Source organism: Jaculus jaculus, chromosome 4 (assembly GCF_020740685.1).
Source record: "Jaculus jaculus isolate mJacJac1 chromosome 4, mJacJac1.mat.Y.cur, whole genome shotgun sequence".
In the NCBI taxonomy this organism is placed as follows: Eukaryota; Metazoa; Chordata; class Mammalia; order Rodentia; family Dipodidae; genus Jaculus; species Jaculus jaculus.
The window spans coordinates 31,016,654-31,160,832 of record NC_059105.1 but is presented as its reverse complement, the minus strand read 5'-3'; the positions used below and the strand labels follow the sequence as shown (position 1 = coordinate 31,160,832).

The 144,179-nt window shown below is 38.3% G+C and overlaps 1 protein-coding gene across 3 annotated transcripts; it reads left to right on the top strand.

The window, feature by feature from the left end:
- Positions 1 to 61,137: 61,137 nt before the first annotated feature.
- LOC123460187 (gamma-crystallin E) lies at positions 61,138 to 128,646 on the top strand. 3 transcript variants are annotated; one of them, XM_045148123.1, is made up of 5 exons: positions 61,138 to 61,183; positions 126,031 to 126,303; positions 126,407 to 126,649; positions 127,994 to 127,996; positions 128,307 to 128,646. In XM_045148123.1, exons 2-5 carry the CDS (start codon positions 126,295 to 126,297, stop codon positions 128,577 to 128,579), a joined length of 528 nt encoding a protein of 175 aa, XP_045004058.1. In that variant the 5' UTR covers positions 61,138 to 61,183; positions 126,031 to 126,294; the 3' UTR covers positions 128,580 to 128,646. The 3 variants fall into 3 exon arrangements, with proteins under 3 accessions (XP_045004058.1, XP_045004056.1, XP_045004057.1); XM_045148121.1 differs by lacking the exon at positions 127,994 to 127,996; XM_045148122.1 differs by lacking the exons at positions 61,138 to 61,183; positions 127,994 to 127,996 and adding an exon at positions 117,495 to 117,572.
- Positions 128,647 to 144,179: the final 15,533 nt, after the last annotated feature.

The window sequence follows — 144,179 nt, the reverse complement described above, 5'->3', positions numbered from 1 at the left end:
CAATTTTATTTGTTACCTCATTGTCTAGACCATCATTTTAAAAGTGTGTGTGTGTGTGTGTGTGTGTGTGTGTATGTGAGATGGGGTGTTGATGTTTGTACTTTGAAGTGTGCATGCATATTTGCGCATGCTGTGGCTTGTGCTTACCTGCAGTGGGCTATGTTGACAGGGAATGGAACATCAGTCTCCAGCAAAATGGCTGTTTTGCTCGTTCTTACTTGAGCTGGAGTCTCTTCTTGTTCCCAGAGTTTGGCATTGGCTTTTTCACAAGCCCCTGGGGTTCTCCTGTTTCTGCTCCCCTACAACAGTAGAATTGCCATGCCCAGCTGTTTGTGAGGATTTAACTTGAGTTCTCTTTCTCTTTTAGGCCCCTTCAGGTCCTTTTGTTTGCACAAGAAGTGCTAGAGACACTGAGCTGTCTCTAGTCACAAAGATTTTCTCATAGCCATTTTATTTTTCAAATCAATAGAAGAAACAAATACCTCCCATACCTTATCTCAAAGTTGTGAATTTATAACAGTTATGAAACTTTCCAAGAGATAGTTAACATCTTTGCAGAAATTTTAAAGGATGACTTATAAATGTCATATGTTTTACCTGGTTAACTTTATTAAAATACTAATTAGTGAAAAATCTTTGGCTTATGGATCTGTTGACAACCCATTAGATGATCTATATTTAAACTGTACTTTCTTTCCATTAAAATCAGTTTCTCTCATAACATTTCCTATCAATTTAAAATAGTACTCACATTTTTAATGAATGATGTTAAATTGCTTTGTGAAACATAAATCACGAATCTGTTTAACTACAGAGAAATTTTATGCAGTAATATTGCTGTGTAAAAGTTCTTAGAATTTTTTAACTATTTTTATTTTTATTTATTTATTTATTTGAGTGAGAGAGAGGGAGAGAGAGAGAGAGAATGGGCACACCAGGGCCTCCAGCCACTGCAAACAAATTCCAGATGCATATACCCCTTTGTGCATCTGGCCTATGTGGGTCCTGGGGAGCCTAATTTGGGCCCTTTGGCTTTTTAGGTAAGCGCCTTAACCAACTCTCCAGCCCAGTTCTTGGAAATTTTAAACTCATGTTTTTGTATTGATGAGTAATTTCTTTAGTCTTTTGACTAGGTTACTTTTATTTCTACATTCATTTAGCCATTTAATAAAACATTCTGTTTAACTGTTTCTCAAATATGTATTTTTTAGTAGCACAAGTATTTATTCAAATCATGACTATAAAGAAATAAATTTGAGCTGGTATGGTGGCATATAATTCCAGTACCCAGAAAGCTGAGGAAGGAGGGCTGCCATGAGTTTTAGACAGAGTCAATTCCAGGTCAGCCTAAACTAGTATAAAACCCTGCCTCATGAAAGGAATGAAAGAAGAGATAGACTGAGGAAGGATGGAAGAAGAAAAAAGAAGCTTGGTTAGTGTGGCTTAATATTAATATGGGTATGTAGATATATATGCATTGTTTTCTAAATCCAAATGTTTGGCTAGTTCTTTATTGCTGTTCAAATACTTTTAAATTTGTGTAGTTCTTAGAACGGTACACAGTTATTCCAATAACATCCTTGCTTAGCATAATTTTGCTGTTTTTAATTGAGAACTTTAATATATGAACATATAGTAGTTTGGTTGTATTTCCATCTCTTTATGTCTTCTGCTTCTCTTTCCCCCATCTCTGTTCCCTAAGGATCCTTCCTTTCATAGCATTTCCTCCTTTGTCCTATTGTCTCATTCTTTTTGTCCTATATCCTCCATCTTCCATGTCACAAAGTTGATTGTCTCAGAACTGTGCTGTCTTGTGACGTATCTGTAACCATCCTATTGTCATGAATGTACTAGTAATTTCAGGGGAACAGTGCTCCAGAGTATGATTTTATACCCTTAGATTCCTTGAGTGTGGAGCTTTCAACAGCCTCCTATGTTCTACTGTGATGAGTTTTGTGTCCCTTCATTGTCTACTAACATCTCCATGGAGAAGGTTCTCTGGCTACCAGTGAAAACAGCAGTCATATTCTCTCCATGACTACCTGTGCAATGTTCCCTGGCTCTAATGAAGATATCTCATCCAGTACTAAGCTGTGGACTATCTCTGTCTCTTGTCATTTTGATGAGTCCCAGGTCTCTATGATATATATTTGCTGCTATCTGTTAAATTAAGGTTCTCTAACCAAAAGTGTGATCATGATTAATCCAAGGGCTTACATATGCACATTATCATACTGTTTGATGGACATAAAGTCTCTATTTAGCTATATGAGAGTGGAGGCTTCCCTTTGAGGTCCATGGCCTTCTGTGCCAAAGGTTCTAGCATATTTTTGTGACATCATTTTAAGACTTATTTTTAGAATAAACCTATGAATCATACAGGAAAAGCTCCCTATTTACCCAAAGTTGCATTGGTTCATTAACTCACAGAATCATTCTATATCCTTGGCTAAAAATGAAGCTTTTTATTTTTCACAAGAATCAGCTACACCTTCAAATAATCAACTTTGTCTCAAAGCTGTTTATTACAGAAAGCAAACTTGGAAATTCATAAGTAATTATTATAGAAAGCATGCTTGATAAAATATATATACTTATTTTGCTTTGGTTTTCAATATATATGACCAAAGTACAGTCATTAAGAGGATGAGCCAAGAGATGACACAGTCCCAAATCCTAGATATTTTTTTTTTCCTGGTATTTAGATAAGTAACTAATTAACTAATTCCAATATGCCTAAATTTGCTCATCCATTAAGCAGTTATCAATAACTAGTGGTCATCACAAAGACACAATGGACTGAATATGTTTGTTTAAGGTACCTTAGCTTGTTCTGTTATCATCATTTTTTTCTATCTATATTTTTTTTGTTGTTTACTAAGTTGTAGGTTTTCTTATGGATATTTTGTATCTCTCAAATTTTGATCTCTCCCTCCACATTGTATTCTTACCCATTTCCTCAGTTTCTTCTCTACTTAACTCTTTCCAATCTTATTATTTTCCTTGCCATTGACTGTCTTCGTATCACCTGTGTTTCATTATCTCCTCCCTTTAAAGCCTTTCCCCCACCCCTCATCCCAGTCTTTTTTTTTTATTGGTTTCTGCAGACACTTCTGGTTGTACTCATAGGCTTGGAGATTAGAAGCTATGATCTACATATGAGTGAGAACATGCAGCATATGTCTTTTTGAGCCTGAACTACTTTGTTTAGTATGATTTTCCAGTTTCATTCATTTTCCTGAAAATTTAATAATTTTATTTTTCTTTACAGCTGAATAAAATTTCATTGTGTATATATACCACATTTTTATTTTCTATTCATCAGTTGTTGTACACATAGACTGGTTTCATTTCCTAGCTATTGTGAATAGAATAATAGAATAATAAACAATGGTGTCTAAATCTCTTTGTATTGGGCTGTCAAGTTCCTTGGGTATCGCTCAGTAGTATATATAGCTGGGTCGTATGGTAGTTTTCTTTAAGCCTTTAGAGGAATTTTAATACTGATTACCAAAGTGGCTATACCAGTTTCCATTTCCACCAGCACATCCTAGCCAACATATGTTGTCATTTATTTATTTAATGATTGCCCTTCTGACTGGAATGAGATGGAATCTCAAAGTAGTTTTCATTTGAATTTTTCAAATGACTAAGGATGTTAAATACTTTTAAAAACATTTACTATTTTTATTTGTTCATTTGATATTTCTGTTCAGTTCCATAGCCCATTTCTTAACTGGGTTGTTCATCTTCTTGGTATTTGGTTTTTTTGAGTTCTTTGTATATTAACAATATTAACCCTCTGTTCGATGCCTTGCTGTCAAAGATTTTCTTCTCTTCTGTGGCTTCCTCTTGACTTGGCTGGTGGTTTCCTTTGTGGTACAGTAGCAAGAGCCACTGAGATAAAAAGTAGCATGGAACTGCCACAGGAGCAGACACAAAGATCAAAGTGAAAGAGCAGACGTGGGCACAGGTTCATATACTTACAGGTATTTGATTTTTGACCATTACACCACAAATAAGCTTTGGAGAGATGATACTTTCTTCAATAAACAGTGTTTGGAGTACTAAATAATCTGTTTGTAGAAGATTTTAGATCCTTACCTTTGACCCTACACAAACATCAACCCAAAATGCATCAAAGAGCTCTACATGACCTGAAACTGAATCAGGTAGAAGAAAATATAAACATTACACATCAAGATATATATACAGGGAAGGACATTCTGAATAGGACCCTAGTTGCTCAGGAAATGAGCTGATATTTCTTATTTATTTATTTATTTATTAGCAGAGGGAAATAGAAGAGAGACAGAGAATGGGTGCTCCAGGGCTTCCAGCCGCTGCAAACAGAGCCCAGACGTATTAGCCATTTTGTGCCTCTGACTTTATGCGGCAATTAGGGAATTGAACTTGGGTCATTAGGCTGTGGAAACAAGTGCCTTAACTGCTGATCCATCTCTCCAGCCTCCTGAATTGACATTTCTAACAGACTTAAACTTATACTGTAAATGGCTGATACTGTCATTGTTTGGGACAACATTCGGGCATTTTTGTGAAATTTAATAACCTGAAGGGACTTTTCCATGACGTGAAGTTGTGCTGTCAATCATGTTCAATAGTTTTCACCTTAGCCAAAGAAATTACCCTGATTCAAGTGTGTGTAATGGGTGGACTTGATGGAGTGTGCCTGTAATCCCGGCACTGGGGAGGCAGAAACAGGAGGAAACTTGGGGCTTGCTAGCTAGCTAGTCTTGCCTAATTTATGAGCTCAAGGTTCAGAGAGAGACCCTTTTGCAAAGTGAGGTGAATCGAGCATGCTCATGTCCTGTGTCAGCAGCATGTGGGTCTTCAGCAACAGGGTCTCATGTTTTACCTCAGCGGGCAATCAAGTGCTTGGCAAAAGCCTGCCTTGTTTGGGGACCTCATTAAATCTTTCTAACAGCTCACTATGGGGTGTAACTCGTTTGTAGCACTGGGAGTTACAAGCTAGAGTCAATGGTTTTATTTTTAGGCTTCCTGCAACACTCTCCGGGTCCCTTCTAACCAGATGATCTCCACCCCCACTCCTGTTGAGGGTTATATCTTTTAGTTTGCTGTCCAGGAGAAAGGTTTTCATGGTACTAATTCATGTTTGCTTTAGTTTTATGTATATCTCCTGCCACCCTCCCTTTCCTCTCCTCCCATAATCTTCCATCCCCCAAAATAAGATGGAAAGTGATTAAGATACTTGATGTTGATCTCTGTCCTCCACATATAAGAACATACATCTGTACACACATACACATGTAAAAATAAAACAGAAAAAAGTAAAGTTTCAAACACATAAGTTTCAAACAGGTAGTCAGCAATTTTGATGGATGTTCCTATGGCTTCAATAAGATAAAAGGTGACATGATTTGTAGAAATTTTCTGTTATGTCTAATGAGAATAAACTTCTAATTTATTTTACTCATACAATGTTTCATTACCTAGTGATAATACATGATATTCACAATTGCCTGTACTGTTGTAGTCTTTTAGTTTCCTTTACTTTAGGACTCTAGCCTGTCAAAATATGAATATGGGTGAATACAATGCTCTGAGGCCAGCTTGAGACTACATAGTGATTTTGGATCAGCCTCAGCTAAAGTGAGACTCTACATCACAAATGAAAAAAAAAAAAGAGAGAGAGAAAAGAGAAAAGAAATGATTAAAAGTGACTGATGTGGGCTGGAAGGATGTCTTAGTGGTTAAGGTGTTTGCCTGCAAAGCCAAAGGACCCAAGTTCAATTCCCCAGGACCCACGTTAGCCTATGCACAAGGGGCTGCAAGAGTCTGGAGTTTGTAGTGGCTAGAGGCCCTGGCCCGCCAATTCTCTCACTCTTTCTCTCTCTTTTTCTGTCAAGTAAATAAATTTTTTTAAAAAGTGATTGACAATGGGCTAGGGAGATGGCTCAGCAGTTCAAGGCACTTTCTTGCAAAGCCTAATGGTCCAAGTTAGTCTCCTTAGTACCCTCATAAAGCCATATGCACACGGTGGTGCATGTGCCTGGAGTTCATTTGCAGTGGCCAAAGGCCCTGGCATAGCCACTCTCTCTCTCTCTCTCTCTCTCTCTCTCTCTCTCTCTCTCTGTCTCTATCTGTCTCTTTCTCTGTCTCTCAAAAAAGACCCACTTTATATATTTTTAGCAAAGCAATTGATGAAAGCATAAGGGAGACTATTAGGAAAGAAGGAGGGGAAAAACTGGACTGTTTGGGGGGATAATAGAGGAAAATGAGGGGGTCATTATGGGTAAAATTCAATGACATACGTGTAGAAAAATGTCATCATGTAACCCATTATGTTGTATATTAAAATTAACTTATTAGAAACTCTAATAGGAAAAGATGAATATTTGTAGTGATAATAAATATGCTTTCACACACACACACACACACACACACACACACAAACAACCTGATGACTTTTCCCAGATACTTGTACTGCTATGGTTCACCAGAGATATTCCATGAGAAGCTGTACAAGGGGCGAGCCTCAGATCTGGGGGTGAAAGTAAAGAGTCTGAACAGCCATAGTGAGTGCAACTGTACCCCACCTGCTTCCTGCCTTGTGTACATAGGCTTCTCAATTACTCACTCCAAATACAACACTTGTGGAAACAAAAATGCAGTGGTGCTGGAATTTAACCCAGATGGGAGCCAAAATAGTGTAAGATTTCTGTGGACTTAACAGCAAACCAAAGTATTTCTTGTTCCACAGTATTTCAGCAGAGGAATTCACAATGCTCAGCAGAGTAGCTGATAAAGGCTGTCTCCTAGAGTGTGAAATATTTGTGTCAGAAATGCTTACAGGCATCATAAGCCTTGAATATAAACAGAATATTCAATGTGTATACTTTTGGCACAGAAAATAAAATACTCTCGTCTTTGAGTTTTAGCTTTAAATGATTAAAAAACAGTTTGAGAAAAGGACTGACCCCATTAATGCCTTTTTCAAAAAGAAATCACTACTCTTCCAACTCATAGAAAGATATTTTCAACTAAATGTATGGATTACAAACTATCAGATGAAAAAGGTGTTGGCGTTGGTGGACAAAGGGGATTGATTCCCCCCCCCTTTTTTTAATGTAACAGTGCTGGCCTGTTTATCCTTAGTTAGAAAACTGTGGACCATCCTTGTAGTCAGACAATGACTTTGAACTCATTTTCTCCAAGAGCTATGGTGTGAAAATGACAGCAAATTTTCAGTGTAGTTGCTGTGATTGAAGTAGTTTATGCTGATCACTCTCAACAAAGTATACATTTGGTAAAAAGCCTCCACAGTTTTTCTAATTGTGTTGAGAGAGCTGATTTTTATGGATGTTTTCTATACCTGATTAGTTATTCTCCGTTGTGAGAGCTCTTCCAAATTAAAAATTAAGGCTTCCATGGCAAGTTACACCTCAGGAAATATGATGACTACCCATCAATGGAAGCGTCAGCTCTTACTACTTTCACTAAAATTAGCCCAAAAAGGATGAACTCTATGTGAACAGCATCTATTACATTACCCTTCTCTTTTAAATGCTGATGTTCTTCAGCTCTGTCACAGCAGCATTTTACAGTCTCCCTGAACACACTGCCTAGGGTCCTCTTACCTTTCACAGTGATGACCCACAGCCATCATTCCCGCTCAAATCTCTAGAAGGTTCCACACTTACCAAATACATATTGGAAAAAAATCCAACATCTTCACATGCGAGCTGCTTCCCCACAGCATGCATGGTGCCCTGGAGAGCATTATCCCTTCCATAGAAAGGACAATAATTAGCTGGCTCTGCATTGAAAGACTGGGCATTGGTAAGAGGAGTGGGCACGGAAGATGGTTTCATTTACAATGCTGCTCTGACAGAACTGACCCTGTCAGATCCCAGTTGCCTTAGAGAATATATCTAAGTTGAGGTGTGCACTCTAAATTGTCTGTTTACTCTAAACCCAGAAGATATTAGTCTCTGGGGATTGATATCATCAACAACAAGGCATAGTAGTATAGAAATGACACAATATTTTCTTAGTGAACCATTAGGGTTAATACTTAAGGGGACACTCCCCTATCCTCTTGATTCTTGGATTTAAAAATCCTGGTTATGGTAGCAATAGTACCATAACTGATCACTTCCCCAAGCATAAATGTTATCTTGAGGGACTTTGGACCAACCGTGGAAGTATGGTCACCAGCTTGGATCAGATGTGTAGACAGTAAAGGTTTCAGTTTTAGCACAGAATGTTCTAGGGAGCAAGTGGAGAAGCACAGAGCTGGAGGACAAGCAAGAACTCTCATGCAAAGGCCTTCTGAAGCATGATCTAATTTATTTATGAAAACACTACAAGGTTTAAAGAAGGGGAAATGGCATGTCTAAATAGTTCTGGTTTTTCTTTTCTTTTTTTTAAAAAGTTGGTTTTGATTGGCCTTATATGGGATGGGTTATTCCTGGGTGAGAAAGAAAATCAGAGGAAACTAATATAATATAAGTAAGAAGGATGGTGTTACAGAATACAGTGAAGTGAATATGAGGACAAATAAACACATTAGTGATCTTTTGATAATTTTAATGTTGGAATAGCTGTCTCTAAGTCATGTGGGTGGATGATGTGGTCTGTTGGAACATGTGCTGATATTAAAAATATGAGGTAGGGGCTTGAAATTTAGCTTAGCTTTTAAGAAGCTTGCCTGTGAAGCCTAGGGACTTAGATTGATACACCAGTACCCATGTAAAGCCAGAAGCACAAAGTGTCACATGTATCTGGCATTTGTTTGCAGTACCTGGGGGCCCTGGTATATCCATTCTCTCACTCTACTTTCTTTTTCTCTCTGTGCATGCAAATACATAAATAATATTTTCAGAATATAAATATAAATAAATAAATTTCCTTCCTTTTGAATGCCTTATATCCATTAAAATTTTTTGTTAAATATAAAAAGTATGTTAACTAAAGCTGAAGCTATATGAAAATCCACATTTGGTAAAAAGCTTCTGATTCAATTTGTGTTAAGAGAATTTTTTAATATTTACCCAAGCCAGATGACCAATTGATCTCTTTAAAGTACTACTATGAACTGATTTCTTGATATCATGTGTATTCTTACATTTCTTAAAATGCACAATCTCAATCAGAAAAAGGAAACGTACATTCTGATTACATTTCATAAAATGTGTAAACATGGCAGTAAGCATCTTAAAATATCAAAAATAAGATAGACCTTGTACAAAGTATTATGCTTTCTATCATTTCAATTACTATAGCATAATTATGTGCTTTTTTGGGGGGGTCAAAGTAGGATCTCATTCTAGCTCAGGTTGACCTAAAATTTACTATGGAGTCTCAGGGTAGCCTCAAACTCACGTTCATCCTCCTATCTTCTACTGAATGCTGGGATTAAATGTGTGCACCTTCACACCCAACTGATGGTGTTTTTAATGAGGAAAAACTGGTCTGAATTGATTTTCTTATACAAAGGCCAAAACTATAGGGTGTGTATGAATAAAGATTCATTGATTTAATTCTCAGATGAGGTCCACATAAGAGCTGTTTTCAACCCAGGATATGATTGAGCAGCAAAAGCCATTGAGTTCATCCATTCCTCACCATCTTTTGATACCCTGTAGAGAAATTAGAATGAATCATCATGGCACAGATACATCTTTGATGGCTGAGAGAGAATGCTTAGAAAACCTGGTAGCAGCACATAGAGTGTTCTGCAGCGGCCCTCTCATAGAAATGGGCAGCAGAGAAAGGAGGTGGGAAGAGCTAGGACGATTCAGAGATCCTATTCTAGCACTAGATCCTGATAGCAAAGATAATTTTTTTAAAAATCTAAGTTTGTTGAGAGATTGTTTTGGTCCTGTGCCAGTTTCCGGGAATCTTCCTTAGTAGCCAACCTGTATTGGTGCTGTTCTTTGTGAGCCAAAACTTTAGCAGAAGCTGGGCGTGGTGGCACACACCCTTAATCCCAGCACTCGGGAAGGAGGCAAAGGTAGGAAGATTGCCATGAGTTCCAGGCCACTCTGGTTCTACACAGTGAATTCCAGGTCAGCCTAAGCTGGAATTAGACCCTATCTCAAAAAACAAAACAAAACAAAACCCCCCAAAAAAATTTAGCAGAAAATAGAAGAGAGACATTAATGTGATGTTTGATACAAAAATGGGAATTTGAAAAAAATATTTGAGTACTGCAAATATTTATAGGAAACAAAGTGGCTAGGCAGTCAGAGTAGCAGAGCCATACAAGTCAATGGATTTGTTTCCTTGATTAAAAGCAGGAAATGCTACTAATCTTACAGAAAATTGCATGTTATTCCTGCTAAGAAAGATTTCTAGATTAAGCTTATACTTTTACTAGATGTCAGAAACTCTTATTCTTATTTAAGATTATTGGAAAAGCTATAAAATTAGACTTTTCTCATAGTAACCTCTAAACTTGGTCTTCCTCATGTAGCTCACTCCCCATAAAAATCTGATATGAGTCTCTGGTCCCTTATAACTTGTGCCAGGATATGATTAAATAAGTCCTGAGGCCAAAGGTATATTTCACATTCTCTACTGGAACCCAATGGATTTATGGTACCAACCTTTGTCCCTGGCTACCCCCAGAACTAAATTAAAAAGGTACACTCTGGGGATGGAGAGATGACTTAGCAGTTAAAGTGCTTTGCCTATGAAGCCAAGGGGCCCAGGTTTGACTCCTAGGAACCACATAAACCAAATGCACAAGGGGCACATGCATCTGGAGTTTGTTTTCAGTGGCTAGAGGCCCTGGGATGCCAATTCTCTCTCTGTCTGTCTCTCTTCTCCCTATCTCTCTGCTTGCAAATAAATAGATAATTATTTTTTTAAAAAAGGTATACTCTGGAAGGCAATTATACAAAATGTGGTATATTTACCATTATTAAGGTTAAATGTTATGTGTGTGTATACATATACATATATACATATACATGCATATATATATATACATACATATATACATATATATATACATGCATATATATATACATATACATGCATATATATATACACACATATATTCCTGATAATTCTCCTAATATTCTAATATTTCTTCTGTTTCACAAGCCATACAGAAAAAAATTCAGGCAATGTCTAACATTACTGGGCCATTTGATGAATAGTTCTGGGAGAAAATCTCAGCCATCTCATGCTCAGATGGCCCTGAGACAATCCAATTCCACCTACCTGGGATCCCTCAAATGCTCCCCAAGGCTTAGAAGTCTACACAAGGACAACCTGAAGGTGACCAGTTTGATGTGTGCTCACTTCTCATTAACTCCTTTATTCCCAAATTTTCTTCTAAGACTGTCTTCCTGTACTCCATCAATACACTTTCAGGGCCCTTAAGAATAGTTCTGCTCTCTGGGAGAGACTCTCTAACTGCCATATTTTTATACAGCCATTCAGCCAGAAGTAGTTTAAGATCTGATGTCATTGTCCTCTGTCCTCTAACAGCAGTTAGTGTCTTCTCATGAGAAGGAGTACAGTTAGGGTGACTGGATCCCTAAAAGAAGAAAAAAAGGCAGGAAAGTCTGTACTTGCTAGAAATCAAAGATGATCTGACTTCTTATCTCTTCCCAAAAAAGGGAAAACTACTTGGTCAGCATGGCTCTGACCCATCCTAACAGACAGCACCAATATTGGAAATGCTACTCCTGGATCTACTTCCCTATATTCCACAAACAACCAGGACCCTTCCTGGGAGGGAGGTCTTTCATATAATTTAAACCTTGTGATTGGTCATGTTCAGACCCTGGAACTTGGTATAAGGGCTGAGTTTCTTCCTGAGATAGCCCCTTGCCCTAACCAACAACTTGTCCCTCTGGTTCACCTGAGCTGGAAAATAGCCCACCACTATAAGGTTATAAATACCCTTGCAAGGGGAGCCAGGCTCTCTGACTGCTTGGGAAATTCCAGCTGTGGTTGAGTTTTTCCCCTGGCTGAGTTGAGCCAAGTGCACACCCCTACCCAGCCCTTACTCTCCAGTGGGTTCTTTATCTCCCCCAGCTCCCCCACATGGCAAGAGAACCTTGAACTTTCTTTTCTGTCGTATGGTTTTTCTAGGCCCTCCATTTGGGATCTCTATCCACGTGGTGCCTTTTCTTGGTTTTGTACATCCCTCAGTAAATAACATTATTTAATAATTATCCTTCTAGATTCTTTGATTAAAATTAGTAATGGGGCTGAAGAGATGATTAACAGTTAAGACACTTGCCTGCAAAGCCCAAGGACCCATGCTTGACTCTCCAGATCCCACCTAAGCCAGACCCACAAAGGTGAGGCAAGTGCAAGGCATACATGCTCACTAAGTGGCAAAAGCATCCGGAGTTCGATTACAATGGCTGAGGCCTTTGTGTACCAATTCTCTCTCTCCCTGTCTCTCAGAATAAAATAAAATAAAATTAGAAATGAACCTAGAGTTTGGTGTTCAAGGACTTTCTGGGACCCCAGACACCCATTATAGTAGAACCTCTGGGTGAGACCAAGTGGAATGTAGTTAAGTCATAAGGACAGCATCTCTCACAGGCAATTTCAGATCTTGAGAAGTGGATTATTTCCTGTAAGGCTTGTTACAAAGAGGCAAACCTGCTACCTCTCTTGAATATCTCTTGCCTCCTATATCACCATGGATCTCTCCCACCATAGTAATGCCATCTTCCATGATCTTCCATCAGAGCTGAGAAGATGAATTTTCAGCACTGTGAGTCAAGAAAACATCACTTCCCTATGAAGTGCTCTGTCATAACAACACACGAGGCAATAGTGTAGAGGTAATATGTCCCCCAGTTAAAACTGAAGATCATATTCTAATGCTAAAGTACAGAGCACCTTTTAAAATAGAACATTTATATCAGTTCAGAAAAATCACATGTTGGAGACAGAACATGTTTATAGAAATGTATTTATATATATGTATACATATTTATGATTTAGTCTCACTTTAAAGAAAAGTTTGCTTTTTTATTTATTGATGTATCTCTCTTGTTTTCCTTATACACTGCTGTTATTTTAGATTTTGTTGAGGCACAGACTTCCTGTGTATCACAGGCTAGCCTTGAACTCCTGATCCTTCTGTATCCACCTCCAGAGTGCTGTTCAAAATCGGTGTGCATTACCATATCGGGTTTGTGTTAGCTTTCATTTTAACCTCAACTCTTTCTAAATGTGAAGGACCCGAACCTCATTTAGCAAACAACAATTCATCTCACATAAAGTAAATCCTACAGAGAACAAAACACCCAGTCTATCGCTAAATAAAAAGACCTTCCCCTGGTGCGTTCATCTGATTTTTTAAATTTATTTATTTGATTTGTTTTAGTTGAGCACCACTGTGCCCGATGGAGTAAAATGTCATCCATCTTGGTTTGAGCCAGTGTTAAGCCAGCTGCTAGGAAATATGTCATGAGGTGGAGCAGAAAATGATAAATGGCCAACTGAGAAAACCAAGTTTAAAAAGAGTTCGAATAAGAGAAAGAAATCTTTGGGCTACTGTGATAGGAAAGGCTTTATCTAAAATATGCATGCCAGCTGGCAGTCAGTTAACATTGGCCATGTGCCCCACTGAAAGGAAATAAACAGAACCAGTGTAGAGATTGGTTTCATTTAACCTTTATCCTTTGGACTCAAAAGATTAAGTGAGGATGCACACAGAGTGCTTTTGAGAGTGCTTAACAAGTTTACTATAAATGGAAACTAGACATGCCATCCTAGATATTTGTTAGTATTCCAAGAAATATTAGAATGTAATTCATTTCAGTCAAATGTAAATGTGTATACCTAAAGATGAAATGCAGTGAGGATTTTAATATGTAATGTTTCAACTTAATGTTGCAGTATGTTAACATCTGGCACAACACCAAGATTACTAAGATTACCAGCTTCTGTGAGAAGTGGCACCACCAGGAAAAAGGCAAGTGGCTCTTAACCTGTGTTCCCTTTTCGTCTACTCAAGAGATGTGAATTATTTCCCTAGGAAAATGAATGCCAATATATTTTTCTTTTAGTATTGTGGTTCATTGTTCTCCAAAAACCTTCTCAAGGCTCTGGGTTTGGAATCCTGATTATATAACAATGTAATGTGATTTTGAGGCTTTGAGCTAGTTATCTAGCATTGAATCTTGGTCTTTGGGGGAATCACAGACCCTACTTTTTGCTTCATAATGGGATAGGATGAAATGCTGGCATTCATGTCAGCTTATTATTTTTTTTTATTTTGATTTATTAGTTTTCTTTTCAGTAAATACAGGCATTTTGGTACCATTATTTAGGCTCATCTGTGATCTACCCCCTCCCATTAGACCCTCCTTGTTATTGAAAATGGGTCGTGCATTGTGGAGTTAGCCCCCAGTTATTAGTATGATAAATGTCTCTGAAAATCATGTCAGCTTATTATATAAGCCTTATTGTTGGGAAATTTTCACACTTTAGTTACTATAAGAAAGAAGACATAATACACACTTCAGATTAAGGATGCAACACAAATAACATGCTGCCTCCCGTTGTCACCTCCGTATGCTTTCACACGGACTAAATGTGTATGGTCTATAGCAGTGTCTGTTATTTCTTTTTTAATTTTAACAATTATTTATTTACACAAATGTGTGTGTGTGTGTGTGTGTGTGTGTGTGTGTGTGTGTCGGAATCTCTAGCCACCAGAAATACATTCTCATACATGAGTGGCTTGGTAATTGAACCCAGGTCAGCAGGTTTCCAAGCAAGAACCTTCAACCAACTGAGCAATCTCCCCAGCCCTTCTGTTATTTTTGGATGGTGTAGTTACCCTTTTTAATTCTGTCCTCCTGACAGTGTAGCACGTTTAGTATTGTAAAGATCACTCCTTATTGCCAGTGACAATTTTTGTCATAAAGTCTACTTCATCTGATGGCGATATACCATGAGGTATATGGTATATTACATGGCATACTTTTTCTATCCTTTTATTTCCAAATTATTTATTTATTTATTTATATTTTTAAATGTGTCTTCTTCCAGACAGACTATGCCTTTTATTCTATTGTTCCATCCGTGCACATTTGATGTTAGTAGTGACACAGTTGCATTGGTGTCTCTCTTTTCCTTCTTATTTTTGATATTATATGTACACTTTGTTTCTCTCTTCTCTTTAGTGCTTTTAACTTTTGTGTGTGTCTATGTGATATGTGTGTATACAGGTTTACTCTGTGCATGTGCACAAACGTGTGCATATAGAAGACAAAAGTTGATGTAGGGGGTCTTGCTCAATTGCTCTCAGTCTTTTTTATTTTATTTTATTTTATTTTTTGAGACAGGGCCTCTCATTGAGCCTGGATCTCATCAATCAGTTAGCCTTGCTAACCACCAAGTTCCAGGGGGTTCTCCTGCCTACTCCTCAGCACTTGGATTCCAAGTACAGGCCAACACACCTGAATTTTATTTGGATTCAAACTCAGGTTCTTAGGCTTGCATAGGAAACACTTTATTGACTAAACAATGTCCTCAGCCGGTAAGCAGAAATTTCCTTATTCCTCATTCTAAGAGCAATCTACTAGAAACAAACTATCTCAGCTTTCATTTATACTGGACTTTCTTCTTTATTTTGATTTTTTTTAAAAAATGGCTGTACTGAATATGCCTCTGCCTGCCATCCTTCCTTGTGCTACAAAGGTAATGGTTAACCACATTGTAGCACCTTTCTAAGGAATGACTTTTGTCATTATTATTTTTGCTATTCAATATTTTATCATTATATTAACTTTAAGATTTCTACTGTGGTATGTTTGGGTGTGATTCTTTTATGTTTATCTTCCTTGGAGTTCATTAAACTTTCTAGATATATATATATTACTATTTTCAGAGTCTTGAACTCTGCCAACTGAGCTAGCTAACTTATAGATTCACATTTTTCTTTAATTTTTCAAGATTTATATTCATTGCTTTCAGAATGTATACCTCCTTTCTTTTTCTCTTTCTTTTTATTGTCATACTTCTTCTGTGTACACACACATACACAAACATACAGGTTTAATGGTGTCTCACATTTATTTAAGGATCTATTTATTTTTCTCCATTCTACCTTTTTTTTCCTTTCTTTGGGCACAGAGGGGGTGGTTTGAAGTAGGGTGTCACTTTAGCCCGGGCTGACCTGGAGTTCACTATGTAGTCTCAGGATGGCCTTGAACTTCTGTCAATTCACGTACCTCTGCCTCCCAAGTGCTGGGCCTAAAAGCATGTGCCACCATGACTAGCTTCATTTTTTTCTTTTTCTTTTTTCCTTTTAATCAAAAATGCCTGAGTTTATAGGCCATATAAACTCACATTCAAATTACCACATAAACCATTAATATTTTATTAAAATTATTCAGTGTTTTTTATTATTTGTTCTTCTTTATATAGACATATATTATTGACAACTTCTATATTTACAGACAACAAATCATGGCATTTCCCTCCCCCATCCCACTTTCCCCTTCATAACTCTGCTCTTTGTCTCTCTATTAGTCTCTCTTTTAATTTGATGTCATCATCTTTTTCTCCTATTATGAGGGTCTCATGTAGGTCTTGCTAGGCACTGTGAGGTCATGAATATTGAGGCCAATTTCTGTCCAGACAGTTGCACTGTAAGGAGTGGTATCCTTCCTTTGGCTCTTACATTCTTTCCACCACCTCTCCTGCTATGGACCACGAGCCTTGGAGGGTGTGAGATGTTTCAATGCTGGACACCCCTCCTTCCCTTCTTCTCAGCACTCTCTTTCCTTTTGGGTCATCACAGTGGTCATTGCCAACTGAAAATAGAAGCTTCTCTAACTAGAAGTGACAGTAGCACTAATATATGAATATGAACATTAAGTATAGTGCTTTTGGGGCAATTTGGTGAGAATAGTATATTCATTTATCCAGAAAGAGCAGGCAACAAATTCAGTCTGCAAGCCTGATCATTTGGTTGGTACATTGAGGCCACTGACATATTAAGAGTTATTATTGAAAGGCATGCATTCATTCTCATCATTCTTATTTTATGTGAAGAATTCCTTCAAGTATTTTCTGTAGAGCTGGTTTAGTTTTCATAAATTCCTTTAGCCTATTTTGTTGTAGAATGTCCTCATTTCTCCATCAATTTGGATAGGTAGCTTTGCAGGATAAAGTAATCTTGGTTGACAGTTGTTATCTTTTAGAACTTGGAATACATCATTCCAAGCCCTTCTGGTTTTTAAAGTTTGTTTTGAGTAATCTGCAGTTTCTCTCTCCCTCTCTCTCTTTGTACTCAGTGCATACAGTCAAGTTGGTACCATCATTAGTCTCCCTATCCTCATCCTCTTCAGGGACCCTTCTCGTTGGAGAATATGGGTTTTGCATTGTTGGGTTAGCCATTAGTTATGTGTAGAAGGCAATGTCTCTGTGTATAATGACCTAACGTATGCCTCTGACATTCTTCCTGCACCCTCATCTGCAAATTTCCCTAAGCCATGTTGGGTTCATTTTAGGTCTGCTTTAGTGATGAGGTCTTGGTAGCCTCTGTGTCTCTGGATATCTGTTGAGCTGAGTGTTCTCTGTGTCTATCTCCTTTACCCTTGTGCTGATACCAGATTCACCAAGAAAGTAGCACTCTTACTCATTTCCCCAATTATTCTCTGTTTTAGCTGGGGCCCTTTTGAGGTGTGATGGGCTGGTTCTCTCCTTAGAATCTGTGTCCATCTGAAAACAAGAAATAAATTCTCCAACGGAGAGCTAAATTAATGCCAGATAAATGGGATAACCTTTGTTTTTTAGAGAGAGTTTAGTAGGTGTAGGCCCTCTTGTAGCCCATGATTGGTGTGAAGTAATGGAGAGCGGGCTCATTTTGGATATGGTTCTGACTTGATTCCCAGCTCCAGATTTGGGATCTGTTCTACTGAGCAGATCAGTTAGCCAAATCAAGAGCAGTTTGTTTTCACACCATGGCTATGTACCACTATTGCACTTGTGTGAGCATCACATCAGGTTGTTTGCTGCTGAGTAGTTTAGACCATAAATTGCTTGGACAGATATTGGTCATTTTCCCCCAGTCACTCATGTAGCACCTTCTGGTACTAGACACGCTAACTGTCTGGGGGCTGACTCTTCCAGCTTCCAGTCATGTCTCTCCATCTGCAGTTATTCTGACAGGTTTGCCTTTGTAGGTGGCTTGCTTTTTCTCTCTAACTGCTTTCAACATATTTTCTTTGGTTTGCATGTTTAGTAGTTTAAATATAACATGGTGAGGAGAGGTTCTTTCCAGATTTTGTCTGTTTAGTGTTCTAAAAGCTTGTTGTATCTGCATCGGCATTTCTTTCCCAATTTGGCGAAATTTTCCTTCTATGATTTTGTTGAAAACACCAACTAAGACTCTGAATTGAAATTCTTCTCTATTATACCCTGAATTCTTATGTTTTATCTTTTCATAGTGCCCAGGATATCTTGAAATTTCCATTCATACCTTGTTATTAGCTTGTCTTTTTCTTTGGTGTACTGTTAAGTTCTGCCATCTGGTCTTCAAGTTTAGATATTTTGTTCTCTCCTTCATCCATTCTAGTAGTGATTCTTTCCACAGAGTTTTTTATTTCACTGACTGTATTCTTCAGAGCTAGGATTTCAGCCTGGTTTTTCTTCAGCATTTCTATTTCCTTACTCATGTCTTGTAATGCCCTCTTTATTTCATTAAGCTAATTTCCTGTGTTCTCTTGCAGGAGTTTGTTTGCTTCTTTAATTCCTTTGTTTTCTTCTTTGATTCCTTTCATTTCTTTTTTTGTTTGTTTGTTTATTTTTATTTATTTATTTATTTGAGAGAGAAAGAGGCTAAGAGAGAGAAAGAGAAACAGAGAGAGAGAATGGGCATGCCAGGGTGGCTTCCAGCCACTACAAACTAACTCCAGATGCATGCGCTCCCTTGTGCATCTGGCTAACGTGGGTCCTGCGGCATCGAGCCTTGAACCAGCGTCCTTAGGCTTCATAGGCAAGCGCTTAACCATTAATCCATCTCTCCAGCCCTGATTCCTTTCATTTCTTCTTTGATTTCTTTGAATATAGATACCATTATTATTTTTTTTTTGAAATCTTTGTCAGGCATTTCATCTAACACAGTCTCATTGGTGATCATTTCTGATGGATTTATAATTTTTGGTGGGACTGTATTGTCTTGATTCTTTGAGTTTCTTGTATCATAATGTAGCGATTTTACATCCTGAATTGATTTGATGCTTGGGTTTTTTACTTATCTGCGTGTTCTTAGATGTGGCAATCGACCTTTACATACTTTTAGCATATGAGTTTAAGGTGCCAGGTGTAGCTCTCGTATCTTAATCCAGTCACAGAAGTAATCCTCAGTGTTGAGTTTGTTTGCTTAGCAAGTGTTCTACTGGGCTGGATGGAACAACTTACTGGGAAATTCTAAACTTCAAATGAGCAATATACACATTCAATAAAAACCAGCACAGAGTATGCAATTTGGGGATTAAAACAAACAGATAGTCTTATAAAGGCAAAATCCCTAAGGGTGTGTGTTGTTCTTCACTCTTAATCTCATCAGCTGGGAGGTAGAGATTTTTGTTCTGAACTGGGCTACAGGTCAGCCTGGATCTGGATCAGGCCTTGCCACCAATAATTACTGAAGCAAAAGACAAAATCCCTGTAAATATGAAAGCATCAAAGACAACAATATTCAATCCCCAAATACAGGTTATTTGAAAATGGTAAAGCCAACCAGGAATATGTAACCAATAACCTGCCTTGACAAGAAAAGAGAGATTAGCAGGTCTATGTATCTGTTTTTGTTGTTGTTGTTGTTTTGGTCATTTGGCCTTGTTACCTTTTGGGGTGGCTTCCAATCTCACCAATGCCCTGGGCCCACCTCGATCCCTCTGTGTTGTGCTGTGGAGTTGGAGTTCTGATCAGCTGTGCTGGCTGTGCTGCTACTGGGGGCTAATGCCAGAGGTTCACAGTTCTGATGGTGGGGGTTGGGAGAGTTCAGACTTCTGGAGATGCTCACAGAGCTCCACTTGTGTCCCATTCAGTAGCTCCTTAGTTGATCCTCAGGTTTCTTAACTTTGCAAGAAGGCTGATGACTTTGAAAAATCCCCATGTTTGGTCTCTGCTGCTGCTGCCACCACTTGGTGCGCCTGGCAGGGCGGATCACGCAGATCAGCAGGCCACAAGCACCTCAGTGGGATTCTGGCCATTTTCCTCCTTGTTGGTGGATCTCGGTCTCTCCAGCTTCTCTGCTGTGTCTAAGAATGACCCATACTCCTTCACTTTTCAGAAGCCTGTATTTTGTTGGGGTTTTGCTTAAATCCCTCCCTAGGCTGATTTGGTGTGGCTCCCATGCCACCATCTTACCTGGAAGTCCGCATTTTTTTTCATCATTAGTCTGCAATAATACCCTTTCTTTCTGGTGTTGAGGTGATATCTCAATGTGGTTTTTATTTGCCTTTCTTTGGTTATTTGTGAGTCTGAGAGACTGAGTATGAATATTTTACATCTTGTTTTCAGAAATGTTTCATTCTACAGGCCAGATTTTGGCATGAGTATGTGTGTGCCATTCATGGAGGTATGTATGCCTGTTTGCCCGTAGTATGTGTATGTGTGTGTGCAAGTGCGTACATGCGTGTGTGCTTACATGCATATCTATATGCATGCACATGCTTGTACACACCATGTAGAAGTCAAAGGTTAATGTCTGGTGTCTCCCTCTGTGGCATTCTGCCTTATTTACTGAAGTAGGGTCTCTCAAAAAATCCAGAGTTGTTTAATTTGGATAGACTAGCTAGCCAGCTTGACCTGGGGATTTACTGTCTCCACCTCTTGAGCACTGGGATTACAGGCATAAGGCATACCATCTGGCATTTATGTGCATTATGAGGATCTGAACTCGTATCCTTACACTTGAGGAGTAAGCACTTTACTCACTAAATCCTCTCAGCCCCCATTTCCCATTTTTATTAGGCTATTTTCCTGTTGAATTTTAGAGTTCCTTGCATATTCTGGTAATTAATCCCTTGTCAGATGTATCAGTGGTAAATATTTTCTCCAATTTTGTAGCTAATTTCTTTGATAATTAATTGGTTATACAGAAGATTTTTAGCTTGAGTCCATCTCATTTGTTTAGATTTGCTTTGCTTTCCTGTGCTTTTGGGGCGTATGCTCCTGACCAAAACAATTTCTTATATATTCCAATTTCCTGAATAAATTTCCCTATGTCTCCTTTTAAGTGTAACTATTTTGGATATTACTGGGAAGTCTTTAATATATGTTGATTTGATTTTGTAATTAGTGAGACATGGGTATCTAATTTATTTCTTCTGCATATGGATACACAATTTCCCCAGAGTAATCCATTATAAAAACTGTCTTATAAAATGTATATTCTTAACCAGTTTGTAAAAAAATCAATTAGCTACAGATATGTGGGTTTGCTTGTGGGCCCTATATTCTCTTCTGCTGGTCTATATGTCTATATGTCTATATTTATGCCAATGCCATGCTGTTTGGATGGCAATGACTTCAAATATTTCAAATGAGATAGTATAGTGATGCTTGTGTTATTTTTGCTCAATAGTATTTTAGTTATTCAGGGATTTTAGTGCAATACAAAGTTAGGAATATTTTCTAGCTCTGAGAATAATGCCTTTGATGTTTGAATAAAATTACTTTAAATCTGTAAGATTTCTTTGAGTGATATGGACATTTGAACACAATTGAGTCTTACAGCTGCTGAACACGGATGTCTTTCTTGGAGGTATTTATTTTCTTCTATGTTTTGCTGTTTTCATTGTAGAGACTTTTTTCTCCCTCTTGATTAAGTATATTTCTAAGTATTTTATTTATTTATGCTTCCACAACTATAAATGGGATTTTTTTGTTGATGTCTACTTCAGATGCGTTTTTATTTGTGTGTGTTCATGCTACTTATTTTTTTTATCTGATTTTATATTATAAACTTCATAGAATTAGTTTGTTGTAATAGTTTCTTTGGTATAGTCTGTGGTTCTTTCCATATGCAATCATGTTGTCTCTAAACAATGGCAATTTAACTGCCTCTTTTTCAATTGTGATGTCTATTTCTTATTCTTGGCTAATTGCTTTGCAACTGATTCTATGTTAAAAGTGGGTGAAAGTGAGGATCCTTACCTTGTTCTAAATGTCAAAGGGAAAGATTTCACCTTTTCCTCACTTGGTATATTATTAAAAGTTGTCACACTATACATAAACTTGTATGTCACAAAAGCCTCTTCTAAACATACATTGTTCAGTATTGTCATTATGATCGCATGTTGTATTTTAGGAAATGCTTTTTTTGCATGTGTTGAGATGATCATGTGTCCTTTGTTCTTCATTCTGTGAATGTGGTATATAATGTGCATAGATCTGTGTTGTTAAACCATTCTTGCATCCCTGTGATGAATCCCACTTCATTCTGGAGAATAAACTTCTTCTTTTTTTTTTTCATTTTTCAAGGTAGGGTCTTATTTTAGTCCAAGCTGACCTGGAATTCACTATGTAGTCTCAGAGTGGTCTTGAATTCATGACAATCCTCCTCCTTCTGCCTCCTGAGTACTAGGATTAAAGGCATGTGCCACCACACCTGGTTTGAGAATAATCTTTTTAATTTGCTAATAGATTTGACTTGCTAGGTTTGTTGAGGGTTGTGGCATCTGTTGTCATCCAGTTTATTGATTTATAGTTTCCTTTCCGCTGTATACTTGCCTGGCTTTGCTATCAAGTAAATGCTGGCCTGTTTAAGTTTGGCAGAATTTTCTCCTCTTCAATTTTTGTAATAATTCAAGAATTTACATTACTCCCTTTTAAAAATGGTTTGTAGAGCTCAAGAGTGAAGTCATATGATTCTGGGCTTTTCTTTAATGGTTGAATTTTTATTACTAGCTCCAAGGTGATTAAAGAAATATTTACTGAGGGCTGGAGAGATGTCTTAGCAGTTAAGGTGCTTGTCTTTGAAGCCTAAGGACCCATGTTCAACTCTCCAGATCTCATGTAAGCCAGATGTGCAGAGGTGAGGCAAATGCAAGGTCCCACATGCCCACCAGGTGGCTCAAGTGTGTGAATTTCGATTGCAGTAGCTGAGGCCCTGGCCCACCAATTTTCTCTTTCTGTCTCTTTCTCTTTCTCTCTCACTCTGTCTAAAATGAGAAAAGTCAAAAAAAATATTTACTGATAAATATAATTTCAGTAACCACTTAGTCCAAAAATGGAAAGGTAATAAAAAATATTTGAAATACACTAGTATATGTGTGTGTGTGTGTGTGTGTGTGTGTGTGTACGAGTAATAAAATGCTAACATTTTAATTTTCACATTTAACTATATATATGTATATCTCCAAAGTAATTTGGGGGTTTGCTCCTCTAAAAAAGGATTTCTAATTCTAAGTTTGTCTAACTTCAAACTCTTACTTTTTCTACTGAACCATCGTGTCTCTGAGACCGTTTTATGATCTAACATTCCATAAATAAGAGCATAAATTTAAAGTATTTATGTTCAGCTATGGCAGCTAAGATTTTTACATTGCATGTCAGTGTACTGTTTGAGAATGAGTTTTATGATAAACTATTTAGAGTTTGTCTGAAATTCCTGTCAATTAACATTATACTTGGAGTGTAAAGATATTCTATTTGCCATGATTGCTAGTCTTATTCTACATCCTGTTGAAATAGACTGCAATTAAGAATAATTTATTTTGTTATTGGAAAATGTCACATTTTTAAAACAAAGTAATGAATTCCAACAGCTTGAATACAGTGTTTATTGAAGATATTCATAGTACTTGAATTGATTTAGAATTACATATTCAACAAATCTTGGTTCCCATTGTTGTACAGTATTTATACCACAACTAATCAGAAGTTTCTTGTTCATCATAACTCTTTTGTAATTTTATGAGGTGAAGGTTGAGGGCACTAATACTACAGATAATTATTTCTTTTTTTCCCTAGCAATTTGATTAATTAGAGGTGTTTGTATAATTTGGCCTTATTTTTAACAATTTTCTTCCAATTTTTAATACTACAAAATAGCCTTGTTAGAAAAATTAACCCCTTTTCCTGAAAAGCTTAAAAAATACCATTATTTTAATTTTTGCTGTTAAACTTCAATGGGTCAGTGATGGGAAATGAAGGAACTCTTTTTTATATTTTAGCAGTTATGCTCAAACAGCAAAATTTTCAAGATGACACAGAGAAGTTGACAGTTCAGCAAATGCAGTCCTATATCCTCACTTCCGCAGCTTACTCTTCTCTGTAACAGTTGCCTGAAGAGTGCTCTTGTATATGTGATTTTATGGTAACTCTGTGTTGCCTATCTTCTCTTCACAATCACCCCCATACCCTACTTTACAAAATTAAAGCTCATATTTTAATCCATTTATTCATGGACAAACAAACAAACAATGGTTGTTTGCATTTATGAAATTAAATTCTATAATATCACTTTATGAGTTTCAACATACTAGGATAATGTTTTAAGTCAAAGCACAATGTTAAAAGAATAGGGAATTTTGGTCAGTGTCATACTTCTTAATTTTTAATATATAGTAGAATTGAGGTAGGATACCCAAACCAAGACTATACTCTTACCATTTCATCCCTCAACAATTCCAAGTAGTTTGAATGGCTTCCCTGTTCCCATTTCCTAATCAAGGACACTCATATTCACATAAGGTAAAGGAGGTTGAGAGCAAACAACCAAACCAATGCTTCCTTCCTGTGCAGGGAGGTGCTGTGGGTAATTCAGGTAGGCTGGATCATGACATTCATTTTCTGAATTCTAACTCATCTAAAAAACACGTACAAGGTGCCCAAATTTGAATTGCTTGTGCAATTTCTAATAATGAGTGTTGCTAGTTGCTTTCTCTTGTGACACGAGATTAGATATAATATGCTCTCTCCAAATAAAAATAATTTGCTTATACCTTTTACACACAACACAATCTCAACAAATGCTCATACTAATGAGTGGATATTTTTATTTAATATTTATTTATTTTTTGTTTATGCTATGATTTAATGTAACAGAGCTGACTGTTGCCCTTATTTAAGTGGATAAAACTGAGTTTACATTTGAATTGAAATTGGCTTAGCCACGTAGAGGTATGAAATAATACAGTAGTGCTATAATGTGTTTTGGGGGTTCAGCAAAAATTCTTGAACTCTAAAACCTGGATTTTTAACAAAAATTTGAAATAGAGTGAGAAGGATAGATTATAGACTATTCCATTTATTCAGGGGACTTTAGGGGTATCTGTGAATCAAAGGAGGAACCTGGATTTACCCACATGTCTTGAAAGCCCATGCTGGAATCTGAGTCTTCCGAGGGTCATGTGAAAGGGACTTTTCCAAGGAAGTTCTTGTACATGCCAAAGCTATAAAAAAAAAAAAAACAAAAAAAACTACAAGGTAACCGAGTACAGAAAAAATGTCTTTCCCTTACTGTGGCAACCAGGCTGTCAGACTGGGGGAGATGTGATCTTGCTGGTACTGCGATCTCCTAGGTTCAAGCATGGAGAATGCACAGCCAAAAAGAAGTTGCCCTTCCAAGAAAGCCCCTTTTTATAATTTTATTGTGGTGGGATTTATCCTTGGGCCCAACTGGGTCTTGGGGCTGGTTCAGGAAGGGGGCAGTACAGTGCTGAATTCCAATTTTGCTGAAACAGGTTCTGGTTCCTTCTTTGGGCCTTCTCCGAGCTAACTACCTGAGAATAAAACTACATGGTTAATTTCCCTCGAACCTTCCAAAGAATCTACTTAGTTAATTCAAGCTGCTATGACACAACTTGTAACATACACAATTTCTCTTAGCAGGTAGCTGAAATAGCAAGGTAGGCAGTGGAAATATAAGACAATAAGGATGAAAATGTTAATTGTCTTCTTTATATTAAATAGCAATTTATTTAAAATACAAATATGATTTTCATATACAAATAACACATATGGGAAAATATTCAATATTTACATTTAAATTTTTGAAAAAATAGATATATAATAAATTTTGCCTATTTTATGTTCTCTATAATAATAGCACAAAGATTAGCTATGTAGCTGAGTGTCACCTGACTTATCTTTCACTCAGAATTAAAAGACTGATTTTATTTTCCCTAGCTTTGTCTTTGGTTCCTAAGATCAAGCTTAGAGCTTTTGTGAGGGTAGACATTGGATTCCTTGTGGTTTTGTAGAGGCTAGCTTGTATACATAGAATCATACATGCTCATGAACATCATATGTGGACATTGTTATATGCTGAAGCTCAGAGTTAAGGTGCAGATGCGTGCATCTGCACCCATAAAGGTATACATACATGCAAGTTTCCAAAAACCAGATACAATCCAATTATTACTATATAAAGCTGTCACTGATTATACCTCTTTACTTATTACATAAGTGTGAGTTTTCTGTGTCTAAAGGCTTCCTCAAATGTCTTTTGGAAGGTGAAATATAAATGAGTATCTACACATTCTTATGTACATTTACTGACAACAAATGTTGTCTTTATCAGTGTGCTCTATCTCATAAATTTCCATTGACTTTTTCATGAGAATTTTAAGAGAAGATTTAAAGTATTAAAAAAAAAATTGTTCTTGGGCTGGAGAGATGGCTTACCGGTTAAGGCCTGCAAAGCCAAAGGACCTCGGTTCAATTCCCCAGGACCCATGTAAACCAGATGTCCAATGTGGCTAATGAATATGGAGTTTATTTGCAGTGGCTAGAGGTTCTGGTGTGCCTCTCTCTCAAATAAATAAATAAAAATATTATTTAAAAAATATTCTTAATTTGCAGAGCTAGTAATACAACAATAACCTTGCAGCTAATGTATTTTTTTCATGAAATCAAGTAATATCTTTTATTTAATTGGAAAGGCTAGAAATGAAAAAGAACAGAAAAAATAGAAAGCCAAAGTATTTGCAAATATTTAATTATGATGTCCTTGATTTCAATCCTTTAGAGACTTCCCTGCAGAGAAATATCTGATGCTTCTATAATATGATGAAAGAAAATGTAAAATTAACTTAGGTAGCTTTCTTTATTTCTCTTCATTATTTCTGAAATTCCAGCTTCTGGTTTCAGAGCATTGAGACTTTATATATCCTTAGAAGGGATTGCTTATCTCGTTTGTCTGTTAGCAGGGTACTGTTTACTGAAAGTTGCCAAGGAATGCCCATTAATATATTCATGATCCTTGACCTCATATTGCTCAGATTAGGAAAGCCACTGAAATGACATAAATCTAGAGATCATATAATTTAATAAACTTTTGCATTTCTTTGTAATGAAATGCAATATTTCTACCATTCTTTCACTATATTGATTTTTTCTAATCAGCCATTAATCTAACACTTTCAAGGAAGTGACATGTCAATTAAATCAGTAAACTAGTTTAATTAAATCAAGAGCACCCTTTGTCTGAATTCACATAAGTGTGTTTTTTCCTTTAAAGGAAAAAACCAAGCAGCAGTCAGAAAGCAGAGCAGCTCAGGATTCAGTGTATGGTGCCACAAGATGCCCACCCCCACCCCCCTTATTTTTTGCTACTTCTGTGACGGTAGAGAACTATTAGAAATTAGGCTGTTCCTGAACTGTCAACAGTGATCAGGAGGGTTAAGTATTTCCTGTTAATACACCCAGAGGAAGCTGTGAATAATTTTCAAGTACAACCATGTAGAACTCAGTGTCATTGGGTAAAAGTCAGCGCTGTAAACACTACAGCAAATCAAACAAAAAACGCACCTATTAGTTCAATGTGTAGTGATAAACAAATGTGATAAGGGATATGATATTGGCTCCCATTAGAAGACATCTTTGTACATTTTCTTCCTTACATGTGGTTAAGTTGAAGATTTAAGGACTTTTTGAATTCCAAAGCACTTGTTAAAAAATCCATCCTCAAGAATTCAAGTACTCCACCTCTTGACTTGAGATCCCAAGCTGACAAAAGTAAGTGGATTCATGAAATAATAGTTTATTTATATTAAATTTGATGTATGTGTAAATTGTGGGATAATCACATCATAATTAGTGTCTCCTTCATGTCAGTCATCTCAAGTATTTATCATTTTTGTCTGGAGAACCACATGATTCTCTCCTTTTAGGTATTTTGAAATACATATTTTTAATAAATGTATCAAATTGTTACAGTAGTTTTGAGGCTACTTGCCAATGCTGATAAATGAATAATTAAGGGTATCCCCCCAGGTCCTTGTCTTATGGATTTTGAAGAATTAAATCCATATGTAAGGTTTGGGAATGACCAAGACCAGGCAAACCACTCTGAGGCAGATGAAAGCTTTTATTTGGGAAAAGTACAAGTTTCCAGGACTGACTCTCAAGAGCAGAGCGGAGCACAGCCAGCCTGAATTTACAGATAGTGGGGTTTCTAGGCCTTTAGTTCTGGGAAGGTGAGGAAGGGAAAAAGCTGAATAAGAAAGGTTCTTTTAGGGAACTAAGATGGCCAGGGTGTGACCAGAACAGTGATCAGGTGACTTATGGAATAAGGGGGCAGGAAACCATGACCTGGGGGCATTGTTCTGCAAGGAAGGCATAATGGCTGGGCTGTTTTTGACAATGTGGATAACCCACTTCCTTATGTTTGTCGCCATCCTACAGTCCTTGGTGACTCCATTTTGGGAGCCCATCCTGACCTAAAATTCTAGCCTTTTGTTAACGACAAGGACAGTGGTTTCTCTCTTCTGTATTACCTTCATGCTGAGTATAGGAGGCAATGACTTCTTATGGGAGAGGCTGGATATTGTGGTCGATGGGTCTCCCTTTAAGGCAGGTGACGAGGAGATGAGATGGCTCCTCAGTGGCTAAAGGCTGGTATGAGACAGAGGAGGGACAGGTCAGTAAAAGTTGGTTGAATTTTCAGAAAGGTGAATTGGTCCAACTAATTTTGGATGCATCTCAGAAGGCAAGGGACCAGGACAAGTAGCAAGAATAGTCCAGGTATAGGACCTAAGAGTGGCAAAAGCCAAGGCCAGACCATCCCAAAGATGTTCCATGACCCAGAGGGGATTGGTGTTCGTACCTAAAGCTAGTCAGCCAGCTTTGTTAGTTTTTTTAATTTCTACCTCTACCTTGCTTGATCGGGTAACATAGTAAGAGCATTCCTCATTCAGAAAAAAGGCAGGTCCTTCCTGTGTCAGCTGTCAAGAGGTCTAGGGCACTGCAGTTCTGTAGCATGGCTGAGGCCAGAGAAGTAAGTTGTTCTTGTAGCAGTAGCAGGGTCTCAGTGCACCCCTGGACTGTGATGCTCAGTTCTCTAGAAAGCCTTTCGTAGGAGACAAGGCTATGGCTCCTGAGCCAAGCAGAGACTTCTCTCATACCATCTCTATATTGAGGTGGCTTCAGGGCACTCGTTGGAGACATCAATTATAGAGAAGGTGAGGGAGATGGACTCCGTGCACCCTGTGAGAGGACAGAAGGAAGAATTAATGAGCTTGTTATCCTTATTAACAGCTGTGATATCAAAACACCAGGCACAAGGTGGGGGGCGATGAGCCCTCAGAGGTGAGGGACAGAGGGCCTGGGGCAAGAGAGAGAAGGCAGAGTGGCATTACTGTAAAGAACGGTAACTCCTGGGATACGAGTGGGAACATGAGAGTTTAAGTTTAAGAGGGCCCATTGGGGTGGCGGTATACTTGTCCCTGGGTGAGGTAGGGTAGGACGGAGGTGGCTTGACTCTCTTGGGCTGTGACAGGCGGATCCAACTAGGGATGCCCTGAAGCTTTGCTGACATGGGGGTGGCTAGGATCACCAGATGAGGTCCAGTCCAGAGTGGCTTGAGAACCTGTGGGCAAGACTGGTTAAGTGAGAGAGTTGTGGCTCCCTCTGGTGGTTGGGAAAGAAATTGGCCACCATGTTCCCGAGAAGTTTCCGATCATGGTGAAAGTTGGTAAATTGCCCTGGAGATGAGTTTTTGGTACTGGGGGAAGATTGTTTACCAGGAAGGGGCACTGGTACATGAGGTCAAAAGGACTAAGAAAGGAGGGGGCCTGAGGAGTAGCTCTGATTTGGGCTAAGGCAAGTGGGAGAAGCTGGGGCCAGGATAGGTGAAGTTCAGAAGTCAGTTTAGACAAATGAGTTTTGAGAATGGCATTTGCTCTTTCTAGTTTGCTTGAGGACTGAGGCCTGTACAGAATATGAAGTTTCTAATCTGTCCCCAGGGCTCTGGATACTTCCTGGGTTACCTTGGAAATGAAGGCTGGTCCATTGTCCGATTGAATGGTAAGGAGAAGGCCAAAGCAGGGCAGAACAGACTCACGAATGTGAGAGGCAACCATATTTGCAGTTTCCCCTGCCCTAGAAAAAGCTTCAAGCCGCCCGAAGAGGTGGAGAGGGATTGAGAAGGAGACATCTTGAGGTCAAGAACTGAAAAATGAGTCGTGGAGGAGGGGATGTGAGAGAGGAGAGTGTGGGTTTGGGGACGACTGGATGAATGGGCACAATGGCAGCATTGACTAGGCACAAGTCTTGGACTAAGCAGTAGGTCCAACCAGGTTTGATAACAGGCAAGGTCAGAGTATTGCATGGGGAATGAGTGGGCCGAAGGAGGCCAGCTTGGAGCAAGTGAGAAATAATAGGTTTGAGACATTGGTGATGTTTAAATGAGATTGGGTATTGAGGGCAGCAGGGTAAGGACGTGGGGTCTTTGAGTGTGATGAGGACAGGTGTGTGATAAGAGGCTAGTGTCAGTGAGGAAGTGTCCCACGCCCTGGGATTAACTTTGGAGACAGGGAGGGGGAACTTGGATCCTTTGTAAGGGAGGGGGTTGGCATGAAGAGGAAGACAGTCTGTGGGCAGTAAGTCAGAGAGAGAGAAAGGGAGAGGGAGAGGTTTTGCATAAGATCGCGACCCAGGAGTGGAACAGGACAAGAGGGTATTACGAGAAATGAATGGGAGTGGGGAGTGTAAGGGGAGTGATGCGTGGGGAATGGAATAGGCTGTGAATACCTGACACAGAGATCCACGAGGGAAAAGTCTTACCAGACTAGGATGGCAGGACTGACCAACAGGCCTTCATACTGATTACAAATGAGACGGGCCTTCCTGCCATTTGGACCATGACCCTGAGCTCCTCCATTGTGATATGGAAAGTATTGGTAGGGACCAAAGTCCCAGGGCACCGTCAATGTTCAGCTGCCAAGCCCAGAAGATCAGTGGTTGGCTCTCATGGAGATTAAGGGAATGGACTGGCCTACCTTGTTGAGGCAAAGGGCAGTCAACCTTCCAGTGTCCAGAAAGTCCACAGTGAGGACAGGGTTCAGGCGTTGGGCTGTGGAAGGTTTTTCCTCAGTGGCCGGTGTGGCCATGCTTGAAGCAGGGTTGTGATGGTGAGTGTTGTGTCTTCATTGGAGGAGCCTGAGGGCGGTAGGCAGGAGTTGAAACTGCTGTCTGTTTCTGGCCACTCTCTCAGTCCATTCCTGGTCCTCTCTGTTATTAAAAACTTTAAAAAAAGCCGGGCGTGGTGGTGCATGCCTTTAATCTCAGCACTCAGGAGGCAGAGGTAGGAGGATCACTGTGAGTTCAAGGCCACACTGAGACTACAGAGTTAGTTCCAGGTCAGCCTGGACCAGAGTGAGACCCTACCTCGAAAAACCAAAAAAAAAAAAAAAAAACTTAAAAAAATTTGTTCATTTTTATTTATTTGAGAGTGACAGAGACAGAAAGAGGCAGATAGAGAGAGAGAGAGAGAGAGAGAGAGAGAGAGAGAGAGAGAGAGAGAGAATGTGGGCACACCAGGGCTTCCAGCCACTGCAAACGAACTCCAGACGCGTGCGCCCCCTTATGCATCTGGCTAGCGTGGGTTCTGGAGAATCGAGCCTTGAATGGGGGTCCTTAGGCTTTACAGGCAAGTGCTTAACCACTAAGCAATCTCTCCAGCCCTATTAAGAACTTTAAATGCCAGCAGATCTTCCTGAGGGGTTTGAGGGCCCTTTTCCAAGCATTAAAGTTTTTTTCTCTGAATTAAGGGCCAGATTGGGACAGGAAATGGGTATTGAGAACTATCATGCCCTCTTGGGAAGCAGGGTGAAGGTGAGTGCCTCGCTTAGCCATCCTATAAACTTAGGTGGATTTTCATTAGGCCTCTTGGTAAGTGTCCAGAGTCTGTCAAAATTGACAAATTTATGGGATGCTTTTGGAGGCCAGCCAGGAGGCAAAGAATCATCCTATCACAGGCCACCCTTCGGTGGGGAGCGGGGGGGGGGGAGTTAGTGGGAGCATGGTATTCCCAGTCAGGGTCTTTTGTGGGGACAGCAAGTGTCCCCACTGGGAAAGTGTTATCAGTTAAGTGAACCTCATCAGTATGGGCCTGAGTATCCACCCAGATGTATCCTCATTCATTAGGAGTAAGAGTGGAGGAAAACCTGCAAAGAGACCATGCTAAGTTAGGTCATAGGCCTGGTGAGGTAGCAAAATTCTTTGGTATAGTGAGTTGGATCAGTGGAGAAAGACCCTAGAAGTTTTGCAATCTGGGATAAATCAGACATGGAAAAAGGAGTATGAATGATTCCTTCAATGCCGGTGACCTCACATAAAAGGTACATTCCATCCTGTGAAAATGCAGGAGGGGGGATAAAGGAGGAGAGGAGATTGGAGATGGTGGTGGTGGGAGACACGGAGATGGGACAGGAGGCAGATGAAGGAAGGGAGGAGGGTTGTGGGCATCAGGCAGCGGTCAGGAGAGGCTGAGGGAGCTGAAGGTGCCAGAGGAGCTGCTGGGGCCAGACCATCTATGTGGTTCCGGTCGAAAGCAGAGGGTGAGGATGAGTATAGGGGAGGCGTTCAATTAGAGTGCATTTTGAGTCCGTGGCTAGAAAGACCTGGTGAGTAGAGCATTTTGAGCATAGAGAAGGCTGTGTATGCAGAGTGAAAATTGCCTGAGTATAAGGTATTTTGGACCACTTGCCTGTACATTGGCAGAAGTTTTCTGAATCAGTGAGAATTTGGAAATCGAAAGTACCATGTTCAGGTCATTTGGACCCATTGTCCAGTTTATATTGTGGCCAGACAAAGTTGCAGAGAAATATGAGATATGAGGTTTGATGTCATCCAAGAGTCATAGAGGCTTTAAGTTCTTAAGGAGACAGGCAAGGGGGGTGTAGTAGAAATTGGTTTGGAAGTTTTATTCCCTATGGAAGCATGAGAATATAGTAAAAGGGCCAGTGAGAGAAGACCGAGAAAGAGCAAGACAAGGGTGGGAGAAAGAAATCAGGGCTTAAGATGGGTTTATACAGGACACCAGTATAACCCCTGGCCTGTTAGGGTGAATAGGGCCTGCACCTCCCACGTGGGCAGAGGCCATACAGATTGCAACTGTCAGCTTTTTAGCCTGCTAGTGGGCAAGGCAGGCTACTGTGCTCCCAATGGTGAATGCGGCTGGCAGTGGAAGATGACGTGTCAGGAGAGAGAGGGAGAGGAGGGAGGGGGAGAGTGTCCTGAGCTGGTACAACTGAAGCAAGAGATGCCCCTTAGGGTACAGTAGACCAGAGAGCAAGAGACCTGAGGTGTCAAGAGTGCATCTTTCTCAAGAGCTGGGGGTGGGGCTCAAAGGTAGCTAAGGGATGTAGCCTGGCATGCCGGCATGGCTTCCATGAGGAGGGATTAAACTCAAGAGCAAGCCAATCTGAGAGGGCCACTTGCTGAGAAGGAGGAAGGAGACAAGGAGAGGAAGAAGAGCTAGGCCAAATTGTGGTGGATATGAAAGCCAGTAATGGGCAGAGCTGGTCGAAGCCTTCAGAGGATTAATGGCAGCTCGGTGGTCTGATCAGGTGAAAGGACGTTTGGCCACTCAAGAGGGCAAATGGAAGCCAGGACACCAAATGTAAGGCTTGGGAGTGACCAAGACCACACAACCCACTCTGAGGCACAGATGAAAGCTTTTATTCAGGAAAAGCACAAGCTGCCAGAAGCACAGCCAACCGGAGTTTCTGGTAGTGGGCTTTATAGGCCTGTAGTTGGGGGAAGATGAAGGGAAAAAGCTGAATAAGAAGGGTTCTTGTAGAGGAGACCTAAGATGGCCAGGGTGTGAAATCTGAACAGTGACCAGGTGATTTATGAGATAGGGCGGCAGGAAACCGTGACCTGAGGGTATTGTTAGGCAAGGAAGGAATAATGGCTGGGCTGTTTCTTGAGGAATGAGGGTAACCCACTTTCTTAGGTCTGTCACCATCCTGCTGTCCTCGGTGACTCCTTTTGGAAGCCCATCCTGACGAAACACCACAGACCAGAGAGTAAGTAAGTCTTAGAGAGACTTCATTAGATTAAGAGTAGCACAGAGAGGGAAGAAATGTACAGAGAGCTCTTGCCTTTTGGAAGGCAGGAGCGAGTACGGATATTGGGTCAAGAGATGATTGCCTCCCCTCCCCTAATGGTCTCACCCCAAACCTCAGAATCTAGCAATGTGCGACCTTGGCAAAAGAGAGATCATAGACTTGATTACATTTGCAATGAGGAGGCTACCCTGGCTTATGTGAGTTTGATGTGATCAAGTCCGAGGCAAGAGGGTGAGTCACAGACGGAGATGTGATGAAAGAGGCAGAGGTTGTAGAGCTATGCTCAAAGACGAGACTGAAAATGGCCGAACACTGCAGGCAGACACTGCAGTCCGCTTCTAGAAGGTAGAATTCTCCCTTAGGGCCTCCAGGAAGAACAAAGCCTGCCAATAGCTTGATTTTAAAGCTTTGGGGTCTTCTCTCAGTGTTCTGACCTTAGGAAATACAAGATAATAAATATGTATGGTTTTAACCCACTGAGACTTTGGCAATGTGTTGCATCAGTAATAAATAAAATAATGGACATGTCAATCAAGTACAATGTGTAGGTTTTATTTGGATGCTGATTTGAACAAAACATATGCTAGAAAGTTATGAACTTGCTCCTTAGAGGAAACTACAGGAATGGAGTAACTTGACAAGTCATTTCAGTATGCACTTTTCAAACCAACTCCCAGCCAGTTGAGAGACCCCTCCAATGAGCATGCCTGCGAGTGGCAGCCTACCAACAAGTGTCTGATAAGTAGCACGGTTCATTACAATACCTCGACACACTGCCTGTTCTGAAAGACTGTCGGCCAAGCTGCCTCTCACTCCACTCAAATGGTATCAAACCTTCAGTTGGCTTTGTGTGGTGAGCCTGTCCTGCCGGCATCATGCCTCTTACTGCATGAGCCATAAAATTAACTTTAAAAATATGCTACACAGTAAGAATTGTCATAATTCTTGGCCTACACTAGAGTTACCACCAAGACTGCTGTAAAGACTGCTTGGCAGCACGCCAGGTCTACCACTGACCAAGGATGGTTCAGGACTCCTTCGCTAAAACCTATCTGTGGTTCAAACCTGCAGGCCACCGAGTTTTCAACAAAGTTCTGACCTCAACCTATTTTCTATGTGCTCTTATTTCTGCACTTGTTTTGCTATCCTGGGATTTATAATTAGTAATTATAATTTATAATCACTAATTGGTCATGTGAAACCTTTCCCTGGGGAGACATGAACACACAACTGTCCAAAGCACAGTTGCACCAAAACCAGTTTGGGTGAGCCAATGCGCTGGTTGGGCTATTTACACAGCAGAAGGCAGGGTTGCTCACAGGAGCATGGGTGACGCCAAGGCAGCTGCGTCACTGAAGGCCCACCCCAGCACGGGTGAGGGTCACAGCCGCGGTATCTCAGAGCTCACCGCACTGCTTTCAGGCAGCTTGTCTGAGAGCCTCCCACCCACGCCGTTGGTCACTCTTCACATATCCGTAGGGAGGAAGGCTTGCAACCTGTCTCCTGGACTCCATGTCCTTAGCCTCCTGAGTCTCACTAGGAAGGAATGTTCCAATTCAAAGAAAATTGTCCATATTTGCCAGAGTGCCTCAACATTTTTTTTTTTTTTTAGTTTTTACTGTTCTTATGACCTTGGGGTGTGGTCCCTTTAAGTTTCAGCTTTCCCAGACGACTTCCTGAATCTCCACGGACTTCCTGCTGCCTTCAGAAGGAAATATGTCAATTAGTAATAATTTTCTTTACTACTAGATACTTCACAGTACACTTTTCAAAGTAATAGCAACCAGATCTTTCTATAAAGTAAATAGAACAATTGATTTGGCAGTGAACCACAAATAAGCAACCTGATGTAGGCATTAAAAGAAAATATCAGATCTTTTGCCTTTCGGATAGAACATTTGGTATCTTTCAATTAACCTAATTATTCTGTAGCAATTTACTTTTCATTTACTGTTGTATGTTATATAGGGAAAGTGTTATTCCATATGGTTTTATTTTTTCCTGGATTGTATATTTTGTTCAATATATTGCAAGGGCAAAGATCATTTTCCACTCTCCCTGTGGGAGACTATATTAGACAAATAGTTTTTGGACTAGGCAGACTGGACTGGCCTGTTATGGGAGTGTTAGGGGTTCAGGAAAGTCCTTGAAGCGTAAACCCTAAGTCAGGTCCACTTTTAACCAAATAACTGAATAAAAAGGCTTAGAAGTATAATTATTATGTTATTGTATTTATTGAGAGAAGGACATAACCAACAAAGACACCCACATTATTTGAGAGCCCACGTGGAGGACCTATGAAAACAGTAGAGAAAAAAAAAATTAAGACTGTTAAAAAAAGCTTCTGCCATGTAGGGAACTGAAGGAGGGGGTAAAGAGCCCATGTGGAGAGTAAGGGCTGGCAGGGGATGGGGGGTCCCCCTTTGGGCAGAGCCAAGAAGGAACTCACCAGCAGTTAGAAGACAGGAGAGATCAGGCAGCATAGAAACCTTGTTCTACCCTAGTAAACTACTTAAAACCTTATGGTGGTGAGACCCACCTTATGAAGCTCAGTTTACCAGAGGGACAGCTGGCTGGTTGGGCTAGGGGTTGTCTCAAGAAGAGGCTAGCTCTGTCACCAAATTCTGGGGGCTGAACTTTGACCAACCAAAATGATAGGGCTAGACTTAAATCTTAAGAGACATCTCCCTCCCAGAAGGGGCCCAGGTTGTTTGTAGGAAAAACAGATCTTGGTAATGAAGGACTCAGGAACCAAAGGGACACCATGACAGGCCTCAGAGTCACCAGTAGGCCTAAGTTTCTGTTTCCTGGCAAGGTTTCTGTTTCCCAGCAAGGCTTAAATAAGAATTTAACAGTTACTGAAAAAAAGATCACAAACTGCTTATGCCATACATTACTATAGTCATAAGATAAATTGCTTAAGTTCCTCAAACACACATAGCCAATCACAATAAAGGTTACCTAATCTGCTGCAAATTCCCCTAGCCCCCTGCCCACCAGCTTTGCTCCCCAGCATCCTAAGCCTATCAGAAAAATACAAGTGCAGTTACTGCTTAAATCTACCAATCATGTAACCATTCCCCTGCTTCTTGGTTCAAATTCCTACAAAAAAACCTGCCCCCTGATGCCCGGGGCTCTTGTATGGATCCACTGCGTTGGTGAAGCCAAGAGACCAAGCTTAAGCCTGAAATAAAGCTCCTTGCCTTTGTATACATGTTTGGTGGTCACTGGGGGCGCCGAGAACTGGACATAACAGGTAAGGGATAAGAATTCTTGCAAGTGCAGACCATCCTGCCTTTTTACTTCCAAGCATCACCCTAACTGCTTAAAACAACTACCTGACTCCCTCTCAGGCCCTTAAAGGAGGGACCATATGCTCTTACCATGCCTATACCTCACCTATCTCAGCTCTACTGGCCTGCTACAGTTGATTCAGCATTTCAGTCTCACCCAGTCAGATCTTTCTTGAGTACACCTTGCCCAGGTGTGGTGGGTTCTTCCTTGGAGCCCAGGCTGACTGGCTGTGATAACTGAGCACTCAAAATAAATATATATATTTAAAAGGTAATTGATTTATTTTTTATGAGAGAGAGAGAGAGAGAGAGAGACAGAGAGAGAGAGTATGCCAGGGCTTTCAGACACTGTAAATAAACTCCAACAACATGTGCCACCTTGTGCATCTGGCTTACCTGGGTCCTGGGGGGTCTAACTTGGGTCTTTTGGCTTCACAGGCAAACACCTTAACTGCTAAGACATTTCTTCAGCCATCCCGCCCCCCACACAACCGCCTGGGTCTTCCTTCCAGTGAGATTATCCCCTTCTCCAGATCTGCAGCTCCGATGGGGTGGGAAGGGACATTTCTTTTTAATATCTTTGAAAGTGCACTTTTTTTTTTTTTTGGTGTTTCAAGGTAGGGTCTCACTCTAGCCCAGGCTGACCTGGAATTCAATATGTAGTCATAAGGTGGCCTTGAACTCATGGTGATCCTCCTACCTCTGCCTCCCGAGTGCTGGGATTAAAGGCGTGTGCCACCACACCTGGCTACCTCTATTTCTTAAAGCTAAGGTCTGTGTTCATTTTCATGGGCTTCTGGACCACTTGGAGTATTTCCCCTCTCTCACTTTACCTTCCCTTCCTCTGCCCTCCCCCACACACCTGTGATATTTGAATGAAATGTGATTTAAACTAATTTTCTTTAGTCTGTATTTCCAATTCATTGGTTAATTAACAGATAGGCACTTGGGGTTTGGGTTCAAGGACTTTCCTGGACTCCTCATCGACCCTTCATCAAACCTTATGAAGGCCCACTGGAGTAAACGGACACAAAACAGATTACAGTTGCTTGTATCTATAAGGTCCCCTAAAGGCCCATATGTTAATGGCCTAGTCCTCAGCTTGGTACTGCTGGTAGGTGATAAAACCTTTAAGTGGGGGAGTTTAGGAGAAGGAATTGAAGCTGGGCAGTCAGGCTTTGCAAGCAAGTGGCTTTAACCATTGAGTCATCTCTCCATACCCTTTCTTTCTTGTAACTGGATTTTCTCACAGAAAAGCTACCACAAAGAAGGAAGAAAATTGAGCTTGTCTTGAGTGAATCTGGTCAGATAGAATGGAAGGTAAGGGCCACTTTGATTTGGAGACTCTGCACCATGAAAACAATAAATAATCTTTGAGGCATTTTTTTGAGCTCCCAAAGTATAATGCAGTGATCCAAAAGGAATGCATAGAGACATCTGAGAAATTGTTCTACACTCACGTCTGTGCTGGCCCTAGGGTTTTGATGTATATGTAGCAGATATGTTAGTTAATATTTGTTACCCTAATTTTAAATCTACTCTTCATGAAAGGTGTGATTGGATCTGACAAACTCTAATTAGGCATTCTGACATTAAAAGTTGATTTGGAAAACACTTCAAATAACTGATTCTTCATGAATGGTTTTATTAAATTCCACAGTGATTCTAGGAACATTTTTCTTTAGTGAAGTAAGTGACATTGGGGATGTGTGAATTGGCTGGACATTTTGTACAAGCACCAAAACTCTTCTGTGAATTACATGTAAGAACTTGCAATGCTGAGAAAGCAATCAACTTAGATAAACACTTCAGACTCAGAATTCCCTTTGGTGGAGTCGCTATCAAATATGAATAGATTATTTCTTTACAACTAGGAGATTAAGTGATATTGGCACTAAAACACAATGATTTCTGTCTCATAGTGAAACTCTCATTTCTGAAGCATGATCCTGAATGAAGTTTACTGTGATGATTACAAAATTATTTCCTGTACCTCCTAGTAAGACATTTGTATGTAGTACTGGCTTGATTCTAATCTATAACCTGATTTATTTTCTACATTGGGGAAAGGGTAAGAATTGATAAGTCTGATACACATCACTTTTTATTTACTCCTGCTTAGTTTTTGTGTTACATTCTGAAACATTAATTTTAGCTAAGTTCGTGATGGTAGAAGGATCTGATCCAAATAAGCTAATCCAACATTATTATAAAAGATGGCAGTCATAGATGTGTAGGGAAGTTAGGGGTACATGGCACATTTGGGCTACATTTTGTTGAAAATAAGAGGCTATGTAGAAACTTTTAAGTGAAAGGATGCATAAGAAAAATGTTTCAAAGCTGTGTTAGAGGACCAAAGGAAAGGGGAAGAGTGGTGTATTTGAAACCGGTCTGCGAGCTTATTCTCCACCTACTCTTTGAGAAGTTTATGATAATGCTTAGACTTTTACACTTGAGTACCCTGTATTAATTTCTGTTCATAGAGAAACATACCAAGACATTATTTAAAATATTTATTTCTTCCAATTGTCACCTCTGCTAAATCAAAAACTATTTTTCTCTAAATTTTATTGACAAAATTATATATGTTTGTGGAGCAAAAGGTGATAGTTTTGAGGGGTAATTAGGCAGCCATCTAGGAAAGAGGGCCCAAAGAGTAAACACTCGCCTCCCTGCTTCAGCTGAAGGAGAGCTCAGGGTCTGATCCAGCCTATCCAATCCGCTCTCTCACCCCTACCCCTGACCAATCAGCTCTCTCTCAGACTCACCTGAGCCTGAGGAAAAGCCCACCACAGTCAGTTTATAAATAGATCCTCACCAGGTAGCCAAGGCCTCTTTTTGGGTTTTCATTTTTCTCTAAATGAGCTTCCATGTCTCTGCCCTGGTAAACCCCTCCTCTCGGCCCTACTTGCGTACACAGAAGTGGAACTCCCACTTCCACATGGGCTCATATCCTGAACATATTTAAATTTCAATTTGTGCCTTTCCCTCCTTTACATTTACTTTGATGAAGCAAGAATATTTCTTCCCCGGTAGTAGTTTCAGTAGTCTGGATTTTGCTAACTAATTCATTTTAGAGTCATTTAGTATAATCTTTTAACCATGAATGATTTATATCTAGATAAAATCTTTAGCTAAATGTAGCAATTCTCTCAAATTCATGAAATATACAAAAGAATTAAAATAAATAAAGATATAATTTCCTGGGTCTGGGAGATAGTTGAGTGGGTAGAGCACTTGCTGCACAACCCTGAGCACTTGAGTCATTAACTGTTTAGGTGTCTTGAGTAAACAGAATGCCTCTGCTCATGTTTGCTCTAGTGGTTTTCAGAATAACCAGTTGATTTCTAGATTTGCCAAAGGCTTGGTGCTTTTTGACCAAGTGCTTTACTCAGTTCTTTGTAGCTTGTGGGTTTTAAGAAAATTTGATGTACTTAATTGGAAAAACAATTATTACCGCATGCTTTGTCAATTGTGCTGTATAGTCTTCTTCTGGCCATTCTGCAAAGCACCCTTTTACACGTTCCTAGTTTAAGAATAACAAGCCATTCCTGGAAGAACTTGTACATTTCAGCCCTTGGTATTCTGAAGTCAGCTATTTTAAGAATTATTTCTAGTAGATATTTCACTTGTAGTATACAATTAACATCTTCAAATTCGGTCAGTGTGATAGGGGAGAAATTGCATTCAACATAACATGAATGAAACTGAGTCACTAATTATATTTAAACCATGCTCTGCTCTTGATTATTTTTTTTTAAATATGCTTTGTAGCTCTGTCTTTATCACATAAAACTTTTCATTCAAGAAATGGCTATATTTTAAATTTCTTATTTGAGGCAAACTTAGCCTAATTTATTCTAATCATTTACTTTTGAATAACTCTATCCTCCTGGATAATTGCTTTATTAGTAGCATAGGATACTGGTTCATTTTCTACAACCCATTTTCCTACACTAATAGATGACTGGAATGACATTCATATATAAGAAATGAAACTATATGAAATGAAATGTTTCGTTCTTCACAAGAAGTATAAAAGAGCAGTATGGTAGTGCCAACTATACCGAGAAATATAAAGAGGAAGTGAATGGTAATATTAATACAACCAAAGCTTTGCGTTTTAACATAGTTGGCAATGACAGGAGAATATTAACACAATTTTTAGATTTCATGATAAAAACCAAGACATACAATTCAAGTATACATGTGGAGATTAAAAGCATTCTCATGGTTGAAGAGATAGCTCCGTGGGTAATAGCACTTGCTACACAAGAATGAGGACTCTAACTCAATCCCCAGCATCCAAATAAAAAGCCAGACATGGCAGTGCATGCTTGGAAGCCTCTTACTGATGTGGCCAGAGACAGGAGGATCACCGCCTAATAGAAATTGACACTTACTCCAGGTTTAGTGAGAGATGGAAGGGTGATGAGAGAGAAGGTTAGGAACTTACCTCTGGCCTCTTCAGGTGCACATTAGGCATGTATGTCTGCACATACCTGTGCATATAACACACACCCAACATATACTACACATGTGTGCTCATACATACATACCAAATAAAATATTCTTATTTATTTATTTATTTAAGAGAGAGAGAGAATGGACAAGTCAGGGCCTCCAGCCACTGTAAAAGGAACTCCAGAAACATGTCCCACCTTGTGCATCTGGCTTATATGAGCTGGGTTTGAATTCTTATCATAGGATGTCAAGGATATTATTTAACTGTTTCCCATATAATTCTTTTCTTATTTGTATAATAGTACTTTAAAGTGATTCTATGTAAAACTGTTCTGCAGTAATTGTTTAATAGTAAAGGATTTATTTTCCTTTCAAAAAAGTGAGGAGCTGGTTTGTTCAGTGATCCATTGCTACAAATATTGCTATGATAAAGGTATCTTAACACACTAGGTTATAGGGAGAAATAACAGACTTTGTAGGAGGATCTCTTTAATCTTGTACAGAATCTCAAGTCCCAGTTTTCCTATCTGTGGAATGTGGGAAATGAGAAGTGAAAACAATACCAAGTCTATCTCCAAGATGATAGTACAAAGATGGCACTTTAATTTCTCTCAATTTTCTTATTAAAAAATAAAACAGCTAAAAGTTAGCTTTAGAGTAACAAACTTCTCAAAGAAGTTAAAGCATTTTCATGTCAAAATGAATTGTGCTGACTTTCTTTTGAAAATGGCTTTATAGGCTTATATTATTATTTTTATTATCTATATGATTTTTTTAAAAAATGATAATAGGGGCTGGAGAGATGGCTTAGTGGTTAAGCGCTTGCCTGTGAAGCCTAAGAACCCCGGTTCGAGGCTCAGTTCCCCAGGACCCACGTTAGCCAGATGCACAACAGAGCACACGCATCTGGAGTTCGTTTGCAGTGGCTGGAGGCCCTGGCGCGCCCATTCTCTCTCTCTCTCTTTCTCTCTCTCTCTCTCTCTCTCTCTGTCTCTTTCTCTCTCTGTCTGTTACTGTCAAATAAGTAAATAAAAATAAACAAAAAAATGATAATAGATTCAACTTATGGAAACTAGTCATTTTTTTCTGGTGCTAGAAACTGAATGCAGATCCTCATGCATGCTTAGCTCTCTCACTGGGTTATACCTCCTGCCCACCCCAAATTTCATAATGCCAACTCAGGTGGGCAATATTTTTTGGAAAAAAAATTAACTATAGTTTTTATTGCTTCCATTAAAAACTGAAATAAAGTGATAAAACTCTACTGAGGTCAATGCAATATGTTTCTGGATGGAATGATAGAATGAATATCACACACCAATAAAAAAGAAAAACTACAAAAAATTCACCAACAAATATTCCCAAAATCTACAAGAATACAGTATTATAGAAAAAAAAATATTTGCTATTCTAAGATTGTATTCTTTAAAACAAACCAATAAAGATCTAGATACCTTGTATGATCATTTGGTGATAGGAATTGCCCACTGAATATTTTGTTTTGGTTTACTTCCTTCACCAGTAAATGGTTATAGAAAAAGAAAGAAATGAAATTAAAGAGGAGATTGGTGACATGGAAGTGGAGGCCGACTGACAGGCCCAAATCTATTCTGAAGCTTTTCCACAGCTCGCTCTCCTGGCTGAGATAGGTCCTGATAAAACAGAGCTGCTGTCATTGCCAAGAATAAAAATGCATCTCAGGACTTATCAAATAACAGAAGTGATTGTATCTCACTTTCATTCACTTAAAACCACCTTTGGATTTCACTTTATTTACTCAAAAAGATTTCTCTACTTTCCATCACAATTTTTCTTGGTTGGTCATGACCTTGTTACACGCAAGATATAAAGCTCCCAGACTATTTAGACTTTATTTCTTTGGACAGCTACATGTTTCCTATAGCATATCAAGGGAAACAAGTGGTTTTATTCTTAGTAAAGAAATCACACCAGGATGCTGTTCCACAGATTTATGTTCTGCTTTTTTGGGATCACAAATTGCTTGGAAATCAAAATATCATGACAGAAAACACTGAAGGCTTAAAAGAGAGGAAAATTCTATTGAAATAATCAAGTGCACCTCAGCATTTGGGCAATAAATATGGCTGTGACATTTTCCATATCTAATGCAAATAAAGACTATATTTTCATTTATTATACAGAAACATGCACATTTGTCTTTAGAGATAGATTTTTTTTTTTAATTTATTTATTTGAGAGCAACAGACACAGAGAGAAAGACAGATAGAGGAAGAGAAAGAGAATGGGTGTGCCAGGGCTTCCAGCCTCTGCAAACGAACTCCAGACGCGTGCGCCCCCTTGTGCATCTGGCTAACGTGGGACCTGGGGAACTGAGCCTCGAACTGGGGTCCTTAGGCTTCACAGGCAAGCGCTTAACCGCTAAACCATCTCTCCAGCCCTGTCTTTTTTTTTAATTGGGAAAAGAAAACTGGGTTCAGTAACTTAAAGAAAAATGGTAGATCCTTTTTATTTTATTTTAATTAATTTATTATTTATTTGACAGAGAAAGGGGGAGGGAGGGAGGGAGAGAGAGAGAGAGAGAGAAAGAGAGAGAGGGAGGGAGGGAGAATGGGCTTGCCAGGGCCGGCCGCTGTAAATGAATTCGAGACCCAGGCGCACCCTTGTGCATCTGGCATCTGGCTAACATGGGTCCTGGGCAATTAACCGCTGGTCCTTTGGCTAAGCAGGCAAACACCTTAACCACTAAGCCATCTCTCCAGCCCAAAATGGTAGATCTTGATTGAAATCATAGGTGAATTTCCCTAAGATATTTGACTTCATCCTGGAATTCATTATGTAGTCTCAAGGTGGCCTCGAACTCAAACTCACACCCATCTACCTACCTCTGCTTTCCAAGTGCTGGGATTAAAGGCATATGCCACCATGCCTCCTGGCCAGAGGTATTAAGTTTGAATCACACACACACGCACGCACACACACACACACACACAAAACCCCAACACATATGTACATATATGTTAATTCATTCTGTAATAAAATATAATATTTATGGATAAAAATAGTTAATATAATAAATTTGGTAGAGCCAATACTTTGTATTTAATATAGTATTTATAGTCTCTCTCTCTCTCTCTCTCTCTCTATATATATATATATATATATATATATATATATATATATATATACACACATATATATATATGTATATATATATATATATATATAGTCAATCGAATATTTTATAAATTTTTCACCTAATTATTCATCAAAAATATTAAAAATAACAATATAAGATAATGTCATGAGATTCTTCCAATAAATTTGACTGCATAGTTTAAACGTATAAATTTCTTAACAAAATTAGTCACAAATATTGGCACAGATAGGGAAATGAGTCACATAAGGATAAAAATAAATGCTTAGAAATTATGCAAACAATGGAGAAAATGTAAGCAAAACTGACTCATTGAAAGCAAAATGAATAAATGCTGAACTAAACTAACTAGTAGAAAAGGAAGATAACATGAATTACAAATACAAAAATGAAAGAATGTTAGTCACTACAGAAATGAGATGTTACAATAATGAGTATTTCAAATAACTTTGTTTAAAAATATTCTGACAGCTTTGATGAAGTAAACTCCTTAAACAAGCTAACTTAATGAAACTGACACAATATGAAGTAGAATATATGCCCCAATCATGACTAAATAAAGTTAAAACTAAATAAAAATAGTTATTTGTCAGAAATTCCCATAAAAGTAAATTATAGTCTAATATGATTTCTTTGTGGAATTTTATCCAATATTTAATAAAAATATCAATGACAAATTAAACTTAAAAACCATAAGGGAAAATAAACAACAACAGAAACATACAGGGGCTGGAGAGATTTCTCTGCAGTTAAGACGCTTGCCTTTAAAGCCTAATGACTTGAGTTCAATTCCCCAGTACCCAATAAAGCCTGATGCACAAAGGAGTGCATGCATATGGAGTTTGTTTGCATCAGGTGATGCACATTTCCTGGGTTCAGAGCTTTCTGAAAGCTCAGCGGAAGACATTGTGTCCTGTGACTCTTGCATTTTGCATGCCTTCAAAACCAGCACAGTGTGGATCATGTGGCCAAGTTCTGCTGCCAGATGGAGATGCAGCCCTTCCTCCCATCCACCATCCACCTGTTGCAACTTAGAGTGTCCTCTGCGTGCCTTGGTGGCTGAATGTCAGAAAACACTTCCCTAGGTGGTTGTTTTGCAGCATTAACCCCTTCACCAGAATTCTTGGTTCAGTATTTCTACTTTCAAATGAATTTGCAGTTTTCAAGCCATGGTCTTCTGTGTAGGATCTTGTCTTCAAACCACCTTTCCTGTTGTGCTAGTGCAGTTTTAAATTTCCCTTTAATTGTGATTACAGCTGTTTTCTTTTACTTGTTAGCAGTATTAAACTTGCTCACATTCCTTTCTTCACCTAGTTTCATACTTTTCATATCTTCTATCTTTACTAACTACCTTTTCTCAATGTAAACCTGGATAAGACCATAAAGTCATAAGTAAGGCAGAGCCTGAATGCTACATTGTCTTGAAATCGTTTCACCAAACAAACTAGTTCATTACTTTTTTTTTTTTTTTTTTTTTTTTTTGGTTTTTCGAGGTAGGGTCTCACTCTGGTCCAGGCTGACCTGGAATTAACTCTGTAGTCTCAGGGTGGCCTTGAACTTACGGCGATCCTCCTACCTCTGCCTCCCAAGTGCTGGGATTAAAGGCATGCATCACCACGCCCGGCTTAGTTCATTACTTTTTAATTTAACTTCCTTCAAATTTTAATCCAGATTCTTTGCCAGAATGTAACATGGATGACTTTTTGAAAAGCAGCTTAAGGGGTGAAGGCTATTTTAGCTCATGGTTTGAGGGTATGTTATCACGGTGCATACGGCATGGTATCAGGAATGTGAGGCGGCTCTTCACATTGCATCTGCCATCAGGAAGCACAGAGGTAGATGCTGATGTTCCACTCACTTTCTCCTTCTTATTCTATCTAGGATGTAGTATGGTGCTGTTCAAATTCAGGGTGGTTCTTCTCTCCTCAGCTAAGCTTCTTGGAAAATATCCTCACAGATATACCCTGAGGTGTGTCTCCTAGGTTGTTTCTATATCCCTCAAATGGACAGAAAAAACTGACCATCACAACACCCTCTGGAGTTATGTAGAGAGTATACTTCAGCTCTGTTGTGATCTTTCCCAAAACTCATAAACTTATAACTATTTAAAAAACATCCAGTAAATCTAAAATGAGAGTTGTTCTACATAATACCAGGTTATCATTCTTCAAACATGCCAAGACCATGAAAAACAAGAACAAAAACCCATAAACTGAGGTTGGAGAGATGGCTTAGTGGTTAAGATGTTTGTATGTGAATCCTGATGACCCAGGTTTGATTTTCCAGTACCCACATAAGCCAGGTGCACAAAGTGGTGCATGAATCTGGAGTTTGTTGTAGGGGCTAGAGGTCCTGGTATGTCCATTTTCTCTCTCTTTCTATCTGCCTTTTTCTCAAATGAATAAATACATAAATACAATATTTTTTAAAATCATACATTTTCATCAATCTGAATGGATTAAGGAATTACTAATTAAAACCAATGTGGCATTCTAGATTCAGCCAGAGAACAAATAGAAGACATTAGCAGATAATTCAAGTGAAGTCTGGAATACAGTTAATAATGAAGTGTTGGTGTTTATTTTTGTGCCTTGACAAATTACCACTGGAATTTGAAAAAAATTTTATAAATCTGTTAACATTTTGAAGAGGAAAATGAGTAATTAATGGCTAATATAACTAAGAAATATAGATATAGAAGTTCTAACAACATATTTAACAATTAATCCATTTCCTAAAAAGGAACTTTTGTGACAATTTCATACACTTATACAATGGACATTGATCATATTTACCCCTATGTGACCCTCTCTTATCAGGTACACTAAGGTGTTTACATTGAAAAATTAGTAACTAACACAATGTAGAATGCCAATAAAGTAATTTTTTTTTGCTTATTTTTATTTATTTATTTGAGAGCGAGTGAGAGAGAGAGAGAGCGAGAGAATGCGCCAGGGCTTCCAGCCACTGCAAACAAACTCCAGATGCGTGCGCCCACTTGTGCATCTGGCTAACGTGGGACCTGGGGAACCGAGCCTCGAACCGGGGTCTTTAGGCTTCACAGGCAAGCGCTTAACCGCTAAGCCATCTCTCCAGCCCTAAAATAATTTTAATAAGTGATTAAAATATGTCAAACTTGAATTCTTCTTTGTGAGTCATCAACCAATTAGAAATAGACTGGAAGTAGATGAAAATTAATATGAAAATACAAAGGGCTGAGAGTGTTATAAACATTGAAATATAAGATATATAAAAATTACATAACATATCCTAACAATTGATCATACAGTTATGGTAGTCAATATACTTTGGTAGTAGATTAAAGATCTCTAAATAAATAAATAAATATAAGTTTACTACATGAGCATATGATCATTTATTTTATAAAGGTATATATAATAAAATATATTTTATAAATTTTGTAAATTATTGAAAAAGTATATTTTCTATTAAATTGTATTAGAATAACTTGGCATCCACATTGAAAATATAGTTAGATTATTTCATAGTATATACAGATTAATTGAAAATATACCTAGATATAAAAGCTAAAATCATATCCCTTTTAAAAGAAAATTTCTCAAAATATATTCATGATTTAGGTGTGAGCAAAGACTTCTTAGGATAAAAAACTATAAAAGCAAAAGTTGCTGTATTAGATTTCTTACAAATCATTAATTAAAATTAGTTAAAAATCATTAATTGTACATATTAACAAAAAGCATCCAGGCATGGTGGTGTACGCCTTTAATCCCAGCACTACGATGGCAGAGGTACTAGGAGGATCGCCATGAGTTCAAGGCCACCCTGAGACTACACAGTGAATTCCAGGTCAGCCTGGGCTAGAGTGAAACCTGATCTCAAAAAAGTTAAAAAAAGAAAGAAAGAAAAAAAGCAAATTACAGAAAATATTTGCAAAATATATCTGATGAAAAGTAATTTTATTATATAAATAACTTGAAATTTTATTATTAAAAATGAAAGAAGAAAAAAATAACTGTGCTGCAAAATAAAGAACAATCTGAATATACACTTAAACAAAATGTAAAAGTGTGTACATGGAAATGTGCTCCATATTATAATTCATCTATAACATTTACAGTACAATTTGTCACCTAGGAGGGAGAGAGTCTGTGAGTAAATGAAGTGTCCTGAAATCTACCTACTGAACTGAAAATTGGCATTATCCATCCCTTATAAAATGAGATGATCTTCACCTTTGACACAATAAAAATGATATTCCTATATCATTAACCAACTAACATGAAGACATATGTTCACAAAAACATTTTTTTGTAATTTTTATTTTTATTTATTTGAGAGCCACAGACAGCAAGAAAGAGGCAGAGAGAGAGAGAGAGAGAGATTGAGAGAGAGAGAGGAGAATGCTTCCAGCCACTGCAAATGAACTCCAGATGTGTGTGCCCCCTTGTGCATCTGGCTAACGTGGGTCCTGGGGAATTGAGACTTGAAATGGGATCCTTAGGTTTCACAGCCAAGTGCTTAACTGCTGAGTCATCTCTCAGGCCCCAAAAAAGTTTTTTATAAATTTAAATATTTACAAGAGGAAATATTTAGTTTACCATGTGGAAAATGGATAAATTCATATTAATGGAAATTAGTCTTTAATAAGCATAATAAACATATTCAAAGAAATGTGGATTATTCACAAATCATTATAACTTAATAATACTTTACAAAAAACATGAATTCAATGTTGCTATTGGTAGAATTGTCTAGCATGTACATAATTGGTTATTGGAAGATTTTATAATATCACTTGTCACTGCAGGAGATGTGTGAGGATTGGCCTATGAAAACTCACTCTGGGATGTTTAAGTATCTTATAGATATGGGTTACAGAGGAGTACCTATTTATTACATTTCATAAAGTGCTTACTGATGGTTTGAGCATTTTATTGTGTGTAGATAATACATAAGAAGAAATGTGCTGACTATAAATTGAGGCACATATTTGTATGAGAGATTATAGAGAATATATTGTATTGGGTGGGGGAAGGTCAAAAAGTTTGCCACAATATTGGAAAAAGCAAAGAACAGGAGAGAAGAAAAAGAAGGGGGAAACAGAAAAAAAAAAAAGGGAACAAAGCAAACCACCCAGAAGGGGACAGTTTTCAACTCTGCTTCACACAAATGGTACCTACTAAGCGATATCAAATAGGTATTCCACCCTTCCCAACTGCAGACCAGGGCATTGTGGATGTTGCGGTATGAGTATTGGCTACAGTGTTTCTCTTCCACCCTAGAGTCTTTCTACCACATTTACCCTCACTTAGCATTCCCCACAAAAGGGAAATAATGAAGTATAGTCACTTTATGCTTGTATTAGACAAAATTATCCACAAATTTGGAAGTTGCAAGGAGGAGCTAGCATTTTTCTTACATGACACTATCTTGTATGTTATAGCTTGCTTAGTATCTGACTTCATTTAACAGAGGTGACTTGATTTTATCTTTCAATCACGATGACAACTCACAAATACACTTGCAGATTTCCAAAACTGCCTCATAGGTGCTTTGTCTCCTGAAAGCCATTATTCAATTGAGTCATGCAATGTTTTTTTTTTTTCCATTCTGTTTTATCAAGTAATGTTTTTGATAGCAGGAATGATAAATTGCATTTAAAAATTTCATTTGGTTATTTCTGTATTTAAACAAGACTGATAACAACTGCACTAAGATAATACCCATAACAAAGGCCTACCGTTCTTTATCCAAACATCTTGAGGATATATTTTCATATCTAAATATTTTGGCTATTTTAGAAAAAAATGGTATGATGCATAACCTATGTGTTATATATCTCTAGCATTTTATGATTAAATATACAAATTTATAATTAAGCTGTAAGTGTATATATGTATTAATGTGTCAAAAACAGACTCTAACTAGCCTCAGTAACTATACTTAGCAAATTCTGACTATAAAATAAATTCATGGATGAATTTTATACTGAAATATCCCATAGGGACATAATCTTGATACACACAGGCAAATAAACTGAGGTTAAGATAGATTTGGAGTTGTAAATCACATGCTTTAGGCCATATAGTAAGTTTCAGAAATAATTTTAGAAACTATTTTTCACAATTCTTTATTTTAAAATATTTTATTGAGGTATAATAAACCCTAAGCCATATTATACCATTTTAAAATAAGAATTGCCACACGTTATTGGTACTTCCTGTTTAAGGGTTCTTAGTATTTCTATATATTGTTTTCTTTATCTTCACACCATTATAAAGATACTAGAGCTTTTATTTCTGCACTTTACAACAAGGTGCATCAGACCTAGACTGTTTGATTCGAGGCCAAGCACTCTGAAGTAGTAAGTTGTGCTTTCTTCTTATTCAACAAGGGTGAATGACTTCTAATAGATATGTGGTCCTTGATACTGGTGAAACCAAATTCTGTCTCACACTCTGTCATCCAAGCTCCCTGTAGTCTTTATTTAGACTGATTTGACAGTTCATAATTCTTTCCATCTGAAAGAACATTTAAGGCAGAACATTCTCATCTTAATAGTGAGAGGCTCTGAAAAAAGAAACAGTCCTAAATTATACAGGCATATTTAGAATTTCTGTAAATAAAACACAGGAAGTACAAACTACATTAAAATCAACAGTGAGGGTGATGACAGATGGTTAAATGGTTAAAGGTGCTTGCTTACAAACCTGAATGACCCAGATTTTATCTCCCAGTACCCATGTAAAGCCAGATGCACAAAGTGGCACATGTTCCTAGAGTCTGTTTGCAGCAGCAGGAGGCATTGGCACACCCATGTCCATTCTCCATTCAGTCTCAATCACTCAATCAATGTCGTAGAGATACTGACATGGTATAATCAGATGTCAAACAACTTTTATCGTTAAGCAACAGAACCAATTTAATTTTTTTTGTTTATTTTATTTATTTATTTATTTGAGAGCAACAGAGAGAAAGAGGTAGAGAGAGAGAGGGGGGGGGGAGAGAATGGGCACACCAGGGCCTAGTCACTGCAAACAAACTCCAGATGTGTTCCCCCTTGTGCATCTGGCTAGTGTGGGTCCTGGGGAATCGAGCCTCAAACCAGGTTACTTAAGCTTCACAGGCAAGCACTTAACCCCTAAGCTATCTCTCCAGCCCAACTGAACCAATTTAATAGTATATAAGTTGGTGATTTATTTTCTTGACAGAAAGCTATTCTTTTAGAAACTGAGTAACATTACAGTGGATAATTACATTACTTTTGAAAACCACTGTTATTAGAATAAATTCAAAGCATTAGTCAATCACATTGTCGAAATATCTTAGCAGAGGGCTGGAGAGATGGCTTAGTGGTTAAGGCATTTGTCTGCAAAGCCAAAGGATGCCAGTTTGATTCTCTAGGAGCCATGTAAGCCAGATGCACAAGGGGATACATGCATCTGCATTTCGTTTGTAGTGGCTGGAGGCCCTGGTGTGCCCATTCTCTCTCTCTAATAAATAAATAAAATATACTTTAAAAATATTTTAGCAGATACCAGTTATGTGAATAAGTAGTTCCTCTGGGAAGAAACATTTTGTTTAAATGCAACTTTAAAACTGAAGGTTTAATAGCCTTCCCTGAAAACTAGAGGGAACTAAAGAGTTAATAACTCTCCCTAAAACTAGCGGGCAACAAAGAAGTCAGAGAAACATGCAGCCTTGACAGGCTACTCCCAATAGATAAACTTTCCTTAACTCAGAAAACCTAGTGGGAACAGAAACCGTCCGGTGAGTTTTCCTCCATAGACAATTTGGCTAAAATAGCTTATAACTACAGTTCCTTACCTGCTTCCCTTGGACCTGCAGCTGGCACAGTCTGTTTTTCTTGGGATTCTCTTGGTAAACTTGCACCCCAACCAGGCCCAGAGCTTCAGCCTTCATCCCTCAGGAAGGTTGCTGCCCCTCACTGCTTCTCTCAATAGACAGTCTGTCTGTAGAGATCATGTCCAGTGTGTTCTCTTTTGCTTTTCTCTTACACCTTTCTTACAAAAACACTATTTCGACACCTTGTTGAGAGTAGAGTACAAAAATGACTGCTACAAAGTTCAGATACCATCAAAGTGAGAATGCAAACCATTCTTTAAGTGTGATTAGGTCCAAGGGCTCCTTCTTTGTGAGATCAAGTGCCCATCTAAAGGACTTTAGTGAAGGTTTGGTTCTCTTCTACTCTTGCACACTCTACCATGTGTGGATGGAGCAAGAAATCCTTGATCTTGGACCCCCCAGCTTCCAGAACTGGGAAAAATGCACTTATAAATTATCCCACATAAAAATTTCTGTTGTAGTGGCACAAACAAATTTAGACACATAAACACCAAAGAATGTTGAATATTTTTGTAATTAACAGTTTTTTTATGCTGAAATTTTAATAACAGTCAGAATTTACTGTCATAATCATACTCTATAGGCCAATAATGAATGTTTTCTTCATTATCTGTCAAATACCCAAGGATCACGTGGTATAGAAGAAAAATGATAGCTGTCACATGTTACAAACATTTAATGTAGAACAAAAAACATTGCTAAGTATGAAGATAATGTTGTGTTGGTGTGTGCTATGATTTATCAATCCACAAAGCCCCAGGAAAAGTATGCACTTATGACATGTCTTGCTACAGAACACAAGTCACACTTCCTGTCAACTTGACTTACCTAACTGCATCAGTCTGTGTATTCATTTCCCATCACTGACGGATTAAGATCAGCAACTGGGTCTCAGTTATAAATTAATCACAGCAGATGGTCCATGCAGCTACCAGCTGGTGTTGTGGCAACATCAAAGATTCAATTGCCCTTTGGGGGAACATTAAATGATCTTTTAGAAAGTAAAATGCTTACTTATTGTTAGAGACATTTAGTAATATTAAACAGTATCAGAGTTGGAAATGTCAAATGTGTGTTGGCAAAATGACACTTGTTTTAAGAACATAGGCTATTACTTTAGCTTGTGTAAGCATGATCAAGATAGTTGTCTTTCACCACAGATCTCAGGGTCCAGGCCAGGGCAATGCTCTAACAGAAGTGAACTGATGAGAACATCATGTTACAGAGCTTTTTTGTTTTCCTTACCTTTTTGGAATGCCAGTTCTCCTTCTTGTTCAGTCTTTACTGAAATCAAAATAGATAGGCTACTTTTCTTGGCTCACTTCATCATTTCTCAAGAACATGAATGTGCTTTTGATTTCTTTATGTTTGAACAAATTTTTATAATCCAAATAATGTGCCTCTGAGGAACTCCTGCAATCTTTAAACTAGACAGAAAAGGCTTGCTACAGGACAAAACGAGAGCAAGAGGACATAACTCACAGTTGGATATGATTGCTGTGTACTCAGCCCACTTACCACTTGATAGCACATAACCACAAATCTTCAATGGGAAACAATGGAATGCTGTTTCTCACATGATTGCAGCTCAGTTGTCTTAATGTGACACTTTGACATTATATTAAATGTTATGCTTCTGCTAGTCGCATCTGTGTTTGCTCATGTCTTTGCAGTCAGTCAGCTGGAGGACCTGGGCTGTGCTGGATGCCTGCACTTGGACATTTCACCCCTACATGATTTGTATCCTTTCTCTAAGATACGTCTTTTTCTCTTGGCAACAACATTTATGTTAGGAGAAAGTCAGCCTAAGCACAAAGCACTGCTCAGGAGTAATGGGAGGGCCATCTCTGTGGTGGTGTATTAGCCAATGCAAGTTGACCCTAAGCTCAGGCAGCAGTCAGCGATGCTTAGGGAGGAATGGCAACTCAAATTGCATGGAAAGTACAAAATACTGGAGGCTATGAAAATCAGGGACATTATGTCAAGCAAAGTATGTGATGGATTAGAGTAATGGTTAATGTATCAACTTCTTCAGGACTGTTTTTAAAGTATAGCTTTGAACAAAGATTTTTATCATTTAGCATCACAAACCTATACCAAAATGTGATTGTCTAGTCTTAAGTTTCAGACTTCTCTAGTTGATTGACCTTGGGTTAGTCAGTTACCTTCATTAAACCTCAGCTTCCTGTAAAATGGGTGTGATAGTATCTGGTATAACAAATGAAACTCTACATATGAAAGCATTCTGTGCCACGTGACACAGCTCTAATACTGGTCGTTAGTCTGACACATTTCATCTCTTTTCCCTGTCAATCTTAGTGCATAAATTTTGATGATAAATGGGATAAAAGTAATGTAGATGAAGCGCATTAGTTCCACATTTTTTTCATGAAGTAAATTCAAAGAAATAGTGTCCACAAATAAAATAGACTACTTAGGGACTGGAAAAATGGCTTATCTACAAAGCCGAAGGACCCACGTCAGGCTCCCCAGAATCCATGTAAGCCAGATGTCCATGGTGGTGCATGTGTCTGGAGTTTGTTTACAGTGGCTAGAGGCCCTAGAATGCCCATTCCCTCTCTCTCTCTCTCTCATAACAAATAAATAAATAATTTAAAAATTAAAAGAATTCATCTCTATACTTAAAAAAGAGTACGCATTCTTGTCCAATTTCATGTTTTTTTAAAAAAGTCATTAAATAATCTAATTAACTGATTCTCAGCAAGTTTTCTATGAATTGTTCAAACAGAAGATGCACTGCTCATTGAGATAAGCTGGACCCAATCACCAGCCCCTGGTTAAACAGCTCTGACAAGGTTTGTGGAATGACTGCTTTCTCAGCAAGTAGCTCAAGATTGAGAGCATTGTGAAGCATTTCCAAAGTGCCTGCACAGAGTTTATGGCTTCTGGCTCCCACTGCCACCCTGGAATTTTCTGCTTGGTTTGGTTTTTGTGGGTGGAGAGTGAAAGTGTAGGGTACAGGGGCTGGAGAGATGGCGTAGCAGTTAAGCACTTGCCTGTGAAGCCTAAGGACCCTGGTTCGAGGCTCGGTTCCCCAGGTCCCACGTTAGCCAGATGCACAAGGGGGCGCACGCATCTGGAGTTCGTTTGCAGAGGCTGGAAGCCCTGGCGCGCCCATTCTCTCTTTCTCCCTCTATCTGCCTTTCTCTCTGTGTCTGTCGCTCTCAAATAAATAAATAAAAATTAAAAAAAAAAAAGAAAGTGTAGGGTACAAATGGTGAAGATGCTGTAATTATGTAGAGTGCTTTAGTTTCCTAATTATTTCTTTAGAAAAAGCACTTGTTATGTAGAAAATATTTTATGGATATATTTTTATACTTTTTCTCCTTCTTTTGCTTTTATAAAATTTAACAGTAATTTCACACTGTCATGTACATAGGAATAGTACTTAACATATGCTTGTTATAATGGTATAAGAAAATAATTACATATATGTAAATGCAACATATGTATAATATATAAATATATACTTATATGTGTTATATCTTAGTGCTATTCTTTCTAATGGTATAATATAATAACTAGTATTTTTGCAAATAATTTGCTTATGCTTGTATGTTTAAATCAACTATAGAAATAGTGAGCTGTGATGTTGTTTAGGCTATACTATAACACACATTTCTTTTAAAATTAAGAGAAATAAAATTTTTAGAAGTCACGACTATAAAGGCATGTGAGGTTGTAAGCAAAACTAATATGTACAAAGTCCATTTAGAATAAAGCATGATCATTTTATGTTGGTTGTCTTCATACATCATTAAAAGCAAAAGTCTCATTTTTGTCACCTCCATCAAATTGGATAGAAAAGGGAAAGTAGTTGACTATAGCTACTTTTGTGTGAAAGGAAATTAAATATCATAGTCAACTGACTCATGACTTGATTTAACATTGTCCTGTTACAAACAGAACAATTGGATAAGTGTATTTTAAGAAAATTAGGTTTAGAATTTTATGTTAGTGTTTCTTTTACTTTAAAACTTCTAACCATGAGTAAGGTAGCCAATAGGTAAAGAAATTTTTAAAAAGTCAAAAGCTCCAGAAGAGAGCATATTCTTTCATAAAATGTCATCTAAGCATTCACTCAGGTGGCAAACAACAAGAGTGTTTATCATACTTGGTGTATTTTGTCTTCCTGCTTTTATTTCATTAATTTTATAATAGTAAAATAATATTTCTTGAAGATAACATAAAGTTAAATTAGCCAATATTACATTAAATTTTAAGGTTATTAACTCATCTCTATAATAAAGCACTGATAATAAAAAAGTAGGTAGAAATACAGTTAATTCCAAAGGGCTCAAAAATCCTTATAGATTTTATTGGATACAAAGAGTAAGTAATTACTAAATTCTTACAATCTCTTTGAAACAAATAGAAGAGGGGAAAAATAACAGGTTACTCCAGGGCTAGAAATTATTATCAATTATTTTTGATGATTCTCTTTGGATCAATTTATACTAGAGCTTTTGTTCTATAATAGCTGGTTTGCTGTACTTTATATATCACATTTATTTTCTGTTTCAAGTTTGTAATTTCTAACTGACCTTACTGTTGCCTAAAGCTGAATGCTGAGAGCAGTTCCTGTGAGAAACATGGCACTGCATGAACACTCTGAATCTCCAACATCTGGTCAGGATGCTGGCATGTAATAGGTTGCTCTGGTTCCTGTTGCTGGCATGATAAAATTTTCTGTTAATTGTCTAGCACTCAGGTCCCTCAGTAATTATCAGTGACTTCGAGGCAGTCCAACTAAGAAGATGTAGAACTCAAAGATTTAAGACTGGTTACAAAACAGTCCTGTGTTACTGACTCTCTAACCATCATCATCTATCCATCTTCACCAGCATTTCTCTTTCTCCTGGTCCTTGGCCACTTTGATGTGGAAGTAGTTGTACTGTTTTCTGCCCTGGGAGCCTGCACTTTTTTCTTGATAGCCTTTTGCATAATTATGTTATCTAAATATTCATTGCAGCCATTTTCATCTGGTTACCCACTTAGTTCAAGCTTCTTTTCAGGGACACTCCATATCAAGAGAATATAAGATCTTTAAGTAATTAGGTCAAATATCATAAACCCATCTTAGTAACAGGTGCATAAGAGCAAACACATCCTTACTTTATCCACCAGTGTTTCCAGTTTGCTCTTACTTTTCTTTTTCTCTTCTTTTGTATGTATGCATGTGTGTATGTGATATGTGATATGCATTGTATGTCATGTATGCATGCATGTACAGAGTTGCATGTGCCTCGTGTGCATGCATGTGGAGGCCAGAGAACATCCAGTTTCCTTCTATTTTCAGTATTCACTGTATTTTCTGAGGATAAGGTTTATCTTTCACCCCAGAGCTGCTACCATCCATAAGCCCCAGCTACCAGCAGCAGACTGGGGTTACAGATGTGCATGGGCATATCCAGTAGTTTTTTTTTAAAGCATAACTTTTCCATTTGTTAAAAAATGTTTTATTTATTTATTTGGGAGGAGAGAGAGAGAAAGAGAGAGAGAGATATAATATGATCATACTAGGGCTTCCTGCCACTGCAAACAAACTACAGTCACACACGCACCACTTTGTGTATCTTGCTTTGTATGGGTATTGGGGAATTGAACCCAGGCCATCAGGCTTTGCACACAAATGGTGTGTCAGGGCCTACAGTCACTGCGATTGAACTCCAGACGCGTGCACCATCTTGTGCTCATGTGCGACCTTCTGCACTTGTATCACCTTGGGCAGCCAGTTTATGTGGGATCTGGAGAGTCAAACGTGAGTCCTTAGGCTTCCCAGGCAAGTGTCTTAAGCACTAAGCCATGGCGGTATCCATCCAGAGGGGATCTTATGCTTTTTCAATTTTTGCTTTTATATTCAAATATATCCAGATTTTATTTACATAAGCAAGGTTTAGGGATAGGCATGGAGGAAGGGAGTGTATTTTTTCCTGACATTTAATTTCACAGCCTTCTTGACTATATATTATCATCACAGAGCCACCTGTTAACATGCCAACTAATAGGTCCTCCATTATATTACATTAAATCATTGTCATTGAGAAGGAAGTGAAGCTGTCAGATTCTTTGGTTACAAGCCATGGAAATTTAAAAGAAACTCAAGCTAACATAAGAGTATAAGTGACATAGAGGGTGACAGACTTTGCCACTTTATTGTACAGTCTATGTTACACACGACTTCAAGCATAATTAGATCCAGGTTTTTATGTTGTCAGAAATTTGTGATTCTGAACATATTAGCTGTGCTTTTTTATAAGAAGATGCCTTCCCTAAAGAAGCTCTCCCAATCTGTGTAAATGAGGTGCTCCTGATGTTCATTCTTCTACCCTCTGAACAAGATGATTATCACAGTGCTGAACACAGATGTGCTTTGATGCTTGCATTTCTTATGAATGTGAGAACTCATAGTGGTGTATGACACTTAGGAGTCCAAAGCAGCTTAACATTATTAAGTAGTTCAGCTTTATGCAAGCCATCTATTTTCATAATAATGTTGTATCATAAAGGACCTCACTTCTCATTGGCTTAATGCAATTAGAGGAAGAAGCCAGTAATGAGTTTCCTATACTCAATCTAGTGATAATAATAATGATAAAATGTATAAAGTGCTTTTCATTTTTAAGTGGCAATAAAAATGTTTCCCCAAAATTAAAGTCATTTGAGGGCTAACTTGAAGAACTGAAATTATATGTATCTAAATATACTGAACCCTAGGTTGACAGCTAGCATCATGAAATGAATGATCTCCTCTGTAAATAAGTAAATTGAAGGGTTAGGATCTTGACACAGGGTTCTCATTTTCGGCTGTTATATTCTTTTTTTTTTTTTAATTTTTTTTTTTTTTTTTAATTTGAGAGCAACAGACACAGAGAGAAAGACAGATAGAGGGAGAGAGAGAGAATGGGCGCGCCAGGGCTTCCAGCCTCTGCAAACGAACTCCAGACGCGTGCGCCCCCTTGTGCATCTGGCTAACGTGGGACCTGGGGAACCGAGCCTCGAACCGGGGTCCTTAGGCTTCACAGGCAAGCGCTTAACCGCTAAGCCATCTCTCCAGCCTGGCTGTTATATTCTTTACAGTGCCTGGAAATGCTGAATTAGTAAATGCTGACTCATTGCTTGTAGAGAAAATATACAAAGATAGGTTTCTGGAGGCCTCTGCTCACATTTTGGTCAACTTTTCAATAACTTTACAGATTTTTCAGTTTAACTATTTCCCACTTAATATAGATATTGATTCAATAACTTTGAACTCATCTGATGGTACAATAACTTGAGCCTAAATAAAGTCTATGTAATATACATTTTCTCTGCAAGACACATCACAGCCTGCTTGTGCTTAGAAACGCCATCCAACACATATGCACTTTCCTTGAGGGACAGGGATGGAAACATTGGCTGACAGTGATTAAATGGGGAGTGATAGTAAAAGGAACTTCTTTCCCTTTAGTAAAATTTTAAGTCACTTTTGATAAATAAACAACTCAAGGAACATTAATATTTAGTATTCCTACCATATTCTAAACTTTGAACTTTATGTCTCTTCCACTGTCTACTTTATTTTTATTTTTTTTTTAATTTATTTGAGAGCGACAGACACAGAAAGACAGATAGAGGGAGAGAGAGAGAATGGGTGCGCCAGGGCCTCCAGCCTCTGCAAACGAACTCCAGACGCGTGCGCCCCCTTGTGCATCTGGCTAACGTGGGACCTGGGGAACCGAGCCTCGAACCAGGGTCCTTAGGCTTCACAGGCAAGCGCTTAACTGCTAAGCCATCTCTCCAGCCCCCACTGTCTACTTTATTACAATGCTATTGTAAAGGAAATAATCAGAAGCAAAATTCTAATAACACCATTTTGCTGGATGTTGCATTAAATTTTCCCCAGAAGACATGAAAATACATCTATTTAGCCCAGGTAAGACACAGATGACAGATCACAGTATGATTTATCCAAAATTTACTGGGATTCTGTACAGAGCATAGGTGAGGGATTGCTAACAGGACATGGATGGATGGGCTCCAAGGCAGCTACACTGGTCTTCTCTCCCCAGTAATCATTTACAGTATACATGTCCTTGGAGAAGAGCCCTGGGGACCTTGCAAGTTCCAGAAGCTTCCTGACACTTGTGAGTTGTTTATTTCCTGACACTTATGAGTTTCCTTTATTTCCTGAGCCTTAACAAGCCTATCTCTATTGAATGTTTCATTTGGAGGAAATTGCTAACCAAACCTGGGTGTATAAATAATACATTTTAAAACAATAAAAGCCACATATTTAAGAGCTGAGGAAGTAATATAAATCAGACATAGAACTCTTATATCTCTTGCTCTTTAATCAAGTTGCTTTTAGCCAGAATCACCTGAAGAGCTGGAAAGGCTGAGGTGCTGGCTGCACTTTCTAAATCAGAAGGAAAGTAAGTGTCAGCGAATGTAAAATTGATTTCAAGTATCACTAATAACATACCTCATGTGCCCAAGTCTGCTAGAATGCTAGTTTGAATATTTCATGTTAGGTTATTAGGGAATGCAAAATGTCACCTATTCAGTGTAGAAGTTAGCTTTGCTGAATGATAATGCAAGTCCCCGCCATCTGTAACTTAAGAAAAATAGCTTGAGTTTGAATCCTTTTGTATTTTCTGGAAAAGCTATTATACTTGTTTAAGGTATACTTTTATAAAATTATTTTATGTGGAATTTACTATAAATTTCCTTACACCTCTGAGCCGTGTAGTAAAGAGATAAGAAAACTGAGACCAGGAAAAGTCACCAACATGTATGTTTTAGAGGCAAGAATAAAATCATATGCATTTTGATGATTTAAGTTAGTCCTTATTTGTCTCAATTTAATTAAGCATAATGAACTTATAAGCAAACCAAGAGTATTTCAAAGGCTCAAATTACTGTTGTAAAAATATCTTTCATTTGGTTTGTCACACACACACACACACACACACACACACACACAGCATTTTGATCATAGGCACCCATTACATTCCCTTATCCCCAACCCCATTTCTACTGTACTCCATCTTCTTCCTACCTGTGGCCATACTGCAGAAAACAATGACTGTCCCTGCTTGAGACACATAGATCATCCCCTCCGGGACTCAGAGGACATTCCTGGAAAGGGTACTGAAAGACTGTAGTAGCTTGAGGATGGAAGGCTTTGTGTGGCACTCTGTTGTCCTGATATCACAAGGCTATTGCACTTACGAGCTCATACCAAATGTGGCTACTTGAGGGATTTATGAGGTCACGCCCCTCTCTTACTAGCTAATGACAAACTTCTTTAAAAAATGTTTTTACATCATACATTTCCTTTATCTGTCAACTTAAACAGCCAAGAAATGAAAATTCACTAAGATCAATGAACATAGATCTAGCCCCCTGCCTTTCGTTTCCAGTTCTGCATTGAAAGGACCCAAGTATCCTTGGAGACATGACTTGCTTAGAGCAGGGAAGAGTGTAAAGATGAGACTGGAGTATCCTATAGTGATAATCAGGATAATCAGGAGGGAAAATGAAAGAAGTACTAGTGGGTGTATGCCAAAGAGAGAAAGGGTCCTCATAAACTATTCAAGAGTTCTCCAGGGCTGGAGACATGGCTTAGCGGTTAAGCACTTGCTGTGAAGCCTAAGGACCCTGCCTCGAGGCTCGACTCTCCAGGACCCATGTTAGTCAGATGCACAAGGGGGCCCACACCTCTGGAGTTTGTTTGCAGTGGCTGGAAGCCCTGGCGCACCCATTCTTTCTCTCTATGGACCTCTTTCTCTCTCTGTTACTTTCAAATAAATAAATAAAAATGAACCAAAAAATTAAAAAAAAAACAAAAAACTTCCAAGCCCCAAGCTGGTCTATCTGAGCACCTAAATAAAGTCAGTGCCTGTTCTGTTTCACAGGGCTATCCAAGAAAGCAGCCTCAGCTTCCTGATAGTTAGTTTCACAAAGGTGCTTGATTGGCATTTTTGAAAGGTACAAAAGGGATCCTCTCACTTCATTGATAGGTGTTATGGTCTGCGTCTGAAATGTTTCCTACAGGCTCATTTTACACATTTACACATTCGTTTCCAAGCTGAAGACATTATATCAGGAGGTTCTGGAAACTTTGGGAGGTGAGAGTCTACTTTGAGGGTGACTGGGGACAACTCCTTTGCGGGGGTGGGGTGGGGATTTTAATCTTGAGCACTTCCTGGCTGTGGCTTTCTGCTTCTTGTCCATCATGGTGTGGACAGTTGTCCTCTGTCATATATTCAGAGCATCACTATGTTCTGTTCAAACCCCCAAGACCAAGCAATCAAGTACTGAACTGCACAGCCAGAATTAATCATTCCACCTTAAGTGGTTTCTGTTAGTGTTTTGGTTAAAGCCATGAAAGAGTAATGGACCCCTGAGGTTTGCTTAGTGACTCAAGAGAGTTTTGATGATGTTTCGGTCTAACCCATGCCAACAGTGCATGTGGCATATACAATGTTAATGTATGAATTGTACTTTTTAATCTTGTGTGTGTGTTCATGTATGAGCGTGTGTGCACATGCCACATCACACATATGGAGGTCAGAGTTAACTTTGGGTGTCGGTCCTTTCCTTACACTTTGTATGTGGCAAGGTCTCCTTTATTGTTGTTTACCGCTGCATATGCTGGCTAGCTGGCTGCAGGTCTGCCAGGATTCTGCTGATCTACCTCCTATCCCACAGTAGGAGGGCTGGAATTAGACTCTACTGTGCCCAGATTTTACGTGGGTTCTGGGAATCTGAATTCAGGTTGTCACTCTAACATTGCAAATGATTTTTACCCACTGAGCCATCTTCCCAGGCATCAATTTCATTTTTAATGTATCAGGCTCTATCTGGCTCCACATATGTCTATCATTTCTTCTTTGAGATTGTCCTGTCTTCCATTGTGTTGTCTCAAATTGTTGACTACAGAACTTTTCAAAGCTTTCAATAGGCTGCTATACATTTTCACTCTCCATTAAATATCTATAATAAATTGATGTCTTTGAATTACTCTAACCCCTGAGTTCTTTCTTGGTATATTCAGAGGAATTGGTGCTTTCTTGGAACACTTCATGGGAAGCACTATATTATATATGTGGGCTCATTAAATGTCTTGGGCTGGCCATACAAACCTGAGAGCAATCATTTTAAAAGCTTGCAGACTCTGAGTTGCTTTTAGTCATCTTTGCTCCTTTTGGATCCTTCCACTCAGTTTTCTTGGTTGTCTGCACACAATGACACTCTTGTATAAATGAGATCCTTCTTCCCGGGCTATTAAGAATGAGTTGTCTCGGACCTTACTATCTCCCTTTCAGAAAGAATTCTAAAGCACATTACCCAGCACAGCTGGGACTGATCCTGAAAAAGGTGGCACCAGGACTTTCACAGCAATCATTAGCTGTTGCTGAACATGTTCAGGCCCATTCGTCAGCCCCATTCCCCAGCATGCAGAGGGGGAGACCAGATACATAGTATGTGTAAATGCTAATTTATAATTTGTTTCCTTGCTTTTCTTCATGACAACTCCATTGTAATAGACTACATGTTAGTTTGCATCTTATAATAATTTTTAGCAAGGAAAAACCAAAAGTTTATGATAATGTTCATATCAAGATGTTTCAGTAAAAACCACAAAGAAGGCTGAAAAGATGGCTTAACTGTTAAGGCACTTGCTGAGAATCTTAAAGATCCAGGTTCAGTTCCCCAGTACCCACATAATCCAGATGCACAAGGTGGCACATGCATCTGGAGTTCGTTTGCAGTGCCTGGAGGCCCTGGTGTGCTCATTCTCTATCTATCTGCACCTCTCTCTCTCTCACACACATACAAATAATAAATAAGTAAATAAAATATTTTTTAAAAACATGAAGCATCAGGAGGGCCAGACACCTACCAATCATCAAGCAACATATTCAAACAGGGTGATAAAAATAGATTTATAATTTATTTTCTCTTGCTTTGTTCTAACAAACATTCAGTATAACTAGAAAGTTTTTGACTCAAAATGGAACAAAAATTTTATTATGACTTATTTGTTTGAGAGAGTGAGTGATTGGGCCCTCCAGGGCTTCTAGCCACTGCAAACAAACTTAAGACACATGTGCTACCTTGTGCATCTGGCTTATGTGGATCCTGGGGAATCATACTTGGGTCCTTTGGTTTTATAGGCAAGCACCTTAATCACTAAGCAATCTCTCCAGCCCAGAATAATCAATTTTTAAAGATTTTTATCATTCAAAAGATCTGATATTTAAAATTTAGCTTCAAGGAATCTCAGTGTCAAATTTTCCATGTCTGTTAGTTTGAGCATTTAAGTTGTGTGATTGGATATAAATAGACAAACAGTTATTTTTTTTCTATTTAAAAATATGCCTCTGTCTAATTACACAGGTTCCAACATATTTTTCTCTGTTTCATTTTACATAGGATTTTAGCCAAATTATGACTATGTCGTTGAATCACATCTGAAGTTGTAAGTGTAGGCACTAGAGATGAAATGAGAATTTGTGATGTACTCACATCAATTTTATCATGTTGGCTTGCCATTAAATGGTAACTGATAACTTCCAATAAGTACTTCTGTTTGCTAAGAATCATATGTTTCTTCAGGATCTCAAGTATCTTCTGCACACTGAATGTATTTCAAAACACCATTACTGAACACAATTTTTTTTCACAGCACAAGTATGTATCTATGATAGCCATGAGCAATTTCTCTCAGCATCTATTCTTATTTACTTATTTTTAAGAAAGTAATTTTAGGACTGATTTTTAGTATTTAAACAACTTTGCCTACCTAGCTTTTGATGGAGCTACTGATTCCTGGGCCAATGTCAGATTCTCAGCCTTCTTCGCCATCTGCATAAGCTATGTGACTGAGCTCCATGCTGTGCTCCAAGTCCTCTCTTCCCTCCCTTTCTCCCTTTATAGGTATGACATGTACATATCATAGCAATATGCCTTTGAGTAAATGGTCAAGGGCATCCTTGTAGGAAATGTAGATAGTAAAAACCACAATGAACTTGTGCCCTTGGAGCACAGCCACCTGGGATTATTGACCAATTGTAGACTGTTTTGTTTGAAAGAAATATGCTTCTATCTTGTTTGAGCCATTGTGTTTTGTGAACTGTCTGATTATTGTTTAGCATGTTTGTAACATAGTACCCAAAGTCCTTAGTTCATTCTTATATGTCTTGCAGAATATACAAATTATACATTTCTTTTGTCCTAGGAATGTACATAATAGGATAGGGTCCCACAGGTCATATTTAGTCATGCCTGGCTATATCTTTCTACTTTAGGAAAATGAAAGCTTCTGGATTTCTAGAGACAGAGCCAGTCAGTGGTACAACTTTCAGAATCCAAGACATTGGTGTTTTCTGTTAAAAGTTGCAGTAGGGATATTCCAGCTTTAGGGAGAACTTTGTCATGTTTGATAAATAGATGCTGTAATTGAAAACCATCAAGTCATCTGGGTGTGGTGGCACATGCCTTTCATCCCAGCACTTGGGAGGCAGTAGGAGGAGGATTTCTGTAAGCCTGAGGCCAGCCTGGAAATATAGAGTGAGTTTTAGGTCAGCCTGGGCTAGAGCAAGTCCCTAGTTCAAATAAAAAAGGGGGCTGCTGAAGAAATGGCTCAGTAGGCTTTGCAGGCAAGCACCTTAAATGCTGAGACATCTCTCTAGTCTACAAATAGTATATTTTATTTCAGACATATACATCACATTTATTGTGATTACTAGATTCATTTTATTTTAAAAAAGATAAACAGGGCCAGGTGTGGTGGCACACGCCTTTATTTCCAGTACTCAGGAGGCAGAGGTAGGAGGATCACAGCGAGTTCAAGGCCACCCTGCGACTATATAGTGAATTTTCAGGCCATCCTGGGATAGAGTGAGACACTACCTTAAAAAACAAACAAAAATTTTTTATAAAAGATAAACAAATTATAAAATCTTATGATTGAGTCCATAACAAGCAACATAGTTGTTTTCCTAATCTTTATCTTTGGCCCTTTCACTCATATTGAATTTCAGTAAAACAACTGAGGGCTAGAGAGATGGCTCAGCAGTTAAGATGCTTGCTGGCAAAGCTTAATAACCTGGGTTTGATTCCTCAATGCCCACAAAAAGCCAGATGCTCAAAGTGGTGCACAAATCTGGTATTTGTTTGCCATGGAAGAAGGCTGTGGGATGCCCATATTCATTCTTTCTCTCCCTGCCTATCTGTTTATCTGTCTGTCTTTCTCTCTATCTCTTTCAAATAAATAAGTAAAAATATTGAAAAATAAAAACTACCAAGTCATCAGGAAACAGGGTAGAAATCAGAATGACTAGGAGGTAAAGTATATGGTTGCCATCAGTTGCAACATGAGCTTTTCACAAGCTGAATGAGGTTGGGCTTCGTAATATATACTTTGAGCAAATTTGCCTACAGATACATCAAAATAATGAAGACTGGTTACACTTGACATACTATTGGGAATGCCTGAAGATATTTATGCTGAGAATGGCCTAGAGATTGTTGAGTCATCCAATGGCCCATAGCCAATTCTCTTTCTCCCATACTATATATGGAGATGTCAAAAAAGAGCAATGACATGGTACATGGGTCCGGATGGCGGATGCATATATTTAACTTGTGTTGGATTCAAAACTGATTAAATATGCAATGATCATCTTTTCAACATTAGCCAGGAATACTCAAATGTTGTCAGAAGCACTGCACTGGCTTGCTTGGGGCCTATGTGCACAGGCCACATGAGATGCAGGTGTGTTTGGGGCCTGTGCATTCAGACTGGCTTACTTGGGGCCTGTGTGCTTGGGATAGGTAAAGCACAAGCCTGTATTGGGCCTGTGTGCTCTAACCGAGTGACATGCCTGGGAGCTGTGCACCAGGAGAGGTTCATAAAACTTGTAAAGGTGATAAATTCCTTCAGCAAAGTGGCAGGATACAAAATCAAAACACAAAATTAGTAGCCTTCCTATATGTAAAAGATAAATATACAAAGAAAGAAATCAGCAAGTCCAACCCATTTTAAATAGTTCACCCCCCCACACACAAAATCAAATACCTTGGAATAACATTAACCAAGGATTTGAAAGACCTATATAAAGGAAAAATAAAAACACACAGGACAGAAGTTGAAGAGGACATAAGAACACAGAAAGACCTTGCATGCCCCTGGATAGGTAGATTAATATTGTGAAAATGGCAGTTCTAACAAAAACAAAATGCAGATTCAATACAATACCAATAAAAATCCCATCATTCTTCACAGAGGTATGAAAAGTAATCTCAAAATTTATGTGGAATGGAAGAACACTTTGAATATCCAAAACTATCCTCAGCAAAAGAGAAACCTCTGGAGTCATCACCATACCCAATCTAAAGCTATATTATAAAGCCATAGTAACAAAACAGCATGACACTGGCATAAAAACAGACATATAGACTAATGAACCAGAATTGAAGGCCCAACCGTTATTTCAAGCAACTTACGGGCACCTGATCTTTGACAAAGTAGCCATCAATGTACTCTGAAGGATAGCGTCTTCAACAAATGATGCTGGTCAAATTGGATAGCCAAATGTAGAAAAATGAAATGAGACACACTCCTCTCAGCATGCACAAAAAGCAACTTCAAATGGATTAGAAACCTCAAATCTCAAACTATTAATTGACCTGAAACTCTTAATTGCCTCAAAGAAAAAAATAGGGGAACTATCCATGATATAGGAATGGGGAAAGACTTCCTGAACAATACTCCAGTAGCCCAGAAAATTAAACAATCCCTCAACCAGAAAAAAATAAGGAAAAGGGTGAAATTAGTTTGATTGTTATAACATTGTAAAAGTTGTGGACTAAACCCAACAAGTTTGAATTCTCTTATTTTTGAATAAATAATCTGCCCAATTTTTAAATGTATTTATTTATAAGCCAGAATGAACTACAGTGAATTTCTAGGTCAGCCTAGGCTACAGGGTAAAACCTTGTTTCCAAAAACCTAGTTAAGAGGTTAAAAACACTTTCTTGCAAAGCTTAATGGCTCAGGTTCAATTCCTCAGCACCATATGAAGGCAGAAGGCAGATGCACAAAGTGGTGCATATATGTGCAGTTTGTTTTCAGTGGCAGAAGACCAGGATGCATCCATTCTCTCTCTCTCTCTCTCTCTCTCTCTCTCTCTGTCTTTCCCTCTCTACATGTGTATTCCTCTCTCACACTCTGTCAAATAAAGAAATAATTTTTAATCCCAAAATGTCTATGTTTCTTTTGAAAGTTTTCTGTTCAGCTTATTAAGCCATTTATTGATTTGATGATTTGGTTTTGGTATTCCATTCTTGTAGTACTTTATATATCCTTGATATCTAAGAAGTATTTATAGACTATTAAACAAAAATAAATTGAACCTGAAATGCTTTATTTATCTAAAGTATATTTCAAACACAACACATATTCACTCAAAAAGCCTTGCTGACAATACTGTGGACTAGAACAAAGATTTTAAAATTTTTTTGTTATTGTTTTATTTATTTATTAGATACAGAGGTACAGAGGGAAGGAGAGAGAGAGAGAGAGAGAGAGAGAGAGAGAGAGAGAGAATGGGCATGCCAGGTCTGTGAACCATTGCAAATGATCTCCAAATGCATTTGGCTAATTTGAGACCTAGAGAATCAAACCTGGGTCCTTAGGGTCCTTAGGCTTTATAGGCAAGTGCCTTAACTGCTAAGCCATTTCTCCAGCCCTAGCACAAAGATTTCTAACAAGTGATTTAATGAGAAAGAGATCATCAGTAAAACCTAAGAGTTATACAAGGCTGGACATTTTCAGAGAAGGGTTTTGGGGGGCAGGGTTAAGGAAGGAATAGAATGGAGTTATACACAAAACTAATGATGACTTGAATCAATAAGGAACCCTACTTCTTTGTCAGCTAATTAAAAGATATAACTCTCTTCAAAAAGAGAGTAAGAGAGGGAGAGGGAGAGGGAGAGGGAGAGGGAGAGGGAGAGGGAGAGAGAGAGAGAGAGAGAGAGAGAGAGAGAGAGAGAGAGAGAGAGAGAGAGAGAGAGAGAGAGAGAGAGAGGGAGAGTTTGGGTAGAAGCCCCCTACAAGTGTGGAGAAAAGTTTACCCTAAAATCAAGGATGATTGCTCGAAAATCCCACTGCCAGAACTGGGTTACCCCTTAAAGTGAACTGTTGCTCAGAGAGGCCCACTAAGTCCCAAAACAAAGCAAGCCATTGCCAAAGCACTTGGTTACCAACCCGAACTAAATGGTAAGACCCAACTGCCCAAGATACTACAGGCTGTGTTTGCAGAATGTTGAGAGATCATACTAGAGCTGAGGTGGAAGCCAGCTCCCTGCTGGATAGTTCTCATAGTGCTGGAAAGCAGTATGCAAGCTGCTGGGGGTTAAAGTTACCAACAGTGTGAAAAACAGCGGATTCTGCAAGCTAAAAATTCAAGCCAGGCAAGATGCACCTACTAGTACAATAGTGGCATATAGGTTATATGGATAACTGAGTTTTTGATTGAATATGAGGGCCACTTAGTGGTAGTAACTTCATGTATTGTACTAGGATCCAAGTCAGAACCATTGACCCTAAAGGGAAACTTCCACTGTTCTTTTATAGTTATTATTATTAAATTTTTTTCTAAATGTTTGTGTTTATCCTATCTATTCTATTCTTCATCTTGGCAAGACAATCTAATTTTACAGATGGCACAAAAGACCCAGGAGATCCAAGATCTATTAGAATGACCAGGAAAGAAAGCAACTGCCTAGCATGAAATGAGTCATCGATATCACATCTACCAGGGTCCAGGAAGCCTTATAGAAGAAGTGGCAGATTAAGCAGAAATGCTGCTCTCACTGCTGGCCTGACGGCCTCCTCAAGGCAGGTGGTAGTACATGCTGAGGAGAGTCAAAGTCATCAAAGCAGAAACTTAGAGGATACAGAGAGCTTAACAGTAGATGAGACTTGTAACCTGCCGGCCATTGTGGAAGAAGGGGGCGAAAAGAATTTAAGAGCCACAGGATGGGTTCTGAGGCACTGTCCATGCTCTATGGAGGCTGGTGCATTTATGACCCTAAAGTGAATACTAATAACCTCATTGTGGAGGGTCCTCAGTGGAATGGGGCCAGGGAGAAGGGACATAAGAATATAACCAGGTGAGGGATGTATAGATGGCTTACCAGTGAAGTCTCTTGCCTGCGAAGACAAAGGACCTCCATTCCATTCCCCAGGACCCACATAAACCAGGTGCACAAAGTAGCACATGTGTCTGGGGTTCATTTGCAGAGGTTGGAGGGCCTACTGTGCCCATTTGCTCTCTCTATCTCTGCCACTTTCTGTCTTCCAAATAAATAAATAAATGATAAAATATTTTTAAAAAGAATATAACCAGATGGAAATATAACTGATATATGATATGCAATATGTTCATGCAATAAAGTTCATAATGAAAACTAATGCCAATAAAGATAAAGCAGAATATTTTAAGAATAGTAACAACAAAGAAAAAGCTTTTGGTAACACATGACAGGTAATTTAGAAAGTATGTTTGGGATCATTTTGTGGTCCTTCAGTAATTCTCTGTAGGGCTAGCTATATTAAAAAGTAAGGCAACAAAATTAAGACAGAGAACTAACACCATCACACCTTCCATGATAGAGAGTTTGACACTCAAAAATAAATAAATGATATGAAACAAAGAAAATAAAAAGAAAAAGTCACTCTAGAGTAATTATGTGTTAGGAAAAAGGAAAAGAATTTCAGATGTTCTAAATGATAAAGGAATAGAAGATCATCCCAAATCATGGTAAAATACATTGTTGCTTAGATATATTGTTTAATTATACACACACACACACACACACACACACACACACACACACACGGTTGTTTTATTTGCTTTTTCAGATAGGGTTACCTGTAGCTCATGCTTGCCTCTACTCAGCATGTAGCGCAGGCTGACCTTGAACTGATACCTTTGCTTTGGCCTCCCCATGCTGGAATTACAGGCATGTTCCATCACACTTGGCTCTAATTTATATTTTGAAATGTTGAAATATTTAAGTGTGGCTGGTGAGAAGGCATGGGCATATATAAAATATTATATATTTCAAGATATATGATTAAATCTGTGGCCTGGTAGGGTGAGTGGGGGTTGTGGAGCACTTTTACTGGTGTCCACTCCAACACTATGAAGGCCATCTGTTCTGTTACCACAACTTTGGAGCTCTGATGGAAGTGTCCTAAGTGTGCTGCTTAGCTGATGCCTGCCAAGGTCACTATTTTTATATATGCAAGAATGACACATCTTGGGATAGAGTACTAATTAAATTACAAGGAGTTTATTGTTGTCTATTTTTAAAATATATTTTTATTTATTTATCTGATAGAGAGAAAGAGGTAGAGAAAGAGACAGAGGAGAAGAAGAGGGAGAGAATGGGTGTACCATGGCCTTCAAACACTGCAAATGAACTCCAGATGCATGCGCCACCTTGTGCATCTAGCTTATGTGGGTCCTAGGGAATTGAACCTGGGTACTTTTGGATTTGCAGAGAAACACCTTAACCTCTAAGCCATCCCTCCAGTCCTGTAATCCAATTTTTGGAAACTGAGAAATTGCTTGATAAAAACAACACTGAAACTGAAAACTGGGCACTTTTCTCCCATTACGTGTTGATCTTTATGGTGGTTTGAATAAGTTGTCCACCATAAACTCATGTGATTTGAATAAGCCCCCAGATGATGGCAGTTTGGGAGGTGGAGACTTGCTGGTGTGCTTGTGGATACAAGCATTGGGGTGTTGTGTTCAGATCCCCCTTGTCAGGGCTCAGTTCCTTCTCTTGCTGCTCTGTTCTGCTTGCCTCTGCTCAAAAGATGCTAACCCTTGCCATCATGAGGATTACCCTCAAAACTGTAAGCCACCATAAGTCTTTTCTTCTCACCAGCTGCTTTTGGCTGGGCATTTTGTTCCAGCAACGCAAAGGTCACTGCAACAGTCTTTAATTAGACGTAGGCTGCAGAATTGATAGTAAGCAGGACTTGAATCCTCACTCACACTGTTCTATGGGCTGATTTCTTTGCTTCACTCTGAACAACATTCTTGTTTGTGTTTTAGTTTTCTGGAACAATTATATCCTCATGAAAAAAAAAAGCTGTGTTCCTTATGTTTTGGCTTTTTTTGAAAAAAAATTATACAGGTACTCTTTACATAAATTGTCAGTCAGCAAGTCTGTTATTACTCTGTCAGTTAAGCTAGATATTCTGTTTTTTATTTTCCTTCCTTTTATTTTATTTTTTTTGAGGTAGGTCTCATTCTAGCCCAGGCTGATCTGGAATTTACAATGTAGCTTCAGGATAGCCTCAAATTCACAGCAATCTTCCTACCTGTGCCTCCTGAGTGCTGGGGTTAAAGGTGTGCACCACCACCCCTGGTAATATATTCTCTTAAGTGATTCTGTAATTAGTTTTAAATTCACTTTCTTTTTTTTTTTAATAATTACTTACAAGAGGGAAGAAAGGATGGCGGAGTGACCAGCATTGGAACATCTCACACCCTCCAAGGCTCAGGGTTCATTGCGGAAGAGGTGGTGGAAAGAATGTAAGAGCCCAAGGAAGGATACCACTCCTTACATACAACTTTCAGGACAGAACTTGGCCTCGATATCCAAGACCTCAAAGTGCCTAGCAATACCTACACAAGATCCTCATAATAGGAGGAAAAGCTGATGACATCAAATTAAAAGAGAGACTAATGGAGAGAGGGAGGAGATATGACAGAGAACAGAGCTATGAAGGGGAAAGCAGGGGAGGGGAGGGAAATACCATGTTTTGTTATCTGTAAGTATAGAAGTTGTCAATAAATAAATAAATATATAGATACAGAGAGAGAGAGAGAGAGAGAAATTTTGCTTGTTTGTAGACAACACTGACCTCAAACTCAAACCTGATCCTCCTTCATCTACTTCCTAAATTCTGGGATTACAAGCATGTGTCACCACGTGTACTTGGGAAGCAGAGACAGGCAGGTGCACAGGGCTTGCTGGAGAGCTAGTCTAGCTGAATAATTATGCTCCAGTTTCAGTGATAGATCTAGTTTCAACAAATAAAGTGGAGAGCAATAGAGAAAGACACCTGATTTCAACCTCTGTCCTCCATATGCACATGCATGCACATACATATGTGCCCACAAACATGCAAACACACACACACACACACCACACATATAAATACAATACTAGCTGTTCTCAGATAAGCAGCACAGTTTAACTTTTATGAAATCCCACCTCCAAGTACTAATTATGAATAATGCATATATGTCACTGGAATAAAATCTTATCAGTGTACTCATAGTATAGCATAGAATGATCAAAGCAATGTAGTTAGTATTTTCTTTCCATAGTTTCTGAAGTATTTAAGCAAGGTTATAAAAGAAAGTATGAACATTAAATATATACATTATGTGCATGTATACACAGTATGTACTGATCAAATCAAGCTAGTGATAGTTTTAATCCCCTTCTTATTATTCTGTTTATGGCCTTTGCACTCCCTTCTTTTATTTATCAACTATGTATACTATTGTGAGTAGTGGTTACCTCACTGAGCTAGAACACTATAATTCATTACTTAGATGTAACTGTATTTACAAACCTGTTACCCAACTTCCTTCTATCCAGCCCCTTCCCTAGCCTTATAGTAATCTCTACTATAAATTAGCAGTGGCTTTCTGTTTTAAAAGACAGAGAACATGAGGTATTGGTCTTTTTTATGTCTGACTAAATTCACTTATGTTGTCTTCCGCTTTCATCCATCTTGCTGCAGATAGTATATCCTTCATTTTTGTGGTTAAATATTCCATTTTATGCTTTTTATTGGAACACATTTCTGGGACTGGAGAATTTATTATACAAAAAGAAAGGTAATTTCACAGTTTAGATACATGCTGTATAGACAACAAAACTAAAACCAAGCTGGGCATGGTGGCACACGCCTTTAATCTCAGCACTCGGGGGGCAGAGGTAGGAGGATCACTGTGAGTTCAAGGCCACCCTGAGACTACAGAGTTAATTCCAGGTCAGCCTGGACCAGAGTGAGACCCTACCTCAAAAAAACAAAAACAACAACAACAAAAAACCTAAAACCAAAGGCAAAGCCAACCTTCCATCACCACCACCCAAACCTACAGAAGTAGGAAGGAAACACAGGACACTTGCATGTCAAAGGGTCTCCACCTTCTCTTGTGTGTTTGAATAGGCCTGTGGTGTTCAGATGGCCCCTCTCCAGTGGCAGGTCAGGTGGATTAGGAAGTATCTCATGTCCTGGAAGGTTTGGGAAAGCAGATGAGCCAAGCTCTTGATCAAATTCTTTCTTTTCCTTTCTTGACCAGCTAGTGTGTCTGACCTTTCTTAAATGATTGGATTCTCAACATGTGGGATGAACTTGAGAGGCACTTCAGTATTTGGGTACTAAGTCCTGACTAATTCTTGTATATATAACAGATGTGTTCCACTTGCCCAAGTCTAGTTCAAGGGATAACTACAATGGTACAACGAGAGGGTTAATTTGCTAATCATTTTCCTCCTGTTATTTGTTTTTCCTTCTGTCACTTTGAAGGAAAAAAAAAATCCTAGCAAAGCAAATATAACCTTCAGAAGGGATAATACAGGAAAATGCATATACTTTGAGCTATTCCACATTTTTGAAGTTCCTTGAAATAAAATTTTCATCTAATCAATTGAGTATATTGAAAGCATGACATCTGACAAGTTTAGGCATATGTGTACATGACAAAAAGTATCACTAAAAGCAAAGTAAGACATTTCCTACTGAAATTGTCTCTTAAAATAATTAGGGTTGCCTGTCTCTATCACATTTTCATCCCCAGATACTTAATGATTTACTTTTTGTCCACTTACACAAATGAAATAATACAGACACTATTTTGTACCTGATTTTCATGATTCAGTGGAACTATTTATATTTGTACCTTTATTCTTATTCTTTCTTATTGCTCAATAGGCTTTCATGGTAAAGATATGTCTTATTTTGTTTATTCATTCATCTATTGCTGGGCCCTGATCAGAAGCAGCTGGTGGGAGGAAAGTTTTGGTTTGGGGTACAATCTTGGGGAGGAAGCTTCTTCATGGCAGGGGTCAGCATGGCATGAGCGGAGGTTGGACGCCACGTCTGATACAGCAAGTGAAAAACAGAAACAGGAGACTGAGCTGAATTCTGGCAAGGGAGAGGTGGCTATAACACCCCAAAGGTCCTCATCAATCCATCTTCTCCAGTAAGGCTCCACTTCCAAAATTTCCATCAACTGGTAATCAGAAACATTCAGAACACAGGAGTTTTTGTTATCTAATTCAAACCACCATAGGTGGTTTCCATAGTTATGCTAGTTGTAACAAACCTGTGTGGAATGTTTTTGCATGCTGTTTCTACAAGCAGATTCCTTGCCTTCTTTGAAAGAACTAGCTGAAGAAAGGTTGAGTCTTAATGGACAGATGTTGGACAATAGTTTCCATGCAAGCAGCAGTGCATGAGAGTTTCAATTATTTTTCTGAAATTGAGCTGTGAAAAGGAAAACAAAGAAGAAAAATCAAAAGGAAAAAAAAAAAGATGGCAAAGAGGAAGAAGAAGAGGAGAAAGAGGTGAGGTAAATTCAGATATTCTGTGTATTGAAAGGCAAAAGTGCAAAGGAAACTACAAGCATTGCAAATCCCTTACATTCAAGGACCATTTTGGCTTGTGTGGAATGCAACTGAACAGGACAGGACACCAGGCTGCAAGGATCAGCTTATTGTCTGTTTTTCCTACTCTCTGAAGAGCCATTATCTGTGTGGCTTCAGCTTCCATAGCTACGAAAGTAACAGGATGCAGAGTTCTGTTTCAGGAAAAATTCAGTACTAGCCACTCGTGGTTTGCACTTTTATTTTCTCTCTCCCTTTTCTTCAGTATATATTTAACTTGAGACATAAAAGAGGCATGGCAGCCTTTAAGGGAGGAAACAAGAAATGACAGTTCCTACATCACTAAGCAAGCACAGACAAATGTAGAAGGCCAGTACATCCTAATTGCGCATGAGGATGCGTGATAAAAGTGCCTTTTAATGTTACCGAGCATTTTAGATGATAACCACTATTCACCTAGACTGTGTAGGCAAACTGCCAATATTAGAATCTGCTTCTCCATTTCCTAACTGTGGGGACTTGGGTAAATGATTTACATTTTTTCTTGTGTAAATACCTTGTGCAAAGGGACTGGGAGGGGAACGATCTGTTGCATCTCAGGAGCTCAGTGAAGATTATAGGCTGGGGCAGGATAAGGATAAGTGAGAATTTAGGTGTAAACATGAATTTGATCTGTTCCTGTAAAAATAGGTGTCAAGAAGGAAGTAGAAAGGCAGGAGACTTATTTGGGAAACAGCTCTGAAAGGTTAAAGAGAGGAGCAAAAGTCATGAGGGTGACCTTTGGACAAATGCAGGCCTACTGCTTCTGAAGGCGCCTGGCAGGGAGGGAGCTCTGGGCAGGCAGCAGCTTCAAAAGGAGTTTTTCTGTCATGCCGATGAGTTTCTAGCTGTAGCTGTAGCTACTCATCAGTGGAATCCCAAGTAACATGGGGTGGGGACCTGATTTGTCAGTTTCTTAAAAAAATTGTTTATTTATTTATGAGACAGAGACTGAGGAAGAGAGATAGAATGGATGCTCCAGGGCCTCTAGCCACTGCATATGAACTCCAGATGTGTGTGTCACCTTGTGCATCTGGCTTACTTCAGTATCCGAGAATTGAACCTCGGGCTTCACAGGCAAGTGCCTTGACTGCTAAGCCAACTCTCCAGCCCCTGACTTGCCAGTTTTGCTAAACTTTGTCATCCTCTGGGGCCAGTGTGCAGAAAGCATGGACTCTGGAAGGGTGGTGGCAGATACAGAGAAATAGCAGCTAATTGTCACACACCCGCTAATGACAACACAAGACTGAGCAGTACATAGGAGGCCAGGTGGCCACCACAGTCCACCCTTATTGTACATACATACATACAGACAGACATACATGTCTATAGATATTTCTGAAGACTGCTATTGGACTAAGGAAAGGAGGGATGATTCCTGCAAGGATTTTTCTTTATGCCATGCTAGATTTTCTCTTCAGAAAAAAAAAAAAAAGAAAGTGCATACGTTTTGTGTACATGAGAGCTTTACAGCTTTTAGCAACTAAAATACTTTTTGCTCTGATTTTTCAGAGTTCATAGGAGCTGAGTGTACTGAGACTGGTCATAAGTATTAAATTTCTGGCTTTTAGAACATGACAGGGGATTTTTGTGAAAATTGCAAATAAGTAGCAAGTATTAAATAGCACTTTAATACATCCCAAAATAGTCTATAAAATTGTTCCCAGGCTGCTGATTAAGGATCAAATAGGAAGTAATCCTGACATAAAACATTCCATCTAATAAAACTGGTAATGGGGCTTGGTCTCCCTCCACTAGCCAGCTCCTGGAAAACAGTGCACAGTTTTAATTATCACTTAAAATGACTAAAATTATCTTGCTCCCAGAATATTTTTTCATGGTTCCTGAAAAGGAGAGGTCGAATTATAGAGTCTAAACCTAGTAGCAAAGCTCTTTATTATCAGCAAAAAGGGAAATATCATAAAAACTTATAAGTGAAAACTTTCCTACATTAAGAAGCTTAAATTTTTCTCCCAAGCCTATATGAAATGCCATAGACTCAGTCATGAATAAAATTAAAGTTTTACTGTGAGCCTGAAACTACTTCAACATTGCAGTCTGAAATATTTGTGGAAAATCTTGTATCTTCCAAAACAGAATAATTTACATGAGCCATGCATGGACACTCCTGGAGAGCAGGACTGACGCAACAGTCAGCGTTGTCTAGGTGAAGGGTCAGGAGCATAGTTTAAAAATAATGACCACTTTAACTGAATGAGTTTTAAAATGTATCTTCCATATTCATTTGTACTATAATGGTTAATTAAAATTACATTGTTATATATCAATCAGATTCTCAACTAAGACATCATCTTTACTAAAATAAGAGCAGCAGATAATTGTCCATTTCTAGAACTGTATATTTCCCTCAGACTAAGATTATCTTGCTTATATTCTTAAATTATTTGGTACTAGAAATAGTCTGTTTCCCCATTTATAATTGTAAGACCAGATCTTAGCTGAATTTTGAATTAACATAATTCTCCACTAAATACATTGGTTAATTTTGATAAGTAAAATCAAATTCCTTAAGCATTCATATTAAAGAATAAAGAATTAAAGCTGTATCACAAAATTGTGTATTTTATTACAAAGTTAGCATAGAGGACCGAGGTTATTCATCATCTTTTATTGCCATCTTTATTGTAAATACTGAAGGGTTACTGACATTAGAAGATTGCAGTATGGTCTTGTATATTTAGAATTAATTAATTCAAATATTCATCACCTGCTGGCTGGAGCACCAGTATTTCAGTGCTGACCTCTGTTTGAAACAAACCTGCTTTTAAAACTTGAGTTGCTGAGGCAGGCTGCTACAGAAACCATTATTGTCTCATTAGAGTTTGGATGAATGGCATTTGAAAAATGAAACTATCACATATGATTGACCATGATGTTTCTGAAGATAGCTGTGTAATTTATTTCTCTGAACTACACCTATTAGCTCTCTTCTGGAAAATTTTCCCTTATCAATTTTGGGGTTTTCCTTCTCTTCCAGCCCTGTTGACATTTGTCTGTGACTATGACTTCTTACTTGGTACTTTTTAATTTTGGTTGAAAGAAAATGTGTGTGTGTGTGTGTGTGTGTGTGTGTGTGTGTGTGTGTGTGTGTGTGTGTCCTAGTCAGGCCAATTCCCACCACCTCCTCTTGCCACTTTGCTCAAACCACTACAGCTTTGCTTCTATTATTGCAATAAACTAACATTCTTTCTCTTTCCAGCTGTTGCCCAAAGCTTATTCTAATAAACTTAAGTCAGATCATGTTCTTTTGCTTAGAGACTTACAGTGGTCTCCACAAGAACAAAACACAGTCCTAGATGACGTACATGTCTGGTTAGTTTTCTCATACCTAGTCTCTGCTTCTGGTCTTCATTTTGCAGTGGTATCCTTGCTGTTCCTTGAGTTGCTAGGCCTGTACCTGTCTTTAGTCACTTTCCTCAATCATTCCATCTCCTTAGAATATTCTTTCCCCGGTTGTCTATAAAGACCATCATTAAGATATCATTCAAATCTCTGATAGAATAATTACCATCTCAATGAGTTATCCCTTGACAGTTTTATTTAAAAGTAAACCCTTGGGGCTGGAGAGATGGTTTAGTGGTTAAGGCATTTGTCTGCAAAGCCAAATCCAGATGCACAAGGAAGCACATGCATCTTGAGTTCCTTTGCAGTGGCTAGAGGCCCTGGCACACCCATTCTCTCCCTCTTCCTCTCTCTCTGCCTCTTTCGGTTTCTCAAATAAATAAACAAATAAAATATAAAAGTAAATCTTTTATGTTATCCCTAGTATTCTGGTTCTTACATGATTTTTTTCTTTTGCATTTTTGTTTTAAGTCTTCTGAGTCAGTAATAATTTTAAAAAGTGCTAAGCTATTCCATATCTTATTATAATTGGTCACCTGGGGCTGGAGAGATTGCTTAGTGGTTTAGGCACTTGTCTGCCTATAATTGGTACTCCTATTTTGCCAGCTACTTCTGATGTTATTTCCATAAGGGTAGTGATGCCTGTGGGGTTTATTCACTTTCACATAGAAAGTATCCTCCAAAATTTGTTAGATTGAATAAAATTCAAAATCATCTTCAACAAATTTCAATCCAGACTCTAATTAAAAAAATTAAAATGCAACCATAATAAGTCGCACAGAATTTATAATCCCTGGTTATTTACTTGAAGTTCTATGTGAAGACAACATATATATATATATATATATATATATATATATATATATATATATATATATATATATATATATATATTTGATTCTTTTTTTTTTTTGAGGTAGGGTCTCACTGTAGGCCAAGCTGACCTGGAATTCACTATGTAGTCTTAGGGTGGTCTCGAACTTACAGCCTTCGTCCTACCTCTGCCTCCTGAGTGCTAGGATTAAAGAAAGGCATGCTCCGCCACCCCCGGCTCTCTATATAAGATCTTTTAAGCAAAATATATACCATAACATATACACATTTATTTTCTTACACTTCATTACAACATTGAATATTATGTTATGGGAAAAAATGAAGAAGAATTATACTGTAAATTTTTTTTTTTTTTTTTTTTTTTTTTTTTTTTTTTTTTGGTTTTTTGAGGTAGGGTCTCACTCTGGCTCAGGCTGACCTGGAATTCACTATGTAGTCTCAGGGTGGCCTCGAACTCTTGGCGATCCTCCTACCTCTGCCTCCCGAGTGCTGGGATTAAAGGCATGCGCCACCATGCCCGGCAATACTGTAAATTTTTGAGATAATGTTTTTAATTCACTAATGATAAGAAATGATATTGCATCTTTTGTGTGATGGTTCACATATTATTTAAAAAATATTCTAAAATTCTGTAATTTTATCAGATATATTCCCATGTGTGATAGGGCCTCTAGCCATTGCAAATGAACTCTAGAGGCATTTGCCACCTTGTACATCTGGCTTACATGGGTCCTGGGGAATCAAACCTGTGTTCTTTGGCTTTGCAGGCAAGTGCCTTAACTGCTAATCCATCTCTCCAGCCCTATTCACTTCTATTATGAAAAATTAAATCAAGCAAAAAGGCACACTTTGGAAAGTCTCAATCACTCCACATTCATCACCTTATATATGTATGTGTGTATATATATATATATATATATATATATATATATATATATATATATATAATTTTACATTTTATTTTTCTGATTCAACAATAAACCCTGAAATTTTGCATAATAGTACATAAAAATTCTCTGGCTCTGCATTCCAGGGAGACTAATCATAGAGCTATTAATGAGGCTTCCATACTAAAAGTATAATTCTTGTCAAGCCAATATAGAATTCACTTTTTAAGTGACTGGTTTTGAGTGTCAAGTCAATGAACATGAAAGCAAAAATCATGGAAATCAGAGGTAATGTTTTATTGTACATTTCCTAGATCTATATTTCGGCACTTTTATTTTTCATTATTCAATACCATGAAAGTGAGATAAATGGTAGTGTTATGACTGCTGTGCAGAACATGCGCTATGCTGCCCTGACAGGGCCTTCTATTCCAACGGAAATGTTCTATATTGTACAATTATAAATTAAACGCCAATTCACTAGCTATAGAACACTTGGCTTCATATCTTTTCTTCTTGGTTTCTGACATTTTTGTAACATCTTATTTTTGTTCTTTAGGGGAAACACAGCGTATCTATAAATTGCATTGTTGACATTTCAACAGGCTGGTGGTAGGATTTAAACTACTGGGATTCAATTATAAAATTCTAACGGTACAAAACAATTGTTTGTGGAGGAAGTTAAAATAAGCTATATCTTAAAACATGTACACTTGATATTTTTGGTTTTATGTGTTACAGTTTCAAATTTTCCATTTAAAAGAAGAGAGATAATAGAAGAGAGGTAAGAGATATAAGATTTTTAAAATTTTAAAGAAAAATGATTAATTCTTCAGCTACACTAGTGAAAGGTATTTTGATAATACTATAGTTAATAGCACATTCTTATATTTTTACAAAAGACAGCTAAACCATGTAAGATATGCACATGTGACTATCAAAGATTTAAATTCTGTTTGTGATCATATCAGATGCACATACATAGTCTCAGTAATAGATGGCGTTTGACTAAAGAGGGGGAAAAGAAGATGCATTCTTCCTCCATGGAATTGTGGGATTTTCCTGAGGGAACTCAGTGTTGTCTCCTCAGTTCACCAGGTGAAGAGATGCATAAACCATGACCAAGGGACAGGCCTAATTTCCTGGCAGACATGCTCCAGGGCTTTAAAGTTTGCCCCTTTCAGACTTAAAGTTGTAGGCCTATTATTCACCCGTATGGTGAGCACACTGCAAAATATATATGGATTTCCCTTTCTGGCTTCCTCAGAACAGTCATATTACATTCTTTGTGGAAAAGAGTAGGGAAATGAAATCAAACTAATTTGGCCTTTTGTTTTTGAAAGTAAAGGAAGAGGAAAAAATTATCTATTTTCCCAGAGACTATTCTGAACTATTTATATATTTTGGCCTGTCTTCATCAGATAACTACTTGGGCAAGAATGTAACCAAAATGTTTGTATTTTCAATAGAGTGAATTATCTTTCAAAAAAATACATCTAACCTGCCTATTTCTAATGTGCAAGATACAAGAAAACTCTCTTGATGTTAATTTGAAGTTCAGGTTGAAAGAAGTTGAGTGACCATGTAGGTCATTGTAATGAAGTTAAAGTTAGTTTTTAGAAGTAATGTATACTAACTTTCATTCTCTTAGCTTTGATAAGACAAGGTGATGTCTATCAGGTTATACCCCATAAAGCCACCACCATATTTTGCATTACTGGAGATTGAGTTCTATATGATATTAAATCACCAAAATTTGAAAAAATTCTACATAAGAATTATATTTATACTTAATTTGCACTTGTTTATTACACTTAATATATATGCTTAACTTTCATATATACATCATTTTCAAAAAATAAAATGTTCCATCTTCTCATTATATGTAATATGTTACATATATGATCTATGATGGGGTAGGCTTTCTTCTGAATTTGCCTGCAAGATATGGAATATGAAGAAGAATGCTGTGAAAAGATTAATATCATCCTTTTTATAAAATATACAAGTGCGCTGTGATCAATACTGATTATAATTTTTAGAGGTTTAACAACTATATTCCAGACATATTATTTACTCTAAAATTAAGAACTAACATATTAGAATTCCATAAAAGACTATTGTTTTCTAACCTTTATTTCTCCATGATTACCTTTTATTCTATCTGGTAAATAGAGGAAGAGCATATTAAGAGGAAGAGTAATATTATAATCATCAATTAAAAGGTAATTTGTAGAGATTCCTTAGTGGTTAAGGCACTTGCCTGTGAAGTCTAAGGACACATGTTTGACTCTCCAGATCCCATGTAAGCCAGACACATAAAGGTGAGGCAAGCTAAAGGTTGCACATGCCCACAAGGTGCTGCAATTGTCTGGAGTTCAGTGGCTGAGGCCCTCCCTGGCACGTCAATTCTCTCTCTCTCTCTCTAACATTGGAGGGAAAAAAAGCTAACTTTAGGAGCTAGGAGTGGTGGTGCATGCTTGTAAACCCAGCAGTCAGAATGCAAAAGCAGGAGAATCATGAAATCATGGTCATCCTCTACTACATAGCGAGGTATTGGCCAATTTGGGCTATATGAAAGCCTGTCTTAACATCAAACTAAAAACAAAGTAATTTTGTTAAATTGTCCTTAATCATGATAAAATGATAAGTATGTCACACATTGATTGCCATTTGCTATATGAAAGTATATATATTTAAAAGTCATACAAACTTGTAATGCCTTGAAAAGTTTGAGACATTATTCTTATATTTTCACCATTCATTGACAACTTCCATACATATATCCAATATTCCACGCTCATGCTACTCTCCCACCACCCTCCCTTTGTTCCCTCCTGAGTTTCCCATTCGCTGAATCACTCCTTCTTTCCAACAAGTTTGTCTCCTACTTTTATGCCATCATGGTCTTGTGTACATAGTGCCAGCCATAATAAGGCCATGAATACTATGGCCACTTTGTGTGTGAGGACAGTATCATCATCACTCCTTCCTTGCTTTGGTTCTTACGTTCTTGCTACCTTGTCATCAAATGTAGCCTGAGTCTTACAGAGATGTCTCACTCAGTGCTGAACACTTCACTTCTCAGCACTTTTGAGATATTATTTTTGATGTGGAATTTTCTGATTGTAAAGCATGTGAAAATGAAATATTGATTCTACCCCTGTAAACAACTATAAAATTAGGATGAAATTAGGAAATGTCACTATTCACATCAGTTCATTCAGTTTGGTTCACTCAGTGCTGCTGGTGGTAATTTATTACTGGGTCAATGTGAGTTATTATTAAGGAATGTTAAGAAATATTAATTTACTTTTTTTCATTCACAAATTTGACCAAGGTACTAAAGTATAAATGCCAAGATACCTCTAAGGGTTGCCTGAATGGCAAGGTCTTTTATTTTGACAGGAAAAAAAGTGATTCGACAATTTCTATGAGACATCTGAATGTCAGCTGAGGAAGGAAGTCAAATAAATACACGGCGCCGTTATATCTGCTCACTAGAAACCAAAACATCTATGGGAAATCCTCAGTACAGAAAAAAATAAAGATAAAGGAAAATAATTAAACACATGCATTAAAATTATTCCAAATTCTATCTGATTAAAATTGAAACTTTTTTTTTTTTACTTTTTTGTTACATTTATTTATTTATTTGAGAGTGACAGAGAGAGAAAGAAGCAGATAGATAGATGGAGAGAGAGAGAGAGAGAATGAGAATGGGTGCACCAGGGCCTTCAGCCACTGCAAACAAACTCCAGACGTGTGTGCCCCCTTGTGCATGTGGCTAACGTGGGTTCTGGGGAATCGAGACTCAAACCGGAGTCCTTGGATTTCACAGGCAAGTGCATAACTGCTAAGCCATGTCTCCAGCCACCCCCTCCAAAATTGAAATATTTTTTTTAAAATTAAACCAACGTACTTCTTTGGACTTGCAAAACCAAGCAAAAGCAGTGTCATCCCATTTTTAAAGGTGGCAACTACAAGATTTTCTCTGAGAATGATGTACATAGCTTTAAAGATTCTTTGTTTATTTTTTCCAAAATTATGATACATGTTCAATAAGCCACAAAGATAGAACAAAAGTCCTTAGGAATGTGGACAGTTTCCTTCATTGGTTTTATCTTATATTTATTACAACAGAGAATCAAATCTATGAAGTGTGAACACAGTACAGTGTCACTATTTAACTTTATCACCAGTACGAGTAGTGTGACCACCGTCTAAATCAATATACAGAAATACCAACACAAATATAACATCTGCCTATACCTGTCATACATAATTCCTAGAAAATTCTGTTTTTGATCCCTATAATTTTGACATTTCCAAAATATCATATTATTAGTTTCATGCAATGTGATAACCTTGAAATTGGTTTTATTTGCTCAGCCTAAAATTTTTAAGATGTTTTATGGTTTCCAAAACTAATGTTGAATCCCTAAAGCCCCAATGCTACATGACTGAAAGGTGGCAAAGTTATGATGAAGCTATGAGGGACAGCTATAGTCCATTCTGACCAGTAAAATTAGACACACAGAGACACCTGGGAGGCAAACCATGTGAAGTCACAGTGAGAAGGGGACGTCAAGAGGCCAAGCCGGAGGTCCCCCTGTCCCACCTAAACAAAACAAAACAAAACAAAACAAAACAAAACAAAACAAAACAAAACAAAACAAAACAAAACAAAACAAAACAAACCCTTTCCCACCACTTAGCTCTAGAATTGGAAAAAAAAAATCTGTTGTTTTAACCATATGCTCTAATTAATCCACTTGAACAGATTGATATAATTCTGTTCAAGAGTTGTGTGTATCCTTAGTTCATTCCTTTCTGTTGAGTAGTATTTCATGCCATTCTCATAGCATATCACATTTTATTAAACCTTTTACCTATGAGGAAAAATGACTGTTTACAGTTTAGAGTTTATTAAACATAACTTCTATGATCAATCAAACATGGGCTTTGGTTTGACCTCCCATTTTATTTTGGGAAAAAAAAGTGCCAGGGAGTGAAATTATTAGGTTTTAAGGCAAATGGATATTTAGCTTTTGAAGAAACTAGCACACTAGCAAATGGTTTTCTAGACTGACTATATAACTTGGCATTCTCAAACACAGTACATCTGGGATTAAGTTCCCTCACACTCATAGAAGAATTGAGTCTTACAAGTATGTCTATAAACGTTTTTAGTGAAACTTTTCATGTACGTACCTAATACATTTTAATCTTAATCCCCTCCCACTATCTTCTTCGGTCTCCATACCTCCATAGCCATGCTGCTTAACCCTTGTTCCTTTCTGACTAGTCCCCCTTATATTTTGATGTCTTTGGCACTCATTTATCACCCATATTAAAGAGTTGATGGGCCTAGCATTGTGCAGGAACTATCTTTTCTATTTCAGCTTTTCCAATAGGTGTGCAATGATGGCTCTGCAGTCAGTCTGCATCTGCCTCCTTAATGGGTAAAACTGATGAACAGCTACCTTCTCATGTGCTAAATTGCCATATGTGTGTCTTCTGTAGGGAACTGTCTCTTCATATTTTTCTTAATTTGTAATTAGACTTCTTTTTAATGTTGGGTCTAAAATTGTTTATACTTTCCAAGCTTTTAAATAAGGTTTTTTTTTTTTTAATGCTGCTCTGGTGGGAAGGGAGGCACTCTGGTCACTACACAGTGGCATCCTCAGCACCTATGTGTTGGGTGTCAGGCAGCCTCACTACCTAGCTGAGTGTCAGAGGAAGCTCCATCTCCATCAGGCTTCCCCTGACATCAGAGATGGGCAGAGCAAAAGTCCACTTAAACCCTAAGGGGTAGGAAGTCCTGCTTGCCAGCTGGTGGAGGCCAAGGTCTCACTCCACTTCACCTGCTCTGACACCACCTCATTACAGCCTGGCTAGCATTGAGAGGGGCTGTGCACTATAATGTCATGTTCACCAGACTATAGTGATTATTCTCACATTTTCTGCCTTGCTGGGTTTCCTTTCCTTTCCTTGAGATTTGTTTTTGTCTGAGTCTATTGGCAATTATATGTTACAATCTTAAATAGTACTTAGAGTTGGATACACAAAGAACAAAGAGAACCCAAAGTATCCGTCTTTGTGCCCCTCTTCCTTGGTCCGTAGGGTTCTTGTTAGGTCTGTTTTTATACCATCCACAACTTATTTCCTTATGTATGATGCCCATGTTCTGCAGTTGAATTTGGAAGAAAGAATGGTACACCTATGATTTTTCCTCTTAAAACTTGTCCAGAAAATGTGTTTGATTACACTCCACTTATACATAATATGTTATATATGAATGTTAATTATATTTTATAATATTAATTATAAAATATTTATTCCTATCTTCTCATAAGAAATTTTGTGCAGTGGTGAATAATCTCCCACTTGTGCCTATGTTGGCAACACTGATCAAAGCCTAATGAAACTTAGTGGGTCACATGCACACACACACACACACACACACACACACACACACACACACGAAAAAAAGTATCGAAGAAGAGGGAATAGTTGAAAAGAAGGGTTTGTCAGAAGGGAAGTGGGGATGGGATCAAGTGAATTAATGGGAGGGGATTAAATTATATACATGTATAAAATAGTCAATGCATAAAAACACTATAAAAACAATGCTTTGTTTTGTGTGGGAATAAGATCTGCATCTCTACCAACGATATCATATAAAAACTAAGTAACACATACAAATTATAGAAGGAAGTAAAAGCATTATCATGATGAGACAAGTTAGTTGTTTGTGTATTGATATAGCCATTTCTCCTTACAGAATCATATTATGACAATGTCTAAATAATATGTCATAAAGATGGCTACAATATAGAGATTTAAAACTGGAAACCCTTGACGAAATTCATCAAGTTATCTTCCAAGCTTCTTGCAAACAGATTTTTGTAGAAAAATAACCTGGCAAAGAGAAAATGAGGCAATTAAGAAAAAAACATCATAAATCATGAAGATCTAATTCTGATACTATGGCATTTTCCACTGGAAGCTACTTAACATCTAGTATTATGAGAATTCCTGTCAAGATGTGGAACTCTTCATATGTCTAAACAGAGAGAAAGCTAAATCAGAAGAGACCGTGAATATGGATGGGACATGAGATTGCACAGTGCTTACTGCCTCATCCAATGCCACCAGAGCAAAAATCTCCCCTGCTTGATGGCCTGGTGCCTTCTCTAATTCTTAGACCATGGATCTCAATAAATGAGGGGCTGGATTATTTATAAAAGGAGATTATGGCATGATCACATGAAATCCACAGATGCAAATGAAAATTTTCTGAGGTTTTTAGGTAGTATGACATTATTGTCCTTCACATTAAGGGAGTTTTCCTCATGAAGCAATTAAAGTATTATATGCTAATCACCATCATGTGCTAATGACCATCACTAATCTCAGCTTTTCAACCTTATTGTTATTTAATAATGGCAAAATTACATAAAGCAGATGTTATTAGATACATATGGCCCAGCGTCAGTGATTTATTTCTGATGATTCCTAGTAGTAGTATAGAACAAAAACAAAGAGAGGGGGAAAAACAGGAAAGGGGAGGGGAAATGGAAGTAATGATGGAGAGACAAAATAAAGACATTGATTTTCTGTTTAAGTTGTATCAGACCTGCTGCTAAACACTAGAAACAAAATATAATTTCTTCTCTTGAAGACTTTAGATAATAATGGGCAAAGAGACACATACACCTTACAGTGATAGGGTAATGCAAAAGAATTGAAGTCAGTGTTATCATGAAACTATCCAAGCAGAGTATCTAACTCAGCAGAGATGAGTAGTTTGGGAACTGAAATGAAGGTGAAACTTGTCATGCCTCATTCACTATGCCACACTGTATGATGAGCTGTCACATTTGAAGCTTAAATTGGAATCTTCAGTGTACCTTACCAGTAGCCTCTGATTCTCATGGGAGAGAACTTGACTTGAGATAATGTAGGAATACAGTGAAGATCCATGCATGAATGACTGAGAAAAGCTATGCTAGAAAATATAACTGGTTTAGTAGACAAGTGACAATAGGTGAGGCTGGAATAGGAGGCAATAGTACTATCCAGGCTGGTGGAACAGGTTAGGGTCACCTGCTGAAAGTAGTCATTGTCCAACTACGAGAAATGCTGTCAAGAAAGATGCTATTTTCTGAGAAGACGCTGGTACTGGAAGACATAATCAGAGGCAGATCTTGAAGGATCAGGATGTTTTCTAAACCCTGGAATCTGTGATCTCAAATCTCTTAGTATTGTATGAATGCCATCAGACACATCTGTGCTTCTTTGTGTTTGATTTTCCAGAGACAATTATCTCTCTGAATGGACTTGTGCCTGCACTTGCCATCTACAGCCTATATCCCATTAGCTAAAATATCCATGTTTTATCACAACTTTCTCCTTCTTAAAAATAGTACAGTTAAGCTATGACACATGCCTTTAATCCCAGCACTTAGGGGGCAGAGGTAGGAGGATCACCATGAGTTCGAGGCCACCCTTGGATGACATAGTGAATTCCAGGTCATCCTGAGCTAGGGTGAGACCCTACCTCGAAAAAGCAAACAAAAAACAAAAGTTCAGTTATGCTCCAGGTCAGACTTAGGTTCTATTGCATCATGATAGAGTTTCCAAATGGACAGGGGTTATATCATGGCCAGAGAGCCTGATTTTAAGGGTTTTGATTTAATGACCAGTGTGGGACAATACCAACCTCCAGCTTCTCTAATTTTTTTTCCTATTTAAAAATTTGCCATAATCTTTTTATGTAATCCTTTTAATTCTTCTGTTTTGCAAACCTTACTTGTAGACTTGGACATACAATATCTGCTAGAAGAAATCTGGCAATTTCTCTTCCCTTTCTTCACTTTGTATCTTCTGCTTTTTTTTAAGCTTGGAAAAATCTGTAAGAAATGACAAAAACAGATCACAAGTTAGCCATGTTCTCACAACTGCTAATTACTGATTTCTTTATTCTAGGTTTTCTATTTACAAGAGCTACTAACACACTGAATGAATAATATTATTTATTTTTAAGCCCGGTATTTCTACCTTTTCAACATTCCATCTGACTACTGACTGCCCCCAGGATGCTTGCTCTCAGGTATTCTATCCTGCTTCATAGTATATAGAAGTCAATTTGTGAAAGGAGATTGCCTTCAGTTACCTGAAAGAAGCTGAAAATTCAGATTCAGTTTCTTAGTCAAGAGATATATTTTAAGGACTAGGGAGACATCTGCACAGTTAAAGACACTTGCTTACAAAGCCTGCCATCTTGTCTTTGATTCCATAGCCACTCAAGTAAAGCCAAATGCACAATGTGTCTTGTGTGCCTGGATTTCTTTTGCAGTGGCAAGAGGTCCTGGCATTACCATATTCTCTCCTTATCTCTCTTAAATAAATAATTTTAAAAACAAATACTTTAAAATTGCAACATTTTTCTTAAAACGATATATAGATGTGATAGACACTGAGGATGCACAAAATGTATCAAAGCAGAAGTCTAGATGTTGCTGAGAGCCTAACACTAAGGTAGATTTATAACACACCCACCAAGGCTCAGGAACTATTGCAGAAGAGGGGGCAGAACAATTGTAAGAGCAACAGAATGGGAGAGAGTATCCAGAGGTATTGCTCTCCCACAATGACTGACTGCTGCTTTCATGACTCATAACTCATAACCCCATGGTAAACATCAGTAACGCTGCTGAGGACTGCACTCAGTAGAATGGAAGCAGAGATGTGGGGAATGAGACCAACACATAATTTGTCCATACATCAACATTTATAACTAATAATAAGTGAATAAGAAACACTACACAGAGATTAAAGATGGAAAATAAATTTGAACTTTTCAATCCACTATTTGATTGCTCATTTAGCTGGCTTTAAAAATCACAAAACTAAACATGGTATAACTGCATGTCAAACAAAAAGCTAAATAGGTTTGTGTATAATGTTAAACCTTGTTATAAATGATCTTATCTCTTTCAGGAAAATGAGACTGAAAAACTATAACATCTAAAGACGTATAAAACCTACCGACATTTTACACATTTTATGATATATATATGCCTCTGTGTGTGTGTGTGTGTGTGTGTGTGTGTGTGTGTGTGTGTGTGAAATCTTAAGACACAGGGTGTTGAAGTTGAAGGAAACTAAACAACTACAACAGGAGATGGAACAAAAGTCAGGCTGAAGGGCCCATATAGATCATGATCATACAACAGGACAATCATATCTAGAAACTAGAGGCCCAGAGGATCCATTCAAGCAAAGCTTTTAAGTATATTTCTAAATAAACTTCCTGTATGGAAAAACATATTTCAAATACAGAGTTCATCCAAACAACTCTCATCTCTGTGTCTTTCATTTAGAACATAACATCAATTGTAACATTTGGAGACACCAGCATTTTTTTCGTATCTATCTATAAAACATGTTGACAACTAAATATTTTGTTTTGAAATATATATTTGAAGCCAACAGTTGGATTTTCTGGTATAAGTATTTATTTACTTGTTTTCATCATCTTGGATAGTCTCTTTTTATCTAGTGTCCATTCCCAGGTACTTCTTTCTTTCTAGTTCTTTTTAACCTTCCTGTCACTTCTGTAATTTTTTTATTTGTTCATGGTTTTACCATGCATGACAGATCATATGAAATTTATTGATAATAATGATAAATAATAATAATGGTAAACATAAAAAGTCCTAGAAAGAAAAAAAATGAGGAAGTCTTATTGTAAAACTCATTTTTCCCACTTTGCTAGTCTACTGAAAGTCTATTAAAATGTAAAGGCACAATGCTAAGTATTGAAAATAATATTATTTATTCTCCATTTTGGGTCCTAAATTTTGTTCTCTGGGAAGTTTTAATGTTGGTCATTTTTGAAGGGTCATTTTCAAAATTTTAATAATTCTGGAGATAACAGCATAAAATTTAAAGGCTCCATTTTGAAACATTGTAGAATACAATTTTAAGTTGAAGTAGAATTAAGCCTTCATGCACACACTTTGGACAAAATTATCATTGCCACCCAGATTGAGAGTCAAACATGCATGGTTCAATTAAAAAGAAAATTGTTTGCTTTCTATGCATAAAAATGAGATGTGTGTTTATTTTTCATATTGCATATTGCATGTGTTTATTAGTTGTTTAAGGACTAATGTTTGTCCTGTGGACTCTACTGTTTACTTCCAGAAATAAAGTTCTGGGACATGATTGTCATTGCCTTGCATAGTTCCATTCATGTCAAGGACATTTCCTTCTTTTCCTTTACCTGAGGCATAACCTTACTTAAATTTCCAGTTTTTGTATTGTTTTTATGTTTTGAAATTTTATTTCTAACTGAAAAATTCAAGAATTGCAATGTACATCTTTTTTTTTTAGTTTATTATTCAGCAAATACAGGCAGTTTCGTGCCATTATTAGGCTCATCCATGACCTACCCCCTCCCCATAAGCCCCTCCTTGTTGAGGTATAAGGGTCGTGCCTTGTGGAGTTAGCCCACAGTTATTGGTACGATAATTGTCTCTGCATATCATGACCCAACGTGTGGCTCTGACATGCTTTCCGCCCCCTCTTCCTCAAAACTTCTCTGAGCCATGTTTGGTTCAGTTTTGGTTTGCTTCAGTGATGAGGTGTTGGGGGCCTCTGAGGCTCTGGCTCTCTGATTTGGTAGGAGTTGATTTTTCTCTGTATTGATCTCCTTCCCCTTGTGCTGGTATCTGGTTCATCAGGAAATCAGCACCCTTGCTTGTTTCACCAATTTTCCTTAGTTTCAGTTGGGGCCCTTTTGAGGTATGATGGGGTGGCTCTCTCCTTAGGATCTGCATTTATCTGAAAAAGAGAAGCAGATTCTCCAACGGAGAGTAAGTTAGTTCCAGGACAAATGAAATAACCCTTACTTTTTTTTTTTTTAATAGAGAGTTTAATAGTTGTAGGTCCTCTTGTAGCCCATTATTGATGGTAGCTTGATATTGGAGAGAGGGTTTATGTTTGGATATGATTCTGACTTGTTTCCCAGCTACAGCTATGGGTCCCATACCACTGAGAGGATCAGTTAGCCAAATCAAGAGCAGTTGGTTCCCCACAATGGCGGTGTGCCACTATTGCACTTTTGTGGGCATCACAACCAGTTATTTGTTGCTAAGTAGGTTAGACCATGAGTTGCTTGGAGAGATATTGGTTATTTCCCCCAGTCGCCCATGTAGCTCCTTCTGGTACTAGGTAGCGGACTGTCTGGGGACTGACTCTCTCCTGGCTTCCAGCCATGCCATTCCATTTTTCATGTCAGCTGCATATGATGTCTTCAGCAATAGGGTCTTACCACTAACCTTTGGTGGGTCATCAAGTACTCTGACAGAAATCTGTCATTCTTTTAGGAAACCTTGTAGGTTTCTCTGATCAAAAGCTCATTATGGATGATAGCCCCATGCTGGTACTGGGAGTCACAGGTCAGTGCCCACTAAGAAAATGAGGAAGAACATAACTAATATACAAGAGTTAGGGAGGAAAGAGAGAGAGAGAGGGAGAGCGAGAAGGAGGGAGGGAAGATGTAGAAGGTTTAGGTTAGATTGATCCTACCCTCTCCAGTGTCTTGTGGTTAATGTGTTTCCTATAAGGGCCTGTTTTCCTCACAATGTACATCTTAATATATATGGTACATGATTAGCTCCGAATAATTTTCTGCAAAACTCTCTACCTTTGTAGGTGACTTTAATGTTTTCCTCTCAAATCAATAAGGTGAGTAGCCTCTGAATAATTGCCATTATGTTAAGTTTTGTCTATACCTGTTTGATGTTTAATTCTTAATTACATCCAAGTTCATAACTTCAGTATAATATTTAATAACCTTTTACTCATGGCCTGCTACCTTGACTTTTTTAAATGATTCCTTCTAAAACTTCCACACCCTTTTTATTGGATTTTTGTTTGGTTTTTTGTTTTCATGTCCTATTTGTTCAGCTATGAAAATGAAGATGATAAACTGCAGTTTGCTATTCCACTAAATAAGTTTTAAAATCCATTATGTAAAATAAAAGGGCATGGTTATGGTATATTATTAAATTTTCCCCATAGTAGTGGTTTTTCTTGACCATTAAAGAACAATATTGGTTTTTGTCCAAAAACTAGTTACAACAAGCACAAAATATTAATGAAACTGCAGCTTCTCCTTTCTGAATTCTGATTGTTAATGGTTACTATTCACTGTTCTTGTGAGGTGCCTTGTCACTGCATAATCAATATATGCAGATGTCAAGGGCAGCAGTGCTTCAAGTTCCCATAGATACTACAAAACCCAGGAAAGAAAGTCGAGACTATTTAGTAATAAACAATCCCTTTCAGGTAACCTAACCCCTGTTCCAGTGTGTTCAAGCCATGAAGCATATGTAGAACAAACAGGGTCTACAATTTATTTGATACATGTCACAACCATAGTGACATGTGACATCATAGTGGGACATATTTACAGATGGGATGTTACTTACACTTTAAGAACCCTATGGTTTGGGAATATGGCCACATGATAGATCAAGAAATCAAAGATCTCAATGGAGACAGACTTGCCTGGATGCTGATCAGGGACAAAAATGTCAGTCTGTCTCACTCCCAAGCCCATGTGCCTTATTTTGTGATAGAATTCACATGTGTTCAAAGTATCCTTCAAGCACTTACAAGTAATTTTATAAAAGAAATGTCTGTTCATTTTGAAGGTAGCTATGATTTTAAAAAGGAAACTGGAGTGTTCTTGGAGTTAACACTAGAAAATATGTAGGGTATTGTACTTGCATTGGTTTAGATAATGAATTGTAAATTCAAAATGAAGAAGCCAAGTATCTGTGTCATTTATAAACTAGGTTTAGAAGCAAATTACAAGGAAGACATAAAAATATTTTAAACAAGGAATATTTATGTGAGAAAGTATATACCCTCTATGACATTAAAATGAATTTCAATAGTTACACTTACTTTATGCAATAATTAACTGAGATCACAAAGCCACAGTAAGCCAAGAACAAATCACACACACAAACACATTATTGTATATTTAGTCTTCCCTGTTTTCATTAGTGATATTACATTAAAGTTAAAGTAGTAAACGTATATTGTCCATAGTAAGTTATTTTGATATTGGGTGTGATGAATCAGCCATCTATTCATATTAGCTATTAATGAATATAGAAATAACTAAGTTTTACTTATAGGCTATCTATTTATGTAATGTTGTAGTTAAATTAGTGGACATATTAGGTTTAGTTTACCTTGAATAATATAAATAAAGTGAAATAAATGGCTCAGTAATTGACAATAATGAGCAAGGCAATAAAAAATGTTGTGTGTGTCTCAAGACTTGCTTGAATATAAAAATGGAAGCCCTAAATAATCACCAAGGTAGGGAGAAATGTGAATTTAAAAATATTAATAGGCATAGAGAAGTTTCACAATATGTAAATGCAATTAACTGGAGAAAAAATGTTTATCTTCCCAGTGACAATTAAGTATTGTGAAAAATGGTGGTACTTAAACTGACAAACAATTAACTGAGAGAAATTGACTAATAAAGCATAGAAGTGCAAAGAAATATATGTTGTCATTGTGACAAGTTGGCTAAATATGACCGAAGTAATGCATTCTTAGTAAATCTACATGTCACACATTTCCCACTAATTAGAAGGTTAACAAAATTAACCAAAAATATCCAAATGCTGTGCATATGCCTCAACTAATGATAATTTGAGATGAGCAAAATATCTAGAGCATTTCTGAGATCCTTAAGAGTGTCTAAATAAGCAAAACATTAAAGTTTCTGGATTCAAGTTTACATATTAAATGAATCAAGGTAAGAGATAAACTGTAGAAATGTTGAAATCAGAGAATCAAGAACATGAAAGAAAATATTAGGTAATTGGATATACAAGGGTTAAAACAACTCAAAAGGGGACATATTTTAATATTAAGTACACTAATTATCAAGGATTTTATGGTGCCACTTTGAAGTAAGACAAATTTTCTAAGAGCCATGATGGTTACAGGGAATTTAGTTTGAAAAACAAAACAAAAAACTAATTCTTGAAGGAAAAGTAATGCTTTTCACTTGTGTATCTTACAATAAACATGCAAAGAAATTGATTATATTTTTTTATTTAGCAAAATGGAAAATTAAATAACTGGTCCTAAAAACAAAAGTAAATTATAGCCAGTTAACTATGAATTTTTGGAAAAAAATATCTAAAGCAAAGAATAAAAGAAGTAATTTTATTTCCAAACTTGTTAGAACTTAAACACTTTCTCAAACAAATGAAACCTTAGATTTAAAGATCCATGTGTTCCATAAGTCATTTGCACAAATGTGGTCAAGATGTTTGTCCCATGACTAACTACCCGGGTTCAATTCCCTAGTATCCACTTCACGTCAGATGCACAAAGTGGTGTGTACATCTTGAGTGCATTTGCAGTGGCTAGAGATACTGACACATGCATTCTCGTTTTTTCTCTCTCTTTATCTCTCTCTTTCTTCCCCCTCTCTCTCTTTGCTTCCCATGTGAATAAATAAATAATATTTTAAAATGCCTTTTAAAAGTAAACTCCTTAAATTCTTTCCTCAAGTAATTTTTAAAAATTTTAAATAGATTCCTGCAATAATAGCAATCAATTTATGCATATTGTTTCTCTGGAAAGACTAATGAAGTAACATATTTTTCATAGAAATATTCACAGGTGTTACTAATGCTCCTCATTTTCATAACCTACTTGCCTATAACATTTGGCTGTTCTGAAGCAAGTGACAAAAATCTATATAGGGTTAAAAGAAATCCATGGTCCAAAATACCTGGAAAGTATATAGTGCTATATAACCTGAGTGCCACATTCTTTATATAAAGTCTCTTCATAGTTAGACTTCTGGAGAGCATATCAAAATGTGTGAATGTATCTATTCCTCAAGATAAACCTCTCTCCCTCCCCCATTAGTCATATTAACCTTGTGTCTCCAGGTATTCTATCTCACACTTTCCTGTGGCCAGCGTGGCCTCTAATAGAAATGCCACTTTCAAAGGCAGAGATTGCTTTCACCCCAGGACATTTGCTCCCTTGACAGCAAAAGTGACTTTTTCTTTTCTTTTCTTTTTTTTTTTTTTTTACAAGACTATCTATTGTCAGAACTTCTATACAGTTTTGAAAAATGACAGAATGAGCATTATTTACTTATGTATGAAGTCACATACTTAAAAATCTGCAGATCATAATGCCACTGGTCTTCCTCTTTTTTAACAGTTGCCAGTGATAAAATGCAGAACATATAAAGTCCTACTATTTTAGGCTATTTAGCTAAATGGTCACCTCTGTTGGACTAATATCCATGGTCACCTGTCTGCAGTAACCAGGTGCTGGGACAAAGGTTGAGTGCAACCACTTTACTCATTTCCTAAGCATGAAATCAAACCAGAGTTCAGTACAGTAAGGAACTATGGAAAACATAGTTCTTTCGGCCACTTCCACTTGAACATATATATATATATTATATTTTGACAATTTAATAGAAATAGTTATCTTTTTAAAAAGACAGAAAAATACAGCTTTCAAAGAAGATGAAAAGAAAGAGAGAGAGATGAATTTTGAGGGTACAGTGTGTGACCAGATGAGATGGTGACAGTTCAAGTCGTGGAATTCGTAAAAGAAATCAATCAATTTATAAAGGCTATGAGCAGCTATAAGGGCTTTTCAAAGACTGAATAACTTTATTGTATTTAAGGTAGTACTTTCAAGTCAATTTTATGGGTCCAGAGATAAGGGGATATATGGAAACATGTTTTTAATTTTTTTTGTTTGTTTATTTTTATTTATTTATTTGAGAGCAACAGACAGAGAGAGAAAGAGGCAGATAGAGAGAGAGAGAGAGAGAGAGAGAGAGAGAGAGAGAGAGAGAGAGAGAATGGGCACGCCAGGGCCTCCAGCCACTGCAAACGAACTCCAGACCGTGTGCCCCCTTGTGCATCTGGCTAACGTGGGACCTGGAGAATCGAGCCTCGAGCCACAGTCCTTAGGCTTCACAGGCAAGCGCTTAACTGCTAAACCATCTCTCCAGCCCTGGAAACATGTTTTTAATTCCCCATCATTTTGAAAGCTTAAGCACATGTGAGAAATCTGAATATTTTAAACATAAAGCTAAATATTTACTTCTTAATATCAAACAACATTAAAATGTATAACTCTTTCAAAATTAATAAAAAAGAATTTATAGTGAGATTATATCTATTTGCCTAAAGATTTTTTAAAAGTTTAATAATATTCCATTGATGGATTTTGGTCTAAATTCATATTCTTTCACCTCAAAGTTAGTCTTTTCATGTAAACTAAATGTCAACATTATATTTAGAATCAATCTTAGAGAAAAGACATGCTCTGTTCTCAACAAGTCCTGCTAATTTGAATGATTAGGGGTAGTGGTTCTTTACAGCACAGTAAAGGGAAGAAAAGAGCTGTTGAAGCAGAGAAGACAGAAATCCTACATCTGGATCTACACAAACCAGATGGAGCTGCACAAGGTTATGGTAGTGTTTCTTGTGCTGCTACTGGTAAAGATTTATTGTCTCTCTCTTTCCCACCCCCACTCTCCTTTGATTGGAGTTAGGAATGAGGTTGGTAACCCAGACACTCAAGTCACTTTGATCATAACAGAGAGAATATTCAATATGCAGATATATTAAACACACAAAATCTAGCCCAATTTAGAATGCTTTGCTTTATTGTCTAGCCCAATCCTTCATTATATCAATCACCATTTGAATTTAATTATCAATGTTCATAAGATAAATAGAAACATTAACTGACCAGAGGATGTATAGAGTCTCAGATAAGTCACAGATCACAACACAATTAAATATGGTTTGAATTCTATAAATATCTTCAAAAAATATTAAGTTATAATCATTTAAAAATTAGGACTTAACATTTTGTACTACAGATATTTTATTCTTAGCATACAGTTTTTTTTCAATGACAAATGACTGTCATAGAATAATAGGGATAATAATTTATAGATAACTGTTATGAATAGGAAGTATTAAAAGTCTTAAGAAAACAATATACACCATAAATTTATAGCCCTTTCATGCATTGTTAACATAAGTTCTGGTGAGTGACGTATTGAGAAGATATGAAATCATGTAATTAATTTGAAACTGTGGCAATAGAAACATGGCCTCACAAAAAGTTAATGATTTTTTATTTTTAGCTCTAACATTATTTACCTTGCTACAAATGTGAAAAAGCTAGAAAAACAACAAATTATCGACTTTTGTTGGGCTTATTAGAGAAGTAAGCTTTCAGGGCAACCCTCTCCTGAAATCAAGAGCAAGAGGTCCCACCCACAGAGAGTCAGCAAGTAGCTGCTTCCCTGCGGCTGAAGCTGAACTAGTAACGATTCACATGTGATGGTTTGGCTGATTTTCTAGATGCTAAGTTTGAACTACGGTTAGAAGCTCTTAAATCCTTATTACATGAGAATAGTTATTTTGCGGGCTTTTTACATCTGGGAAGCACACTAAGTTCTAACAGTAAAGGACTTACACTAAGTTCTGACACTGAACGTCACTGTCATCTGCAAAAAGAGGGCCCTCTGATTAACGCAGAACTACTCTATCAGCATAAACATAAGTGATTTGGAGGGAAAATTGATAGAACAACAAATGCATTTAGCCAAACAACAGTAGTTGCTCTCCCCCATCACCAGGGCCTGTGGCCTACCAAGCCATAGGCTTTTGATTAGGTTTCAGTACCATGCATGCATGAATTCACTCCCACGGATTGGGTAGCAAATCCAATCAAAGAGCAGTTAATTACCTCCCTAGTAGTCAAGCAATTTTTGCATCAGTGGGCACATCGTCCCTGACTGGTAAGTTCACAGTGTTCACGGCTGACTAAGACTCTTAACAACTTTTCTCTCATGGCATGCTGCAGAGCACTTTCAAGAGCTATGACAGCTAGCCAACAGGTAGAAGGCTTCCTGCTCAGTGCCAGCATGATTTCTCAGTGTCTTGCAACTGATGCATATGTTTGGTATCTTTCTTATGCTGGGGACCTCAAGAGTCTCCCTGGCCAACAATGTCCCTCACTTCCCTGCACTAGAATTTTCCTGTAACATCATTCTCCACCTTGGCAGGGTGTCTAGTTAAAGGCCAACTCAAGCTGCATAAGACCTTCTCAAAGCAAAGCAAAGCAAAGCTATACTAGCACATATAATGATGTCTGTGCATTAGCTCTAGGACAGGAGAGTCACGAGACAGAGTTACTGAAGGAAGGTATGAAGCTGGTACTCATAATCCAACGGGGTCTCTGATAAGCAGGGTGGAAGAGGGTCTGGCCTGCTCAAACCGAGTGGTTCTATGAGTGAACAGGGTCTTTGACAGAGAAGTCTAGCAGCCTGGGCTGTCCGTTTGTGTCTGTTGTCATCTACTGAATTCTTGGCTCGAGTTTCTCAGACCCAGCTGACTTGAGAAATTTTGTCACAGCTTTTCTTTCAAGAGAACCATATGTGTGGAGAAAGAAAAGTGATATACAAGGGGAGTGTGGTCTTTGCTGTGAGTAGCTGTACAATACTTCCCTTTGCGACCATTGCCATTTTATTATAATTTTAATAAACAAAATCACCTTAAGAGAACTTACAAGCATTCATTTTACCATGCTATCAGGGAGATTTGGCTCTCTACAACTGAAATATTGTCATGAGATATACTGAATAGATTCCTTCAATGGTTCCTTCTCATGCTTAGAAAGGAGCCAACCAGGAAATGGCATTTTAGTTAACCTGATGAGTTTTTAATCTATATTTCTGCATTAAAAGCCACAGTTCCTTGTGAACTTATATAACTATCACTCAGAACTTTAGCTATATTTTGAAAATGGCTTATCAAAGGCAAAAATCAAAGGAATGCTGATTTAAATGTTATGTGCAATTTCTGTTTCTCTTTTCTTAAAAATATAATATGATATGGATTACTTAAAAAGAATTTCGTAGTATTACATTTTCTTATTTGTTTATTTGTAAGCAGAGAGAAAAAGAGAATGTGTGTGCCAGGGCCTCCAACCATTAATGGCAAATAGCTCCAGGTGCATGTGCCACTTTATGCATTTGGCTTTACATGGGTACTGGGGAATCAAACCTGGGTCATTAGGCTTCACAGGCAAGCACCTTAACCACTGAGCAATGTTTCCAGCCCTTTTACATTTTCTTAGTGGGTAAGAATCTGGAAATGCTATCAATCATTTCCCAAGCTACAAAATTTTATCTTATTATTTTATTTTTGTAAAGATAAATTATTATAAAAGAGTTTTAAACTTTTCTATTGACAACTTCTATAATTATAAACAATAAAATATGATAATTCCCTCCCTTCCCCTACTTTCCCCTTCACAAATCCACTCTCCATTGTAACCCATGCCCCTCTTAATTAGTCTGTCTTTTATGTTGATGTCATCATCTTTTCCTCCTATTATGAGGGTCTGGTGTAGGTAGTACCAGCACTGTGCGGAAATGGATATCCAGGCCGTCTTGTGTCTGGAAGTTTGTATTGTATGTAGTCCTACCCTTCCTTTGACCCTTACATTCTTTATGCCACCTCTCCTGCCATGGACCCTGAGGCTTGGAAGGTGTGACAGAGATGTTTCAGTGCTAAACACTCCTCTGTAACTTCTTCTCAGCACTAGGTGACTTTTAAGACATCCCAGAGGTCACGCCATTTGAAAAGAGAAGCTATAACAAAAGGTGATAGTAGAATCAATACATGGGTATGAACGTTAAGAAAAGTGCTTACAGGACAGTTTTGTAAGCATAATATATGCATTCAGGCAGACACCAGCAGGTGTTACATGCCTAGGGCTCATGACCTCCCTAGTCATAGGTTTCAGGCTAGGTTTTCAGTACGAGGCATGTATGCCCTCCCATGGAGTGGGCCTCCAGCCCAATTAGAGAGAGAGTGGTTGGTTTGCCCCATAACAGACGTGTCTTAACAATATTTTAATGAAAAGCCAGGCCTGTATTGCTGGGCCATATGAATGCAGGCTGCATTGATGAGTTCATGCTGGGCTTCTTTCAGTAGAATTTTGTTGCTCTTTGATTACTATTCCAGAAGATGGTGACAACTGCAGTAGGCAAAAGGCTGACATAGTTTTCCTGGATTCTTATAAAGACAGATGGCCTTCATATTATTCTCCATATATAACTTTGTTGTTATTGTTGCTGTTATTTTACAAGGTAGGGTCTCACTCTAGCCCAGGCAGACCTGGAATTCACTATGGAATCTCAGGTTGGCCTCGAACTCAAGGTGGTCCTGCTGCCTTTGCCTCCGAGTATTAGAATTAAACGAGTGCACCACCGTGCCCAGCTTTCAATCTATAATTTTTTAAGTAAGTAAAATATATTTCAAAGCATTCACTAGGTTGAATACTTTTCCTCTCCATAGAACTTTTACCCACTGATTAGGAAGACAGGTATTTAAGTTGTGAATATTAAAAAATAATCTTTTAAACATAGGTATGACTTAGTAAGACATAAACAAGAAAGACAGAAACAACTATGAAGCTAAAAGAACAAAGGAGATCACACTTCAAAAAAAAAAAAAAATCAATGATCCATAGTCCGGGGCAGCTGTGGCTGATCTGGGAGTCAGTGATTTGGAGAGAGGGCAGGATGCACAGAAGTCAGGAAAGGAAGCCTGAAACAACTTGATTTCAAGGTCAAGCTCCTAGAATCCCTGTCCATGGAACAACCCTGGAAATAAGCAATAAATGGTTTCTTCTTTGTCTCATTTTATTTTGTGCATGTTATACTTCAGGACAAAGTAAAATCAATAAAATATTTCTTTCCAGGCAATCCATGGATTTCAGAAAACTTAATATTTCCACTCAGGGTTTTAAAGTATCTTTGAGGCATGTTAGCAAAGCAGTTTCATATTCAGGCTGATGTTGGAGAGAATGTATTGGACTTGGACGCCCTCTGATCACCTCTGCCCTCATGAATCATTTGTTCAGCCTCCTGTCACTGACACCCTCAAGCTCTTGGCTTTATTATTTTTCTTACCCATCAGTGATGAGACACAGAGGGAGTAAATAAGAAAAGTAAATCCATTCATTGTTAAGTGCTTTCTTATCAATGAATTTTATTTTTATTTATTTTTTATTGACAATTTTCATAATTGTAGACAGTATCTCATGGTAATTCCCTCCCTCCCACCACTTTCCCCTTTGAAATGCCACTCTCCAGAATACCCCTTCTCACTCAATCAGTGTCTCTTTTATTTTGATGGCATCATCTTTTCCTTCTATTATGATGGTTTTGTGTAGGTAGTGTTAGGTGCTGTAAAGTCATGGATATCCTGGACATTTCGTGTCTGGAAGAGCATGTTGTAAGGAGTCCTAACTTTCCTTTGGCTTTTACATTCTCTCTGCCACCTCTTCTGCAATGAACCCAGAGCCTTGAAAGATGTGATAGAGATATTTCAGTACTGAGAGCTCCTCTGTCACTTCTTCTTAGCACCATGGTGACTTCTGGGTCATTCCAAGGTCACTGTCATCTGAAGAGAAGGTTCTCTAACCAAAAGTAAGGGTAGCCTTAATATATTGGTATGAACATTGAGAGAAGTGCTTACTGGGCAGTTTGGTGAGCATAGTATATACATTTAGCCAGACACCAGCAGATGTTATACTCTTAGGGCTCATGACTACCCCTATTGTAGGTTTTCAGTATCATGGATGTATTCCCTCCCATGGAGTGGGCCTCCAGTCTAATTAAAGAGGAGTTGGATTCCCCCATAAAGGACATACCACTATTGCACCTGTTGGCTAATTTGGCTTGGCCGAAAGCTTGCAGTGTTCACTGTTGAGTATCTCCACTGGTAATTTCTCTCTCCCATTGAATTGCATAAAGCATAGCTTTTTCCAGCTTTCTGTCAACTGGTCTACATGGAGGAGATTTTCATCTCAGCTCCATAAGGATTTCTCAGTGACCTTGCAGCTCAAGTCAGCCATTATGATCTAGGAGACACATACTAGAGAGAACATGTGACATTTGGCTTTTCTGGGCCTGAATTTTAAAGAACATCTAACAGGGCTTTTCAATATAAGATGTGGTCAAGGGAAAGTAGATTTTACTTTTCTCTTTGTCCTCAGTTTCAATGTGCAGACATACCTACACATCCCACAAAGGGTATTCAGGTTTAAGAGCTGTAAGAGGTAAATTTAGAAGGCTACAACTGTTCAAGACTGTTTGGAAATTTTTCAAATATATTATCATTGAAGTTTCTATTAAAGAAAACAGTGATGTAGTTTTTATAGATGTAATTTTACTGTGTATTTAAGACTCTGCCTAGAGACTGAGTGAGTGGAGGTTGAAGGGGGATGGGGGAATGAGAAAGGGAGAGAGGGAGGGAAAGTAGGAAAGAGTTCTTTGAGGTAATGATGAAAATTTGCTTCATAGTTTCAGATGATGGTATATTTCCTCCTTTGTTAATCTTCTGTTTTCTAAACATAACTCTTCTAAATTAACCTTGCCATGCTAAAATGTGATACACACACACACACACACACATGTTACTTTATTATGTAGTATTATATATGCATATTTATTACAATAGATTTTTGGCCACAAAAATGAAGCTGTCTTTCAAAAAATAAAGAATTTGTCACTTGCAAGAAAATAGATACAACTGGAGATAATCATATAGAGTGAATTAAACTATTCACAGGAAAGAAAATATGTTATTTTTTCTCATTTATGACTCCCAGACTTTGTATAGAGACATAAAATCATATTATATCTGTACATACCTATCTGTATGTATGATATGAATACATACATGTGACATGAAAGTACAAGTAATACTATCTAGAGGAATAAAAGAAATTGAATGGTGGGTTATGGGAAAAAATGAGAGGGTGAGAGGAAATGAGGGAGAATGTGTTCAACATATAATATATGCATGTATAAAATATCAAAGAATAAAGTAAATGAAAATATTTTAAGAGTCATTTTACATATGAAGATATGTGGTATGATTGGGTCAGTCTGTGTGTAGAGATAACATCAGTTGCAGAGCCATGGCTCAGATCAGCTCAGATCATTAAGGAAACAGATGGCCTTATTTGAAAATAGGCCAAATGCAAAACCCCACCAAACTGAGATGGAGGGCTGGAGGGATGGCTTAGAGGGTAAAGTGTTTGCCTGCAAAGCCAAAGGACCCAGGTTCAATTCCCTAGGACGCACATCAGCCAGATGCACAAGGGGGCACATGCATCTGGAGTTCCTTTGCAGTAACTGGAGGCCCTGACATGCTGTTGTAGTCCGGTCCTCATTGCTGGTAGAAATCACCCAACCAAGAGTAGCTTCTGGGAAAAAGTGGTTTATTTTGGCTTACAGGCTCGAGGGAAAGCTTCATGATGGCAGGGGAAAACGATGGCATGAGCAGAGGGTGGACATCACCCCCTGGCCAACATAAGATGGACCACAGCAACAGAAGGGTGTGCCAAACACTGGCATGGGGAAACTGGCTATAAAGCCCATAAGCCTGCCCCCAACAATACACTCCCTCCAGGAGGCATTAATTCCCAAATATCCATCAGCTGGGAACCTAGCATTCAGAACACCTAAGTTTATGGGGGAAACCTGAATCAAACCACCACACATGCCCATTCTCTTTCTCTGTCAAATAAGTATAAATAAATAAAAATAAAATACTTAAATAAAACTTAGATGGGGGGTAAGGTTTTGCTGTAGCCCAGCTGACCTGCAATGCACTATATAGCTTCAGGAAGGACTTGAACTCACGGCTATCCTTCTACCTCTACCACTGAAGGCTGGAATTAAAGGTGTGTGCCTCCATGCTCAGAAAACAAAACAAAACAAAACAACAACAACAAAAAAAAATCAGATGGAGGTCATTCCTCCACTCAAGGTAGAAAACAAATTTGCCTAACAGATAATTACTGGACTATGTTTTGGTTTTGCTTAAGATTAAAGCTGGAAATATTCAATGAAAAGATGTCTTCAACAATTTTTTAAAGTAGCAGCATGAAGATGGCTTAAATTTTGCAAAAAAAAAGTATTGTTTGATTATTTTGTGTGGAAACACTCAATCTAACAGCACTCAGTTCACTAGAGGGACGGAAAGTCTCATCTTCCAGTGAACCCTCAGAAAGGGCCTGTGAATGCGTCCCAGTGTGGAGAAGGACTTACAATACAAACTCCAAAGCTCACATGCATTTGCTGGGCTGCCTTATAAAAGCGCAGGTTGGCAATCTTCCTTCTTGAGAAATTTCAAGCCATCTTATATGGAAGAAGTTGTATATATCTTATATAGAAGGCAGTCATGTCTTGTGGCTTTTAATTGTGCTATGTTTGCCACTTGTGCTTGATCTGACATAATGGAGGAAAAAAATCCCTTAACCCTTTGTTTTTGACTTTATGTTTCATTTTCTTTAAGGGGTAAAGTATTTTTTAAATGAATAAATTTAAATTTTAATAAATTTAAGCAACCTACATGCTTTGGCTACTAGTAGATATTTCTGTGGAGACTGTTTTTCAACCTTTATTTGCATATCCTCTAGGGAGATACTGGCTTTTCTAACCATCCTCTAGCAGCAAACCTATTCTGTAGCTGAAATTTTGTCTTCACTTTAGAGAATGTGCAAATCAGCATAGTATAAACAAAAATTCTGGTATCTGTTTCTTATTCAGCCTTTAGATTTAACACTAATATAAGATGTTATACATGCTTCTTTTCTTTTTTTCTTATTTATTTATTTGAGAGTGACAGTGAGAGAAAGAGGCAGAGAGAGAATGGACTCACCAGGGCCTCCAGCCACTGCAAACAAACTCCAGATGGGTGTGCCCCCTCGAGCATCTGGCTAACTTGCGTCCTAGGGAATCGAGCTTTGAATGGGGGTCCTTAGGTTTCACCATGAGTTCGAGGCCACCCTAAGACTACACAGTGAATTATAGGTCAGCCTGGGCTACAGTGAAACCCTACCTTGAAAACCCAACTAACTAAATAAATAAAACAGCAAGTCAGGAGTGACTTTTTCTTGTAAGGTCGGTTAATGACAGCCCCAAGTGTTGCCATCTCTCCAGCCCAGATGCTTCTTTTATGCTTTGATAAATTTTTCTTTTAAGTATTTCTGAACATTTTTTAAAATTTCATCCTAAAATACATATTTTAAGAATGTTTATTGCTTATAAAAGGAATAAATACCAGAATAATTCTAGTGCCAATGAGCTAAAGTAAATATGAAGCAAAATGATTCATTCTTTCAAGCACAGACTCAGATAAGAATGAGTTTAGAGGTGGTCTTATTCCTTACAAAAGCTTGGTAATCGAATCTTACCCAAATATCTTATAATATGTCTTTTAAAACAAGACTCTTGGGCTGAGGAAATGGCTTAGCAATTAAGGCATTTGCCTGCAAAGCCTAAGGATTCTGGTTCAATTCCCCAGGACTCACATAAGCCAGATGCATCAGTGGGTGCACACATCTGGAGTTTGTTTGCAGTGGCTGGAGGCCATGGAGCACCCATTCTCTCTTTCTGTCAGCCTCTTTCTCTCTCTCTCAAATAAATAAAAGAGAAAAAAATTTTAAAAGACTCTTATGCATGTTTGCTCTTTTCTGCTAAACCAAAGCTTGCTGTAATCATTATTACAAAGCACCCATGAATGATTTTGCTCGGTACCCCTGGTTTAGGACTGTTTTGGGGAGATTAAATTCTGTTTCTGACATCCTTTGAGAGGAATTGTAGCTTTATGTATCCATGAACTGCCTAGCCTGACAACACTTGGGACTGCCATTAACCAATATTACATGAAAAAGTAACTCCTTACTGTTTTATTTATTTAGTTAGTTGGGTTTTCAAGGTAGGGTTTCACTCTAGTCCAGGCTGACCTGTAGTCTTAGGTTGGCCTGGAACTCATGATGATCCACCTACCTCTGCCTCCTGAATACTGGGATTAAAGATGTATGCCACCATGCCCAGCCCTGATTTACTCATTTTGGAGTAAATGACACATGCAGATATCACATGACCATAGGCTCAATCAGGAATCAGCATGAGCAATCAAGCTTCTGTCCTGTAACAACTATCTGTCGGTTATCTTTAAATGCCAGTTTGGTTTGTAGATATATGAATGATATGTAATTGTTACTCAATTTTTCTAGCTCAGAGGTTTGGCAGCCTATATGAGGTGTCCACTAAGGCTTCTCAGTGTGAATTTTCTGTGAATTGTAGAGCCAATTTTGTTATAACAAACCAACCATATTTTTCAAATTTTACAATACTTTGTCGTTAGAGGTAGATGTCCTCAATTCATCTGTCTCAAAGTAACCTGATTGAATTTTAGGTCTAAACCCATGTACAAATATTAAATTACAACATTCCTAATCTACTTTCCCAGTTTTTGGAAATTTTTCCAGTCATTATTGGAAATTATGAGAGTAAAAAGATAGTTTAAATCTTATTTTTGTAACTAGGCAATAAAGTTTTTCTGTCTTTGAACAACAGTGATAGAAAAAAAAATAAAAACAGTGCCTCGTACATTTACAATATGGTGTTGTTTGAATCTGGAGAAGATGGAATCCAGAGTTTTCAACAAAATTTAGATTTGAATTCAAGTGGTCAAGCATATAACAAAAGGTAAATCTGTGATTCCCAAGTGGATGAACCTAACTTACGGAGGCAAAGGGAAGGAGTGTGTCATGGAAGAAAAAATATAGCATCTAGAGGTTTGATCAACAACAGGCAGCTATCACTCCCTGTTTTGAATACCCGCCATCCCCAACACCCTAAATGATCTTCACAGAAATACCACTAATTCTACTTTACATTGAGGAAACTAAGGCACCACAGGAGATCCTGTCCTCACAAGGATACACAGATGCCAATCAGCAAAACTAGAACTGGAATTCCAATTCTTTTGACTCCTATTTTTCTACTGTGCTATCACTGCAGGTAGCAACTAGTATTGAGCATCCCCTGCAGTTCCTCATAACAAGAAAGCTACAGGTGAAAACCACCAGCATCATGGATGTCATCAACCCACAGGAGATGTCGGCTACAACAAAAGGATAGTAGAAGTAATATTATCACTACTGAAAGATGAACTCACTTAGCTTTTATTAGACCACCAGTGAATTTTTTTATTAGTTATGTACACAGTACATATAGTCATGTTGGTACCATCGTGAGCTTCCTCCCTGTCCTCCATCCTCCACAGGAACCCTCCTCATTGGGGAATGTGGGTCAGGCATTGTGGGGTTAGCCATCAGTTATGGGTGGAAGGCAATGTCTCTGCATATCATGACCCAACATGTGGCTCTGACATTCTTTCCACCCCGCTTCTGTAAATTTCCCTGAGCCATGTTGTGTTTGTTTTAGGTCTTCTTCAGTGATGAGGTCTTGGGAGCCTCTGTGTCTCTGGATCTCTGGTTTGGTAGGAGTTGAATGTTCTCTGTGTCTATCTCCTTCACCCTTGTGCTGGTACCAGCTTCACCAGGAAAGCATCACTCTTGTTTGTTCCCCCAATTATTCTTAGTTTCAGCTGGGGCCCTTTTGAGGTGTGATGGACTGGTTCTCTCCTTAGGATCTGCATACATCTGAAAAAGAGAAGCAAATTCTCCAATGGAGAGTAAAGTTAGCACCAGATAAATGGGATAACAATTTTTTTAAAGTTTTAACAGATCTAAACCATGTTATAAACCATTCTATGACTAAGTATACCTATCATACAGAAAAGTTAAGAAATTTCATAAAAGTTTCCATAGCTAGAAAGAAGAGAGGTTGGAATTTGAACACAGATTAGTTACAGGCACAAATACTTTAACAATATGGCAATTACAAAGTAATTTGTTGATATATATACATTTGCAATAGGTTCCATTTGGTGTACACTGTCATAGGGAAATGGACATATAAATGTTACAACTAGATGCAAAGTACAAAATGACATGGTCCATATCAACTGAATACTATTATGACTACAACTATATTTAGTATTATGCTTGCTTTATTTAAATTTATTTTTATAAAACACAGGTCTAGTTTTTTGAACTGCACTTCTGTCAACAATATCTCTTATGAAATATATATTTTTTGTGTTGAGGTAGAGTTTTCCTGTAGTTCATGCTGACATGGAACTTACTGTATTGTTCTAGGCTAGTCTTGAACTCACAGCAATCCTTCTATCTCTGCCTCCCAAGTGCTTGGATTAAAGGTGTGCATCATCATGCCCATCTTATGAAATATCTTGAAAGGCTTTTTAAAAAAATATTTTTTATTTATTCATTTGAGAGGGAGAAAAAGGGAAAGGGAGAGGGGGAGAGGGAGAATGTGCTTGCCAGGGCCTCCCCAGCCACTGCAAACGAACTCCAGATGTATGTGCTCCCTTGTACATCTGGCTTATGTGGAGAATTGAACCAAGATCCTTTGGACTTGCAGGCAAATGCCTTAAATGCTAAGCTATTTTCCACACCTATGAAAAGCTTTTGCATATTGCCAAAGCTCATAAATGAGAACTCAAAAATTTTGTAGCATTTTATACTTGAATGTAGGTTCCTATTAGATAGTAATCAATGAAATATGATTTTTATGAGATTTGTTAGTCCAACGGTCATACACAATTCTGAATTTTAATAATGATAATTTCAAGAATACCTTGTACTTTGACTATATTAACCCTACTTTCTCAATCTCCTTTCTCTTTTCCTGTTAGTCTCCATTCTTTCCCCAATTTCCCTGTGTGTGTGTGTGTGTGTGTGTGTGTGTGTGTGTGTGTGTGTGTATAATTAGGATGCTATATGTCTATGTAAAATCCAGGATCAACAAGTAAAAGAAAATATGTGGTGATTTATGGATCTGGCTTATTGCACTTAATATATCTCTAGTTGTAATCGTTTTCTAACAAATGTTATAATTTCATTCTTTCTGGCTGAACAACATCCATTGTGTGTATAGACCAGATTTTCTTGATCCATTCATCTGCTGGTGGGCATCTGGACTGATCCCAGGGCTTTGTTGTAAATAGTGCAGTGGTCCCAGGTGCTGGCGTGGATGCCAGGCCTCCCTCCCTCCATGTAGTCTAGTCCAGTACATGGCTTAGGGCAGATTTCCACTTCATGAAGCACTGTGTGGTTCAGATTCAGTTTCTCCTTCTGACTAGAGGTATCCTGCAGGTCAGCTCTGAGAGTATGAACCTATCATGCCTTCTCTGGTTTCCAGGAGTGAGGTGTCAGGAGAGACACAGCCGACAGAATGAGAGAAAATTACTAGCCTACACATCTGTTGTGACTAGTAATGGAAAAAGTCTTCCATAGGCTCATTTGTTTGAACACTTGGTTCCCAGCTGGTGGTGCAGTTTGAGAAGGGTGTTGAACCTTCCATCTTCCTGACCCATGGGACATGCCAGGTGCTGGGTCCTGTTCCTACCACTCTATGCCTTCCCTTCCATGAAACTTTTAAACTGTAAGCTGTACTAAACCCTTTTCTTACCATCACATACTTCTGGTTGGGTATTTTTAACAGCAATCAGCAACTAATACAAGTTGGAGAGATGGTTTTATGGTTAAGACACTTGCCTGCAAAGCCTAAGGACCCAGTTTTAATTCCCCAGTACCCACATAAAGCCAGGTGCACAAGGTAGAGCATATGTCTGGAGTTAATTTGCAGTGGCTAGAGGCCATGGTGCACCTTATCTCTCATTCTCTTTATCTCTCTCATTCTCTAATAAATCAATAAATAAAATAATTTTTTAAAGTGTGTTATGTATTATCTAGAAATTTTAAAAAAGTAACCAATACAATATTTGAGAGAGAATTAATAAATAGGATGAATATAAAACTCAAAAACTAAATGAATTTAAGTATTGAATTACAATTATATATATATATGTCACCTTTCACATCAAACTTTTATGGACTCACATGATTCTATTTCCCTGATGACCACTCCAGTTCCTAATTCAAGGTAGTCACAGATCCCGCACTAATTATGACACATCCCTTTTCTCACAGACTCATTAACATTCCTGTGGGTTATCAAACAATAGTATTTTATACTTATATTTAATGTGTGTGGTCTTTGTGCTGTACTCTGCTTATTATTATAATTTTCAAATCTGAAATGACTATGGTATAGATCTTTCTAACACATCTAGTTAACAGATGTGGTTGCTTTCTGCTGAAGTTCAGAAACAGCTTAAAAATATTTCCTTTAGGTTCTATAAACAATCTTTTAGTACATTTTAGAGGAAGATATAAAGCTAATCAAAAAAGGCCCATTAGGAAAACACATTTGTAACAGACTAGAAAAGTAGTGGTGTGGAGTTTAAGATTTGCATTTTTGAGGATTATAACTTTTATATTCCTCTACAATGACAATCTATATCTGATGCTTTTCAAAATGGAAGGAAAGAGGAATGACCTCCTGTGAGTAATCCACTACCTGCCCAACAATGAGAGACCCTGTTTTAAAAAGATGTGAATGGCAGTCCTTGGGATTATATCCCAGATTGTCCTCTCAATCTGCTCAACAAATTAATGAATATATTAAATTTAATTGTAGTTTACAGAAGCAGTAAATCTCTTGTGAAAATGATGTTACCTTATTTATCCATGACACTCACATGGTTGTGTAGTGTCTGGACAAGCAAAAGGAAATAGGAGCTACTGGAAATAGTTAACATGAGTTTCCACTCAATTGAGTCTGTCATTGGCTGAGCAGCATAGCATGGAACCATCCTGAGGAATGTGTACAGGCTGCATTGTCTTCCAGTGTTTGTGGTTTATTTTTTTTTTTTGTATTATTCCTTTAAAAAACATTGTCTGGTTGTTGTTGCTGTTAACATAACATGTTTTGAATTTTTATTACATACATTTCAAATCTAATATGGGCAGTTGGTTCTAAGACTATTCTTGCTTCTACTGATTGGTTAGTAATAGTAGTTTTCACATAACTAGACATTTTTCTTGGATGAAAAGTTTTTATAAAGCCATACTGGCTCCATACTTGAAGATCTTTAGCCTTTCTTGTAAGTTCCCAAAATATAGTGACAAATTTAATATATCCTGATTAAATTAAGACACATTTGTATTTCTGGTCTTTAAGAGATGGTTCAGAGTTTCCTCAACATGAAATAAGTGTTGCTTCTGTATGCTATTTAGAAATAAGCATATTCTTTCAATTCTTAAGAGAAAAAAAGAATAAGTAAAACATAGCCACTAAAAATAACAGAAGTAAATAAAGGCAAAACCTTTGTTTTTTAGAAATATATGCATTTAGGGGCTGGGGAGATGCTCAGCAGGGAAGAGTGTTTGCTATGCAAGCATGAAGAAATAATTTGCCCTGAGTGTGATTCCTCCACACCCTGGCTTTGCATTTAGGATGCTTGCTGTGAAGCTTAAGGGCCCATGTTTTCATTACTAGATCCCATGCAAGCCCGACACACAAGGTCTCACATGTACATAAGATCACATGTGCACACGAGGTGGCACATGAATCTGGAGTGAGCCTGGAGTTCTAGTGCAGTGGCTAAGGGCCCTAGACCTCACCAATTCATTCTCTCTCCGTCACTGTGTCTCTTTCATAAAAGTAGATGGGTGTGACCACACTTACCTGTGTGCCCCTCCTGTGGGGACAGAGACCAGAGAAACATTGATGTTCACTGATTGAAAGTCTAACGGAAAATGGCAGCTCCAGGTTCAGTGAGACACTTTCTCAAGGAAATAAAAGTGGAACACTTACAGGGGAAGAAACTGGATATTCTTTTCTGGCCCCCACATGCTGCATCTTGGAACCCAAACCCTTTCTTTCCCTCTCCATCTTTCCTTCCTTCCTTCCTTCCTTCCTTCCTTCCTTCCTTCCTTCCTTCCTTCCTTCCTTTCTTTTCTTTCTTTTTCCTTTCTTTCTTTCTTTCTTTCTTTCTTTCTTTCTTTCTTTCTTTCTCATTCTCTCTTTCTTTTTCCCTTTTATTATTTTTTAAATTTATTTTATTTAGTTTTTGAGAGAGAAAGAGGCATATAGAAACCAGTAGAGAATGGGTGAGTCTCTAGTCACTACAAACAAACTCTAGATGCAGGTGCCACCTTGTGTGCATCTGGCTTTATGTAGGTACTGGGGAATCTAACCTGGAAACTTTGGCTTCACAGGCAAGTGTTTTAACTGCTAAGCCATCTCTTCAGCCCCTCTTTCTCCTTTTTTCTTTTATAAAAGGTTAAACTCGATATTCTCTTACCCCCCCCCCACATTCCTGTCCCCTTTTCCCTGAGGACCCGCCTCCATGGGGTTATTGGTATCCATGGAAGTTTCATTCCAAGTGGGGGACAGTGGCTTGGGATATTCCTACCTCCTCTGTGGATTTTATAATCTTTCCTTTTCCTCTTCTCCAAAGTTCCCTGAGCCACAGCAGACCTACCAGCAATTTCACATGTTGAGTGTTCTGTGACTTCTGGGTTTCTACCTTGATGGGTTTCGATTAGCCATGTTGTCTGTCACCATCTCCCTGGTATTGGTTGTCAAGATAGTATAAGAGCATCACTCATGCTTCTGCTTCCTCCACAGTGTCTCCCTGATGGGCTTCTTGTGATGGGCAGTCAGCTATCTTTTCTCATTGTGTTGCTGGATCTTGGATCTCCTTAGTATTCTCCACCATCTGTAAAATAAAACAGGTTCTTCAAGAGTGAGAGCAGCTTGGATTAAAGGATATATGTGTAATTACTTGAGAAACTTTTGGGTATATATGCTCACCCTTGTTATCCACAGAGCAGTGTGTACTTCTTTCTGGAGTCTCTTAAGTTTCATGTCCATGGGGTTACCAGCTAGGTTCCCAGGAACAGGTATGAGTTCTCTCCTTCTGAGCAGGTGTCATGTCCAATCATAGAGCAGTTGGTTACCCACGCAGTTGGTGTCACTGTGGCACTGGTGTATATTCTTGGTTTGGCTGGTTGGGTTCATAGCTTGCTAAATTCCCCGCTCATTCTCACTGCTGGTGACCATTATCTCCAGGCAGCTCCCCAAGCCCTTTCCAATGTCATGAGGTCAAGCCAGAAGGGAACTGGTTCTCCCTCAGTTCCAGCATGGTGACTCAATGTTCTGTTACTTTTTTAGCTCAGGCAGGTTTTTACAATAGCCTGTATTGTTTTGGGGACTCAATCTGTCTTTCTGACCAACAGCTTACTATGAAAATAACCCAATTCTGAGGCTGGGATTTACCAGCCCATGGTTTTAGGATTAAGTTTTTTCTATTCTCTACAGGGCATTTCTGCCCAGACCTCCCTGCCCCTACTTTCTTTATTGGCTATTCTATCTTGTAGATTGTTATCTAAGTGGAGTATTTCTATGGCTTTGATTGATGTTGTCTTAAGATTTGTATGATTTATCTACCCACCCTGTTAACCCCTATCCCTCCAAGACCTCCCCACCTCCTAGATTCTGCCCCTCACCTAGCCTGTCACATATTTCCTCCTCTTCTCCCTCACTATTTCATTTTTCTCCTGGTCTTTTTCAAGTTATAACTAAGCCCATATTCCTGGAGAACACAACCATTTAAACTCATCCAACTTAGTGACCAAATATAAGAAAGAACATTGTGGTATTTGTCTTTCTGAGTCTGTGTGACCTCACTTAGGATGATTTTTTTTCAACTCCATCTATTTTTCCTGCTAATTTCATTTTTCCTTCCTGCTGAATAGAAGTTCATTGTGTATATGTATGACATCTTCATCATCCTTTCATCAGTTGATGGACATCTGGGCTGATTCCAATTACTAACTGTTGTGAACAGAGCAGCAACAAACATGGCTGAGTAAGTATTTCTGTCGCAGAGTCTGGAGTCCTTAGTGCATATGTCCAGGAGTACAATAGCTGGATCAGATGTGAAATCCATTGTCATGTTTTCTTCAGGAACCTCCATACCAACTTATATAGTGATTATACAAGTATGCACTCTCACCAGCAGTAGATAAGGAGGAACCCAGACAATATTACCACAAGTCCCAGGTGCTAAACATGGAGCTAGAAGAGTTGATGTGTGCCTTGCTGGCTTTCAGTCTTGCATTGGTCCAGTCTCCCTCTGCTGTGACCCATTCCTCCTTTTTGGAAAGAGAATGCTTGATCTGTGTGTTAGAAGTAGGGAACTTGTGTTTTACTTTTATAGGGATCACGGTTGAAACAGTGTCTTGGGTCTTAGATGAAATCTTGGACTATTTAATAGTTTTGACTGTTAGCGACTATGGGGACTCTTAAAGCTGGTCTGAATTATTTTGCATCATGAGATGGCCATGAGCCTATGAGTGTGAGGGGTAGAATGTGGTGGTCTGAATGGAGAATGTCCAGCATAGTGTGTGGGTGGGTAATCCACACACTTCAAACCTTGGTAGTGGAGCCTTTGTGAGGTAGAACTTGCTGAAGGAAGCGTGTCAGTGAGGGCAAGGTTTGGTATTTTACAGTCAAGCCTGGCTTGCCAGTGTTAGCTAGCTAATGTCCTCTCTATTTTATCCCTGCACTTGTACAGATATGACACCAGGCTGCCTGCTCTTACCATGTTTTCCCTGCCATGATAAAACTTCTCAAGACTATGAAATAAAAACCTTCCTTCTATGAGCTTATGCTGAGTGGGTCTTTTGTGCCAGCGGTGAGAAGGTAAGAGCTACAGGGCTGTTACCAATAATTTTACTCACTGAAATGTTTGTTCATCACCAACTATTTTATTATTGTTTTAAAAAATATTTTATTAATTTGCTTATTTGACAGAGAGAAAGAAGGGGAGAGAGAGAGAGAGAGAGAAAGAGAGAGAATGGGGGTGCTAGGGCCTCCAGTCACTGCAAACAAACTCCAGATGCATGTGCCACCTTGTACATCTGGCTTACGTGGGTCCTGGGGAATTGAACCTGTATTTTTTGGATTTTCAGGCAAGGACCTTAACCACTAAGCCATGCCTCCAGCCCCTATTATATTTTTGAAATATTTTATTTTTATTTATTTATTTGAGAGAGGGAGGGAGAGAAAAAGAGATAGAGAATGGGCATGTCAGGGATTCCAGCCACTGCAAATGAACACCAGACACATGTGCCACCTTGTGTATCTGGCTTACATGGGTCCTGGGGAATTCAACTGAGGTCCTTTAGCTTTGCAGGCAAGTTCCTTAATTGGTAGGCCATCCCTCCAGCCCCCATTATAGTTCTTAATATGTATGCCACCTTCAGTTCCTTCTCTGCTCACCTCTAGGAATTGAATACCCTATATCAGTTGTATAGAGAGATGTTTAACTAACTATTTCAATTTTATCTAGATTTTTTAGTTAGAAGCATTGTCTTCTCTTTGCTGAGGTGTGTGTGTGTACATGTGTGTGAATATGGGAATGTCTAAATTAATTTACAGTTTGTGTTAATATTTCATTATCATAGAATTTTTATTTTCCTCATCATATGTCTTTCTTTTCTTTCACCACAGAAGCTTCAAGTGTTTCTCCTCCTCTCTCACAGTTTTTCATATGGACTAGTTAGGAATAAGACATGAGTACTGTTGTAGGAATAGTCAAGTATTTACTCAATATAGCTCTCACCCTAATTGAGGGTTTTCAATCTTTCTCCCCAAAAGGCCAAGAAGTAATGCTGAGCACATGTTCTCTGTTGCAAAACACATGTACTCTTATTAAATTAAATTAGCAAAAGACATTATTAAAATCCATGAAAATTAATATAAAATTTTTTGTTTAATAAATTCATTTCCAAAAGCTAGCAATTATCTAATTTTCCCATATATGAAATGGAGGTCAATCCTAACACACCAGCTTCCCACTTAAGATACCCCTATTCCTTGTCACCCCATTTCTAGAGGCCCTCCCCCACACACTCTGTACGATAACCATTTTTAGATGATCAAGGTAACTGTGCATGATCCTCCTAATTTATGTAAAGTTCAGCAAAACAGAATTAATACACACACATCTGGTTAAAACATACCTTTTTATCAAATTTATAAATGAATTTCCAACATTTATAAATGTAAGTTTCTTATGGGTTTTCATTAAGTATAATGGATCCTAACAGATTTCATCTGCTCACAGCTCTAATCAGATAGTAACATAACCCTGGGTGATCTGGTGGTATAGATGCAGGTATTCAGCACATGTGTCTTATAGGTAACTTTATCTTGCCTTGTTCTTACTAAGTTTTCAATAAGGCCTGACAAAGAAAGTGATTTTTGAAAAAAACAAGAATCATTAATTCAAATTTTATTTTTAACATAATAATGATGGCTCATTATTTATACAGTGTTTTTACCCAGAATAAAAAATAATTAATTCTGGGGAAAATAAAAGGAATTGATTAAGTATTTTTCATCTGTGGGAGGGTGACATTTAAGACTTTTGGGTGTAAAATTATGTGTTTGAAAAGATGTTGTATCTTTAGAACTTCAATAGAACTGTCTAAAATGAACGAACAGCTCCTAAAACAGTCAAATTAAATTTTGTCTTTGCTTTCTAAAATATTCAAGAGTATTAATTCATCATACATCATTTCTTTTGTAATAGACATATCTACATTTATAATAGACATAATCCAGCAGGTGTTCCAGCTTCTTTTTTCCAGACCACTAATGGCATTCATGTACTTTCCAGATAAAGCTAACACTGACTTGCTACCCCTTGCAGACCATACGCAGCACAGGGACTTGCCCTGCAGGAACACAGTCAGTTTGAGCACCTGCCAGAGAGTGGATCCCATTTGATACAAAACTTCCACATTGAAGAATGGAGGTTTCTCATTGCTTTATAACATACTAACAAAGTTTCTGCTGCCCTCTGATATATACTAGAGAATCTCTGAAGTTTGGAAAATTTCGAGGTCACATTCTTAAGCCAAAAATAGGTCCAAAACTAGAGCAGTCGGGCTTCAACTGAAGCTGCTGGGTCAGAAACGCAGGTGGAAGGTGGTTCTGATTGCCTGGAATGGGGTGGGATTAGGGTAACATTCAGTTCAGCATTGCATATGCAGTAGAAGTTTGTAAAATATCCATTATTGGAGCCAGAATGAAACAAATAATGAAGTGAAGAAAAAGAGAGAAAGACAGAAAAGAAGGGAAGGAGGAAACCTTAACATACTGATCTGAAATAATCTCCGAGAGAATATTAACAAAGCTAATACTAAAAGAGCATTATAATAAACATGAGTTACACTTAAATAGATAAAAATGTATAAAAACTGTTCCGCATGTGTGAAATGGGTAGGTTTAAGAGATATAAAGTTGTAACAGGTTTTAAAAGGCATAATAAAGGTATGACATTTATGAAAGTTATGTTAAAAGGACATTTTTAGGTCTACTGATCCAAAACAAAATATCTGTGGAAAGTAAGCCCAGTCTGTGATGGTAGATTTATAGAAAGATAATTACATAGCCAAGGGACAAGAAATTGGTGACTCTGTTTTCATTTGAATTTGCAATCATGTGATTCTTAAAACTTAAAAAAGGGCTGGAGAGATGGCTCAGCATTTAAGCGCTTGCCTGTGAAGCCTAAGGATTCCTGTTCGAGGCTTGATTCCCCAGGACCCACGTTAGCCAGATGCACAAGGGGGCGGAAGCGTCTGGAGTTCGTTTGCAGTGGCTGGAGGCCCTGGCGTGCCCATTCTCTCTCTCTCTCTCTCTCTCCCTCTCTCTCTCTGTCTGTCGCTCTCAAATAAATAAAAATTAAAATATTTTTTTAAAAAAATGAATTTATTAAACAAAAAAATTTTATATTAATTTTCATGTATGATGATAATCATTTTTATAAATTATAAGCAATATAATGTCACTTGGGACATACAAAATTATAAATAAGACATTATAATCTATAATTAATCCTCATCTATACATGTAAGATAGAATGAGATTATCCAGCATTCTTTGAACTCCCTTCAGTTTCCCTCTGTTTCTCCAGTTCTCAGGCACTCCCTTGCCCCCTGCCTCCCCCTGCTGCTTCTGGTAAAGGCTCCCACCTCTTCTGAGAAACACAAACTAAGGCCACATACTTCTTCCTGCTATCACCTTTTTTCTTTTTGAGCTAAGACATTTTCTACAGATATAGTTACTATTTCATAGGTCAAAAAATATTGAGAACAGAATGAGTTCCTCGGAACTCCAGATTCCTGTGATAATTGTTAAAATTGATGGTCTCTTAGGTGAAATCGAATGTTTTATGTGAGACAAATTAACTAAATTACTTGAAGACACTCATATTCTGCGTCCAGTTATCAGTTGATGGATATCTTGATTGATTCCATTTCTTAGCTGTTGTGATTAGAGCAGTAGAGACTATGGGTTTGATAGGACGTAGAGTCATTTGGGTATATGCCCAGGAATGGTATAGCTGTTTCATACAGTAATTCAATATTTAGCTTTTGATTGGTTACCATAGTGGCTATACCAGTTTAGAGTACCATTAAGTGTGAATAGTGGTTCTCTTTCCCAGCATTTGTTTTCATTCATTTTCTTTTTTTATTAGTTTTCTACTGTGCAAGTACAGGCAGTTTGGTACCATTATTAGGCTCATCCATGACCTACCCCCTCCCGATTGGACCCTCCTTGTTGAGGTATATTGGTCTGGCATTGTGGGGTTAGCCCACAGTTATTGGTATGATAAATGTCCCTGCATATCATGACCCAACATGTGGCTCTGACATTCTTTCCGCCCCCTCTTCTGCAAAATTTCCCTGAGCCATGTTGGGTTCATTTTGGTCTGCTTCAGTGATGAGGTGTTGGGGGCCTCTGGGGCTCTGGCTCTCTGATTTGGTAGGCGTTGATTTTTCTCTGTGTTGATCTCCTTCCCCCTTGTGCTGGTATCCGGTTCTTCAGGAAAACAGCACCCTTGCTTGTTTCGCCAATTTTCCTTAGTTCCAGTCAGGGCCCTTTTGAGGTATCATGGGGTGGCTCTCTCCTTAGGATCTGCATCTATCTGAAAAAGAGAAGCAGATTCTCCAATGGAGAGTAAGTTATCACCAGGACAAATGAGGTAGCCCTTACTTTTGTTTTTTTTTTTAATAGAGAGTTGAATAGGTGCAGGCCCTCTTGTAGCCCATGATTGATGGTAGCTTGATATTGGAGAGAGGGTTTATGTTTGGATATGATTCTGACTTGTTCCCTAGCTCCAGCTACAGTCCGTACCACTGAGGGGTTCAGTGAGAGGTGGCTCAGACATCACAGATGTGGGGCATAGTGAAGAGCGGGCAGGTGCAGGGCTTCCTCTAGCCAGGACAAGGTAGGGAGAGAGGTGGCAAGGCTGCTGGGCCTGCCAGATCGGGGGCTCACTGAGATGGCTTAGGCACAGAGCCTCCTAGTCGTAGACATAAGCCTCTTCATTTTTATTTTATTTTATTCATAGAAATGAAGATTTTAGAAGGGCAGGGGCAGCAGAATATGCAAAAAGGGAGTTATTACATTTGCCAGAATTGTTTAACCACCCCCCCAAATTCAGTGTGTTAGCACTTTATAAAACACTTATGAACTCTTTGAAGAAAGAATTGAATAATATATACCCTCTCTTTTTCCATATATTAGAAAACCATTGATCTGTATTTGTCCCAGATTTATTCTTGGAAAAATGATGTAAATATGTGTAGTCTTGGAATATAGTTTTAATCCTTCAGCCTTTTCTCAGATCACTAGTTTTGTTTGGATGTTTCCTTTTGCAAATATTTGGTTGAGTCCTTCAGTCCTTTTATTTACAGTAATGAAGACTTTTTCACAAAAATGTTTAACAGAATATAGTTTTGCTCATTTTTTCATTAGACTAGTATAGCTGTCAATACTTTGTAAATTTTTATTGTTATTATTATATGCTTTTGTTTGTTTGAGTTTAATATTTTTTTGCTATTGATAAAATAAACCTCCTTTGTAAATGCCATGGAAACAGAACGTGGTTCCGGGAAATCGGCCTGAACTTAATGAGTGATTAATTCAGTGATTTGCTTTAATTAATGTTCAATGGATATAATATTCTCCATGCTCAAAGCAGTGTGATATCTTAAGTTTGGGTCTTTCCTATTTTACTTTTATTTTATCAAGGATTGTTCCAGATGTTCTCCAGAGACTATAATGGACAATTTATCCTGTGATATCACTGTCCTCCAAGAAATTGTGACTGTTTTCTGTTTCTGGGTAAAAACAACAGTTGACTCAGAAGTCTAGTTCTCATAGACCCAGGTGATTTGGAAATTGACACCAAGCTAAGACTGAGTAGAAAGATGCAGCAGGGGCCATAAGATCCTCTAGTTTTAATTTCTTTTCATAGAAGTAAGGAAGATACTAAAGGGATGGGGGCACAGAATAAACTTTCATTTACAAGAGCATATGTAAAGTCTTCACCTAGGAAAAAAAAATCTCACTGAAACATTATCAGATTTGTGAAGATAGAAAGACAGAAACAAGAACATTTACCTTACCTCAGTATATCTACTTCTCATTTATTAAAAAATATTTTTTTAAAAAATTAAGATGAGCTTAAATCTAAAACCTAATATTTTACTTTGAGAGCAAGCCAAGAAACTTCCCTCTTAATATGATCTCATGCATTTCTCTGTCCTTGTCCTTTTTCACAATCATATATTTGAAAACCTATTATTTGCCTAGCAAATTGCAGATTCTCTCTCTGCTCAGTCCCCTTCCCTTATCTGAAGAAAGTGCACAAGAACCTATTGGGAGGTGTTGGCTGTGTTCATTACCTTGAAAGTGATGATGGTATTATGTGAGTTCATATATATCTAAACATTAGACCGTATAGAGGAATAGGAAAAGCTATTTATACTCAGTGAAGATGTTAAACACTAGACAGTAGAAGAGAAGATCGCATTTGAAAAAAATTAAAATTAGGTATAAACTAGAATGGAGCCATGGAAAAAAATACTCAATTATTTGATTCAAGATTGTTCTCTTATCAGACATGAAAATGCAATTGTCTCAACACTTACTAAGACAATGAGTCTGAAATTTCTCAAAGGAGCAATAGTTTTCTTAATCTAATTTGTATTTGAGCAGATAGTTGCTTTATCTATTAAACTAAAGAATGATGAGAAAATAATACCTAGCCTGACATATTATTTTTGTTTATGATTTTCAATCAAGAAGAATGAACAAATCATTAAAATCTATCTAACTCTTATTACAACTGTTCTCTGTCATTTCTCCTTCAGTACAAAAGGCAATTTATGAATGAGTAGAATATTATGTGTTAAAACTGATCTTTAAAACCTCCGAGATGGAGGTCAACAGTTAAAAGCACTTGCTTTCAAAGCCTGCTGGCCCGGGTTCACTTCCCCAGCCACCCATGTAAAGCCAGACAGGCTTTCACAACCAATTGCAGCAGCAACTGATCCTGTATTACTTGTAAACACACAATTTTTTTTAAATTAAAAATAAGTAAATAGCCAGGCGTGGTGGCACACGCCTTTAATCCCAGCACTTGGGAGGCAGAAGTAGGAGGATTGCTGTGAGTTCGAGGCCACCCTGAGACTCCATAGTGAATTCCAGGTCAGCCTGGGCTAGAGTGAGACCCTATCTCGAAAAACAACAACAACAAAAATAAGTAAATAAAAATGTCTTTGTGAACAGTCTTAGGAAAGGTGGGCACCTTCATCTTATAGAAAAATAAGCCAGGGCTGGAGAGATGGTTTAGTGGTTAAGATGCTTACCTACAGATGACTCAGTTTCAATTCCCCAGCATCCCTGTAAAGCTAGATGTACAAGATGGTTCATGTGTCTGGTTTGTTTGCAATAGTAGAAGCCCTGGCACACTCATTCTCAATCTCTCTCTCTCTCTCTCTCTCTCTCTCTCTCTCTCTCTCTCTCTTTCTGTGTGTGTGTGTGTGTGTGTGTGTTTGGGTGTGTGTCTGCCTTTCTCTCTCTCTCTCTCTCTCTTCCCCAAATAAATGAATAAATACAATATTGTTGTAAAAGAAAAAAGAAACCAGTAAGTAAGTTTGAATGTTACTGTTAACGTTTAGAATGTGTTAGATGCATTTGATGAATGTACTAGTAACTTTTGTCATTGCTTCAACCAAATATCTTACAAGCAGAAACCTAAAGGAGGAAGAGTTTATTTTTCCTCCTGGTTTGAGGGTATAGCCCCCCTTGGTGAGGAGGGCATGGCAGCAGAAGCAACTCTCAACGATGACTCCTCACCACTTGCTGAACAAGACACAGAGGGCAAGGATTTTGGCAATCATTTGCCTTTCCCTTTTTCTGTTCTGTTTGTTTTGCTTTTAATTCAATCAGGGAATGAGCTTTCTGGGGCAGCCAGCAACTTCCCTGTGAAAGATCTTTACAGAAAAACAGACAGCCTAACTAGGAATGTCTGAAAAAATTGGGTTGTGACACTGTAAGTAATTAGGGAAATACTTTAGGGAAATTTCTAGACAAATGAACATGGGCCCAAGAAAAGCTCTGAACTGCTGGCAAAGAGGTATGCTCAAAAAACGGTCCATCAAATCCACAGTCTGATCTAGATGCTATTTCCAGTTTGAGGGCCTGTAGTAATGGTTTAGAAAGAATTCTTTCTAGTCAGTATTTGAAGATGAATTGAAGGTTTTTTTTTTTTTTAAGCATGTGTGCACTCATGTGTGTGTGTGTGGGGAGGGGGTGAGGGGAGGCCTCAGGGATCCTCCTCCTCCCTTTGCCTCCCCTGCACTAGGATTCCAGGTCTATGCCGCCAAACTCAGCCTTCATGAGGGTGTTGGGGATCCGAACTCAGGTCCTCATGGTTGCACAACAAGCCTTTTACTCAGTGAGCTATCTTCTCAGGTCCTAGTTTATGTGTTTTTAATCACAAATAATATGGCCAGTGAGGGTGCCCTTCGTATTTCAACTGTGTTGTCAAACTTTTTGCTGAGCAGATTTCTTTTTAAAGTTTTTCAGAAGACTGAAAACAAACAGCACCGTTCTGGTGAGTGGGCATTCTTCCCACCTGCAGACACTGGAGCCCTTCGACCATCTACATGTCTCCATTTAGCTCAGCCTCAGATCACGTTGTTATGATCAAAATCGTTTAGAAATCTTAGAGGGTAAATAAAACATTTCCTTTCAATGATTGATTAGCACCTTTCTGTATTTTCAATTTCCCAAACAGGCTTCACTGAAAGGCCCCAACAGCATCAAAGGACCGTTTTAACCAGGTCATCCGTTCGAAAGCTCTGGAAAGTCGAGAGAAAACATACAATGACCCCCACCTCCCCCACAGTCATTATATAGAAAGGAGAGGGCGCGCCCCTGCCCCCCGCGGGCCCCTTTTGTGCTGTTCCTGCCAACGCAGCATCCCTCCTGCTATATATAGGCGGCCCGCGCCAGGGCCCACACACCCCACAGCAGCACCCCACCACCGCCTGCACCAGCCATGGGCAAGGTGAGCCCAGGGCGCCCCGGGCCCGGGGAGGGAGCTGCCCCGAGGACGCCCCTGGGCCCTGCTCAGGCCTCTGAGCCCTGACCCTGGGAGCCTTGTCTTGCAGATCACCTTCTACGAGGACCGCGGCTTCCAGGGCCGCCACTACGAGTGCAGCAGCGACCACTCCAACCTGCAGCCCTACTTCAGCCGCTGCAACTCGGTGCGCGTGGACAGCGGCTGCTGGATGCTCTATGAGCAACCCAACTTCGCGGGCTGCCAGTACTTCCTGCGGCGCGGGGACTACCCCGACTACCAGCAGTGGATGGGCTTCAGCGACTCCATCCGCTCCTGCCGCCTCATCCCCCACGTGAGTCCTCCGGGGCGGGCTCCCTCCTGGGCCCTGAGCTAGACGCGGTCGCTGTGTTCTCTGGGCTTCCTGACATCTCCACGCTCCCCTTCCACCAGAGGCGGGCGAGGTGCAAAGCTTCTCCCTGGATCTTTTTATTTCGCTTCATTCAATCAGGTTCACTTGGACATACAAGGCTTTGTTCTCTGGGCTATGGGGACCAATGGGCAACAGGTAGCCCCTTGCTGCCTCCCCTCTTAATCTTTCTGGCCTGTTTCTCACCTGCATCACCTGTGAAATGGGCGGATGAGAATAGCTGAGTTATAGCAGTAATGAAGACGGAAGGGGTACCGGACACCTATTATGGAATGGGCCTTCCAGCAGGGCCCACTGTCACCCAAATGATGCCACCAGAGCAGCAGCCCAAGCAGGGATTCCGCAAAGGGTTGAAACCTACTCAGAAAGAGCTGGGTTGACATTAGGAGCCCGAGAATCTGGGCATTCAAACCCAATTCTGAGTTTTGTAAAAGCAGACTGTGAGCTCTGGTCTCCAGCGTTCTCATGAAATAAGAGTCTTCTCGTGGTGGTTGTTCATTTACCAGGCTTGGTGAGGACCAACCTGGCTCATCATGCGTGGGCATCTTTTGCACCACCACAGCCGAAAGCGGACAGGAGACAGAGAGGGTCTGTATGGGCGGAGTTTCACCAGAATGTCTACCAGTCTATCTTACTCGAGGTGATGACAGTGTGCAGTGGTTCATCCCTCAAAGTGACTCGCTAGGAGAATTCTTCCTATAGAAGTTCTGGTGGTGGAAGCAGATCGCGAGAAAGCCTTACCTGCTGGCAAGTGGCAGCAGTGGCAGAACTCAAGAGAAGACAGGATTTGTTCTGGACAAGCAGCCTGACATCCCATTGTTCGCAATGGTTTCCTTTCTTTATCTGGGCAGGCCTCTTGGTCTCCTACAGCTTCTAGTCTGATATTCCCTGGATCTGCTTGGCTGGAGCATATACAGGAGTGTGGGGCTGAATGCCAATTTTTATGTTATTTATTTACTGTCTTGTTAGTTTATTGAGAAACAGAGTCTCATATGTCCCCGGCTGGCCTCAAACTTGCGATGTAGCTGAAGGAGATCTTGAACTTCGGATCCTTCAGCTGCCACCTGCCAAATATTAGGGCTACAGACATGTGCCATCTTACTGGGTGGGTGTGGTGCTGAGGATTGGACTCAGAGCTTTGTATATGCTGGACAGGTCGTCCACCCACTGAATCACAGCCCCAGTCTCCTTTCATTGTTGTTTGTTTGGGACGGTCTGAGTCTGTAGGTGAGGCTGGCCTCTAATTTACTATGCTGACCCGGCCTGCAGCAGGTGTGCATTACCACACTTTGCTTAAACCCAACAGAGCCTGACCATAGCAGGGCCTGAGGCAGAAAGGAGGGGTAGAGGGTTGACTGTGCTGGCTTTCCCAGAATTCCTACTAATCTGTATTTTATATGGTGTTTATGGACTTAAAAAGAAAGAAAAATAAAAGGAAGAGAGGATAGTAGGGAGGGAGGGAAGGGTAAAGGAAACCTTAGTATCTGGATTATAGAAATAAATGCCCATTCCCCGGGGGAGCATGTGACGACTGCTAAAATCAGGTCATGTCGTCTGACTTCCCTGTCTGCTGCCCCCACAGTCCAGCTCGCACAGGATCAGGATCTACGAGAGGGAGGACTACCGAGGCCAGATGGTGGAGCTCACGGAGGACTGCGCCTCTCTCCAGGACCGCTTCCACTTCAGCGACTTCCACTCCTTCCACGTGATGGAGGGCTACTGGGTCCTCTATGAGCTGCCCAACTACCGCGGCCGGCAGTACCTGCTGCGGCCCGGGGAGTACAGGCGCTACCACGACTGGGGCGCCGTCAATGCCAGGGCGGGCTCCCTGAGGAGAATCATGGATTTCTATTGAGACATGTTGACCCTACCGTTTTCTCTATCTGGGCGCTAATAAAATATTTCCTGTGTGTTTCATGCAATGGCGGAGTCTGTTGTTGCTTTTTGTTTTGTCCTTGGAGGGGCTCAGCCACATTACGGCGAGGAGTGACGTGGATTTTCTTAGACATAGCAGAGGGTGGCATGGGCCAAGCCACGGTGAGCGCAGCCTCTGGGCCAGAGTGCCTGGGTCCCAGCCACTTACTAGCTATATTGTCCTTGGTTGGGGTCGTGGAGGGGCACAGTATTAATTCAGGAAAGACTAACCTCTGGAACTTTAACCAGAAGTGGGTAAACTGCTTCTAGGAGCAGAGCCTGAGACAATGAAGTAAGTTCTACCCAGGAGTGGACTAGCTTACTCTAGCAGCAGCCTGAAGGATAAAGGAAACTGAAGAGAAGTTTAGTTTAACCATTTGTTAACCTGCTGCATTTGCTGTCACTGCTGCTCTGATGTTACTGTGGCTGTGGCTTCCTCGACAGACAAATCCTCATTGGCATTTTTACTGAACAGCCGAAAACCAGTAATACGTGAACAAGCAGTACATTGTATGAGCAAAGCAAAAAAAAAAAAAAAATCAAAGGAACATTTGATTTGGATGATGATTAAACATTTGTTAAAGGTATGGATTTGGAGGAATGACCTGTTGGACTCTGCTGATCCAGAACACACATACTCTGATCACAAATGTAAACACATCATTAAGCCCACCTGTTGCCCTCAAGAGCTCTGTGAGCTCATAGTTACTGACCCCATTGACTTTAACATTAGGATCAGCACTTCTCACATATGTATGTTTGTTGAGCCCGGAGTCCAACTATGCCAGTGAGGAATAGATCGTCAGCAGCTCTAAACATTGCTTGTCAACATTGGTCATTAGTGCTCTTCAGGCCAAAGGTAAACTAAGGCAAAGGAAACGTAGTTACATTGCTTTAAGTGGGCAGACTGCATTAGGGAAAGTTACGAGTAAGGAATTTAATATCTGCAGCAATTATCTCAGAAAAGCTATTGGTAAAGTCCATAAGAACATAAGAAATAGTCTCACAGTTCTTGCCCATAGTTCATTCTCATAGTTTATTCCCACATTTTGTTCATATAGTTCATCACTACACTCTATGTAGTGGGGCAAGTAGCTTAGTATTACTGTTCCTCAGTTTCCTACTTTATAATGGTGGGAGTAATATTACTATTCTCACAAGATTTTCATATGGAGTAAATGTTTGCAATTTTTATCTCACTGACTATAGCTCTGCCTATAGTATTTGTGAGGAAGTTCTGTACATTGCATGTAGAATGCCTCTTGTTCAACTCCTTCATCCTACTAGTTTTAATTGCTCTGGACAATTGAATTAAGTGAAATTGCATCGGTGAGTGGAAAAGACAGAACTGGGTTTGATACATCCAAAGTCTAAAAATATGTGACTGTATGGCAACATTCATTAATATTTTATGTGTACAGAACACATTTATGAGCTGAATTCTCTCTCTCTCTCTCCCTCTTTTTTTTAAATTTTTTATTTATTTATTTGAGAGCGACAGACGCAGAGAGAAAGACAGATAGAGGGAGAGAGACAGAATGGGCGCGCCAGGGCTTCCAGCCTCTGCAAACGAACTCCAGACGCGTGCGCCCCCTTGTGCATCTGGCTAACATGGGACCTGGGGAACCGAGCCTCGAACCGGGGTCCTTCGGCTTCACAGGCAAGCGCTTAACCGCTAAGCCATCTCTCCAGCCCTGAATTCTCTCTTTATAAGGGTGCCAGAGGAGTCTTCCAAATGCAGTGCTCATTAAGAGAGTGGTGGAGCACTCTGTTGTGTGGGCAGATAAAAGCTAGTCACTCTGCAGGAGTAAAGGCAGAAAGCACATGGTCAGGAAAATACAACACAGTAATACAAAAGTTATAGATGTACTACTAAGTGGGCAAATATTGTCCCCAAACTTGGAACAGTCTTCACAACACCTAGCTCATGAATGGCATTGGATAATACCTCTGTAATTGGAAAAGAAAAAAAAGTAACAAGTTTTTCTTATTTAATGGAGTTCAATATTTAATGATTTAAATATAAAATTTAATTTAATATTTAATGGAGGAAATACTCATGTAATGAAATCTAAGTAGGCATTTTACTAAACCAAAGGGTTTTCTTTATGTAAAAATACTGTATTTTGTATGTTTTCATGTAATTGAGGAAAACAAATTGCTTGCAGTGTGTATTTTTGCCTTAATTATGACAGCCCCTTGAGAAATAAGTTTGTGGTAGAATAAATGTCCATAACTGAGAGAAAACATGCAAATGATTTTCTACTTGAATAAAAATGTCAATCAGCCGCAAAAATGCTGTTTTCAAAATCTCAAACATTAGAGAAAAAAGTAGCTAGATATTTATGACAAGCATTTTACTTACCTAATATGGTGGTGTATTAGTCAGGGTTCTCTAGAGGAACAGAACTGCTAGAAAGAATTATTTTAAAATTTTTTATTGTTCATTTTTATTTATTTATTTGAGAGTGACAGAGAGAGGAAGAGGCAGGTAGAGAAAGAGAGAGAGAATGAGTGCACCAGGGCTTCCAACCACTGCATACTAATTCCAGATGCAAGTGCCCCCTTGCGTATCTGACCAATGTGGGTCCTGGGGAAACAAGCCTCAAACCAGGGTCCTTAGGCTTCACAGGTAAGTGCTTCACTGCTAAGCCATCTCTCCAGCCCAGAAAGAATTATTTTAAAAGGGGGATTTATTGGATCAGCTTACAGTAGTCCAATAGTAATTGCAGGCCCAAGAATCACCGAACCTGGTAGAATGTGGTGGTTTGATTCAGGAGTGCCCCATAAACTTAGTTGTTCTGAATGTGAGGTTCCAGCTGATGGAGATTTGGGAATTGATGCCTCCTGGAGGGAGTGTATTGTTGGGGGCGTGCTTATGGGTTTTATAGCCAGTTTCCCCATGCCAGTGTTTGGCACACCCTCCTGTTGCTATGGTCCACCTTATGTTGGCCAGGGGGTGATGTCCACCCTCTGTTCATGCCATTGTTTTCCCTGCCATCGTGGAGCTTCCCCCTGAGCCTGTAAGCCAAAATAAATCTCTTTTTTCCCAGAAGCTGCTCTTGGTTGGGTGATTTCTACCTACCAGCAATGTGAACCGGACTGCAACAGGTGGTATTGTCTAAGAAAGCTGAGGAAGTTCTGAGGACATTTTATAATTGTTCTGCTCAGTAATATCATTCTCAGCCTTATATGGCTATCAAAAATTTGAAATAAGGCTACTCTGAAGGAAGATATTTCCAAAGCATAAAATGTTTCCCAAACATCAAAGCTTAATATAAAAAACAATATATAACTATGTCCTTAATATCTTTTTTATTGACAACTTCCATAATTGTAAACAATATTCCATGATAATCCTCCCTCCCCCCACTTTCCCCTTTGAAACTTCACTCTCCATCATATCCACTCCTCCTCTGTCTCTCTTTTATTTAGATATCATGATCTTTTCCTCCTATTATAATGGTCTTGTGTAGGTAGTGTCAGGCACTGTGAGGTCATGGATATCCAGGCCATTTTGTGTCTGGAGGAGCATGTTGTAAAGAGTCCTACCTATCCTTTGGCTCTGACATTCTTTCTGCCACCTCTTCACATAATTTCTTCACATAATTTAATGGTTAAATATTACCATTTTGGATGTATTAGGTTAAGAGAAACCTATCATTAACTTTTTAATGTGACTACCAAGAAATTTAAGGTTACATTTCTCATCCTATTTCTACTGGGCAGTGATGATTAAGACATTAAGGTGGCAAAACAAAAGATGAACTGGAATTTGTGCTTAGTTAAATAAGGCTCAGACTTTGACAGTTTGAATCAAGTTGTTTAAGCCTGAAAATTTAATTATGTAACATCCTAAGATTGAAGAGATGGTCGGTAAAATGTTTATGCACGACACAGTTGCCATTTCCCTGATAAAGAGACACTCAACTAAATTATAATTTTCCCCTTGTCGCTGCATGAGGAAGGTGGAGAGGACTCCATCCTTGTCTCATGTGATTATTCCTAGCAGAGTGTGTGTGGGAGAGAGCAGACTCAAGGGAGACAGAAGAACATGCACACCCGTAGATGGGAAAGTGTTGGTCAACCAGTGCTTTCTGAGAGGTTGGGTAGGACAGTCACACAGGCATTATGGTTGCAAGATAGTGCTATAAATGAAGAGACTAAGAACGAGTAAACTCAGTGCCTGCAGCTCAGGAAGGTAAGGAACGTGTGAGAAGTTACTGGAAGATAGTGACAAGGAGTGAAGAGACCTGCACTGGCCAGAGAGTCCGAGTCCTTCCTGAAGGTACGGGAACACAAGAATGTAAGGCTCATGGGAAGTGAAACTCCGTAAATCCTAAGGGCTATTCATTGTTGTCTCTGAGCAGATGCAGTCTGTCCTAAAAAATGAACACTTTGGGGAAACTAGAGAGGCTTACAAAAGGCTCTGAAACATGACAATCTTCGAGAATCAGCCTTTGTGCCCACCACAGTCTGCTGGCTGCGCACTGTCCCTTGCTGTGGCCCGTTTCTTCTGTACTTTTATTCTTTATAGAGACCAAATTTAGCCATGTTCTCCGGGTTGAAAGAAAGACTTTTCACTTTCACCTAGTGAGAACTATAGGTACGGAGAAAAGAAGCTGGACTCAGATCCTACCTTACATGTATTTCAACTTACATCCACACATAGGGGAGATGGTATTTCACTACCCACTCAGTGTTTGGTCTCTATCTCATCTTTCTCCTGGTCCTTCCCATTGACTCACTCTACTTTTTCAACTATTGAGAACAGAAAATAAGATGGAGTACAGTGTAATTTGAAAAGAGGAACCCTAGAGGCATCTTTCCCTGCCAGTGGTCCTGGCGTATTCATGGGTTTTTGTTCGATCCACTGAATAAGTTATTACTCTACACAGGAAGTAATAGCGAAAGCCTGCAATCAAGTGCAGGAAGCTCAAAGGGACAGGTTTTTCCTTAACTTTGTGCAGTGTCACTTGAAAATGTCTGTCAAATAGCTGGGTGAGAGGAGCTTTTTGTGGAAATTGAAAACAAAATGTAGAAAACTGGGGCCATCCATAAACTATTTATTAGCATGCCTAGTAGAAAACCTGAATAGTGCATGCTGTTCTTTGTGAGAGAAATGCCAATCGATGAAAAGCAAAGTAAAAGGCATATCAGGAAAGAAAGTTTTTATCCTTAAAGAAATTTTTAAATCAGTTTCTGTTGTTTAAATTTCAGTGGAAGTAGTTTATTTATTTTAACAGCAAGATAAGATGTCTGAAAAGTTTTTAGGATGTTTGTTCTGAACATGCAATTATTTTTATTCTGCCACATCCGTAGCCATAGAGATAGGAGGTGTCAATAAAAATGACTGAAGGATTTATCTAAGTTACAGAGGCCAAAATTTTGATAAAAGCCTAAATGCGGAGCTGATACATTTTTTTTTAGAGCACTTGAGAGATAAAGTATTACTTTAGTAAGAATCAAAGCTCTGACTTGTTTTTAACCTGGCCAATAGAAGGGCTACATTTTATACTTACCAAATTAAAGGATGAAATATTTGATTCATAAATAATATGTGTTAATAACAAACAGAATACATTTTTCACAGAGGATCATGTATGTTGCTTATATATTGGTGATATTCACTTACAAGTTTATATCGGATTGTGAACTGAAATCCACTGCTACCCCCATAGTGTTCATACACACACACACACACACACACACACACACACACACATACACACTAATGTTAAAAATTCTACAAGACCAATGAACTGATCAGAATTACATGTTATGGAGAGTTGAAATGTTAGAGAACAAGATCTAAGTTATCTTGGGCTATCTTTAGAATCCTTTAGAAACATGTACTGGTCACCTCTGTGCCTGCTCTAGCATCTGTTCAACTATCAGGGAAGACATTCAGAATTCCTTAGCAGTCCACTGGCTTCCACCAACCTAACAGCTAAGACTGTCATCAGGTAACACCCAAAGCCTATGGCAGAGATGTTTCTATATTGCTATAAGCCATTCACATGATGTTCCCACCAATGTATTTGGAAAATGCCTTGATTTATAGTTTTCTTTTGTGTAACTGATTTCACATTGAAGCATGTTGTTCAGGGAAACCTGAATGCATGTTCCACAGATAGAGTCATTCATATTTGGCTCAGAATAAATAATCTATTATTAGATGGATATGGTGGTGGATGCCTCTAATGCTAGCACTTGGAAGGTAGAGGTAGGAGGATCACAATGAACTCAAGACTACCCTGAGACTATAACATGAATTCCAGGTCAGCTTGGGCTACAGTGATACCCTACTTTGAAAAAGCAACAACAAAATACTATCTGTTATCCCCTTTTGAGGGAAAATTAGTCAGGAGAGGGTTCAAAAGAAGGAATGAAAAAGATATAAACAGCTCCAACAGAGCCAGAATTCAGAACTGATCCAGTCTCCTCCAATCAGTTCTGTCTCTCACTGCCACCCAGGTATGCCAACTCTTCCTGAGCCCAGACCAATCAACTCTCTTTCAGACTCACTTGAGCCCAACACAATAAGATATAGATCCTTACTCTTTTTCTCCTCCTCCTCCTCCTCCTCCTCCTCCTCCTCCTCCTTCTTCTTCTTCTTTTTTGGTATTTATAAGTAGGGTCTTACTCCAGCCTAGCCCAGGGTGACCTGGAATTCACTACATAGTCTCAGGCTGGCCTCGAACTGACAGTAATCCTCCTAACTCCTGTGCTGGGATTAAAAGTGTGTGCCACTACACCTGGCTAAGGCCTCTATTTTGGCTTTTCATCTTTCCTGAACTTCCAGGTCCCAAGCCCCCCTCATCTTGGTCCTGCTGGGATGAGATGGGGGAGGTGGGATCCCTGATCCCTACTCCCATGGGTTCTCTCCCCCCACCCCTCTTCCACATGGAAGGACTGGGGAGATGGTTCAGTGCCTAAAGCACTTGTTTACAAACCCAGGGTTCAATTCTCTAGTACCCAGGTAAAGCCAGATGCCCAAAGTAGAACAAGTGTCTAGAATTTGTTTATAGCAGGAAGAATCCCTGGTATGCCCATATATACACTCTTTTTCTCTCCTAAATAAGAAAAATTTTAAAGAAGTGGAATCTTCTTTATAAACATAAACAACTAAAAATATTTAATTTTTTTTAATTTGAGAGAGAGAAAGACAGAGGCAGAGGGAGAGAGGGAGAGAGAGAAAATTGAGGAACCAGGGCCTCAGTTACTGAAATCAAACTCTAGACATTTTTGCCACCCAGTGGGCATGTGTGACCTTGCACCTGCCTCACCTTTGTACATCTGACTTATGTGGGATCTGGAGAGTAGACCATGGGTCCTTAGGATTTTCAGGTAAGCACCTTAACCCCTACGCCATCTCCTATTTTTTAAAATTTTTTGTTTATTTTTATTTATTTATTTGAGAGTGAGAAAGAGAGAGAAAGAGAGAGAGAGAGAGAGAGTATGGGCATGCCAGAGCCTCTAGCCACTGCAAACGAACTCCAGATGCATGTGCCCCTGTGCATCTGGCTAACATGGGTCCTGGGGAATCAAGCCTCAAACCAGGGTCCTTAGGCTTCACAGGCAAGTGCTTAACTGCTAAGCTATCTCTCCAGCTCCTAGTTATGTTCTTATACAAGTGAAACCATGTGCTACTATCTTCAGAAGAAATAAATTTCAACAAGCCAATAAAGCTTCTTAGAAAGATGCTAGTTAACTAAAAGATATATACTAAAAGATATATATTTTAAATATATTTTAATGGTTAAGAAAATATTTTCTAATAACATTCTGTGAAAATTCAAACATTTCCAAGGGAGGATAGTGAAGGAGTAGCCTGTGAATGAGTTCTTGATGAAAACAATAAGAAGCTGGGTATGGTAGTACATGACTTTAATACTAGCACTTGAGAGGCTGAGATCAGGGAGGCTAAGTTTGAGGAAGGCCTGGGCTACAAAAAGTGAGTCCCAGGTCATCCTGAGGTAGAGTGAGACCTTGCCTTCCAAGACACTGTCATCCCAAGACAAAACAAAAAGTTAACGATCAAATTAGAAGCCAGAATATCAGATGGTTGAAAGGTGATATATTGAAAGAGTATGTTATGTCTGACAGGAAAAAAAATTTGAATCTAATGTGAAGTATGGTTTAGGCTTTTCTGCACTGAGCAGAAGAATGGGTTTTACCTGGAGTCTCCATACAACAAAAGGCTGTCAGGTAATGGGGTGGTCACTATAAAGGATAGAGTTTATTGTATCTCATGTTGTTAAATCAAAATCTCCTATTCTTTACTATCTCACTTTTAGGAATACTCTGTGGCTTCATTTTTGTTGAAGACAGTTGTATCTTTTAAATTGAATATACCACAGGTAGCCTCAGAATTCATTCTCAGACACAGTGTTTTTTTCTGTGGCATAAAGGGAACAAAAAGTGACTTTTTCATTAGTAGATAGAGTCCTCTAAAGTACCCTCTTGAAATTTTTTTTTCAGAATTTCAGATTTGTCATGTCTGTTTCTGAAAAGAATGAGGATAACATAGAGGCTACAATGTATAGAAGAGACATACCTAATTTTAAAATTAAAACCCTTTTGAAGTTAACAGAATGCACTTTAGTTGAGCAGACATAAAGCATTTAGGTAGTGACTTAATTGTCTCTAAGCTTTCTGGCATCTACTGGAAAGAAGGAAAACATAAAAAAGCCACATGGCTGTATTTTCTGACACTATAAAGTGGATTTATTCACTTCTAGAATTAAACTTTTGCTTAGACTGGAATCCCAGTTTCAATTTACCATAAAGCCTTCTATTCACAAAGAGACTATGCTACATATTGCATAGTCAAAACAAGACTTTCTTGGATGGAGTACATGCTTTCTTGTACCATATAAAATCAACTCCAGGCCAGGAATTGTAGAACACGGAAACTTGGGGAAAAAAAAGTAGCTATTCCAACTTAACAATGAAAACAAAAATAATTGGACTTAAATTGGAAAAAAAAAAAACCCTATAATTGTTTCTCCAAAAATATACCCTTGACCAATAAGGATATGAAAAGATAACCCACATTATTAGTCATGAGTTAGATGAAAAGCCAAACTCTCATGAGATACTACTGTACAAGTGCAAGAAAGCCTACAATAGAATACAGGCAGTAACAACTGTTGGAGAAGATGGAGAGAAACTGGTACCATATTTAATATGGAAATGTAAAAATGGTACAGACCCCCTGAAAAACAGTGTAATAGTTTATTAAATCACTACACATGGTTTATTACTTTACCCAGCAATTCCACTGCTAGATGCTTGCACAAATTAAATTTAAATATATATCTACACAAAACTTACAATTATAATTATACTCATTGCAGTAGTATTCCTAATAGTCCAATCATACCAGCACAAATATTTACCAAATGAAGAATGAATGAGCCATACATGATATATGAATCAAATCAAATATTATTCATTAATAACAGAAAATAGATAGAAGCATGCACCAATATGAAGGTCTTTGAAAATATTCTAATGTGTAAAAGTAATTTGTCAGTGTGATTTTATTACTATGAGTTTTCCAGAACAGATAAGTCTAGTGGGAAAAGAAAATACACTGTGGTTGTCTAGGGCTAAGGTAAATGGAAAATGGTGTTTTGTGAGAACACACACACACACCAAAAGTCATAAGGATATATGGCTCATAATCTTTCAGGTAAAATGATCTTATAATTTGAAAATTATTGATAACTTTAAGAATAGTTTCTTGTATTTAGTCTTTTAAGATAGAGGTTGATAAAAACATAATTTTTCTGAACAAATGGTTATGTAGAATGTGCAAATGATTTCCCTCAAATCCCACGCCATTAGTCACAGATGTGCAAACAGAAGCCTGGTTATCTGATTCTTAACCTAGGACTTGGTCTCTTAGCAACCCACACTTCAGTTGCTAGTCCCAAATAAAAGCCTAGAATTAGAAATGGCATTAAAAGATAAGGAGGTATAACTACAAGGGTGCACTGTTAAGGTAAAAAATGTATGAATTTTAACCCCAAATCTTTAGAAAATCTAGTACCAGTGGATCAGAGATCATTCAAGACAGAGTTGAATAGAACCTTTTTTTCACCTCAAATTGTGAGTTTTTAAAAGGCTTCTCTCTCTCTCCTTTTTTTTTTTTTTTTTTTTTTTTTTTTTTTTTTTTTGTCCATCATTGAAAGAGTGATTTCTCAAGGAGAAGACACAATCTGTTGGTTGAATCAATTTTTCCCTAATTTCACACTCATTGATTGCTAAATTATATTTTGATGTTCAATGTGTTACTGGGATAAAGAAATACTGGTGGGAAATGAAAGGAAATGAGAGCACATGATGCTCGAAAACAGAGGAGAAAGAGCTGAGGTTGAAGAGATCTTTCGGTGGCCCACTTAAGCTCACTTTAAATTCATTCTGTCCTTTTTAATAGGTGAAATCAAATGAATTTTTCAGAGGAAATGAATTTTTCTCCAGAAGAAAAGAGGAAAAGAAACTCAAATACTTTCCAAAAAGTTTATTCTGCTTGTTCTTATTTTAACTGCTTATTTTTATTGTTCCTACCAAATTTCTCTTCTTATTGCCTACTAAAAATCTAAACTACTCTTCAGACTGGTGAGCATGCTAGCATCATAGAAAGTTCCCTCCCTATACATAGTAGTGACTTAAAATTGGCAGTGTTTTAAACGTATCTTTCCTAACATGCAGCACACTTTTACTCCCCTGGATTTATACTATTAGGAACTTAAAAACTTCTCAACTTTCCAAGAGTTACAACTTTGACATCCTAACTTTCTTACAAAATAAATTATGTTTCTACTAATGAATACCACCTATTTTGGATCACTAGAAAGAACTCTAGGCATTGCTTTGTAGATGATAAGAGAGAAAATGACAAGGTATGCGACCCCTGGCAGGAACAGTCAGAAGAAAATGCTGATCTTTAAATTATGTTGAATTGTCTGTGTTTTTGTTATATGCTTATTTCCTGATGTGGCTCATCAATAATGCCCAGGTGAATACTGATGGCCACCGACAACTGAAATTAAAAGAAGCTGTATGAATTTTATTCTCAACTCCAAAACCCTCCCATGTAGTAAGGGGTTACAATTTGGCCACATATGATTATTCACACTAATGTTTATTAGCAGGCAGGAAAGGGTGGAGGGACAAATTTGTGCTACAAAATAAAGCATAATAAAGAGCACCTAACATGGCAGCAGGTGTTGATGTTTCGTCCACCTCCTCCTGCTCCTCCTGTTCTTCCTGCTCCTCCTGTTCCTCCTGCTTATCCACCTCTTCTTTTTGGAGACAAAGTCGCAGTATGCAGCTCAGGTAGCCCTTGAACTACTTACAATCTCCCTTCCTTAGCTTCCTGAATGCAGAGATGACAAGTGTGCACCTCCCCATGTGCCATAATGAACCTTCTGAGGGACGGCTCTGTGGTAGAGCCCTGCCTAGCAACGGACACATGGGCAGGTGTATGATGGCATCAGTAGGTTCCAGGACATCTTCACAGACATGCCTAGTCTCATATACCTACACATACTTGCTCCCCGGATCTCCATGCACAGCAGCTGTGAGTCTAGAAGGAAGAATGTTCATGCCAGCTCTAAGTGACACAGTTTCAGATGCAGCATGTGTTGTCATCGCCAACAAAATCCATGAGAGATCTCTGCAGTGGTAGGACTCTTGCTTTAATGGCTCCTGAAGTCACCCACTCTCACTCTTCCCCCATGGGTTGCAGCTGGACCAGGGGACTCCTTAAGACATTGTGCAGGCTTGGAGATGCTGCACAGGGAGAATGAACGTTAACCCTTTCTTCTAGCTGTTCCCAGTACCTGAATTCCTGATTTGCCATACCCATCCACTCCAGGGCTTCTCGGGATATTCTCATCCATAGAACATTTATATTCTGATTATTTTTGTTTTGAAAGTGAGGTCTCCGATCCCCTAGCCTGCTATCTGGTTGATGTAGTTTCCCAAACAGTCTTTCCCTCAGAGCCTTTTCTATACCCGTATCCTGTGTCTCCTATATACTTTTCCAGAAATCTTGTTGGCTAGTGACATTATAGCTCTCAAGTCTGTTAATAGATTGCCTTCAGAATACTCCCATTTTATATTGTATCATGTACCCCAAGTCACTACCTTCTCTTTTTATAATGTATAGTAATCCTGTGCTTCTCTCATGCTCAAAATGATGTATGCATTGTGTTTCTGACCCTCTTAAGCCAATCTCCATAAGAACAGAATTTTGTTGTCATCATTGCTGATCCCACTGTGCATTGAGTAGTGTCCAGGGTATGGCAGTTGAACAGATCAATAAATGTACTTAAGATATAAAGGCTTTGGTTTTAACCATTTATTAAGCTCAGTTGTACTGCAAAGCACACACCTCACAGAACCATATGGATAGCAGGGTGTCACCTAATTGGCACATATATGTGTCACCTTCATATCTCCATGTAACTAGACTCCCTAATTGAGACTTACCTAAGGACCAGTGGCTTTTTACATGAAATATTTGATCTATGACAACAGTTTTATTTGCCTTATCAAATCCTGATGTGAAGCAAGAGAACTATATGATTAAGCTCAATGATTCATAGATTTTCCCTTGTCTGAAAATATCCATTTTCACTCTTGGAACTCTTTTTGTTCCATGAGTCATTTCACTTCTCATACATTTCCCATTTGTTTGCTTTTTATCCCCTTTCATCCAAATTCCAATAAAAAATTAATAAAGCTATTTTAAATAAAATTGAAATGTAAATAGAACAAATCCAAAAAAGGCCTAAAATTTTCTATGCTGTCATTTGAAATCTTTGTGAAATGCTTATTTCTACAAGATTTTATTTTTCTTGATATATATACTGAAGTGCATTTTTTAAAGTCTAGACTAGTACTTTTATATTGGTTTTATATGTGTATGTGTGTGTTTGAGGATAACTTATTTTAATACAAATATTTTCATTTCCTGTTTTCCATTTCTTTCTTTCTTTTTCCTTTCTTTCCTTCTTTCTTTCTTCTTTCTTCCTTACTTCTTTTCCTTCTTTCTGTCTGTCTGACTTGCTTGCTGTTTTCCCCTTTCTTTCTTGAGGTAGGGTCTCACTTTAGCCCAAGCTGACCTGGCCTCTTCAATGTCTCCAGTCAGGAAGATGAGAGGACTCCTGCAAAAGAGACCTTGAAGATGTGGATAGAGGTAGAGGGACAGGAAGTACAAAGTGCTATCCTGAATCCAAGTGAAGGAGGCCTTTCAAAAGTGTGACAACTCCCTTGAAGGTTTGGGGACCATTGCAGAAGAGGTAACAGAAAGAATATATAAGCCAAAGGGAGGGGAGGGGTGCTACAATACTGTCTTCCAGGCACAAATTGCCTCGATATTCATGACTTCACAGTGGCTGATGCTACCTACACAAGACCTGCATAGTAGGAGGAAAGGAATGATGGCATTAAAATAGAAGAAAAAATACATGAAAAGAAGAAGGGAGTCAGTGGAGGAGGGATGTAGGAGAAGTAAAAGGGGCATCTTGGGAAGGGATTATGATTATGGTATGTTGTCTATATTTATGTAAGTCATCAATAAAATGTTTAAAAAATGCATGTCAAGTGTTATGTCAAACATGCCCAAGACATATGAAGACACCTTGAAGTATATTAATATCCTGCCTTTTCAGTACATGAAGAATAATATTGTACTTTTAAGACCTTTTGTGCCTCTTGAATCATTTTTAGCATTTTTTTTCTTATTGGTACAAGCTGAAGGCATACATATATATGATGCATGGAGCCTGTTATTGAAGAATTTTCAGTGTAGTAATGATTTTCATATCTAAGTTTCTATTCATTACTTTTCACTTTATAAAAGGAAAAAGTAAGGTTTGAGGAGAGAATCCTTTGATGACAAGAGTGCCACACTATAAGTGTACTAATCTTAAGTATCTTTATCAACCAACTGTAGCAAGAGAAATCTGTCCAAAATGAATGATGTAGTTAATGTATAGAAATGAATTTTCAAATATTTCTAGTATTCTAGGCTCAAGCAAAGGCAAATACCCAGTATTGTTGGAACTCAAATTTATAACACTAAATTAACAAGAAGTTAAAATACTGGATATTAATGTTTCAAAAAGTAATTTCCTTAGACAATTTTCTGAGATTCAGTAGTAAGTAGGTTTTCTCTAGCTTTTAATTAAATTTTAATTTGATTGTGACATTTTGATAGATTTCCAACTTCCTATAGTGATTCATCTTCTATCTTTTGACAGTGAGTTCTTTTCACAGAGAAAAATTTAGACATCAGGGCATCATTTGAACAAATAAACTTAATACCACATAGTCTTCAATTTTATGTTTAAATATTTTTAAAGAATTATTAATGACATTGTAACAATGAAATACATGGGAAAACTTTCTGTTATCTAGAAGAGATCAAAACATTTCTATCAAGTCTTTAGGAAATTGTAGCAGAAAAAGATGGGGTTATAGAAAACAAGGAGAAAAGGAAAAGAAAAAAATAAGAAATCATTCAGGATATTCTCAATACTGTTCATTGTTCTTGTTTGTTTGTTTGTTTCGAGGTAGGATCTCACTCTAGTCCAGGCTGACCTGGAATTCACTATGCAGTCTCAGGGTGGCCTCGAACTCATGGCTATCGCCCTATCTCTCCAGAGTGCTGGGATTAAAGGTGTGTGCCACCATACCTGGCTTTCAATTCGTTTTTTATCCTGACCATAGTTATCCTCAAACATGTTTATATAATATAAAGCTGTCCTCTAATTATTTTTTGCTCAGTTTTAGATATTCCTGTGTCCAGGGAGAAATAAAATAATTTTTGGTACTATGCTCTTGTCTCAAAGAGCCATCCCACTAGACATCAGATGTTAAGGTACTGCTAAGTTATAGGTGCGGCAATGTATATAGTCCCAAAATTGACACATTAAAAGCAGGAAAAGGTACATGTTGTGGTTCAAATGCATTTCCTGAATGAAATTCATGTGAGAAAACTTAGTGGCCAAACTGATAGCAACTTAACTTAAACTGAGGCCATTATAGGAGGTAATTCAGTGATGAGAACTTAAGTATGAAATAAGTCCTTAAGGAATCGCTAGAGATATTCTGAGTAACGCAAACAGTATAAGACAGCATATTTGGCAGGCATCTGTTCATCAGTTCTCACATTGTAAATGTTAAAAGCAACAATAAATCAATATATTTTTATTATTTCTCTTAGCTAGAAATAAATGTTAAGTAATATTTTACAGAGGATGTTATATAAAATTAAGTTTGAATTAACATACTGATTAACACAAAAGGTTTGAAGAACAAATGTTGGAGGCACCACATGCTCTGAATGTTTTATGCTAAAAGTAAATTCAAAAATTTTATAGTGGAATTATCTAATTAAGAAAATTCATATTCTTTGAAGGTTAATTTTAATGTAAAATCTTTCATGTTCCCACACTTATCACAAAATAAGTTTAGGTTTTTTTTTGGTTTTCTTTGGTGTATATGAGTTGAGGAAGCA